The following is a 115454-nucleotide window of genomic DNA, read 5'->3' as shown; positions in this document are numbered from 1 at the left end:
GTTCCGAGTTCGATTCTCGGCAGAGGGCAGAGGTAATTTGGGAATTTGCAATTTCATAATTTTCTTCTGATCTGGGAGGACCAAAGTTGGGTTGGGTAAAAAGAAGTGTTAATAATTATCTTACATTTGCATTCATAATACAAATAAACAGGTTTTTTGGTAAATAAATAAATATACTACGACAATACTTATATATAAAACTTCTGAGTTTAGACAGCATTTAAAATTTACTTAGAATATAATCTTGACTGTCCAACAAAAATTTTATCTGCTAAGTGAGTGCAGTCTAAGATGGTGGCTGGATTCATTCATTCATTGTTTCACTGACGCGGACGCGTGACATATATAACCTATTTTATTACTAAATATACATAGTGAGGGCATGTTAGAGTACCGTCAACGTAGTTAAAACGCAGGCAATATTGGAGGATGGCTTTGCTTTAATATGTTCACGATATCCATCCACGTAGCGGGATTATAGTAGTTGGTAAAACTCATACCCCTAATTGGTTTCTACGCGGCATCGCACCGATAAATCGCTTGGCGGAACGTCTTTGTTGATAACCCTATCAGTCGGTAACTACCGAGACTAGACCAGACAAAATTCATATTTCCCCCCACTCAAAAAAATACAGCTTACCGAACCAGGGTAGATAGTCGCTGGGACCCGCTATTCCAAAATATATCGCCAATAAATCGACATCATCTAACTATTAGGTACGCATATTTAATGTTATGCACGCTTTATGGGTATTAGGATGACTGATGAAAATTTTTATGAATAATACACATAAGTACTTAGAATATACATATAAACACCCAGACACTGAAAAGCATTCATGCTCATCACACAAACATTATCCAGTAGTGGGAATCGAACCCACGGCTTTGGGCTAAGAATGCAGGGTCGCTGCAACTGCGGCAAATCGGCCGTCAAATAGGCCGGTAAAGAATCTGGTGTAGGTACTTTATTAACACTAAAACCTGACCACCGAAGTCGAGCTCATGTTACGTTTATCATCATCACCACTAGAATGATCAATTTAACAAATTGACGTCCACTGAGGCAATTTCTTGAGGAAATCTATTTATAGAGTTTTATAGGCAACCAGGCTTGACTCCAGTAGCTATTAGATTATACTAACTAATAAATAAAAGAGACAGTTAGTATAGGTAGGTAGGTACATGTAATCCAAAATGAAAAACCCGTTTTGAACTTTTCTTCTTTTATTTAGTAAACAGTCGCAAATTATTGAAATAAGATACTTAAAATAGGTATTTACAATACAAAGGGGTTGTTCTACCTACGTAGGTAAAATCCATACAGCACAAACCATTCAAAATTAGAAAGCAAAATATACCTAAAGATAAATAAAGTAAGGTGTAATTTGTATTGTACAGGCAAATCATAAACACAGATTTTATTTAATAAGTGTTAGTATTTTTAAAAAACGGACATAAAAAATCCATTGTCTATGGGCCGCCTTCCAGTGATATCACAGCAACTTATTTTTCAGGAATTTAACGTCCTAATAAGAAAAAAAATTGCCGCGGAAACTCAAAATTCATAGTAAGTTAAAAATATTCTATGACACATCTTTGTATGGATTTATATAAACATCCATTGCATTACTTAATATCAAAGATATATATCATTTCCTCAACTCAAGAGCAGAAGATGTCCAGAAAGTCAACGACAAAATATGATAAGTAAGTATTGCTAGAAAGTTGAATCCAGCAGTTTAAAACAGGCTTCAAAAGTTGAGATGAAGAAGATACCTTTTTTGTTAAGGTAAAAAATGGCCATAGATTTTTTTGCAAAAACTAGACGACGTTCGTTATAGTAGTTTATCTGAGAATATTTTTAGAATAGTTGCTGTGTCCACCAATATCCAAAACCACTAAGCGAATTTTCAAAATTCTTCCAAAGCATTTTTTAAGAAAAAGATGTTGAAGAATTCCGTTAACAGACACATAAATAAAATAAGAAATTCGCTTTAATGTTTTCGGCTCGCAAATTACATCTCACGACTTAAACATTAATAGGGAATATTTCAAATAATACTTTATATGTATTGTCATTTAGTCGCCCTAAAAACTAAACGAGAATCATATAAAATCACAAAACTGAAAGAAAAAAATACATGGTATACGAACTACTTAGTTAAAATTTAGAAAAAAAGCAAACGTTTCCATTTTCAACTTTCAATCTTTGATAAAAAAAAAATACTGACACAAAACGACTAAATAGGGTTCGATTTTCGAAAATGGAACCTAAATTCATAAATAATGATAATAACGGAACAACAAAACTTTTAATATTGGATTGCGAACGATTACAAACAAAATTGCACCTACCAAACCTTCGCCAATGTAGTTAAATAAATATCCTTATTTATTATAAATTATAAAACATTGTCTAAATTTGGAATGGTGCTCTTAGTATTTATTACAACCGTAACTGAATCAAAATCTATACTTATATTATTATCACGATTGTCATGCCAGCTTTATCGCTGCATATTTTTAAAGAAATCTTCATTGTAGTCTTTAAACGCCTTTTAATTACGGTAAATTTCATTTTCTAGATCACATAAGGTAAAATAGTTTCACCAATACCTTCAGATATATAAAAATGCTTCGCAAACACAAAAATATAAATTTTATCATTTGAAGAATCTAGATTTACTAGATATTAAATATGCTTAGTTTGGAAGGTGCAAGGATGAATATTCTGGCATTACAGATCGACTAGAGATCACTTAATATTAAACAAACAGAACCCAAGCAACAATCTAACTAAACTTTTTCGAAATCTTAAAACACTTGTATTATAATAAATAATATAAGATTCACTCGAATGCAGCGTATGTAGATTAATTTGGTAAACCTTATCTTGATTTACAAAGAACTTATCAAATTTAAAAAAAATATTAAAAAAGTTTCGTATAACACACAATATTTTTGACTCCGAAGGATACACTAGGATTTCCAATTTTAGACCGACAACGGTTTTATCTACCTCAATAAGTTTAAATTAATCATTGATTTAAATTTGTTTGATCTATATTTTTGTATTAAAAATATGAAAAATAAATTTTAGTAGATGTTTCACTACTATAAATAATATAATTAAGAAGTTACACTTAAAGCTAAAATGATGATTTAATTAAATTTTCATAAAAAAAACAGCTAACTAATGGGTAATTTTAAAGATAAAAGCTATTAAGACATCTTAAAATCGATCTAAAATTAGAAATCGGGGAATCTATACAGCAACAATTCTGTTCTGATTTAAACTTCGACCTTGTATGGAGAGCCGGGGATGTGTTCTTCACCCCATTTTACGATGACGATGTACTCTCCCCTGTCCCTGATGACATACCAGCACTCGTAGTTATTCTTACCCTTGTGTTTAAGCTGGACCTCGTCACAGGGACCTTTGGGACCGTAAATGCCGACGTAGAGTATATTGTTACCTGTTAAAAAGAAAATATTTTAAATTTTTTTCCTTCCGACATTACACACATAGCCAAAGACAATATACTTCTACTATCACAGATTTTGCCAAGGCACTGACACAGATTGTTAATTTGCCTTAATTTTTCAAACCAATTATAATCCAATCGTAACGAAGTAAATAAAAAATGAGTATATATGCGCGTTTTTTTTATTATGTCGTATTTGACACAGTACGTGTCAAAAACGAGGTAGTGTGTGTAATGTTTTTTTATTGATTCAATGTATTTATTATGCGTAATAAAAAAAAAAGTATTCTGCACTCCTTCTTTATAACATTCTATGTGGGAAATTTCATACTGCCCCGTCCACGCAATTTTCGTAAAAGGGTTTTTGATTCTCGTATTAATATATAGTTAACTAGCTGTTGCCCGCGACTGCGTCCGGGTTTTATTTTGTTTTTTGATGTGGCATTCAATTTATTTGTACTTCTAAAAAAAATTAAAGTATTCAGTATCGCTAAGCGTTTAATAAGGGGTTTGCTGCTGTCCGCTGAGGATTATGTCCTCTATCTCCAACATTCATCAGATCTACACAAAGTTTGGGCAAAATTAAACACATATTATAACCTCCCAAAGGAACCAAGCTTAATGTCGGGATAAAAAGTATCCTATATTACTTCTGACACTTTCAAGAACATGTATACAAAGTTTCATGATGATCGGTTAGGTAGTTTTTGCTTGAAAGCGTAACAAACAAACTTACATTGACATTTATAATATTAAGTAGGGAAGTAGGGATAGGGATAGGGATGCTATCACATCGGATCAACCAAAAATCAGGAATCATTTCCAACTTACCAGCATCTCCCGCATGAACCGTAAACTGGTTGTGCTTGTTCAGGTAGGCCTTCTTCAATCCCATACCCTTACTGGTCACCTTGGAAGCGTCAGATTTGAATACGGGCAGCACTGGACCCTGTTTCGCTGCCGCTTTGGAAACCTTCTGAACAGTTTCCACTGTGACTGACGATGTTTCTTGGGCTCCGATTTCGGCTAGGTTTGGACCTAAAAATAAACAGGAAAAATGAGATCGATATAATCGATGATCGATAATAAAAAGAAACTAAATTGACAAGTCTGAAAGTAGTGCTGTCCTTTTCATCAATCCTCTGGAAAAGCATGGCACTATTTTTACAATTGTGAATTTAGTATGGTTGAAAGTTTCATGTCCTATTTTTTTCGCTAATACTAAGCTAATAGAGAAGATATAAGAACAACTGAATTAGCAGAGTATAACCAATTGTAAGTTTTCACAAATATAAATAATAATGGCGCATGTAGAATATGAATGTAGCCTTCGTACTTTGATTCAATAACCTTATTTCTTTAAACAAACTGCAACGTAACTAAACTTAAAATGGCTTATAATGAATTGAAAAAAAATGAAAAAAGTTTTACCACTGGCTTCAATCTTGAAGGGAGATCCGACGATGTGACCACCGTTATATTTCACGCTCATGTAGTAGAAACCAGGGGCCAAAGGCGTGTAGCGGACCTGTGAAAATATTTAAGTTGAAAATGTGAAGACCAACAGAAAAGGTAATGGCCCACGTGGTAGCAAGTAGGAGATCATCGCCAGAGCAATACTTCGCAGGGCATACCAGGAATATGTTCTACACAGTGCCACTTTTTGTCTGTCTACTTGACGCGAAGATGTTAAACCTATTGTGCCAGTAATTACACCGGCAACCAAGCTTTTCAACCGGAACTCAGCAACGCTGTTCAGCGGAAAATACAAGCATGGCAAAAGTAGTCTACAGAGCTCTGTGACAAAAAGATCATACAGCACAACCAATATTTCAGTAAGAATAAAGGAGTCAGAGAAAAAGATAAAGTTGAGCTACACTACTACTTACAGCTTAACAGTTTCGAAAGAAAGCATGAAATAGACAAAAGATATATTATTAATACCGGAAGCATTTACACTGATAAATAACAATCCTTTGTTAAGGTCCTATTCGTGAATAAAGCAGTGGTTCCTTACCTTGTATCCTTCTTCCACCTCTGTACAATCCATGGACACTCTGGAAGGTCCATCCATGGTTACTGCCAGGATACCGGCTCCCGCATTGCAAGTGTTGATAATCAGGTCAGTTTTAGCACCTATAAATTGTAAGACATGTCAATAAATAACATGGTCATATATTTTCTCGGAGTATTTAGAATCAAGGCACATTCTTTGACGCAACGCTGTGAATTTAAGTATGAGGTTCCGGGTTCGAGGCAATTTGGAAATTTATAGTTTCTGAATTTTCTCTGGTCTGGGGGAAGCTTCAAAGTCAAAGTCAAAGTCAAAAATATCTTTATTCAAGGAAGCCCATAGGTGGCACTTTTGATGCGTACATAAGAATTACACGGTAGTGATTGGTCTAAGAAGAAGCCCACAACAAACTTAACGGTTTTTTATTTTTTTTTGTTGTCAACATCTCACAATGTCATTTTAAATTATAAGAAGAGCAACCTGGTTAGAGCAATAATTTACACCCAAGCTTTTTTATCGATTACGTAGTCCTTTAGCCGTAACCAGTGGCGTACATAGAGGGTATGCACAGAATATGCAGATGTTATGAAACGAAGAAAATCTCCTGTAAGAGTTATAAATAACCATGCGATGTCGCGTAAAAACCGATTAAGACTTTGACTAAGAGAGGTATAAATGGTTAGCCCGCTACCATCTTACACTGTATCACCACTTAACAACCGGTGAGATTGCAGTCAATGGCTAATTTGAAGTTAAAAAAAACTACAAGCAAAATCTGCTATTGTTTCGGGTTTTTCAAAATATCATATGTTCGTTCATCGATCGATCTCCATTAACTAAGCTCTCGGTTCAGCTGCATAGCCTTACACAGGTTACGAAAGGTATTTTTCTCTATCCTACGGGCTGCAAGCTACATTTGTGCCAAGTCTCATCAAAAAAGGTACAATAGTTTAGCGTAACCAACAACCGAACATATTTCCGAATTACTACAGATGTATTGATGTCGAAGAAGAGGAGTTGACATCAGACAAGCTATCGGTCGTAAAAAATTCAACACAATTCTTAATTTAAAATTGTTTAATTGTTAAGAAAACAAAAAACACTATTAAATTTTTTGTATTAATATTATTTTTTTGTAAAAATCCTAATCAATTTAATTGAATATCTGGCAAATATGAATTAATGGTTATCAAAAGTAATTATTTACCAACGTTATAATATAACTGTAACACTTACCTGTCTTAACAGATCCAAGACCTGGTCCATGAGCGTGAACGGCAGCTGGGTCAGCATCATCTTTTCCCACCTAGTGAATGGAAGATTGGAGTTCAGTAAAACCGTGATAGCCCAGTGCCCACGTTTCGGCTTCCCTTCCGCGGGGAGTTCGATCCGCGACACGCATTCCAAACTTACCGGAGTTATGTCCGTTTTTCACTTAAACTATTTTAATAAAACTTGCTTTAACTGTAAACATCGTGAGGAAATATGCATGCCTGAGAGTTCTCCACAATGTTCTCAAGATAGTGTTAAGTCTTGGATAGAAGCAGGCGTTACTTTGCGGAAATCCATAATATATTATGAAAATTTAGCGAAGCATCAAAAGATGCTCCGGTTTTGGAGCGAAACGTGCGTAGAGGGTACATTGCCGAGTATCTGTTTGGTGTGGAGTATACGGATTGAATTAATTATAAATTACACCATACAGATTCTCCTGCTGTTCGCGGAGTATAACAAATTAAGCTTAATTTTCATAATATAGTGTCAAGTCTACCAATCCGCACTTGACCAGCGTGGTGGACTACTGCGTAATTCCTTTTCATTCTGATTTTGACGACCTCCTTGGCGCAACGGTGAGCGCTGTGAATTTAAGTAGGAGGTCCCGTGTTTGGGAATTTATTATTTCGGAATTTTTCTAGTCCGGTCTGGTAAGAGGCTTTCCCCGTTAGTTACCAACCCTACCGTCAAAGACGTGCCGCTAAGCGATTTAGTTTTAGTTAATGTAGTGACGAAACCTAAGCCCGCTACCATCCTAGGCTGCATCATCGTTTACCAACCGGTGAGATTGCAATCAAGGGCTAACCTGTAGTGGAATAAAAAAAAAAGTAGACCTGTGTCCTGTAGGTGACGGGTTGATAATTCTCGGGTTCTAATTCAAGTTTTGTCTTGATGTTTACAAGTGACGATCCAAGGAAATAGCTTCCTTGATGTAAAGTTGAAAGCCATCTTATATAAATAGAAAATACTGCTTAATTCGAACATGATACGCAGTGGCGTGCATAGTGTATGCACAGGTTATGCAGATGATATAAAAAACTTAAGGAGATAATAGAACAGTTTATTACTTTGGACTGTCAGGCTTACAAAGTAAAATGAAATGAATATTCGTATATTTTTATACTCATCCTATAACTTATAATCTTGTGTGCAATACTTCCAACAGCAAATCAGGTGGGATTTAACTAATATTGAAAATTGGGCGCTTTTGGGAAAATTATTATTGGACAATATGCAATGTTTTTTTTTAGTTTTCAATTTTTGCTCACTAGTTAAGAGAGATACGAATTTTTCTATTTCCTCCCTCCATAATCCCTTGCCTCAAGAGCGAAGATTTTTTTCGTATAATCAAATTCAAATGTAGATATGTCGCTATCATTTATTTTTCATTTAAAGCTAAACTTTAACTTAAATTTATTTAAATTATATATGTATTTGTATCTTTACATTTTGGTATTTATGTATTTCTATCAACACTCTTGGCACTATCCCGTTCTCTTGCTGTAAGTCCTATCTACAAAGGTTGCCTGTAAGAGATTGCTTGCAGCAATAAGGCCGCCTTTGCATGTCTACATTGTGTACTGTATACTCCTTACTGTTTCTTTTCCTGTATGTTATACGTGCAATAAAGTGTTTCTTCTTCTTCTAAACACTTTAGAAAATCTCACCACCTAACACGGCCAATAAATCGCCCTTTCTCTTTATTGTATATATATTTATAACAATATAGTATTTGTAAGACAACATATTAGTCTTTATAAACAAAAAGTGGATATAAACAGTCGACTTACAAGAAATGGTCATAAATTAGTGACATCTGCATATCGTCTGCGAAAGGTGCAGAAGTCATTTGTGGGATTGAGTATACGCTTTTATAATATAATTCCTAAGGTAATTTTGGACCTACCAATCCATAAGTTTAAAGAATGTGTTAAAACACATTTATTACAGCGAGGTTATTATACAATTGATGAGTTTCTTAATGACAAGGTTGCTTGGAAGCATCCGGCTCCGCTTTCATCTCTCACAAGATAGAAAAATGAATGTTAAAATATAAAATGTAAATTTTTGATGTTGGAAAAGAGCAACTGCTGAGTTTCTTGCCGGCTTCTTCTCGGTAGAATCTGCCTTCCGAACCGGTGGTAGAGTCACTACACACGGACAGACTTGACGTTTCAAAAGTGCTTGTATTAGGCCTACTTGAAATAAATGAATTTTGAATTTTTGAATTTTTGAATTTTGTAAGAGTTATAAAAAACCTATATCTCCAGTACGAGTTATATATAAAGTATTTATAACTCGTACTGGAGATTTTCTTCATTTTATTTAATCTGCATACCCTGTGCATACCCTCTATGCACGCCACTGGTGATACGAACCTTAATCCTAAGAGGTGATGCAGGAATATGGACACCGTTGAACTTCACGTTGATATTGTGGACTCCGTTCTCCCTCGGCATAAACCTGATGCTGTACTGGTCACCGTCGATGTTCTGGATGAAGCAGTCATCCGTCTTGCCTGATGGTGAGACTATCTGTAACAGGAATGAAAGTTTGTAAGCTCTACCTAGATAGTAGTTTTTTATAGTATCAATTGACCACCTGTACCACAAAAGCGGTGGTAGTACAAAAAACGGTAATAGCGCATTAGGTGGGAGCTCGAGCTCGAGCTTTTTCTTTTTTTTTTTGTGGGTTCGATTCCCGCAACTGGAGAGTGTTTGTGTGTGTATATTATAAGTATTTATGTGCATTATTTTCATAAAAAAATATTCATCAGCTATCTCAGTACCCATAACACAAGCTACGCTTACTTTGGGGCTAGATGGCGATGTGTGTATTGTCGTAGTATATTTATTTATTTATTTACTTTTCGAAGTTATGTGCGTTATAAGTAATTACAATATCACTTGCTTTAACGGTGAAGGAAAACATCGTGAGGAAACCTGCATGCCTGAGAGTTCTCCATAATGTTCTCAAAGGTATGGGGAGGTACGGCCTTAACCCCTTCTCATTGTGGGAGGAGACCCGTGCTCTGTAGTGGGCCGGTAATAGGTTGACGTGATGATGATTACTGCAACTATTTATTTGATATATTCTGACATTTCTCATTTCCATTATTTTAAAGCATGAATATTAATTTAAATAAATAATATCTTAAACACTGATCTGCCTTGATGTAACGAATATTTATGTGAGTTCAATATAAATATTAAAGCCACCACCGATTAAAAGATTACTAGTAGTGTCTACAACTTCGACCTAAAAGTGTTGTAGAAAATATTTACTAAAAAAAATCTTTTGGTTATATTTGGTGACTAATACTTGTTTTGCTCTACAGTTTATTTATTGTGCATTGAGAACGACTTTGCACGCCCACAATTAATAACATGGCTAAAAATTGTAGGCTTGCATATCGATATTTTATTTTTATTTTCGCGCGATGTAATGTTTTTTTTTGATTTTTCTTTCATATTAAAGAAAGAGCTAAATCTAGCTAGGGTAAAAGATATGCATACGAGGTATCAAAGAAAAGGAAACGCCTATCTTCACTGTAATATTTAACTCGTAAACAAAAAAATGGCCGACAACATATCTCCTTTATGCCCGCACAATAACAAGTGTTGCCATATTAATTTTTATAACGCATCGCGCGAAGTTCGCCCAGTATTCATCGCAAGTTATAAAATATTAAGCGGGCCATGATTTATGTGGGGGCAGTCACGTGCGGTCAGTCTGTTTTATTACATTTTTTCCGGAGAAAAGGCGAGATACCAGAGTTTATATGGGAAAGAAAACCAGTGTTTTATACCAGTGTTTGCATTGGAAAAAATCGTCTTGGCTAAGCAATTAGAATTTGAAGGCTGTGCGATTTATTTGACAATAATAGAAGAATAGAGAAGGAAATGTATAGTTTTAGTAATTCTGTTATCTTTATTTACAATTATTATATAACTGTTAGGAATCAATCCCAACCTAGCAACAAAAAGGGTGCAATTTTCCTATAAAAGGCGATTACCACATTTGTTTGGAGTAATTTTTGTCGTTGCGCCATCTAGTGATTACTTCGTAAATTAGTTGTTTTGTGCATTTCTTTGTTTTTCGAGTAAAATTAAATCTGTTTTGTCGAATCATCTTTTATTTTAATCATTTCCACCCCTGATTGCTAAAATTACATTATATTAATGCTTAATATTTATTGCAACATTTTATTTATTTATAAAGTGTTTTTAATCTTTTATTATTTGTAAATTTAATTATAATTTTGCTGCTTTTTTCACTTTAATGAAAATTACTTGCTTCGCATTATTTTATTTTACTTTTTATTACATTGCTGTAACGTCGCTCGAGTCTAGACTGAAAATCAGCGTCATGTAAATGCATGGCACCCTTTCTGCCTGGTGTTACAGACAGACATTCTGTTTCTATATGCAAATTCAAAAAAAAATCAAAATTTCTTTATTCATGTAGTTCAATTTCTATCACAGGCACTTATGAAGCGTTCATACATATATGTTTACATAATTGTAAGGGGATGGTGATACCTTCGTTCGCCAACTTAAACCTAAAGCTACGAGGGTTTCAAACGCACCCTGGTCTAAAAGAGCCCACAACAAACTTAGCCGGGAAATTAAACACATTAAAAAAATAGGAATTAATATAAGACGTACTGTTTGTAACACCTAACCTATGTTAATGTACTATCTTCCTTTCTTTCAAAGATCACACTGGCAATTTGATTCAAAAACTACGTCGTAGATATATTTTAATTATTATTACTTCCTTACAGTGAGTGTCGCTGTCAGTAGTGCCGAGCAGGTCAAGAGGTGTGCAAATGTGAAACCTCTATCGTAGTTTAATTTTTGTGCCTTTTGGGGTAAGTTCTTTAGAGCTCCTCTTTTTAAAGAAATATTAAATAGGAGATTGTGACTACCGTGGATAGCTGGCAAGTTACCTTGGCCAGAGAATTAGTTGAATTAGCTGGCAGAAATGCCCCTATGACCATTCATAGGGGCATTTCTGCCAGCATCCTGGGTAGTATTCTTTGTTGCGATGGTATCAAAGACATTTTAGTTTAGTTTTATTATGCCGCGAAGTCTGTTTTTTTTAGAAAAGTTTATAAATTATATCTTATGATAATATGGTACAATTATACATTATTCTTAGAACGGAATCCTTTGCATATGCTCCAAGTACCCAGAGAATCCTATCGTAAAGAGCTGGCTTGCCGTGCATCGCGACGGAAACCGTAAATAGAACATTATCCGGGTACGAACCCTCTTTTGGGGTGATTTATTATATTTTAATTCTATTTTTTTTCATATTTGTCATTTCTAAATTTTTAAATATTTTAAAATACTTTACTACTTTTTTAACGTGGATATTGAGATGGGTTTGACCTAAATTAAACAAATATTTTGGGAGTGTTTATTCAAGTTAGTGTTTTTATCCATAAATTTTACCATAAACGTGAATCAATTTAAATTAAGCTATGTTAGGTAGGTAGATGTGACCTAATATCAGCTAAATATGTTATCTTAATATATATAAATCTCCTGTCACGATGTTTGTCCGCGATGGACTCCTAAACTACTTAACCGATTTTAAATTAAATTAACACACCGTGAGCAGTCTGGTCCAACTTAAGAGATAGGATAGCTTAGGTCTTTAATTATAGTCGCAATTTTATTTTATTGCAAATTATTTGTCTATAATAAATTGACAGTCGCATGTTATATATATACTACTATACTCATTTAAGGCTTAGCGATACTGAATACTTTAAAAACAAAATCAAACGCAGACGAAGTCGCGGGCAACAGCTAGTATAAAATAAATTAAGAATCTAAAGACGTTAATATTCTAAATCCATCCGAAAAAATCTTACAATATGAAAACGTAAGGGCATTGCATTAAAGTATAAACACATGAAACGTTAACTTCGGTCAGTATTATGGATTCCAACTGGAGTCATCGATCATAAATCTTTAATATGGCGGTAACTGGACGGTTTACGTGTTCACACGATAAATCAAAGTGACCCCTCATTGGCGAATATATTGTCTGGACGGGGGTTAAGCAAAGGTTGTACAAATGTTGTGAATTTAAGAACCGTCGAACGAAAATAGAAGTAGCTGTGAATGCATCTTACCCACACATCTTTTTGAAAGCTATACATATATTAAATCACTTTAACTCTAACTACTAATGAATATTACTGCATCTAGAAATTGAAGCAAGAGCATAGTCTAGTCAAGGAAGTGTGGACACTTTGAACGGGTGAGCGTCAATGGACATGGATGGGATGTAACTATACTTTAATGGGTGATTCATACCATAACATTCACCCTGCCATCCACTAGGACTGATGTAGAACGTAGTGAGTTTGGTAACTTTTATGTTGTATGGAAAGTGGGATACAGAGGACTGAGCGTCGCCATTATCTGGTGTGGTGTACACTTGATTTAAGTAAGAAAGCATTTGTCAACTTTTATTTTGTTTTTTTTTATTTGGTTTACCAACAGCTGTACATTTCGAAGAATTAATTTTAACTTTATACAGTAGGAAGATAAAATGTTCAGCTACTTATAGGTAAACACCGCATGCAAATAAATAGTGTTAAACTAGCTTTCAACTACACAACCAAAAAAAAAGTATATCCAGTGTAAGCAATGTACAAAATTTCATGGAGGCTATCAAAACAATTTCAAAGTTGTGTGTGTGATATTTTATTTTACCATTACGTTGATACTTTTAAATGGTGGGTGCGATTCTCAGCCAGTATATACTTATGTCTTAACTAGTGACTCAAACAACATAAAATTCACTCTACTCTTAAATCACATATAGAAGAGTTTGAAAATTGTGAAACTTAAAAGAAAAATGTGGATGTCGTCTATCCTAGGTTTTATGTTAACCCTGAAGGGTGATTTCTACTAATTACATCACTGTTAACCTGTCAGCCTGCCCTCTTAAACATGATGTAGAACTGGGGAGGTTCATTAACTTACGCTTTGACTGGCAGCTAAACCACTTCAAACAGGTGGGTGTCATCTATCCTAAGTGTTATGCTAATCCGGAAGGGTGACTCTAGGACGTATATTACACTAACCCTGCCATCCAAGCTGCCCTTAGCTCCGTTAAGCCTGATGTAGAACTCGGTGGGTCTGTCAACTTGCGCGTTGACTGGCAGCTGTGCCACTTCAAACCGATGGTTTTCATGACCTAGGTTCTATGCTAACCCGGAAGGGGTACTCTTAGTAAGTATATTACACTGACCCTGCCATCCAGGCTTCCCTTAGCTCCGTTAGGCCTGATGTAGAACTGGGTGTGTTTGTCAACTTGCGCGTTGACTGGCAACTGGGCCACTTCAAACCGATGGTTGTCATTACTTAGGTGCTATGCTAACCCGGAAGGGTGACTCCTAGTAAGTATATCACACTCACCCTGCCATCCAAGCTGCCCTTAGCTCCGTTAAGCCTGATGTAGAACTGGGTGGGTTTGTCAACTTGCGCGTTGTCTGGGAACTGGGCCACTTCTAACAAGTGGGCATCGCCGACCGCGGGCGAGATGTACACTTTGAAGGGCGAATCTGGGATATGCTGCTCGTTGAACTTGAGGCCGATGCGGTATTCACCTGGGAAGAAACAAAAATGCTTAGCTATAGCCATCATCATCAAAACCTATAACAGTCCACTGCTGGACTCAAAGACTCGTTTGCCCACAGTCACGACGCTGGGCAGACGGGTCAGTGATCGCAGTAGATGTAGATACCACCGTCTGCTATCGTATGATGCGAATCCTTGATGCATATTATATATCATGCTGAAATTTCAGCTCGATCGGTGCAGAACTTTTTGAGTTTTTGAAGCGTACACAAACCAACATAACATTTATATATATATACTAGCGGACCCCAGCGCCATCTGTTGGGCTAATTTGTGAATCTAAACCATCCAGGGTGCCACCCAAACGCATACCAAAAAATTCATTCAAATCGGTCCAGCCGTTTAGGAGGACAGTGTCCGTTCAGTGACATACCCACGCACACAAGAAATATATATATAAAGATATATTAAATACAAATACAGATGGGCAGCTGAAATACTTAATAATGTCCGCGACGTCACCTGGACTGCACAAAAGAGCTTTATTCGCGTGATTTAAGTTTATATATTGACCATATATAAACTTAAATGCAGCACGTATAATAATCTTGAGCTGACCTTTAACTGGGCTATGCCACTCTGCTAATAAAACTTGAGATCCCAAGGCACAGATAGATACATCTGACCTGTCTAATTTAAATTTTATTGCATACGACAAAAACATTGCCAGGTGCAAACGGCAAATAATTTCTAACTCAACCCTTTTCCGATGCCCGACAAATGCAAACGATAAATTTGCGCGGCCGGCCTAAAAAACCGACAAAATTGGAAAAAATCGGTACAAAAAACGGGACAAAAGGGGCAAAAACGTCACAAAAAGGGGCAAAAACGCAATTTGAATTGCATGAAAAAAGCCTCAGTCGGAGAAGACGTCACTCAATCTGAATAACTGGCTAACGATGTCAGCGATATTTCTTCCAGGAGACGAAAATTTAAATTTTTACATGAAAAACGTTGATATACAAAACCGAGGTACACTAGATTTTGCGTTGAGGCATACTTGATTTAATTTTTATATTGTTATTAAAACTGAAAGAAAACATTTACAGACAAAAATAACTTAGCTAGTAGAAATATATTTGGGATTACAGTTAATTCTGACATAAACGTGATTGTTAACGTTACGATAGACTATTAAAATAAAACTTATTACTATAATCGGCCGATTAGTGCCACAAGCTCCCCAACCTAGATCTTATTATTAATGTATCATCAAAAGCGTGGAAGAAGGTATCGCATCACGATTCAAAGTTTTCCTTGTGATATGGCCGTTTATTGGTTAGCAGGCATACTATAGCCATCCCGGATATGCCTGCGTAACACTAAGACAAATATTACATTAGGTATACATAAGAACATGGTTTCAAAAACCCTGATTGAATCAATTGAAAATTTAATTTCATTTACTTTATTTGTAAATAAATAAATATAACAAAAAAAGATAAAATAATCATTCTTTATTATTCGTAATCACAGTGCTTTTATCTCGAACTTTATTCACTATTCATTTGTACACTACAGCAAAACAAGTGGCAAAAGAAAGAAACAACATTAAATAAGTGTCATAAAAAAGGCAATCTTATTGGTGAGCAGCGAGCTTTGCCAGGCAAATTTAGCATAGCAAAAATATGACTAGCAAAGCCTGAAAGAGTGTATTTATTATTATAGCAACCTAATCAGTTTCTTAAAAAAAGGGGAACTTTTTACTACGAAACTGATTTGTAGGCGAGTATGTGTATCTTCAGATTTGTATATCAATAACGAAAAAAGCCTATTTATTCTGTGACTGTATTACGAAATTTTTTACTGTTAAATTGCAATCTTCGCAATCCTTATGGATTAAATTCTCTTTCTAAAACTTTGAATTTTAGCCAATAGCACGAGTCTCAAACAATGGGAAAGCATTGCGATTGTCGCATTGATAGCAACTGAGTTCCTTAATACGGGGTTGTATTAACTATTGTGCTTCGTGGAGGGCATTATTGTTGCAGATTTATTTACATCTGGAGAGCTTTTTTCAATCGTGTTTTTCGGTGATTGGACAAAAAATCCTTTTTGTGTTTTGTGGAGTGTCTTTTCGTATTTTTTTTTAAATTTGTAACTAGTGTTTAGGCTGGTGCCACTGTGCTTGGTTGCGACTTTTAATAAATAGCTTCCGGGCTGCTAACCGCAATTTTTAACGCTAATTTTTTTTTGACTGCCGTTTGGCGCAGTTTGCAGTGACCTTACTTTCTGAGTCCAAAGCCGTGGGTTCGATTCCCACTACTGGAAAATGTTTGTGTGATGAGCATGAATGTTTTTCAGTGTCAGTTTATATGTATATTTATGTATATAATTCATAAAAATATTCATCTGTCATCTTAGTACCCATAACACAAGCTGCGCTTACGTTGGGGCTAGATGGCGATGTGCGTATTGTCGTAGTATTTGACTTATTTATTTAATTTAAGTGACCAATGTTTGTCACTGTAAATGTTTTAAATTACCAATATAGTGAGTTAAAGTCGAATATAAATTAAAATGGATAAACTAAGGTTACGACTTAACATGCTAAACCAACGTGGTCTAAGTTTTGTATATGTTAAAATTTTGTAGTAGGAAGTAAAAGTAAGTATCCCACTCACTGATAATAGAGTAACTTTGCCCAGCTGTTAGACAATTAGAAGTGCTTTGTATTCGCACTTTTAATACTAAAGAAGTATAAGAAAATATGAATAAATTTATTCATAGTATTAATACCAAGGAAGGATTAACCACATAAAAATAAACATTATTTCAAAAATGTTTATTGTAATTGCAATCCACTGGGATAGAATGCAATTCTTATAAGAAAAAAATAACGAGCAACTTATAAACGGAAACTATGATCAAAATAAATAATTAAAAGAATTATGGTTAACCAGTGTTTAAGTAATCTTTAGTTAGGCGCGATCGCGATGCAACCGTACCGAATCTGCAAATAATGATGTAGTCCCCATGCAAAGCGGTGGTATTGACATGTTACGGGTTCGATGCCCGGGCCACTTCCTCTTACGTACTTTTAAAGTAAAAAACGTGATGTTCCTTTTGCAAAATTTACCACAAAAAAGGGGGAATAACATGGCATAGACTTTGCAATTAATTACGTCATCATCAGCCATCTATTAGTATCCCGAATTTTAGTATCTTATTGAAGATAGGGAAGAAGAGCTTAGACTCACAACGCTGTTTCAATGCGGTATGGCGGGTTGCAGCGATTATTATCACTTGTATTTTTTGTGTAGTTAATAGTTAAAGGAACTTAGGCCTCACACGACGATCCCTTCGCTTCTTTGAGCCCTAGGAGTTTGAACAACCCTTCCTAGCCGAGCCCCATTCCGAGGCACGCCAATGCTACGTTACGCTGTTAAATTTATTAGGGTTCATCAGCTCAGACAATCCGAAAAAAACCATGACTTTTCAAGCTGCTCTAAAATCAACTGAACGGTAACGGGAAGCAGCGTTACCGGTGCGAAAAGACCAGCAGTGCGATCACTAACCCGCAAGCCAAGCGTGGTGAATATTGGCATAACTTTTTCATTGTAAGTATACTCCCTACAAGAGACCTATGTCCAGCAGTGGACAATCAACGGCTTGTAATTATGATGATGACTGTTAATATTGTATATTCTAAACTCATTTATTTCAAGTAGGCCAAGTTTATAAGCACTTTTGAACTTCAAGACAGTACGTTTGTCGTGACTCTACCATCGATTCTGAAGACAGATTCTACCGAGAAGAGCCGGTAAGAAACTCAGCAGATTGCGCTTTTACAACATCATTTTATAGTTAATAAACTTTTAATTTTTTTATATTGTGAGAGATGAGAGCGGAGCCTGCTTCCAAGCAGCCTTGTCGTTAAGTAATTCATCAATCGTATAGTATCCACGATTTATTAAATGTGTTTTAACACATTGTTTAAATTTATGCATTGGCAGATCCAAAAAATACCTTGGGAATCATATTATAAAAGTAAATACTCAATCCAACAAATGATTTTTAGGTACACCTTTCGCAAACGATATGCAGATGTCACTAACTTATGTCCATTTCGAGTAAGGCGGTGGTTTATATCCACTTTTCGTTTATAGAATTGTTTCGTCTTACAAACAGTATATTGTTATAAATATATTGTGAGGCTAATGTAAGTAAGTACACCTATTTCTTTAAATTTTTCACGGAGGGATTCACGTGTGTTAAGTTTATATATTGACCGTACAGCTCTTTTCTGCAATATGAATAAATGTAGTTTCAATATCAGCAGCTTTTCCCCATAATAAGATCACGTAAGAAATCACGCTATGAAAGTACGCAAAGTAAACAAGTCTTACTGTTTCCACGTAATCTGTCTAATTTTTCTGACGGCGTAGGCAGCCGAGTTTAGTTTACCTGCTAATGTATCTATATGGGTACCCCACTGAAGCTTACAATCTAAGGTCCTGTCTAGAAAAACTTTGGAATCTTACATTTGTTACAGGGCTAAAGGCGTAACCTAAAGGCAAGTTTTCAAAGAAGAAATTCGAAGATTGTTTGTGCAATACTAAAACCTTAGTTTCGTATAACGCTAATTAAACAACATTTAGTCAAGTCCTTCTGTCTACTACGGTAATTTGACCTTTGCCTACCGCCGAGCCCTGAAAATAGTGCTAAGTCGCCTTCCAAGTTACCAAAGTCAAAGTCACAAATATCCTTATTCGAGTTGACCCGAAGATGGCACTTTTGATGCATAGCTACAGTACATCCCTACTAATATTATAAATGTCAATGTAAGTTTGTTTGTTACGCTTTCACGCAAAAACTACTTAACCGATCCTCATGAAACTTTGTACACATATTTTTGGAGGTGTTAGAACTAGATACTTTTATCCCGACATTAAACTCGGTTCCTTTCGGAGAGGGGATGGAAGTGTTTGACGATTTTACACCATAACTCCGACAAATTATAACCGATTTAAATAATTATTTTTGTACTATAGAGTTTATAATATGTGTTTAATTTTGCCCAAACTTTGTGTAGATCTGATGAATGTGGTTGGAGATAGAGGACAGAACTCCTCAGCGGACAGCAGCAAACCCCTCATTTAAGGCTTAGCGATACTGAATACTTTAAATGTTTTTAGAACTACAACTAAATTGAAAAAAAAACGCATAAAAAAAAATCAAATGCAGACGAAGGTTCGGGAAATAGCTAGTAAACACCTTCCAATGCGGTGGTGGTGATGTACACCTTCCAATATAATTGGGGGTGTGTGTAATTTTTTTTTTATTAAATGATTTTTATGAATATTTCAAAAAAAACATACATTCTCTGTACAAACTCATATTTATATATTAGGTATATATACAATCGTAGTAACTTATTTATTTATTTATTTTTACAAATATTGTTTTTTATATATTCTATGTATATATTTAAGTAATGAAATATTAATTTTATGGGTATATGTGCATATATTGCACCACCTAACTATTGTCTATACCTGTTTTTTATCTTCACCGTTGGTTGTCTGGAAGAAACGATAAGGCCGCCAAATTGTATACCTTGTTTTGTTATATTTTCTTTTATTTTTCTATGTACTTTTTGTGGTGTGCAATAAAAGTATATTCATTTATTCAAACTATTAGTGAGGAAAACATCACACTCCTCCGTCCGCGAAATTTTCGTAAAAAGGGTTAAAACTTTTATATTTAATATACAAAAGATTGGGACTTCTGTATGTGGGTATATAGAGAAACAAAAGTCCCAATACTAAAAAAAAAACTCATCCAAATTTATTTTTATATAAGAAAAAAAAAACTTTATTAAATAGCCGATTATTAAAACGGGATTGATTCGAATCGAAGAATCACATTGGGCCTAAGGAATTTGCCCTTGTAGAAACTTTGGAATCGTATAAATGAATGGGCAAAATGACCGGCCCTTTGACGACCAAGCCGCGGGTTGCTTTTAAAAGTATTCATTTATTTGTTTTTATTTCATAGAAATGAAAAAGAAAGTTTGCTTTTATGTTTTATTATTGAGAGAATTGATTACAGTATGTATTAAAACTTGCATTGAAGCAGGCGTTACTTGCCGAATACCATGATACACTATTCCATTACTGGCTCACTACAGATCACGGGTCTCCCCCACAAAGAGAAGGTGCTAAGGCCGTAGTCCACCACACTGGCCCAGACCGAATTAGTGGACTCCATACACCTTTGAGAACAGGCAGGTAACATAGTACGCACAGGGTATGCAAATGATATAGAATGAAGAAAATCTTCAGTACGAGTTACAAAAAACTTCAGGATATTTAAGGACATTGTAAGAGTTATAAAAAGCTTACCCTTAAGTATTTATAGCACGTACTGGAGATTTTCTACCAGCTTCGTAGTACACGAAGCTGGCCATGTGTGGATCAGTAGACTTCAAACACCTTTGAGGACGTTATCGAGAACTCTCAGGCATGCATGTTTCCTCACCGTTAAAGTAAATGATATTTTAAATTTAAATTTAAAACGCACTTAACTCCGAAAAGTTAGAGGTGCGTTACCTGGCAGTGACCGAGTTTAGTCACTCCAATGGGAGGCCGAAGCTCTAATCACTACGCTACAGTGGCGTGCACTTGGTTTCTTACCAGGGTATGCATACAGCAGGAAAATTTCATAAAACGTCAAAAATCCGTGTCTTATACCGGTTATATATACATTTTTGGGTAGGCATTGCTTATGTGCATGTATGAAGTGCACGCCATTACTACGCTATCACCGCTTTAGGCTTCTATAATTATAAAATCCTAAATTGTCCCTGTCGGGTTCAACCCGGGACCTCCCACTTATAATATTACAATGCACCACTGCACCAGAGAGATCGTAACACTAGCGTTGAATCATACGCACCTATGTAATTAAAAAAAAACTACATTACCTTTATCAAACCTGTTATACTTATTGGAATCCTCTATTAAATATTACAATAAATACAACGTATTGGGAAAACTCTCATTAAAATCCGTCTGAAATTTTTTCGCGTAAACGATAACAAATCAAAAACCTATACATATTGGCAACCTTTATTAAATATTACAATAAATAAAACGTATTGGAAAACCTCATTAAAATCCGTCGCTCCTCCTCATTAAAAACGATAACAAATCAAAAACCTTCGAACTAAAATGAACCGTTTCGTCGTTGATATACCCGAAAATCATAACAGCTCGTAACTTAAAACGAAGAAAACCCCAGCTTAAGTCATTACGCGTCCGAAATAGCTAAGAAATTTCTAATCGCTATACACTTATGAAGTATCCGAAAACAAAAAGGGGCCGCTTTCTTTGTCGGATAAGCTGTGCTTTTTTTCCCCGGCACGAACACAATGGGCCCTGGACAAATTTAGTTTTAGATCCCGGATTCCTGGCCTCTGGTGTTTAGGAGTCATTTTAATTGACCGACGGCCGATATTGTGGACGGGGAAAAAATGCAAGCGTCCCCGGAGTCTTTGGAGCTCGCGCTATGATGGAATGCTGTATTGGAACGGAACGGTTTTTTTGGAACACAATCCCAATTTTTAAGTAGCACCGAATGCTAATAGCGGTGATAGCCCAGTGAAAACCTTTATTTCATATGGGAAACTTTATATAAGGCTTTACAGTACGGAATAATCTTTACAGTACGGATCTTAGAAGAATGACGTGCCCGAGCCACTCTAAGTGTTGTTATACAGTAACTTGCCTATTTTAGCAATTCATAATAAGTTCCGAAGTTTTCTGTCATAGTTATTCTTAAAATTCCAGTTATATTATTTATATATTTGTAACATAAAGAAGAAAAAAAAGTATTTTGATTTGGCGACAAGAACTCTCCAATAAAAACATCAGACCACTGTTATTCTGACGTTATGTCAGAATCAGAGAGGGACTCATCATATTTATTTAAATCTATATACGCTTAAAAAGTGCCTTCTATAAGCCTATTTAAGTTATGAAAGTTTTTGTGTTGATTTATATATCCTATAGGAACCGTGAATTTTTAAGTATATAAAATGTCACTAAGGGCCTTTAAACTATCTCTAAGCAGAAGATATATTAAGTAATAACGACTATTGTGAAGAAAAAGGAGGTTTATAAACAGTAGTAAGTGCCTAGATTGATGATGAATATATATATATGAGCTTATAGATCAGGCAGATATAATAATTTTCGCAGGAATCCGCGTAAAAACTATCATAAATATTAAAAGACAAATTACTAGAGTTAAGATTTATTAAATCTTGTATTTTTTTTCTGTTAAAGTAATATAAACATTGTCACGAGCTGAATATATGATTAAATTAATCTATTTATTCCTTAAAAGGGATACAGTTTAACGTTGTAGTAAACCAGATCAATGTTTGATTAGGTAAGTAGATAATTGGTTGAATAAGATGTTGTTTAGGAAACTATTTCTAAGTCTCGGTACCGGACAAAATGTAGACTTTGCCGTGTAAAACGGATGTTGTGAGATTTTCTGAATAACCGGTTATAATTTATCTATGCGTACGTAGTATATACGAAGATTTTAAATTTGAAAGTAGAGTAACTATTTTTAACTATTTATTAATCCGAATCCAAATCCATTCAGCCGTTTTTGCCTGGTTTAGTAATAAACATCCAATCATCCACACTTTCTCATACATATAATGTATGTCACACCAACCTTCCACGAGAGCACGGGTCTCCTCCGCCTACAGTGAGAAGAGGTTAAGGCCGTAGTCCAACACGCTGCGCCAGTGCGGATTGGTGGACTCCACACACCTTTGAGAACATTATGTGGAACAGGCACTCAGGCATGCAGGTTTCCTTACGACGTTTTTTTCCGCCTTATAAAAGTTATAGGTGCGTGCTGGGATTCGAACTCGGCCGCCGAAAGTGAAGTCCCTCTCCAACTCTCCTCCACTCCAACCCAATTCGCTATCACCGCTTCTATAATATTTGTAGGATTTATTTAACTGTACCTATACTGTCCAGAAAATTTAAGGTATAAGTTTGGGGTTTAGCGATAGTTAACTTCAGTTATATTTCAATTAACTTGAAAGGCCATTACCGCGGTGTATTAAAATAAACTGTAGCCCTTAATGTGTAATATGCAAATAGAAGAATTAGCAAATCTAATACAACTCCCTCGCGTTCAAACTGTAGTTACCGGCAGCTGACGCTGTGGTAATTGGTAAATGCGTTTAAATTGTATTAATTACTTAAGAATACTACATACTACGTTATATACCTGTGTAGAAGCGGTGATAGCCCAGTGGTTAGGACTTCGACTTCACTTTCGTTGCCGAGTTCGAATACCAGCACGCACATAACGTTTCTAAGTTATGTGCGTTTTGAGCAATTAACATATCACTAATGTTAGCGGTTGATCACCTGGCTGATACCTACGCTACGCCATAAACAAGTTGTGACGTCACACTACTAATAGTACTATTTCGCATTATATATTTCGTAATAATAGTTATTTAAATATTTAAAGTTTTACAAATAGAAATATAACAATATATTTTGTGAAATAACTTACCGGAAACTAATATTGTAAAATATTCTAATTGGTTCGTTTTGTTGTCTACATTGTAAACAGTACCTGAGCCGTATAAAAGGGTTCTGGGTTCGATTCCCAAAACTGGAAAATGTTTGTGTGATGAGCATAAGTGTTTTTCAGTGTCTGGGTGTTTATATGTATTTTCTAAGTATTTATTTATATATAATTCCTAAAAATATTCATCAGTCATCTTAGTACCCATAACACAAGTTACGCTTACTTTGGGGCTAGGTGGCGATGTGTGTATTGTCTTAGTATATTAATTTAAGTATTTATTAAAAAAAAAAAAAAACAAAAAAAAGAAGAAGTATACCTTCTCAAGCATTCATTCTGTAGCAAGTAATTGTAGGGGGAAACTCTGCTCGAGTATATGTCAAATGTAAATAGGTGAAAAGTAGTATTAATCAAAGTCCTATCCCCACGTTCTCCAACACTTGCTTAAACGGTGAAGGAACCTGTATGCCTGAAAGTCCTCCATATGTTCTCAAAGATGTGTGGACTCCAATAATCCGCAGTGGGCCAGCGTAGTGGACTACGGCATTAACCTTTTCCCATTGTGGGGGTTGATATGATGATGATATTTGTGGTACCTATGTAATTATGTATATAGATAAACAGATATATGATATTGACGGCCGATTGGCGCAGTTGCAGCGACCCTGCTTTCTGAGCCCAAGGCCGTGGGTTCGATTCCCACTTCTGAAAAATGTTTGTGTGATGAGCGTGAATATTTTTCAGTGTCTGGATGTTTATATGTATATTCTATGTATTTATGTATATCACTCATAAAAATATTCATCAGTCATCTTAGTTCCCATAACACAAGCTAAGCTTACTTTGGGGCTAGATGGCGATGTGTGTATTCTCGTAGGATATTTATTTATTTATTTATGATATTGACTGCCGATTGGCGAAGTTGGCAGTGGGCCGATTCCCACTACTGGAAAATGTTTGTGTGATGAGCATGAATGTTTTTCAGTGTCTGGGTGTTTATATGGATATTCTATATTTTTATGTATATCTTATTCATAAAATTCTCGTATCGGGGTGTTTGTAGTTAAACTCCTCCGAAACAGTTTGACCGATTCTCCTGAAATTTTGGATGCATATTCGGTATGTCTGAGAATCGGTCAACAACTATTTTTTATCCCTGGTAAGCTAGTAATTCATAAAAATATTCATCAGCTTTCTTAGTACCCATAACACAAGCTACGCTTACTTTGGGGCTAGATGGCGATGTGTGTTTTCGTAGCTTATTTATTATTATAATTAATTTCTGTTATTTATTCTTAAAAATAAAATAAAAAAACACTATTAAAAATTTATAAAAAAAAAAACATCCACCCTGCGCTTGCGGGGCTTTTGAATGCCCAAGCAACCGGCGGTCAGGGCTCCAGATTGAGGAACTTCCTCACAATACGCGCCGTTTCAAGGACTACTGCCTTCTGTATCCGACCCTTGATCCAACAACCAAGCGAAAGCTTCTTAAGATGTTGGTCGAAGCTTTTCGCGAGAAGACCATTGACTGAAACGACGATCGGAACAATAACCGTCGACTCAACATTATTAGTATTATGTAGTATGTATGAATATCATCATTGTTAACCCATAACCGACCGACTAACGGGCCTCTTTTTCAGAATGAGAAAGGGTTAGGCCGTAGTCCACCACGCTGGCCAAGTGCTGATAGGTGGTCACGTGCTCTTGAGAATGTTATGGAGAACTCTTAGTCATGTAGATTTCCTTATAACGTTTTCTTTCAACGTTGAAGCAAGTGATAATTTATTGCTTAAAACCCACATAACTCCGAAAAGATAGAGAAGAAGAAGAAGAAGAAACACTTTATTGCACGTATAACATACATGATAGTGCGTGCGGGGGGTCGAACTCTGTCTCTCGGAAAGGACAGCCAAACCCTTACCCACTAGGCTATCACCGGTTATCAATGTAAATATATATATCTATATAATTATTTTGGGAACCTCAATGGCGAATTTTCAAGGGTCATTTTGGGATTGACAAGGTAAGATTGCAGTCAAGAACCAACTTGTAGTGGAATAAAACAAAAATATGGTTCTTGTCTTGTGGGAGGCTTTGATAGTGTCTGGTTACCACCCTACCGACAAAGGTGTGCCGTCAAGATATTTAGTTATATAGCTGATACGATGCCGCGTAGAAACCGATTAGGGGTACAGGTTTAATATAACTGCCATACCCCTTAACAGGTGAGCGCGTTATTATCTTAGAGTGCATCACCACTATCACTAGCAGAAATCGCAGTCAAGGGCTAACTCGTCTCAGGACCTACTCCTTCCAAGGAATTAATTTTATGATTGTCTTTGATTCCAAAAAAGTAGATTCAAATATCCGAAGGCATACCATGCCGATCGAAACGAAAACGATAATTATAAATGTATTAAGTATTAACATTTAAAAATGTCTTCATAAAATTACCGCGTAAAAAACGAAAAATATCCAGCCTGGAAAAGTTATGACGGACATTAGCAAAAACAAATAACATAAATTCGCGTAATCACTGGCCGAAAATGCGGCGGCTATTGCCCGTGTACCACTTTTAAAAAAAAGAACGAAGCTATTCCAAAAAAAAGAGAAAATTAAAAAATCGATCTGTCAAAATGCTTCGCAGTAAATTTTGCCGCGGCCGGGCTGTGGTCAAGTTGGCGACGATTGGCCGGCTTGCTGGAGGGGCGTGTCCAACATTCGAATAAGGAACAAGTCAGGCGATTTATTTATGAAGTGCATTTCAGTTGTTTATGTAGGTTTTTTATGTTGCACAGTTCAGTAAGGCCCCGCGGGGGCGTGCGGGTCATTTGACTTGGTGATGCCGATCTGGGCATGATAAAGCGCCTTAAAGTAAGTTATTTTGTTCTCTACCATAAAATGTTAGTTGGTGTAGAATTCTCGTATACAGTACAATCGCTCCTTTATTTTGTTTTCTAAATGTAGAGTTTGTTTTTTTTATTCGTATTATTTCTTTGGCCTTTTAACTTCGACATTATAAAGGTTTTTAAAAGGGTGACCGCTTTATCTGTGATCTCGACTTAACGGATGGCCTGATTTTAATGCTGTTTCTTGCATTACGTAAGTATCACTTTTGGGCGGATTTTTACACGATACGTTTTTCGATAAACGTTATCGTTTGCCTTAAAAACACAACTAAGATGATTTTGAAGTGTTGTGTTTTTGGAATAACACAAATCCAATTTAATAATATGTTTCAGGCTTCAAGGACTACAACTTTTAACTAACTTAAGTTTTTTTTTATTATTTTGCCAATGCGTGCAGCCTTATTTTTAGGCAATAACTCATTTTGTACCCAAGTGTTTCTATTCGTTATTTAATAGATTTTGATAAGAAGGTTTGCTATAATCCGTGAACATATCAGGAAAATCTGTACGGTGCTATTTCTTCAATCTTCATAAACTTTACAACTAAGTTCTCAAAGAACGCACTCTCCACGTACGTTTCGCTCCGACACCGGAGATGTGGAATTTACATTGGACAATTGCTAGGACTTCTTTAAGACCTCCCTGGCGCAACAGTGAGCGCTGGGAATTTAGGTATGAGGTCCTGGGCTCGATTCCCGGCAGAGACAAATTCTGAATTAATAATATCTGAATTTTCTCTTGTCTGGTCTGGTGGGAGGCTTTGGCCGTGGCTACTTACGACGAACGACAAAGGCGTGCCGCTAAGTGATTTAGAGTTCCGGTGCTTAGAGACCTATTAGGGGTATTCCATACTCCCTAATAGGTTAGCCCGCTACCATCTCATCACTTACCACCAGTTGAGATTGCAGTTCAGGGCTAACTTGTAGTGGGATTAACATAGAAACTCTCAATTCTTGTCATAAAAAAAACACCTAAAATTCTGTGTCTTAATGTACACATACCTGGCTCTTCGACCTTGTAGGAGACATCACAGGAACCATCCTTCCTGTCTTTGAAGTCGATCTCAGCCTTGCTGGGCCCCTCCAGAGATATCGCCAGCTGACCAGCGCCGGCCTCCCGTGTCCACACGTTGAACTCGTTGAACCTCCCCGCTTCACCCCTCTCCAGGCCAGCTCCTCCCGCTTTGACTAAGTGAGCGCCGGAGTCTCGGAGAGGACCCACTGTGAACTGGAAGGGTGATCCTGCGGAAAAAATGTAAATATAATAATACTAGCTGTTGCCTGCTACTTCGTATGCGTTTGATTTTGTTTTTTGATGTGGCAATAAATTTAGTTGTAGATATAAAAAAAAAAAAGTATTCAGTATCGCTAAGCTTTAAATGAGGGGCTGCTGTTGCTGTTGTCCGCTGAGGAGTTCTGTCCTCTATCTCCAACCACAGTTTGGGCTAAATTAAACACATATTATAACCTCTATAGTACAAAAATAATTATTTAAATCGGTTATAATTTTTCGGAGTTATGGTGTAAAATCGTCAAACACTCATCCCCTCTCCCAAAGGAACCGAGCTCAATGTCGGTATAAAAAGTATCCCATATTACTTCTAACACTTCCAAAAATATGTGTACAAAGTTTCATGTGGATCGGTTAAGTAGTTTTTGCGTGAAAGCGTAACAAACAAACTTACATTGACATTTACAATATTAGTAGGGATAGGGATATTTGTGATCACAAAGCACTTTTGATGTGAAAAAAATATCGGTGCCGTCTCAGAAAACGGCATGATGCTCTCATATGCCATCACGCTCCTACTGACGCAAAAACTAACATATCCGCACCATTAATCAATGGATTTATTACTGCTGCCGATATCATTGTAAATATCTCTTGCATTATAAGCACGCCCATATATTCGATATGAGATATGAATCCTAAAGATATAGCACTTCTCTTGTAGACAATCTCGTAAAAAGGCGCAAGTTTTTTTATCAAAGGACTCATCAAACTTAAAAAAAAATTAGGTTCTGAAAACGACTGTATGCATTTATTTTATTCTCTCACTCCGATTTCTCCACCAAATGAGGACCAGTTATGAAATTATTTTATTTAATTATTTTATGTAGTCGCATTTTCACCATGTCAGGATGTTATTCTAATTTTGATGATATGAACGTTGGAAATACCCAGCCACAAACAGTTATACACGTGTTTGTTGAACTCCCTGAACACAATTGAAACTATTAATGAAGTCGGCTGGTTTTTTTTTTAATTTATGTTATCTTTATGTGTGTGTAATTTATAATTACTTCAATCCGTGTACTCCACAACTTAATTTTCATAATATATTATGGATTTCCGCAAACTATATCTAATATTTACTTTACGGATTGATCTATGTGCTGACTTAGTAGCTATTTGTTGCTGAGTTATGTTTTATAAGTTTTGTAAGGAATACCTCCAAGTTGGCGCAGTGGGCAACGACCCTGCTTTCTGAGTCCAAGCCGTGGGTTCGATTCCCACAACTGGATAATGTTTGAGTGATAAACATGAATGTTTTTCAGTGTCTGGGCGTTTATCTATATATTATAAGTTATGTATATTATTCATAAAAAATATTTATCAGTCATCGTAGTACCCATAACACAAGCTACGCTTACTTTGGGACTAGATGGCGATGTGTGTATTGTAAAAAAATTACAGACACATGAGGCTAACATCGACGCCTCAAATTGATGAAATATGGCGGCATGTTACAGGACGTGCTCCTTGCATGCCCTGTGTAGTGTTTGTAGGCGATGGTCTTCCACTTACTATCAGGTGGCCCATTTGCTTGGTCCGTCAATTATGACTATAAAAAAGTACTCGGAAAGACTTTTTATTGCTATATCTCACAATGTCAATAAAACTTGTTTTTGAACCTACAACGTAGGTATCAGGAATACAGAACTCACCAGGAATATGTATCTCCCTGTACTTGACAGAGACGGTGTGTACACCCAGCTCCTTGGGCACGAAGTGGACTGAGTAGAGACCGTCGACCACCTCCTGGATTTCAGCGTCCTCGGACACTCCTCCAGGACTTGTTACCGTTGCCGCCAAGTCGAAGGATGTGATTCCTAGAAAAATATCTTTGTTAAACAACATTCAAAACTATTATATAGGTATATATTTTGCACGAAACAAAAACTAAATTTGGAGTCAAAACTATTCCGTTTGAGGGTGTGCAACTATTTTAAAACCAAGTGGTACAAATCCCAGCTCGCACCTCACGCACACTTTTTCAGTTATGAGCGTGTTAAGAAGTAGGTTCCCGGCATTTGGGAATTTATAATTTCTGAATTTGCTCTGGTCTGGAGGCTTTGGCTAGTTACCATCCCACCGACAAAGACGTGCCGCTGAGCGATTTAGTGTTCCGGTGCGATGTCGCGTGGAAAGCTATTAGGGGTATAACTACCATACTCCCTAACCACATACTACCACCAGGTGAGATCGCAGCCAAGAGCCAACTTGTAGAAGAATAAAAAAAATTGTCTGATTAAGTTATATTGGTAACCCAGCGTACCTGGCATCTTAAAGGTCAGCTTGCAGTTGGTGCCGACCTCAGTCAGCGGAGCGGGATCTCGCTGCCTTTGGATCTTCTCACGCTGTCTGTTGCTGCCCTCTCCAGTTACCTTTAAAGTCAAAATCATAATTTATATTATAAATGCGGAAGTTTTTTGCTTTCCCATCCTTTCATTATAATTTTAACGTATTGCCGACCCACTACGGGCCCGGGTCTTCTCCGACAGAGATAAAAGTTTAGGCCGTAGTCCACTACGCTCGCACAGTGCGGATCGGTGGACTCCACACACCTCTGAGATGTTTTCCTTCACCGTTAAATTTGGAAGATATTTAATTTTAATTTTTTTGTAGAAAATACCACTATTCCATTATTCCTATACAATTCCAATATTGTGTCTATTATTTGACTAGTCAAGCCGATCATCAAAAGTACCTCTATAATATCAAATTGATGGACTTTTGAAATACATATTTAATTTGCCATTTTGTTGTAAATGCTATTTCAGATGTGTAATTTGTCATAGAGTATAGTATTCTACTAGTCAATAACTTTCATTTGATACCTATATTGAGGGAGTTGTGAAAAATTATCGGCCATATTGGACAGATTTTCATCAAACAAAGCTTAGAAAACTTTCGGCTAACGTTCCTTCCGACGAACGTTCCGTTAACCGTACTGATTGAATTTCAAAAATAAATAAACAATAAATGACAACCCGTCGTTATGACGTAGGAGGTTAAAACCAAGGTAAAAACATCGAGCTCACCTTAACAGTGAAAGGTGATCCTTCCACATGATGATCAGCAAACTTGAGGTTAACGATGTAGTAACCTGGCTCAGTGGGCTTGTAGCTGATGGCTAGAACGCCATCTTTGCTGTCCGCGCACTGAATCTCCGCCTTGCTGGGACCTAGAAGGAAAATAACGTAAATCCTTACTAATATTATAAATGCGAAACAATTTCCTTCATCATCACATCACATTTAAATTGAGGATGTTATATATTGATATAAGTGTTTATGTTATATATTTACATATTTATTAAAAAAAAAAACATATTGATTTAAGTATTAGGTGTGTAATGTTATATATTTACATATTTATAAATAAATATTAAAAAAAAACTTGCCTTCTATTGAAAGAGAAAGCCCACCATATCCAGCATTCCTCGTGTCGACAGAAAAGGTGTTCTCCCCATGGGTCTTGCCTTCCTTCAAGGCAGTTCCTGATACCTGAGAAAATTAATCATATAGGTACATATTTATGTTTGTCTGTTCTTCTATACCAGTTTAAAATTACAGAGCTTTTATTTAAAAGTGATACATAAATATACTACGACAATACACACACCGCCATCTAGCCCCAAAGTAAGCGTAGCTTGTGTTATGGGTACAAAGATAGCTGATGAATATATTTTTTTATGAATATAATTCACATAAATACTTATAATATACAGATAAACACCCAGACACTAAAAACCATTCATGTTCATCACACAAACATTTTCCAGTTGTGGGAATCGAACCCACGACCTTGGACTCAGAAAGCAGGGTCGCTGCTCACTGCGCCACTCGGACGTCAATACATTAATAAAAAAATATATATATAAAAATTAATACCCGTTATTACTAAACCTAAGAAAAGCCTTAATCAGATACTTAGTGATTTCGGTGATTCCTAGAGGACAAAAACGTTTCACAAACTCTTATGTGATAACTAACGACGTTAGGCGCCATCTTAAGTTCCGACGACAATTTAACGGATTACAAAGTTCAGGGGACTCGTAAAGTCAAAGTTGACAGATAAAAAAAATATTCATTCTATTTTTGTAATTCAACAATCTTATTTCTATACGAAAAATAAAAAAAAATGATAATACAAACACAAACACTTGGAGGAATTATCAATTTTATAAATTTAAAACGCATATACAGTCATTGAGCGATAAATTTAAAGATTTTAAAATAATGACAGTGTATAGTCAGTACATATTTGAAAATTTAATGTACGTTCATAAAACATTTCTAAATTGAAGAAAAAATGTGACTGCAATAACTTAAACATTAGAAGTAAGAATAAACTTACAGTGCGATATACTAGGTTACATAAAATTCATAATTCGTTTAAAGGAAATTGCATACAATTCTACAATAAACTACCCATTGACATCTTAGAGATGTCTCTTAAAAAGTTCAAAGTTTGTATTAAACGTAATCTTATAGAAAAGTCCTATTATAGTATAAAGGACTACGTAATCGATAAAATAGCTTGGAGTTATTGCTCTAACCAGGTTGCTCTTCTAATAATTTTAAATGACATTGTAAGATGGTGATAACAAAAAAAAACACCCGGCTAAGTTTGTTGTGGGCTTCCTCCTAGACCAGGACGCGTTTGAAACCCTCGTAGCTTTAGTTTTTAGTTTACGAATGTGATTATCGCCATTATCTCACTACCGTGTAATTCTTACGTACGCATCAAAAGTGGCACCTATGGGCCTACTTGAATAAAGATATTTTTGATTTTGACGATAAAAATAATCGAAACCGACAGGATTTGCGCCTCTCTGGCAATCGCGGCCTGAGCGCTTTTTCCAATTATTATATTAATTATTTATTATTATAGCTACGGCTCTCCTACCATCGATGCCGAAATTAGTAATGTCTTTTTACATCATCCGTCTTATATCTACTGTAGCGCCATCTAGTAGGAAACGTTGCAGTTTCGATCAACGTTTTTAAAGGTCCAAATTACAATGAGACACGTTTGAAACAAGAGATGACACATTGCTTTTTTTATAATTTTTATTAGTGTTTTTACCTACACTTGGTGGAATTATCAATTTTTAAATGCTTTTTTAAATTTATAAAACAAACACAAACTACCACACCTTGTGGCAAGAACCATAGACAAGTTAGGTTATAATAGATGCCTAGTGAAAATCGATTGGTGAAAGGAAAATATATACCTAAAAGTCTTATTTTATAAGGAGTCACTTACTAAGGCCAATCGTTATTAAAAACGGGCATAATTGTCCAAAGAAACAATTTCATTTAATGAGCAATTAAAATTACCATGAATAAGTGGTAATATATTATCAAGTTAGCGTGATACAAAACTAGCAGCTTAAACTTATAACAGCTTGTAGTTATAAAATAAAATAATAGATGGCGCGTTTATAAGAAATTTAAACAATGCGTCTTTAGTTTATTTTTAAATGATTCGAATCTCTTTAGGTAGACTATTGTATAGTAGAAGAAGAAGGAAGACTTTATTGCACGTATAACACACAGGAATAGAAACAGTAAGGAGTATACAGTAAACAATGGTGACATGCAAAGGCGTCCTTTTTGCTGTGGCTCATATAGTAGGGCTCCCTCGACCTGTATAACCTTACCTTGACTTTCTTCGCATCTCCAACTTCTTGCTCCTGGACTGTTATATTGAAGGGTGAGTTCTGGATGTGCACACCCATCTTTTTCACGGATACAACGTGCTGGCCAGCCTCGCGAGGAGTGAAGCTGATACCGATGTTACCAGAAGGTAAACGTTTGAGGAAGCAGGGTTCTTCGAGACCAGATGGTGCCTGAAAAAGATTGTTCAGTGTTATTTTCACATTCGTCACTAAATAGCAACAGTTGAGTATTCGTTTACTGTTAAATAGTTGCTAGTTCCTACTACCTATCAGTTATATGGACACCTTAAAATAAAATAACCTATCTTATCTTTTGAGCTTCTACTTTAGGCTGACTGCAATCTCACATGCTGTGAGATTGGAGCCAAAAGCAATTTGAAAAATCCTGCCCAAACCAACAGTGCTCTTCGCAAATTTTATTTACTAACATCATATCCTCGCATCATTCTACCGTGACCACTCTAGATGTAGAGAAATCTAAATACCTGAATAGAAGCATTAAGACTGCGGATGTCGTCATCGTTGACCTTGCCAGGAAGGGTAACTTCGCTGCAGCTGCCGACAGATATCTGGTTCCTCTTACGGCCTTCTCCGGTAACCTGCAAGAAAGAAGACGCAACGTTTACTTACTAAAATATTACGAGCATGTAGATCTCAGGTTTGTCGAAAAGAAGGACTAAAGGGTGTAGGATGAAGCTACTTTACTAAAAGTGACAGAGTAAAAAAGTAAGAAACGCATTTTAGCTTTGCTAGAAAATCGCATCCATAAGTATTGGATAGAAGCAGGCGTTACTTTGCGGAAATCCAAATCAATCGAAAATCATCAAAATTAAGCTTAATTTGCTATACTCCGCGAAAAGCAGGAGAATCTGTGTGGTGTAATTTATAATTTCTTCAATCCTTATACCCCACACCAAACAGATCTTCGGCAATATACCCTCTACGCACGTTTCGCTCCGAAACCGGAGCATCATCAGGAGATGTCATCACTTAACAATTATTCATTGTAAAGTCAACATCTCCTGATGATGATAAATTACACCACACAGATTCTCCTGCTTTTCGCGGAGTATAGCAAATTAAGCTTAATTTTGATAATGCATCCATAAGTGTTATACTACAGCTCTTTGGGCCGACGAAGAATCTGCCAAAATGCAAAATTCTCAGTAGAATCTGCCTTTCGAACCGGTGGTAGAGTCACTACAAACAGACAGACTTGACGTTTCAAGAATTCTTATATTAGGACTACTTGAAATAAATTAATTTTGATTTCTTTGGTTCGTTTCGTTTCTTCGGTAGATGGGAAGGCGTAAGACACTTAAAGTCATTAAACACGGACCACGTAAATTTGAATATACTTCATACAATACAAGCGAAGGTGTGTTTTTTGTAAATAGCTAAGACCTACTTTCGCGTATCAACGAATTGTTATTTTCTTCTTTTTCTTATATATTTATATACCTTATAAACTATTATATACCTTAGCCGTGAAAGGTGAGCCCTTGATGTGCTTGTCCCCAAATCTGACGCTGATTTTGTATTCTCCCGGTGCAGTAGGCAGATACGACACCGCAACGGTACCATCTTTGTTGTCGTGGCATGTGATCTGAAAATTTCAGTCATAATAATGTAACCAAAAATTTCTACTTACACTTTGAGGGATGTCAAATTATTAACTAACACTTAAAAGAATTAAAATATTTAATTAATAAAACTTAAGCTTTAACAACCTACAAAATAAATAAGCTTAATTCATCACCATCATCATATCAACCCATTACCGGTCCACTACAGGGCACGGGTCTCCTCCCACAATGAGAAGGGGTTAAGGTCATAGTCCACCACGTTGGCCCAGTGCGAATTGGTAAGCTTTTCTTTACTGGAAGCTTAATTATTATATTATTATTGAAGACGTAACGTTAGCAAGAATCTTTTAAGTTGCAAAAATAGTTATTGGGTCATCTACGGCTAATATCAAAACATGTGTTTTCATAAACACACTCTTCCGTTGGTACCTTGTGCAATTGTTTTGTATCATTTACTGACCTCAGCTTTGCTGGGACCTTCGACTGCCATAGACAGGCCACCAGCACCCGCGCCTTTGGTGCTGATGGTAAATTGGCTGGGCTCCCCACTAACGCCCGCGGTGAGTCCAGGTCCATACGCCGTCACGTAGCCCGAGGATATAGAGTCCACGTGGAATTTGTAGGGGGAACCTGGTCAATATAAATAATGATGTAAATATCTAGCAAAGTAATATTAGTATCTAGGTATAAGAATAGCACAAATTTTGCTCTCACACTAATGCCGGAAGATTGAAATTACAAAAGTCACACAGGATGAAGTTAATTATTTGTTCATTACTCATGTTGAGTGTAACTATGTAAAGGGCCCAATAGTCAGTTATTATACCAGTAAACACGCGCCTTTTATAAGAATAGGAAAGTTAATTAATAATACAGTAGCCTAAATTGTTCCTTATAAAGTACTTCTTTTCCGCAAGAAGGCCTATCTATTCTATTGACAAGATGCCCACAAGAAACTCAGCATTAGTGTCTTTCATTCGTTCTTTCTGCTGTATCTAACACTTAATTTCAGTCAACGCGAAATATAGTTTCTTTAATTAGTTTTTCATTGAACGAATCAACTGTTTTCCTCAATTCGTTGTACTGTAATTTATTTATAGGGCTCTTAAATTTTATTTGAATCATAAAAAACATACTAAAGTACAATAAATTTCACTGTACCTTGTACATGTTCTCCATTGTACTTCACGTAGAGTTCATGCACACCCTCTTCTCGAGGATCATACTTGATGCTGACTGTACCATCTCTGTTGTCTTCTATCACTGGAGTGTCGATGTGGCCGCTCGGCATCTTTACTTCCGCTGAAGAGAATAGATAAACTTATTTCTGGAGTTTTAATTGAGGGCTATTTGGCAAATAATGATTGGTCCATAGGTAATGCAATTATTAATGTAACACTAAACATAATGTGACTCTCGAATGAAAAAAAAAAATACAAAAATTTAGATAAATAGGGTCTATTTATTAAAATATGCAGGTGAGAATAACAAATCTCGAGATCTATCTAAAGGAAAAGAGTAAGTTATAACAGGATTAACATGACAGCATACACACTTCCAGGAAATCAACATTCCAGGTATTCCAAGGAATCAATCAAAGGTATGTGGTAAAATATAATTCTATTTTGATTTGAACATCTTAAAAGACAACACAAAACATATAGATTAATAAGGTCAAAAGGAACTTCCAGGTAAGGACTAAATTGAAATAACTGTAAACATAATGTTTAAAGAGATGATGAAATTGAGAATGTATAGTTTAAAATGAACGTATTACATCTGACATATTCATTAATATATTGGACACCGTACAAACAATCTTCTTTAGTGACTTTAAAGTAATTTTTGAAATGTAAATACCACCATTGCGACTTAATTTATAAATTGACGCGGAGCTAAGAAACAGTTTTTAAGTTGTTTCCTCAAACCAATGTTGGTTTATTAAAACGTTTTTAAGATCTTTAATACAATGCGTAACTTTTGTCAAATTCACATTACACTAATTACTTTAATATCTTAAGTGCTTGCTATGAATGGCAATTATTGCATTGAAAAAACTGTGTTCTCCTACTGTTATCATTTCCGTTTATAATAGTGACTTATAATTAAGATATGAGTGGGTTGTGACATGCATTTTTTGATAAAGTTGTATAACCTTATAATTTTTCAGCAAATCTTAAAGTCGCAACGATGATAGTGGTTAGTGTAACTGAAAATACTGAACTGAAAAAAGATCTAGGCTATAAGAAATAAGATATTTGTGATCAATACAACAACAAACCTTTCCTAGTATCAATATAGTAGATAGACACGAAACTTAACGGCGTGTAATTTAGTCCAAAACCAGTTTTGTTGAATGTTATCTTATGAGCTTCAGCGTACACTATAGGCACTGCCTCTTTATCAATTTCTGACACAGAGAAGTATTTCTTCTTGTTGTCGAAGTAGAATAGGGATACTACGTTCCAGTCTGCTTCCTTGTCGTTGCCACCAACGATAGAATTCCAGAGTCCAGACAGTAACGCCATTTATCCAGCTTTGCAACTCTTTAAACGAAATGTGTTATTTTTGAAATGTGTCGTGTGGTGTGTTTCATTTATTTGGCATGTTTAATTTTGTGTTCCCCTTGTATCTAATCTATTTCTGAAAATTATGATTTGCTTTTGATTTTTGCGTGTTATCATTTTATTAGTTGTTTTTCTCTTTAGAGTGTTTGTTGGTGAGTGAAGTTTTTAAGTGAAAAAATATTACATTTTTTTATAGTCTTATTACTTGTAATTGTACAAACGTCCCGCTAGCAGTTTGTTCAAATTGATCATCATCATTATAATCCATTACTGGAACACTACTCTCAGACCAGAAAGGATAAGGCCGTAGACGTGGTATCTGAACCGATTTACTTTACTCTAAAGATTTTAAACTTTTTTTATATATATATTAATAGCGGACAAACGATCAAGTGGGTCACCTGATGATAAGTGATCACCGCCGCCCATAAACATCTGCAGCACCAGAGGAGCCACCGATGCGTTGCCTGCTTTTAAGGAATTTGTTTATCCGCCCCTTGAATAACCCTAGATTGTATTTTTGAGGAAACACATAAGATGGGAGATTTTTCGATAATTTGCAAGTGCGCGGTAGAATAGAAGAATTTCGTGATTAATCAACATTCTTAAATATAGTTCAACGGGTACATACCACGATAATATTACGGGTAAACGGTTCCCGTCATGATAAAGATACATGCAATTGGGTCGAAATATCGACAAATCTCAATATTATCGTTGTATGTACTCGTTGAACTATACTTTACTCTAGTTTATATACTTGATCTGTGAATATTATTGAGTATATTATTTTAAAATATTATTCCTACTGTAATTTTGAACCTACCAATATGCGAGGTTATTATACAGTTGAAGAATTTCTTGATGACAAGGTTGCTTGTGAGAATCTGGCTCCGCTTTCATCTCTCACTTGATAGTGAAATTAATGTTAAATTGTAAATTGTTGCTTTTGGAAAAAAACAAATGCTAAGTTTCTTGTCGGCTTCTACTCTCTGAACTGGTGGTAGAGTTACTACGAACAGACAAATTTGACGATTTTATAGAGCTTATAGAATAAGCCATAGACTTAGGATCTGTAGAACTGTAAAACTTATAATCGATTAAAAAAATTGAAAGAAGTTCAGTATAAATAAAAACCAGTGTCCCCTTGTATTTTACGTCGTATAAAAATTTCACCGCAACCATGTAAATACTTAAGAATGCCAATAAATTCATGATACGCGCTCCACAGACTATTTTATCTCCGGAGACGTCACGCTTACGTCACGGTTTATGTCGCTAGGTATAAAGATGTGTTCTTGTGATTATATAAAATGTGTTGTTTATTCGAAAGTTTTGACATTACGAATAATAAAAATTGTTGGCATCTAGGAGACGCGTCTCTGTGTTTATTTTTAGGCTGTGTTTATACGGCGACAGATGTATATTTTTTTTAATTCACGCAACGACATCGCAAAATGGACTGGAATACTAATCGGGCAATAAATATTTTCCATTTGTGTTTCGGTGACATAATAATGAGTGACAAGATTTTCTTTTCCTTTTTCTACGTTTTTGGCTTTGTTTGTCATTCTATACATTTATAGTAATAAAAAACAACATTTTATTGATACTTTTTACATGGATACTCAAAGACAATTAATTTTCAGCGTGTTTGTAGTGACACTTAGTAACTAAGGCAATATGTCTGTTTGTAAACGCACACGATTTCCTAACTGATAAGTCACAGTACTTCATATTTTAAAGATTTAAAAGTGATAAATTACAAAACCAGTTATTATAAATATTATAATAGATACGTGGTAATCTGACTGAAGCATTCATATGACCCGAAGAACTTGTGATATTTGCACCGCATCCGTACAGCATTTCCAAAATCACGTAACACTATACTAGTTGCATAATCATTTTAGCGTTCTCTCAACAACAATCGAGAAGTGTTTAATACAGCTGTTAATTTTTAATTCTTCTTCTTGTTATTTCCATACATTTGGTATTTTAACTTTTATTAATTACTTTAAGCGCTGGCTGTAGCTTCATATCCTCACTATAAGCTCTCAATAAAATATATACTCATGTAATACAGCCTTTACTAGAAACTATTTCATAAAGCGTGCGCCACATCTTCGCTAATATATTTACACGCGACATTTCCGTTAGTTGACAATTTGACGACTCTTAGATGTCAACATGTCTGAACCCACTCGTGTTTTGTATTTTGCCAATAATTTATATACGATTTTTTTTAATCAACAATTGAAAGCATATTTTCTTCAAAACATACTTTCAGGAAAATTGTATATACGGTTTTTTGAAGGGAAACCTTCTTTAGGCGCCTTGAGTACTTTTTGGGTGAACAAAAATGGTCATCATCACCGAACGCTTTCAATGAGCTATATGTATAATATATATATATCGATAAAAAACCTTGGGTGTGAATTATTGCTCTAACCAGGTTGCTCTTCTAATAATTTTAAATGTCATTGTGAGATGGTGATAACAAAAAAAAAAAACAACCGGCTCAGTTTGTTGTGGGCTTCTGCTTAGACCAGGACGCGTTTGGAACCCTCGTAGCTTTAGTTTTAAGTTTACGAATGTGGTTATCGCCATCATCTCACTACCGTGTAATTCTTATGTACGCATCAAAAGTGCCACCTGTGGGCCTACTTGAATAAAGATATTTTTGACTTTGACGTTGACTTTATATTATATGAAACTCGCGTTATCAGCACAGCACGCTTCCCAATAATGTTGCTTAATAATGACACGGTAATGTCACTTTATAATATTCTGTAGTTATCGCACCTACAATTAATTCTCTGTAAGCACATATCACAAACCTGGGTGGTTATCTGATGCTAGCTTTAAGTATTTTCTTGTAAACTTTTATGAAAAAAATAGAATAAAAAAGTTACATGCATACTGTGTAAACATATAGCTCTGTCGGAAAAACCACTAATAAAAATTATAAAAAAGGAATGTGTCATCTCTTTTTTCGAACGTGTCTCATCTCATTGTAATATGGACCTTTGAAAAAGTAGATCGAAACTGCAATGTTTCCTACTAGATGGCGCTACAGTCGCTATAAGCATTTCGGCATCGACGGTAGGAGAGCCGTAGCTTAATCGGCTAAAGCGGACAGTCGGCGATTGCCAGAGAGTCGCAGGTTCAAATCCCGTCGGTTCCGAAATTTTTTATATGCATTTTAAATTTATAAAATTTTCATACTAGATAACGACTCCAGGATTGCGAGCGAGCAAATCTCGTACTGTGTAATTACTTTCCAAAAATGCAATGACGCATTCCCTATTTGCGGGATACTATATCTGAATCAAAACACTATCGCTTCGGGAATCGACCTGCTTTTAGGCATCATTCCAAAATGATAATTACTGGCGACATCAATCAACAGGGGCATTGGGATCGCTTAATTTATACAATTATCATTATGATTTATCATTACTAATATTATAAATGTGAAAGTGTGTTTGTTTGTTTGTCCTTCACGCCCTAACTAAGCACCCAATCAACTTTAATTTTGGCAAAGATTTTGTAGGACGAAGAGTAATATAGGCTACTTTTTATCCCAATGGTTCCCAAGGGATTTGTAGAAAAACGTAACTAATGCGAGCAACAGCCAGTTACCAGCTATTATTCGCGACAGTGAAGCAAAACTGCACGGTGTGAATCCTTTATTCTTTACTAGCGTACCCAGCCCGCTTAGCCGGGCTAGATTTTGCTTTATTTTACTTAAACAATAAACTTCAATCATTAAATTTTTAATTTATGTCTCATAATATATTGAAATCATTTATTTATCTCCGTATTCATTCTCTTCTATTCTCTTCTCGAGCGGGTGAAGATCATTATCTACACCCATGTACACCCAGAATAGAATATCATCATAGTAAATAAAAGCTGTATTAATAATAAAATGTATGAGCTGCGAGTGGTTCGATCCCCCTAAATTTTCGGCGTTATGTGCGTTTTAACTAATTAAATATCACTCAATTCAATGGTGAAAGAAAAGATCGTGAAGCTTGCAGGCCTGGGATCCATAATGTTGTAATGGACGTGAGAAGTCTATCAATCCGCACTTGGCCAGCCTACGGCTCCTTCAAAGACTCGACACAATATATTAAGTGTACAGCCGCAGTATATATTGGTGCATCGCGCTTACGTGCCGTTTAGCTATTTAGTTAACCTATTAGGGTATGACTACGATAATCCCTAACTTTATAGCTCTCAACCATCTTAAAAATCACATCAATTCAATCGGATTAAAAAAATAAAAATAAAATTTTTTTGAACAGTACTGTGGTTTTTAAAATGATTGAATTGTATCTTATTTAATTATTGGCGCAATGGGCAGCGACCCTGCTTTCTGAGACCACGGCCTTGGGTGGGATTCCCACAACTGGAAAATGTATGTGTGTTGAACATGACTGTTTTTTAGTGTCCGGGTGTTTATATGTACATAATAAGTATTTATGTATATTAATCATAAAAAATATTCACCAGTCATCTTAGTACCCATAACACAAGCTACGCTTAGTTTTGAAGCTAGATGGGGATGTGTGTACTGTCGTAGTATATTTATTTATTTATTTATCTGCAAAATTATTTATTTATATAAATATATGTTAGTTTTAATTTATTATTGTTATAGTTGTGGATTTTTTTTAGTTAGTTTAGTAGTATTCGTTTTATTGTTATATATTTTTTTTAATTTTTGTTTTTTTTCTTAGTTTATTATTAAATTAAATTATTAAAATGTGGTCAGTGGATGGCTACGTATTTCCGTGGTGTTACCTGGTACAAAGTGCCAACTGAAAATCAGCGCTGTATGCTCCCACTGGCGCGTGCAGCACAATGCTGGTCTGGCCCCTTATTTCTAGGTTGTGCCACACATAACATATTATGTGGTGTCGTGAAAATTGTAATGTGTGGCGCAATGTAAAAAAAAATTTTCTTTCTTTCATAATATACCTACCCTTCTTCAATAATTTAATTAAGTTTTAAATTTTGCTTTGTTATTTAATTAGCTTTTATATTATCTTAATTAAGCATGCTGTGGTCATTTCTAGAATAACGTCATTGGTGGTTACCAGTATATTGATCCAATAAAAAATAAAAAAAACACAAACATAATTTAAGAACAGTACCTACTTCTGGTTGATTGTCACTCAATAAAATTCAAAGGGCTGTGCGGTTTAAAATGAAAGTTGGCACGGATATCTACATGTCTTCGAGACGTGAAAATAAATTAAACTGAAGCATTAAAATTCCACTTACCAGCCCCGCCGAGTACTAGTAAAAGGTGTGGGTACAAACCAAAACATCGGTATTTCACATTTCCTCTGCCCGCTCATCTCAGATTTAATAATATAGGGAATCTGTAATCCCGTTTCCATGGAATTGGGGCGGGACATTAAGTAGCTAATATATCAAATTAATAGTTTAATGGTTTGTCTATACAATCGCTTTTGATGCCATAGCCAAGTAGAATAAGAATATTCGAGTATATCAAAAGATTGGATTCGGATTAATGCTATTAACCTACATAAAAGTGATGTGGTTTAAAATGTTTTCTTAATAGAAAAACAATGGTGATATAATGTCAAAAAAAGATAAAATAATATTTGATACATATTTTTATAATACTCTTCGACCGCGTTGGTTACGGTTTTTTACAAATTCAAACCTTTTGTTTCCTGGAATAAGTAGCTTATGTTAATCTCCGTCGCTTAAACTTACCCAAAATCAAGTTAATTAGTTGCTGAGTTAGCGCGTAAAGGAAGGACAAGCAAACATACAAACAGACTTCGCATTAATAACATCAGTTAGGGTACGGGATATCGTATAAGAGGTATTTTTGACGAACTCCCTGGCGCAACGGTGAGCACTGTGAATTTAATTAGGAGATCCCCGTTCGATTCCTGGCAGGGCAATTTGGGAATTTACTATTTCTGAATTTTCTCTGGTTTTGAGGCTTTGACCGTGGCTGGTTACCAACCTACAGACAAAGACGTGCCGCTAAGCGATTTAGTATTCCGGTGCGATGTCGTGTAGAAACCAATTAGGGGTGTGACTACCGTACTCCCTAACAGGTTATCCCGCTACATCTCAGACAGCATCACTTATCACCAGGTGAGATTACAGTCAAGGGCTAACAAACTACTACTATAAAAAACACTTTATTACATTTTTGTCGACTTCCCTGTTACAGTGTTGAGTCAAGGTATAACTTGAAGTGAATTATGAATTTTAGAATTATTAATTTGAATTAAAAATTCTAAATCAAATTATTTATTGAATTAAATAAAAAGTCCAACAGTGGACGGCCCAAAGTTTATATTATGGAAATAACTACTTTATACAATACCTATTTAATTCACATAAAAAAGTTTGCGTGTCCCTGCTATCCAGTCAAAATCAGTCGTAACATATTAAATCTATGTTCAAAATATAAACGAATACAGTGCAAAAATAAAATAAGTTTGTCATAAACACAATAATTTATCACACATCTTTCAAAACAAAACCTAGTTCTCCAAAAAACGGATTACCTTGCGAAAGAAAGATGTGTCAATGTCCCAAATTCAGAGATATGTTTGTTTGGATGGCCGATATTTCACAACTCAGTGGCATCTGCTAATTAATTTAATGAAATAAACAGGCAAACGCAGTGAGATGTTATTGCCTCTGGAGGGAAATACTGAAAGGGAGAACTGAGGACCTAATTGAATGCAACTTCAAGTAGGTCAATTTTATACTTTAGTGCTATCATGAATTTTACACTTTCGTATTCTTTTAAAACCTAAGGATCATCAACGTGCGAAACTGTGTCGTAAAAGTGGACTTCATACAGATATATGAGGGTTAAGCAGTAGGCCAACACGTTGGCCATGAGGGGATAGGTAGACGTGAAGGTTTTCTCGCGATGCTTTCTCACGACATTAAATTGCTTAAGTTAAAATCCTACCTAAACTAAACTCCAAAAAGTTTCAAAACTAAGCTATCACCGCTCCGGTGTAAATATATACTATGGATTAGTCTTTTTTTTTTTTTTTGTCGTGGTGGAAAAGCTTTATGGCTACCTCTGTCCTTTTGGGCAGGACAGAGGTTATGTGGGACTCGTTTACCCGAACTAAAAACCACCACGGCATGTCCCTCTCGTTGAATTTATTGGACTCCCCTCCACTTGTAGGGGCCAGGGCAAGTGAAAACACAGGGTTTCTTTAAAGTGACTTGGCTGACAGAACGTGTGTAGCGGTTGGCAAAGTTTAAACGATGCGGCTGCGGTCGGTTGCGGTGAACGTCTACAATTTGAACCGCCGCGGACGTCAGAATAACGGTTTGCCGCCCCCGCCACCTACGTTCCGTTTTTAGCATATTATTTATTAAAACCATAGACAATCATTTATTTCAGCTTAATTATATAATATTAATTATTTATAATTTATTAATTAATAATTAACAAGAGAGCTTTTTGCGTCGCTAACATATTCCCCCCCAGTGCTGGGCTCAGCACTCTTCTCCAACAGGTAGGATTACGATGCGTACTGCAGGCCTCCTTAGCAGCCCCGACTTCGTCCGGACTTCCCAGAATACTATGGATTAGTCTATAATTTATTGATTTTCATTATTTTTTTTTCTTAATTTGACGGCCGATTGGCACACTTTGCAGAGACCCTGTTTTCTGAGTCCAAGCCCGTGGGTTAAATTCCCACAACTAGAAAATGTTTGTGCGATGAACATGAATGTTTTTCAGTGTCTGGGTGTTTATATGCATATTCTAAGTATTTATGTATATTATTCATATAAATTCATCAGTCATCTTAGTACCCATAACACAAGCTACGCTTACTTTGGGGCTAGAAGGCGATGTGTGTATTGTCCTAGTATATTTATTTAATTCTTAACAATGCTTAAAAAAAGGAAAAAACACTATTAAAAATTTATAAGAAAAAACATCCACCATCCGCTTGCGGGGCTTTTGAATGTCCAAACAACCGGCGGTCAGGGCTCCAGAGTGAGGAACCTCCTCACAATACGCGTTTCAAGGATTACTGCCTTCTGTTTCCGACCCTTGATCCAAAAACCAAGCGAAAGCTTCTTAAGATGTTGGTCGAAGCTTTTCGCGAGAAGACCATTGACTGAAACGACAATTGGAACAATAACGGTTGACTCAAAATTCCACATGGCGGTAATCTCGAGAGCAAGGTCCAAGTATTTAGATACTTTTTCTATGGATTATATTGTTATCTTGAGCGATCAAGTTGAATGGTGCCTATAAGATATCAGTCAAGTTGAACATACTTTGTGTGACAGTGCCGACTCTAGAGCTGTTTATATTATTGTGCAAATAGGTCTTATAAGCAAACTATGCTATTTTTAGCAAGGATTTCGTAAGCAAAATTTAATAGCAATATTATGTACCTTCAACGGTGAAGGAAAACATCGTGAGGAAACCTACATGCCTGAGAGTTCTCCTTAATGTTCTCAAGGTCGTGTAAAGTCCACCAATCCGCAGTTTCTTAAACTTTCTGAGAGGAGACTTGTACCCGGCAGTAGGCCGGTAATGGGTTGACTGTGGTCATGACTATGACGATTATGTTATGTATGGGGGACGAACGGCAGCTCGCGTCCGTAGGAGCCACCACCTCATCCTGAGGCCCACCCTACACGTGTCCCCTGGGTGGTGCTAAACGAGCAGCCAAGCTACGGGCCTCGCCTGTAGGAGGAGTAAACCTCAACGCTCAAAAATCCCTGCCCAGTGATCACTCCCAACACTGGCCAGGATCCAAACCTTGCTCCCATGATCCACTTTATTTCCCAAACACCTAAAACCTTATTCCTCGTACCACTCTATCCCCATCACAAGCAAACACTCACTCAACACAGTCACACACAAACACCTCACAAACAACACAAATCGTAAAAAACCATGGAAGCGGATCCAAAAGATACACTACCCCAGGAGGGTACCGGACCCAGAGATGGGACCGGAGAATCCCTCTCTGCAGCTCGAGCTCCTGTCGCGGACGGAACTCGGGCTGCAGGCTGCCCCTCGTATTCTGGGGGGGGCACAGACCCGCCCTGTGCTATGCACAACATCCAACGACCGAACGCTTTCCCATTACGGACAACGACCCCACGCGACACAAGACAGACCCCCAGCCATGTCAACCGGACCCCGATACCCGCGCCCACCCGAACCACCCAACCGACCGCTTCCAAAGAAATCAATATGGCCTCTCTTGCTGCTGCGATACCTCATCCACCTGCTCCCGAGAGCGTTTGGACAGAGGTAGTCCGCAGACAAAAGCGAAAGAGGCCTAAGAAAAAGAAAACAGACAGACGGACTGACACACCCCAAACCCAAACCACGCAGACTGGCGAGCAGACGATGGAACCCGGTAGGAACACGCACGCGGAAGTCCACCACCAGACTAGAGGCTTGTACGGACAAAGTGGGGAAGGGAGACAGCCACATCAAGGCCGTCAACCACCCGCGGCGACTGTCGTCTCTGGACAGGGCACGGACGCATCTGCGGGCGTGTCCCGACCGGAATCCAATCGTGACTTGCCCCAAAAACAAACATCGACCAACACTCCTGCTCAACGCCGGCCACACCCTGTCGCCCACCGGTCGAATGCGTACTGGAGAGGGCGGAGCAGTGGTGAGACCGGTGACATGAGCGGGAACCCCGGAACGTCGACAAGCCAGTCCCTGAAAAGGGATAGGCTTGACGACACCATCTCGCCCCAGGGAGAATACAAAAGACCACGGACAGACAGACAAACGCGCACAAGGGACTCTTACGCGAGAGTGACCCAACCACACCTAAGTGTGGCCGTCACCCTAGTGCCCAGAAGCGACATGACCCAACCAGAGGCAAATAGCGTCCAGGGTCAAATCCAAAAAGAGATCCTCGCTATCTGCCTCAGAAAACCAGCGCCAGGAACGACACCATATGCCCCATCCTTTGTAGGGAAAGCCTTTCTCAACGAAGGAGTGCTGAAACTGTGGTGTTACGACGACAAAGCCCTCTCTTGGCTCCAAGAAATCGTACCTCGATTGAAGTCGCCAAGGGAGGGCACGGGGCTCACGCTCATAAGGCAGGCCGACATACCAGTGCGGATTAGGTCAGCACTATACGTGCCTGACTTCACGGAGGAGATAGCAATACTCCAACAAATGATGTCCCTCCAAAACCCCTGGTACAAGGTCTCGTCGTGGACCCTGTACACATATAAAAGAACAAACAGCAACCCTCCGGGAGTGTTTCTAGTCCTAGGAATACCCACGGAGCAGGTCGAAGACATCCTGGCCAAGGGAAGGAGAGTCTCTTACTCCACCGGATCCATTTATATCCGGTTCTTCGACGGCGAAGGACTCAGCGACGTACCGCCTAAGAAGACCCCGGAGCCAGAAACGAAAAATGACACAGCGACAACAAACCTCAAAGCCACTGCGCCCGGACCCTCCGTTGAAAACGCCTCCGAGGATATCGACGCGATAGAAATGGAGACCGGGACTAACCACCCATCAAACATGACACCATGGGAGGGGGTGGCCGAGACTGAGACTGACGATGACGAGAATGCAAACGAGGCGAGGATACAAGAGTTGCTAAAAGGATGGGCCCCTGAGGCCGACCTTTAACAACTCCAATCCATTATAATACACCACGTACGACAACATAAAAATAATACAAACCAACCTCCAGCACAAACAACTAGCAACGGCCACACTACGAGGACAGCTGGAGGTTGAGACCGATACCATCGCCCTAATCCAAGAGCCGTGGGTAAGGGCCCAAAACATATGCGGTTTCGGCAGCTGTAATGGTAAGTTGTACTACAACAGCCTGCAGGAACAACCTAGAACATGTATATACATACCTCGCTGTTTAACAGCGACACTACTAACACATTACTGTTACAGAGATCTAACGGCAGTAAGAATACAGAACGGAAGAAAACAAGGGACAGCTGCAGCGGCCAGACCACTTGTCCTGGCTTCGCTGTACCTACCCATAGAAGGCGAAATACCTACAAAAGAGGTGATGGACCTTATAAAACAATGTGAAGAAGACGACACCGATCTGATTATCTCGGTCGACAGCAACGCACACCACATCCTATGGGGAAGTAAAACAAACAACAAAAGAGGTGAGCAACTAGTTTCATACTTGCTAACCACTAACCTAAACATTCTTAACAAAGGTTCAGAACCGACTTTTGTTTCAAGTAGATACCAGACGATTATTGATCTTACTCTAGCGTCAAACAACATATCAGACCAAATAAAAAAACTGGCACGTGTGCGAAGAGCTCACACTCTCCGACCATAGGCGAATAAGCTTTGAACTGGATCTGATTAAACCGCAAGAAACTCCTGGGAGAAATCCCAGAAAAACAAACAGAGAGAAATACAAAACTCTTATAAAGGGAGACACAATGTACAACAACAAACCCAAAATAAAGGGAACGACGCAAATAGACCAAAATGTAGAACAAATAACAAAACACATAACAACATGCTACGAAAAAGCATGCCCACTAAGAATACAAAAAACAAAACATGCACCAAAACACAGTTGGTGGGGCCCCGACCTGGAGAGAAAAAGACAAAGGTTAAGGCACCTATTCAACAGAGCAAAGAACACCAGGAAAGACGCAGATTGGGACAAGTTCAAAGAGGCTCAATCTCAATATAAAAAACTTGTGCAACAGAAAACTGTCAAATCCTGGCAACATTTCTGCACGAGCATAGAAAACTACGATAATGCAAACCGCATAAGGAAAATCCTGTCAAGGGACAATATCCGCACCATCGGATCTTTAAAGAAACAAGACGGGAACTACACTAAAAACGACAAAGAAGTGAGTGAGACACTTATCGATACCCACTTCCCAGACTGTAAGATTGTCGACAAACCAGTGTGGGAAGAAAACAACACGACACCAACAAAAGCAGACTGGGAAATAGCAAACAACATTGTGACATATGAAAGGGTCTGTTGGGCTATCGAATCCTTTCACCCTTTCAAATCTGCAGGTACAGATCACATTTTCCCCGCCCTCCTACAATGGGGCAAAGAACAACTCATACCATGGCTAGCAGAAATCTTTAGAGCATGCTTAGCACATAGATACATACCGCTAACATGGAGGGAGGTAAAAGTAGTATTCTTACCCAAACCAGGTAAAAGCGACTACACACAACCCAAATCATTCAGACCTATTAGCCTAACATCTTTTCTACTAAAAACCCTAGAAAGACTCGGAGACAGATACCTCCGGGACGGAACACTGAAGCACATACCTATAAACCAAAATCAACACGCTTACTGCACGGGTAAATCAACAGAAACAGCTCTGCACTCTGTTGTAAGCAAAATAGAACACGACCTGGAAAACAAACTCTCGACTCTCGGGGCTTTTATAGACATAGAAGGAGCTTTCGACAAAACAACATTCAAGAGCATAGACTTAGCTCTTGCGAGACATAAAGTACCGGACACACTAAGAGTTTGGATTAGAGCCCTACTAGAATTAAGGGTCATCCAACTGGACTTTAATGGAACAACCAAGGGTATTGTAGCTAAAGGGTGCCCACAAGGAGGGGTCCTTTCCCCCATCCTATGGAACCTGGTAGTTGACGACCTAATAACAAAAATGAACAAAAACGGTTTCCTCACCATAGGATATGCCGATGACATCACTATCCTCATAAGTGGAAAGCAAGAAAACACCCTGAATTCAATAATGCAAAACGCACTGAAACTGCTAGAACAGTGGTGCAGGGAAAATGAACTTACGGTTAACCCGAAAAAGACAGAACTCGTATTATTTACCAACAAAAGGAAGCCACAATTTCCAAAAACACCAACACTGTTTAAAACAAGCCTAAAACTATCAACCGAGGTAAAGTACCTCGGAGTAACGATGGACTCCAAACTAAACTGGAAGACACATATAGATACAAAAATCCAAAAATCAACGATCATCCTCAGCCAATGCAAACGCATGGCAGGAAAAACCTGGGGGCTTAAACCATACATCATGAAATGGTTGTACTTAGCAGTCGTCAGGAGCTCACTAAACTACGCCTCACTGATATGGTGGCCGAGAACACTCCTTGCGACAACCCAACTAGAACTACAAAAATTCCAACGTCAAGCGTGCCTAGCTATCACAGGCTGCATGAGCACAACGCCAACCACTGCGCTGGAAGCTATATTATGCATACCACCACTACACCTACACATTAAAGAGGAAGCCACACTTGCAGCCCTTAGACTGAGGGCTTACGGGCTGTGGAAGGATACAAACATAGGACATACAAGGATACTATCAAAAGAAATTAATAAATGCCCACAACTAGACTGGATATGTGACAAGACGCGGAAACACTATGTGCTAGACAGGCACTATAAAGTAGCCGCTGAAGGAGGAAAAACAGACAAAGCTGACACCGTCGTAATAGAGGTCTACACCGACGGATCAAAAACAAACTCAGGCACTGGAGCGGGGATATACTGCCCGGAGCTTAACATAAACATTGCCCAGCCGCTTGGTAAGAACAACTCCGTCTTCCAAGCGGAGTGCGTGGGCATAACAACAGCAGTCATAGCCATGCTAAACAGAAAGGTAAAAGGCTTCAGCATCAACATAAACAGTGACAGTCAAGCTGTACTAAAAGCCTTAACCAAACACACAACAACATCAAAACTCATACTTGACTGTCACAAGAACCTACAAGCCCTATCAAAATCGAACAGAGTAACCCTAAAATGGATACGAGGTCACAACGGAAACAGAGGAAACGACGCAGCCGACGAATTAGCGCGTCAGGCAGCATCACTAAGGGTAGCTGGACCGGAACCCATCATACCCATACCCTTCACTGAATACAAAACATGGCTCCACAACCAGACGCAAACATCACACTCGGTACTATGGTCCAAAACAAAAGAGTGCAAACACACGAAGGAGGCCGTACCAGTTCTCAACCCACGACTAACAACAAAATTACTACAACTGAATCGACCTAAACTAAGGACAGTTGTAGGTATGATAACAGGGCACTGCCCACTAAACAAACACCTTTCCATTTTAGGTATAACTGACAGCCCTCTCTGCAGAGCATGCATGGAGGCGGAGGAAACACCGATACACGTAATGCTCCAATGCAACGGAGTAGCAGAACAACGCGCAGCACACCTTGGCTCCTCAGCAACACTCCATGAAGCACTCGGCGACCTGGGCGGCCTGCTAAGCTTTTGGAGCGAGCTCGGCTGGCTGGAGTGATCCAGCGGGGAGCCGCATCAGTGGCCATACGTACAACGGACGGTCCCAGACCAACCAAGTGCGGAAAAGGCCCAGGAACAGAAGAAGAAGAAGAAGATGACGATTATGTATATTAAATCGCTTTGCATGTTGGCGGATCAGCGTAGTGGGCTTAAGCCCTGGATACTCCTCACTCTATGAAATAATCAACATAGAATAAATAAACCGCATTCGAGATAGAATCTTTGAGGTAGAAGATCTGGTTTGAAGGGCGTTGTTTCCGGTGTTATTGAAAAGCATAGCACTACTTTAGTCGTGCCAATTTAGTTTAGTTTAGAGATTTATTAAGTTTGTTCGTTCATTTTAATTCTTTATTGCACAATATCATAAAAAAGAAACATGTACATTATTTTTTTGTGCCTTTATTGTATTCTAGAATAAAAATTGTTAAGGTGTTACAATTTTGCATTTCTATAAAGAAATATTTGAACTGTAATCCAAAAAATCCTGAGATAGGGATTAATAACAGACTGGGCCGTAGCGAAGCGTGTCTCGCTATAGCTAGGAATGAAATATAAAAGAAAATCTAATTTGTTTAATAAGAAAATACCAGCCAAAAAATGTATTTAGGTTGTTATATTAACCAATGACACATTATGAAAGTCTAATTTTTTCTTATGTTTTACAACACAAAAAATTTGTAGTTTAATCAAAAGTAGATATTTGTTTTTCCACAACACACAATTCTTGAGTTTAATTGTACGTAGCATTGTACAAAATCTTCACGATTAATCGATTTCGACGACCGTACGCACTCAAAACAGCATCTGTAAGCTTTGACAAATTGTAACAATTTCACATTGTGAAACGAAAGATTTAAATTCTTTAACGTGTTTTCCAAATGTCACGGAAAAATTTTGTCAACCAAATAGTTTTAGGATAACTTGTTGACGTCCGATATATTTATCACGCCGTGACAAATTTGCGGAAGCTTGCCAATCAACGTGTTTTTATTTTCATGACCGTTATTATTATGAAAATTAAGCTTAATTTGCTATACTCCGCGAAAAGCAGGAGAATCTGTATGGTGTAATTTATTATTTCCTTAATCCTTAAACACCTCACCAAACAGATCATCGGAAATGTACCCTCTACGCACGTTTTGCTCTGTAACCGGAGTATAATCTGGAGATGTTGACTTTAAAATAAATAATTGTAAAGATTCTTAAAAACATGCTAAACATGCGTAGAGGGTACATTTCCGATGATCTGTTTGGTGAGGAGTTTAAGGATTAAGGAAATAATAAATTACACCATACAGATTCTCCTGCTTTGGTGTGGAGTATAAAAATGCCTGAATGGATGAAAATTTTACCGGCCTAAGCATAAAAAAAATACTTGCTGACACGTCACGTCACATCAGGGCTGTCACTCGTCACGAAAATAGATTACGTCCTACATTTCGTAGTATGACGAAAAATATGATAGAATAACAAATAATATTTCAATGCTATTTCATATTTCAGTTTCAAAATATTTTCTTAATCCAATCGAGCTACTAACCTATTTCAAACTTCATATCTCTATAACCTGTGCGCTTGGTATAAAATTGGCATCCTCGCAATACATGTTTCTTTTATTCCACTACGTGTTAGCCCTTGACTGCAATCTCACCTGTTGCTAACGGGCGAAATGTTAGTGGCGGAAGTGTTTTTATATATTTAATTGTAGCCTAATGTGATAAAACTAAACAGATATAAGTTTGTTGTTACAGAGCAACACATTTAAGTTGTTTCAATTGACGATTGAATAACACGAATCCCTATCCCTATCCCTATCCCTATACCTATCCCTATCCCTACTAATATTATAAATGTCAATGTAAGTTTGTTTGTTACGCTTTCACGCAAAAACTACTTAGCCGATCCTCATGAAACTTTGTACACATATTCTTGGAAGTGTTAGAAGCAATATAGGATACTTTTTATCCCGACATTAAGCTCGGTTCCTTTAGGAGAGGGAATTAAAGTGTTTGACGATTTTAGACCATATTCCCGACAAATTATAACCGATTTAAATAATTATTTTTGTGCTACCGAGGTTATAATATGTATTTAATTTTGCCCAAACTTTGTGTAGATCTGATGAATGTGGTTGGAGATAGAGGACAGAACTCCTCAGCGGACAGCAGCAAACCCCTCATTTAAGGCTTAGCGATACTGAATATTTTAATTTTTTTTAGAACTTCAACTAAATTGAATGCCACATCGAAAAACAAAATCAAACGCAGACGAAGTCGTGGGCAACAACTAGTTATACTATAACACGAAGGGATGCAGATCCTAGGTAAAAAGGGGGGAACTAGATCACATAGTTCTTAAGCACACTCTCCGAAATATATCCTATGGAATACCGAAAGGCAGGCAACCTTGCGACGATGTTCCTAACTCTGAAGTTTTTTATTTGCTAAGTCACCGATGAGCCTTCTAGCACGGCGATCCACCGAATCCAGGGCATCAAGCTGATACTTGGCAGAGCCATCCCATAAATGGGAACAGTACTTCAGCTTGGTACAAGGTGAGAAGCTGGTGGTTTCCTTTTATCACTATTTTATAATCTATTATCTAATCTATTAATTACCATATACCTACTTATCAAAGTTCATTTATCTCTTGCATAAAATACGATTATTAAAATTAACGTCAAATAAACAACACTATGTTATAGAAAACGTCAGCCAATCCGATTAACTCGTCGTAAAACAACGCGGCCTTTCAAATTAAATATGACGCTATAAATAATAAAAATAACATATTTTTTAATAATCTTGTAACTAATTTTGTTTCGTACTTTATAGTTCACAAATCAAAGACAGTGAATATGAATCGACCTTGCTCTCTCAACGAGTAGAAAAATATATCCCTACTAATATACCTAATAAATGTCAATGTAAGTTTGTATACATATTCTCGGAAGTGTTAGAAGTAATATAGGATACTTTTTATCCCGACATTAAGCTCGGTTCCTTTGGGAAAGGGGATGAAAATGTTTGAAATTATAACCGATTTAAATAATTATTTTTGTATATAGAGGTTATAATATGTGTTTAATTTTGCCCAAACTTTGTGTAGATCTGATGAATGTGGTTAGAGATAGAGGACAGAATTCCTCAGCGGACAGCAACAAACCCCCTCATTTAAGGCTTAGCGATACTGCATATTTAAATTTTTTAGAACTACAACTAAATTGAATACCACATCAAAAAACAAAATCAAACGCAGACGAAGTCGCGGGCAACAGCTAGTAAATAATAAAAATAGCAAGTATAAATAATAAATATAAATTTACTACGACAGTAGTAACACATCGCTAACTAGCCCTAAAGTAAGCGTATCTTGTGTTATGGGTACTAAGATGACTGATGAATATTTTTATGAATAGGATACTGAAAAACATCCATGTTCATCACACATGTTCCAGTTGTGGGAATTGAACCCACGGCCATGGATTCAGAAAGCAGGGTCACTGCCCACTGCGCCAATCGGCCGTCATTCGTTTTGTCTTAATATATTTATTTATTATTTACTATAATTACAACATTTAATATATTCATAAAAACATTCATCAGCTATCTTAGTACCCATAACACAAGCTATGCTAAGTGTTCCGGTACGTGGCCGCGTACGTACTAATTAGGGGTAAGATTTCATTATAACCGTTCATTCCCCAAAATAGCCCGCTACCATCTTAGTCTGCATCATCACTTAAAATCATGTGACACTTATGATAAAAGCAAAGATTAATTCACACTTTCACACCTATAATATAAGATTCGTATTTCCAATTACTGAGATGTCATATGCACTCGGCCAAAAAAACACGTGTCCGCTCCGCGAAAATGCCTCATATCTGTCACAATATCAACCCGCATTTACTTGACCCACTTGGCTCAAACCCCCTGGTCCATGTAAACGACTATCCATCACTCATCTAGGATTTCCGTAGTACACCTGGATGATGAATGTGGGCGTGTCGCCTGGAACTTTCCGTGTCAGTCGCACGTAGCAAATTATAAGAAGTTATCTGGCGAAGTAGCTATGCCAGGAAATTATAAATTACAATATCTACACCAGCATAATATATAAAAGTTTGTCCTACAAGCTAAACCTTAATCTTAGAGACTTTATTCAAACCTCCAACCCCCATTTCGAAGCCTAGCGGTGTATTTCCCTACTTAATATTATAAATATCAATGTAAGTTTGTTTGTTACACTTTCACGCAAAAACTACTTAACCGATCCTCATGAAACTTTGTACACATATTCTTGGAATTGTTAGAAATAATATAAGATACTTTTTATCCAAACATTAAGCTCGGTTCCTTTGGGAGAGGGGATGAAAGAGTTTGACGATTTTACACCATAACTCCGAAGAATTATAACCGATTTAAATAAGGTAAGGTAAGGGGCAATTTGGGAATTTATAATTTCTGAATTTTCTCTGGTCTGGACTTGTGGAAGGCTTTGGCCGTGGCTAGTTACCACCCTACCGACAAAGACTACCATAGGGGTATGACTACCATACTCCCTAACAGGTTAACCCGCTACCATCTTAGACTGCATTACTTGCCACCAGATGAGATTGCAATCGAGGGCTAACTTTTAGTGGAATAAAAAAAAAGATACATGCAACATACTAAATTCAAGAAACACTGTGAATATAATTCGACACGATCACAGAAATAATCGGGGTCGTCTATCCTAACTCTGCCGTGACCGGGCGGGCGGCGGCCAAGAATGTCGCATCAAAATTTATACATCCGCCCAGCGTCGGGACAGCTGCACGACGCTCCAGCGAAACGCGTTTACCTAACCCAGTGAACTACGACCTCGCTGGTGCAGCGGTGGCTTCTGTGGTTTTAAATTTAAGGTCCTGGGTTCGATCCGGGAATTTATTATTTGCGAATTTCTCTTATCTGGTACGGTGGGAAGCTTCGGCAGTAGTTACCACCCCACTGCCCGTGCGACAATTAGTGGCGTGGTAACTAACGGCGTTGGTGAACGCCCCTTTGAGCTGCAGTCTCTGATGCGAAAAAGAACTGCCTTGCAATCTTACACCGACATGGTGAACTCAATACTGAGTGGCCTCAATAATCAAAGCGATCAAGTGCGTACTGGCGGACTTTACACACCTTTGAGAACATAATCCAAAAGCAAATTAAAATGTTATTAGAGCGTAGGTAATCTAAGATATTAATTATATGTTTGAATGTTTTGTTTTTATTATTATTTTGAATTTGAATTTTTGGTTATTGTTATTATTGTTTTTTTTTTATTCTTTATTTTATATAGCTTATTTTTAATGTTTTAATTTAATTTAATTTGTTGTTATCATTACTCGTTCATACATTCTTTTAATAGCCCCGAGAAGACGCATTGGGCAACTGCAATGTCTTCACGGGGTGCGTTGCTAAATAAATAAAATAAATAAATAATGCATTATTTGCAGCCAGTTTGCGCAGTGGGCAGCGACCCTTCTTTCTGCATATAAGGCCGTTAGTTCGATTCCCACAACGTTTAGAACATTAGAGGTAAAATAAATACTGTCAACTGCTAAATGGAATGGGACGACTAACCGCCTGTTTGAGAAAAACTACTAAAGTGGAGTGATTTTTGATGCTTCAATGTTAGTCGCGTTCTCGGTTTCTGTGTGTTCTGAGTTCTGTTCCTTTAGCTTATACAAATAGAAATAGAAAATATTTATTAAAGTCAAAGTCAAAAATATCTTTATTCAAGTGCAAGCCCATAGGTGGCACTTTTGATGCGTACATTAGAATTACACGGTAGTGAGATGATGGCGATAACCACATTCGTAAACTTAAAACTAAAGCTACGAGGATTCCAAACGCGTCCTGGTCTAAGAAGAAGCCCACAACAAACTTAGCCGGGTGTTTTTTTTTGTTATCACCATCTCACAATGTAATTTAAAATTATTAGAAGAGCAACCTGGTTAGAGCAATAATTCACACCCAAGCTTTTTATCTTTTTTAAGACTTTTCTATAAGCTTTCGTTTAATACAAACTTTGAACTTTTTAAGGGTCATCTATTAGAAAAACTCGGTACATTAAATCTTTGGGATCCTGACCCCTAAACTAGGAAATCCCGTATCTTAGGGGCCAGTGCCTTCCCGAACATAGATTCAATCATTGAGATAATATATAGTGCACTTTAACAAAGGTAACTTTACAAAGGTGTGTTGAGTTCTCTAACGGTTAAGTGAGAATACCATGCTGACTGAAACGCGTGTGTCTGTAATAAATTACGTTTAACGTATAGTTTAAACTTACTAATACAACCTTATTAATCCTTAAATATTACATAAGGATTTAGGGAATTATAGAGAACTCTAAGGCATGCAGGTTTACTCATGATGTTTTCCTTTACCGTCGAGACAATTGATACTGACTTGCTTCAAAAGCACATTACTTACATAGATATTAAGTAAGAAAATAACAATAATAATATATAAATATATTCTCTACTCAACTTAAAGTTACCATGTAAAAGATTGTCTATAATACAAGTCTACGCCCCGACAGAAACATCAGACGAAGAAGAAATAAAAACCTTTTATAAAACTATAGACACAGCCATAGCCATAGCACACGAGGAATTTATTCTAATGGGAGACTTCAATGCAAAAATAGGAGAGCCACAAAGTGACGAATACACAATAATGGGGAACTATGGGTACGGAGTAAGAAACGATAGAGGGCAAAAACTTATAGATTTTGCAATGGAAAATAAGCTTGCAATTATAAATACCTTTTACAAGAAAAAAGCCAAAAGAAGATGGACTTGGCGCTTTCCAAACGGTCAAGTTAAAAACGAGATAGACTATGTACTGTCAAACTATCCGCAAATGTTTCAAAATGCAGAGACACTGAGCATAAACTACCCATCAGATCATAGGCCACTCAGAGCTCAAATATCGCTCTCAAAACCAATAAAGAGTAGACGAAAGTACGTAAGCAAGCTAAGTAGCATCCTCAAAGATGAACAAAAAATTAAATTATATAAAGAGAGGCTCCAAACTAGTTTATCTCTACTCGACGCAGGATCGAATGAATCAGTACAAACATACTATGATAAAATAATAACTTCTATCACCAAAAGTATGCAAGACATACATAGTTCAAACCATACGAAAAGAGACCGCAGCATACTAACGGAACACACAAGAATACTATTGTGCAGAAGACAAGAACTACAAAAAGCCAAAAACAAAACTCTGCCCATGAAAAACGAACTTAAGGCTCTATACAAATTATCAAGTAAATGCATAAAAAATGACTACAAGAAATACAGAACCGAAGTAATTAGTAAGTACCTAGAGCAAAAAGGAAGCCTAAAAAGAGGATACAAAGAGCTACGAACAAAGAAAACGTGGGTTGAAGGTTTAAAAGAGTCTGGTATAGTAACTTATAACCGTAAAGATATCATTAAAATTGCGACTGACTTCTACAAAACCTTATATAGCGCACCAAAAACGCAAAGCAGTTGCAGTCTGGATCTGAATGAATCCGTTGAATCCGAGGGACCACAACGCTCTATAAAGCCAGTACAAGCTATGGAAATTTTAGGAATTATAAACAAACTTAAACCTGAAAAATGCCCAGGGTCAGACAAAATTACAAACGATGCAATTAAAGCAGCCAGTATTATACTGGCTCTACCACTAGCAAAATTGTTTAATATGATACTTAAAACAACCCATACTCCATCACAATGGTCGGAATCTAATATTATCTTGCTCTACAAAAAAGGAGATCCTAAAGACATAGGCAATTACCGGCCCATTAGTCTACTACCAAGTATATATAAAATCTTCTCTACAATGTTAAATCAAAGAATAAGCGCAACCTTAGAACAACATCAACCCAAAGAACAAGCTGGTTTTTAGGAAAAAGTTCTCTACTCTGGACCATATACATGCTTTAGAGTTAGTAATAGAAAAATATCAAGAGCAGCAAAGACCTCTCTACATTGCATTTATTGACTACCAAAAAGCCTTCGATACTGTCTCACACGAATGTATATGGGAAACACTAAAAGCACAAAATGTAGAGATCCAATACATAATGATACTAAAAAATATATATGAAAACAGCACTAGTAGAGTAAAGCTAGAATCTATTGGACCAAGTTTTCCAGTGAGTAGAGGAGCTAGGCAAGGTGACCCTGTCACCCCAAAAATGTTTATTGCAATACTAGAATACATCATTAGAAAGCTAGATTGGAAAAATCAAGGCTTGTACATCCAAGGCAAATACTTGAACCACTTGAGATTTGCAGACGACGTAGTTTTGCTATCAGAAACGAGTACAGAACTTCAAAATATGATAGAATCCTTACACAAGGCTAGCATACAAGTAGGTCTACAAATGAATGTAACAAAAACGAAAGCCATGACCAATTACATAAGATCAGCTATAAAAATTGAAAATGACGAATTAGAATATGTCGAACAGTATAATTACTTAGGAAAATTAATTGGATTCAGTAGAGACAGAAACGATAAAGAAATTGCGAGAAGAATAAAAAATACGTGGAACAAATATTGGAGCTGCAAGGAGATATTTAAGAGTGATATACCTATAATACTTAAGAAGAAAGTTATGGAATCATGCCTTATTCCATGCCTGACATATGCATGCCAAACATGGAAATTTACAAATAAAACAAAAAACAATATAAATACATGTCAAAGAGGAATGGAACGGAGCATGCTAAACATTAAAAAGCTACACAAGATAAGACACACAAAAATAAGATCAGCCACGAAAATAATAGATGCACTAAGCTACGCAAAAAAACTAAAGTGGAAATGGGCGGGTCACGTGGCGCGCCTCACAGATCACAGGTGGACCAAAACAGTAACCACATGGAGAAGCCCACCAGGCAAGCGCAACAGAGGCAGACCGTGTACTCCATGGGATGATGACATTAAGAAAATCGCGGGTCCACAATGGATCCAAATAGCTCAGGATAGGGAAAGATGGCAAGTCTTGGAGGAGGCCTTCACCGAAGAGGGTTCCTGATACATAAAAATTATACATAAAGTAATAATAGTTGAATAATAGATTAAGTAGTACAAAAATCACTGTAGTTGTATAGTAGTTGTATAAGTTAAGTACAGGAAAGTTATAAGGCTTAAATAAATAAATAAATATAAATATATTACAACAATACACATAACGCCATCTAGCCCCAAAGTAAGCGTAACTTGTGTTATTAATATACATAAATACTTATTATATACACATTAACACCCAGACACTAAAAAAACATTCATGTTCATCACACAAACATTTTTCAGTTTTGGGAATAGAACCCACAGCTTCAGTTTCAGGAAGCTAACGATTGGCGCCAATCAGCCGCCAAAAATCGTAAGTAACTAAATTGAAATGTATGATATAATTAGACATAAACTCGGTTTAGTAATCACCGTTTCAGTGAGCGTCCGAGATAAATTACCTAATTACGTAACAAGCAAAGGTTGAAAGTAATCTCGAGAAAGTTTCGCAACGACAATATTATTTATATAAATTCTAAACTAATGCATGGAAATTTGGCTCAAACACCTAAAATTGTAACTCCAGTTCTCGCAACGAGCACAAGTGTTCATTTATAACACGCAATAAATAAAACCGGCCTTGATACAAATTATTTTAATAATTTGGATACCACGGTGACTGGATTCACTTCGGAACTTATCACTTTGAAAAAAACCTTACATAATCACGTCACGTTTTAAAAGTCTATACTAAAATTTAATGCTCAAGTTGTACAAATTTATTTCTATATTAAACTGCTTCGTTGGGGGCTTAGCACGACATTGGTTGCCTGGAAGAAATCGCTATGTAGCAATAAGGCCACCAAATTGCAGATCTTTAGAATTTTTATTAGCGTTTTTACCTAAACTTGGAGGAATTATCAATTTTATAAATTTACCAAATAAAAAAATAACCAAATAAATTGTACTCTCGTGCTATATCTATATTTCTGTAACTACTTTTTTTTTTTGGTGTACAATAAAAGTGTATTCATTCATTCATTCATGTTCAACTAAGAATGTCGAGGTCTTGGTTTCGGGTCAAGAATTGTAAGATATTAGATTTTTCTCTACTTTCACTTTGCGCCCGTAGGGTTGAATGAAATTGTTGGTTAAAACCTCCTAACCTCGAAATGCACGTTAAGCTATCACCGGCCTACTACAGGGCTTGGATCTCGTCCCACTATTAGAAGGATTTAGGCCGTAGTCTAACAGGCAGATTGGTGGACTCCACACGCCTTTAAGAACATTAGGTTAAACTCTCACGCATGCAGGTTTCCTCACGATGTTTTCGCACTGGACCTCTTCTCATTGTGGGAGGAGGCCCGTGCCTTGTAGAGGGCCGGTAATGGGTAGATTTCATGATAACGATGTTATGGCATACCTTGACATACCTGACATAAGAATTATATTTCAAAAGCAAAAGCGTGGTGTTTCAGTTTCTGTGTTAGGTTAAGGAGTGTAGTCTTAATAGATACGACATCGCCGATCCAAAATGCCCAGAGTCTGTGTCATTAAATAATACAGATGTTATTTTTGCTAAAAGGCCAAGCTGTTAGGGATATGGCGGTATATTAAACCCATAAATTGTTATCGGTTTCTACGCGACACCGTACCGGAACGTCAAATCTTAGCGGCACTCTTTGTCGGTATTAGCAAAAAATCCGAAATTAAAAATTCCCATATTTCCCCTTTCGAGTATCAAACCCGGGACCTCCCACTTAAATCCACAGCGCTTACCGCTGCGCTGGGGAGGTCTTCCAATTGATGGTTTATAAATAATAAAAGGAATGTATGAGACATCTCTTCATGCCCTCGTTTTTTTCATCAATGCCCCACTGATTGGCATAAGCCTAGATGGCTTCTTGGATAAAAGAGGAATTTAGAGCTTTAATTCACCACGCTACTTCTTTGAGGGTTGGCAGGCTCATACGACTACTATTACACGCTTCTGGTTATATCCTGGCATGAAGATTTGAGAATCTCTTCGTTATACAGGAATGGAATTCAATCCCTAATGAATGTATAACTATTAATAATTAATTTAATGAAGATTTTCTATTTAACCGCAATTGTATAATTATTATAGACAACCGTAGGTTACACCAGTAGTAGGCAATTAACATTTCCGTCACGATTCAAAAGATTTTTAAAACACTAAATATATTGAGATTTCAATGGTTTAAACATAACTTTTGCGCGTTATTTTTCGATATTTTAAAATGTTTAATATGATCAATTTATATTGTGTTAAAAATTACACTGTATGTATCTAATAGCTAGATAGAATGTACATACCACCTATGCATCTTAAAATTCTGAATGTTGAGAAGTTTAAATGTTCAAGAAGTCTTAAATTAATTAATGACCGCATTTTTTTCGAGATAGTTAAAATTTTTATTGTCTAATTATGTCAATTTGCCAGGTTCATTATTTTTGGTTTCATTGTTAAGAGGTTAAACTAAAAATTTTATCGTTATAACTTGTGTTCGTCTGCGTAGTGTTAGAAATGACACATAATTACGTCGCAGTGTTGTCATATTTATAGCATTCAATAAAACTGAAATTCAGCAGAAAAAATGTATATATACATTTATAAAAATTTATTGGTCTATTAAAATTCTCTTGAATTGCTATATATTATCATAATAAGCTTTTATAACAATTGATATACGACTCTTTCACACGAAGATAAATCTGTCGTAGCCAAGTTTTTAATGCTCGTAGCGTTTTCGTAGCAAACTTCACTCACCAACTACATTTTACTTTTACGCTTTTAAAAAGTTTCTATATCCTATGTCTTTATTTAAAAAAAGAACTATCTGAGTATGAAAAGTTGTGTGTTATCTGTGTGACGTATTTAAATAAAAAAAAGAATAATAATAATCTGTGAAATCGTACTCCCGCCATTCCAAACACGAACCGTATTTTAAATTTTACCGAACACTTTCACTGTCACTGGGCACTAATAAATTTTAAAATTTTATATTTCGAATGTATTCCAATGTCCAGAGGGTACCGCACAGCGGTGCGCGCGACTTTCGACTAGTCAGTCGACGTTCGACCGCGTAGTAACATGCAACTAAGTATTTATTTATATATTTTATTATAATTACGCTTATTTTCAACATTTCATTTCGGCACGAGTTATTTTCGGTGAAATATGTCTTTTGAGTGACGTGCTCGATTCACTTTGAGGTCCTTTGTGCTGTCGAGAGATAAGCTGATTGATACAGCGGTCATTTTTTATAAGATTCTTTGGATTATCGTATTTAAAATACGAAATTCAGAATTTTTATTCTACACAATCAAATGAACCTCGAATGCTTCGGCAATACCACAAGTTTTAATTTTTACACGATAAATTGTTGTCAAAACTGTTCCAATAATAATTTGGAAAACTGGTTTTTTAAAGGAATCCAGCGATAACCAATGTAATCTATCTTTTTGAGTAGGTATTCATTTATTTACATTTATAGTCTTTTTTTCGGCAAATAATATATCATGAAACAGCCTTGATAGCCTTGTGTCTAGTGATTCGGCCGCCCTCTCGGGGGGTCCGAGTTCAATTTCCTGGTACGCACCTCTAACTTTCGCAGTAATGTGCTTTTTTTTATAAATTGAGCAATTATAAGCCTGCATGCCTGAGTGTTCTCCATAACGTTCTCAAAGGCGTGTAAAGTTCACCAATCCGCGCTCGGCCAGCATGGTGGGCTGAGGCCTAAACCCTTCTCATTTTATCAGGCTCTAATAGGGTCTTATTAGGGACCTGTCATTTAGTTTGATAATGATTTTTATGGCATTACCATAAATCTTTGTTGCGACATCTATATGACTTTTAAATTGGCTATTAGAAAATCACTTGCTTTAACAGTGTAAGAAAATAACGTGTACAAGCCTGCAAGCCTGAGAGTTCTCCATAACGTTCTCAAAGGCGTGTAAAGTTCACCAATCACTCGGCCAGCATGGTGGGCTGAGGCCTAAACATTTTAATAGGAGACCCTATTATAGGCTCGTAATTTGGGTTCTTTAATGGACATCTATATGACGTTTAAATTGACCGTCACTTTGACATTGCGCAAGTGATAATTCGTAGGACCAAAGTGACTTTGTCATTGATTTTTAGAGTTCCGTAACTAGAAGGTTGGTCCATCCGTCTGTCTGTAAGCGGGCGGTATCTCATCGACCGTCATGTGTAGAGTTGATATTTGCCAAGTGGGTATTCTATTTGTGATTACCAGATCGGGCCGCAAGTTAGGTATAGGTTTTTTTGTGGCTGAGAAATTCTCAGTGAGAGGAATTTGCCGCTCCGCTCCGCATTGGAGCAGCGTGGTGGGTAACTACACAAACCTTTCAGTATCAGGAGAGCTTTAGTATTTATTTGTATGAATGGTGACGGCAGATCAAATACTAATACTTTAAAGGCATTTTTTAATGCCCATTTGTGACAACTGACATAAAAAAATATGACGACCATCCCTATCCCCATCCCCACTAACCCCACTAATATTATAAATGTCAATGTAAGTTTGTTTGTCACGCTTTCAAGCAAAAACTACTACTACGATCCTCATGAAACTTTGTATACATATTCTTGAAAGTGTTAGAAGTAATATAGGATACTTTTTATCCCGACATTAAGCTCAGTTCCTTTGGGGGTTGAGTGTTTGAGGATTTTACACGATAACTCCGACAAATTATAACCGATTTAAATAATTATTTTTATACTTTAGAGGTTATAATATGTGATTAATTTCGCCCAAACTGTGGTTCGAGATAGAGGACAGAACTCCGCAGCGGACAGCAGCAAACCCCTCATTTAAGGCTCAGCGATACTGAACACTTAAATTTTTTTTAGAACTACTACTAAATTTAATGCCACATCAAAAAACAAACGCAGACAAAGTCGCGGGCAACAGCTAGTAAAACATAAAATATCTGACGAATTTAATTAGGAGGTCCCGGGTATTTTTCCCGGGAATTTATAATTTCTGAATTTTCTCTGGTCTGGTCTAGTGGGAGGCTTTGGCCTTGGCTAGTTACCACCCAACCAACAAAGACGTGCCGCTTAGCGATTCAGTGCTCCGGTGCGATGTCGCGTAGCAACTGATTTTGGGACAATTCCGGACTCAGGTCAAGAAAGGTTTAAGTCCACCGTGCTTGCTAAGTGTGGAATGGTAGACTTAACACGCTTTCGAGAACCTTACAGATAACTCTAAGATGCGCGATGTTGTCATTTACCGTTAAATACATATGCTAAAACGCACATAACGCCGAAAAATCTGAGGTACGCTTGCCGGGCATCGAACTCCATCCCAATAACCTAACCACTATTCCTACGTGGTGGTTATTGTAAGAAACTATTGGATATGACTACCATACTCCCTGACAGGTTAGCCCGCTACCATGTTAGCCTGCATGATGCAGTCTAGACTTACCACCGGGCAGTGGCGTGCACAGGGTTTTTGACCAGGGTATGCATAAAGCAGGTACATGGCATAAAATGTGAAAATTCTTCTCTAATACGAGTTATATAAAATAATTTGGGTATGCAGTGCTTTTTTGCATGTGTGAAGTGCACGCCACTGCCACCGGGTGTGATTGCATTCAAGGGCTAATTTGTAGTGGAAATTAAAAAAAAAACCACTCGTCCTCTGGCCGTGTGTCGTACGAGGTGACTAAGGGAATATATAGTTATTCGCATGTATGTATTTTAATATTTGTACCACCAGCAGTCTATTCTCCTCTTCTTTTTTTTTTTCCTAATTCTAAGGTTGCCTGGCAGAGATCGCTATTAAGCGATAAGGCCGCCTTTTGTATTACTACTTCTTTCGATGTTTATTTTAAATATGTTAATGTTGTGGTATACAAATAAAGAGTTTAATAATAATAATATATACTGCGATCACGTCTGCAAGTCTGCCCAGCTTAGCGATTATGAGCAAAACCTTCCATCGCGAGACGCCTCTAGTCCAGCAGTACACTGTTCTAAACTGACTGTTGATGATGTATGGACGACGGACAAAGTTGTCGGCATAAGTAATACGCATTAATTTACCACACATTATTACCATTTTCCTCGATCAACGACACATTTTAATGTGTCGAAGGAAATGACATTGGATTTAAATAGGGCTGCCAACTTTTCAATTTAATCATTCTTTTATATCTGTAAAGTGAAATGCCGACTGAAACATGAATATTACAACATTCTTTGTATACTTACTACGACGGCCGACTGGCGCAGTGGGCAGCGACCCTGCTTTCTGAGTCCAAGGCCGTGGGTTCGATTCCCACAACTGGAAAATGTTTGTGTGATGAGCATAAGTGTTTTTTTAATTGTCTGGGTGTTTATATGTATTTTCTAAGTATTTATAATTCATAAAAAAATCATCAGACATCTTAGTACCCATAACACAAGCTACGCTTACTTTGGGGCTAGGTGGCGATGTGTGTACTGTCGTAAAACAAAAAACTTTGTATAAGTAGCTAAAGTTCACTAGTAATATCCACATCTTACTATAATAAGAAGTTAATATTAGATCTATCTTTACCTAAGTTCAAACACGATCGGACACGTTACTTCACGATTGATGAATTCCTTAACGACAAGGCTGGAAGCAGGCCACTCCGCTCTCATCTCTCACAAAACAGAAAAGTTCCTAAGATTGTTAAACTATAAAATGATGTTGGAAAAGAGCAATCTGCTGAGTTTCTTGCCGGCTCTTCTCAGTTTAATCTGCATTCCGAACCGGTGGTAGAGTCACTACAAATAGACTGACTTGACGTTTCAAAAGTGCTTATAAATTAGGCTGACTTGAAATAAATGAATTTTGAATTTTACTAGACACCGACTTATAAAGTTGTTGAAATATTTATTTTTTGCTTTTTAGTTGGTACACCTGCATGTACTATTCTGGTCGTTTTTTTTTGTTATTTATTTTATAGTTGTCTTTATTGTGTCTCATTTACAACGGATTCTTGTAATCTAAGGAACAGTAACAACTGTGTTAGTTAAAAACTGTGTTACAGGTATTAACGCCCACCTCCGGGTTTGCTATTGCCGGACGAAGCAAATGGCCCACTTGATGGTAAGTGCAAAACCATCGCCTATAAACAAGCTACACTTCACAGGGCATGCCAGGAGCACGTCCTGCACAACGTAGCGTAAGTGCTAAGCCTCATATGCAGCGGCGTGCATAGAGGGTATGCACAGGGTATGCAGATGATATAAAATGAAGAAAATCTCCAGTACGACTCATAAAAAGTGTGTGTCAGCTCCGAAGCACGACTGGAGTTTACTCCTTAAGTACGATTGTCGAAACATGCACAAAAAGAGCGCCGGGCGCCTTATATATGAATATAGATTCTTGAGGAGTAAACTCCAAAAAACTTAAGGATAGACATTGTAAGAGTTATAAAAAGCCAACCCGTAAGTATTTATAAGTCTTACATACACACCGGCAACCACGCCAGCTTCCATGCCGTTTAATACGAGCTCCCCACATTCTAACGTCATTCGGACGTGGGCTCATACCACGGCCGCACGCTTGCGGACTAATCACCGTCTGACACCCTGGCACTCCAATAATCACCTAAGACGATCTCAGGTTTGAGATTCCTTTGCTTTTTCGAGCCCTAGGGCTAAAAGCTACAACTTAGTCGTTGTTTTATTTCGAGGCTCGCCAACCCGCCCCGTTAAGCAGTTGAAATTCGTTATAGATAGCTGGTCAAATCCAATTGTCAATAGATGCCGTCTGTATGCTTTTTTTATTAACAATTGACGAACCAAGCAGATGGTCTACAGATTATGGTATACTGATTGTAAGTGGAAAACTATCTTTGTCGGCATCAGCATCCAGAACACTTCAATGCTTTGGCAGGAGAAAGAAGCATGGCGTAAGTATTCTCCGGACGAGCTCTGTCACTAAAAACTCTACTACTATTCGTCGAAGGTGAATACAATAAAAACATAATTGAAGTTAAACAAAAATTTATAATATCACTTGTTGCCCGCGACTTCGTATAAATTGATTTTGTTTTTTGATGTGGCATTAAATTTAGTAGTAGTTCTAAAAATTTTAAAGTATTCCGTATCGCTAAGCCATAAATGAGGGGTTTGATGCTGCCCGCTGAAAAGTTCTGTCCTCTATCTCCAACCACAGTTTGGACAAAATTAAACACATATTATAACCTCTACAGTACAAAAATAATTATTTAAATCGGTTATAATTTGTCGGAGTTATGGTGTAAAATCGTCAGACACTCATCCCCTCTCCCAAAGGAACCGAGCTTAATGTCGGGATAAAAAGTATCCTATATTACTTCTAACACTTCCAAGAATATGTGTACAAAGTTTCATGAGGATCGGTTAAGTAGTTTTTGCGTGATAGCGTAACAAACAAACTTACATTCACATTAATAATATTAGTGTGAATGTAAGTTTGTTTAGGGATTATGATTATAATATTATTAGTAGAATGAAAGTGATAACCCTAAGTTTTACACTGACTAATGATAGTTTATCTGACATCTTGGCTTAGATATAGGGTCGAAGCTATTTTCCACTCTGGAACTTGGAAAAACGCCCTTGGAAGAAACTCTAAAATATAATAGTTGTCACCTCATAGTACACCATGAATATATATCTTATTGACTCTAAAATTTTATTTATTTTATTACTGTGATATATTTTTATGTGATGTAATTTATATTTAATTTATGGTAATTGGAAATCGTTTGCGACTATAAACACTTCCTTTTAAAAATTCATTTTTTAAAGTGTAAATTATTGTTAATAAATTCTTATAATTTATTTTAAATTTAAATTTTCACGCTGTTAATTTTGCTACATTTTGCCTACTGTTTGTTGGGGTCCTAAGACCTTTTTATTCTGTGAGGAGACTCGTGCCCAGTAGTAAATAACTACTAGACCTAAGTTAGCAAAAATAATCTGAAGAAAGCTGTGTTAAATGTGTTCTCAGGGTTTTCTTAAAAAAATATCCGAATTGTTAAATAAAAATTACCAATTCAGATTCGAAATTTAACAATTTAAATTTAGAAAGAAAGAAAAAAAAAAAATTTTTTTTACATTCCGCCACACATTACAATATTCACGACACCACATATGTTATGTGTGTGACCGCGCTTTAGAAGTTCTAGTTGACTGAAAACTCGCAATTTGGCAACGTCAGAATAATTGAGTGCCTCTTAATTATTCAATGGCAATCTCAGAAGCCCAAAAGCCGAGGAATTTGATGTTAATGCCATGCGTCGTGCGTCCGACGGATCCGCATCGTCGTAAATTATTCGTCGAAATGCCTGAAATATCGCAAATCGCAATCACGCTTATAAATCGATGTTTACGCTGCCGGTTTTAGTATATCCATTTGGGACACTTCCAAAAACTGAGTTAATCTGTTTGTGACATATCGCTGTTTTTGTCTTTGAAAAAAAGTACATGGTTTAATTCGGTGGGAAATTTTTAACCCCCGAATCGAACTACAATGCCCCTGTGATGTTATCATCATATCAACCTATTACCAGGGCACGGGTCTTCTCCCACAATGAGACGGTTCTAGGCCGAAGTCCACGACGCTAGCCCAGTGCGGATTGGTGGTCTTCACTTACCTTTGAGAACATTATGGAGATCTCAGGCATGCAGGTTTCTTTACGATTTTTTCCTTCACCATTGAAGCAAGTGAAATTTAAGTTACTTAGAACGCATATAACTTAGAACAGTTAGAGATGCGTGCTGGGATTCGAACTGGGATTCGAAATTGAAGCCGAAGTCAAAGAAATTGTAACCACTGGGCTATCATCGATTCTTAACTTCGTTTTGTTAGACATTTAAACATTATTTTTTTTTTTTTATTTAATTTTTTTTTTTTTTTTTCGTTTTTTTTTTTTTTATTTTGGTTAGGCCGCGACTACTTTTTGGAAATAAAACTTCAAATTCATAAATAAAATAAAGTCAAATGCATCTTACAAACAAACTAATGCTGGTTTCAGGATGACGTCGTTTGACGAACCTCTAACGCAGCCGTAAGCGCTATGGTTTTAAGTGAGAGGCTCCGGGTTCGATTACAGGCTATCGCAATTTGGGATTAAATAATTTCTGAATTTTCTCTGGTCTGGTCTGGTGCGAGGGGCTAGTTACCAACCTACCGACACCGACGTTACGCTAAGCGATTTAGTGTTCCAGTGCGATGTCGCGTAGAAACCAATTAGGGGTATGTCTACCGTACTCCCAAACACGTTAACCCGCTACCATTTTACACTGCATCATCGCGTACCACAGGGTGAGTTACAGTTAAGGGCTAACATTTAGTGGAGAAAAAACACCTGTACCTTAGTAACTAAGGTACAGATGTTCTGCAAATATGCTTTGTTTATAGGTTTTTCACTAACCATCAGGTGCGTAAGCTGGTCAATAAGTATAATAAAAAAAAAAAATTAGTGTAATAGAAAAGTTTAAAAAAAAATCCAAAAAAAATAAACGAATACTTAACAAAAGAAATAATCTAAAACGAAATAAAAAAAAAAAAAGCATTCCCTGGCGCAACGCCAGTATTGTCCAAGCGCCGATGATATTTCAATCGTTTAATGTGTTTAAAAGGTTTATACAGATTAAGTCAACATAATTATTCAGGCTTCAGAATGGCAGTCGGAGAAAAATACACGAAAAATATTGCATTAACTTCACCACTTTTAATACCACTCGGTTTCAACAAATAACCAAACACTTGCATTGGGTTTCCAAATTTAGCAAGAATAAAATGTCTTAAACTAGCTGGTAATACAAGGGATATTTAATTATTTAGACCAAGTCTAGAAATTCAAAGGGGTAATTCCACAAGCGTTTTTTGTTTTTGAAGTTGTACTTTTGGCGCGTTAGGAACCTAAAATTATGAGAGTAAAATTTTTAAGATGCGCACACCGTCACAAAAAACCGACACCCTGAAGTTAGCTATAGTTAACCTTTTAGTTTTTCAAAAAAAGGTTTGACAGCACTGACGTTTTTGAATCGGACCGCGGGTCTAATACAAAATTTACGAAAAAAGTTTTTGATATTAGTTAGGTGTTTGACAGTGTACACTTGCAATTGTCAAAGGCTCGTTACGGTTATTTAATTTACAAAATTGTACAAAAATCTCAAATTTTAATGTTCAGTGAAACTTGGTTGTCCAATAGTGAAATGTGTAAACAAAAAAATAAATAATAAATAGAAAAAAGGTATTTAGTCTATTGTTTGTGTCGTTTTTTTCACCAAAAGTAGAATAAGGCGAAAGATAAAGTTTTTGTAAAGATTTTTATCTTGTTAGCCTAAGAAGTATAACTTCTGACGCGTGTACATAAGTACACAGTGACGTTTTTTTTTAATCCTCTACATTTTGGCCCTTGACTGCAATGTCACTTTTTTTTTGTCGTGGTGGAAAAGCTTTTTGCTACCTCCGACCCTTGGGCAGGACGGAGGTTATGTGGGATTCCCCCCCCTTAAGGGTGCATACCTAAACACAAGAGGGGCACTCTTGTTGGTTAGACGCCCGGGGAACCCGTTGTATACCTCCCGGAGGTCTACCACTCACCCAGACCGATAGCTAGGGCCCCCGCGCTAACGAGAAGGGGATCAGGACAGCTTTAAACAAACCCCCCCCCCCCCCCCCAACGGTAGAGAGGCTTGTATAGTGACGGGTAGATTGCGCAATAGCTATCCGTCGCCTCCCAGACTGCAATCTCACCAAGAAGTGATAATGTCTAAGATGGTAGCGGGTTAACCTATTAGGGAGTATAGCAGTCACATTCCTAATTGGTTTCTTCGCGACACCGCACCGGAATACGAAATCGTTTAGCGGCACGTCTCCGTCGGTGGGGTAGTGACTAGCCATTCAACCTATCACCGGCCCACTACAGGATACGGGTCCACCACGCTGGCCCAGTGCAGATTGGTGGGCTAGGCTACGCTTATTTATTACTGCTTCTTATTTTGAATACCCTGCAGCCGAATGAGCAGAAATGATGAACGGCACTGCATGGTGTACGATACATCACAGCATCAAAGAGACAGAAAATATTACACATGCAGTTTTTTCACCTCGCGTCTCTAATTCTCGCATGAAACAATATTTTTTCAGTATAATACATATTAAACTGATCGTGTCACATTTGGCAGTGGTTCAGGATACGAGAAACTGAATTCTCCGGACGTCACCGCGGCGTGAGTCACGAAGCCTAGCGCCATTTTTAAATAATTATGTGATCCATGAATTCGGAAAAAGTTAACGCTCGAAATACTTAAATACTAAATTTAATAATTTTGTTTAAATGCCTCGTTGCTTGATAATTAACCGATGCAGTAAGCGTTTTCGAATACAAGTTATGAAAACAACGGTTACTTCGGATAAAATTCCTTAGCTTGTGATCACAGTAAGATTGTAATCGTAGATTATGCATCAAGTAATGTTACATTGCATTTTACAGTCGAGGCGGTATTAGGAGCGCGAGCTGAAAGCGAAGGCGCTTAGAAAGCCGAGAGTGTAACAAGTGATTCTTTCTATATACGATGATATCATACGCGTTTCATGTGGCAATTTTCATCACACTTGCGGACAAAAATACAGGATAAACTTTTAAATACGTTTTCAGATAATAACTGACCCTGTTTAGCTGGTTGTGTACTGTATGAAAGTCTTCGTTTGATTCTCGGGTGACAACAAATTAGTCAGTGTGCCAGTGCAGTACCCATCCCTATGCATCAAAATGTTTAACCATAAGCTCTGGTTACCAAACTGTAATAATAATTTTCCTGGGTAGGTAGTGCTTTAGTGTTGTATGAAGTTCGCGCCAATGAATACATTTGACATCATCATCATTACAATTTAAACCCCACAAGCAGCCCACTACAGAAGGTTTCCTCTCAGAAAAAAACTTCATTCGTCTTTGAGAACTCATGCATGCAGGTTTCCTCAGGACGTTTATCTTCACCGTTCAAGCAAGTAATATTTAATTGCATAAAACGCACGTAACTTAGAATAGTTAGGTTGAGTGTCGGGTCCGAGTTCAAACCCCGGCGACCAACAAGAATATTTTTTCCCGCGTTTAGTGTTTTTTTTTTTAATATAAAGCTCTCTGCTTGCCTTTGATAAGTTACCTCCTTGGTTGCACTCGTACTATGTTGCGTGGTAAAAAGATCGTTCCATTTTTAAATTACACGATAGATACGAGTTTACTATGTAATTTATTTAGCCGCCAAACCAGGAGAGATAGAATAGAATAGAATACAAAACTTTATTGCAACACAACAAAAAAAAGGAAAATACAAGGAAAACAGTAATAGTACTTAGTGCTAGGGTGCAAAGGCGACCTTATCACTAAAAGTGATCTTTTAAAGGCAACCTGAGCGTACGATAAAATAGTGGAAAATGGATGGTGCATAAAGTAAGTTACAAAAAAAAAGAAAAACAAAAAAAAAAAATGTAATATAAACTTACATGAACATACATACTACATTTACATATTAACTACACAAATACCAACATAAATTTATATATACTATGTTAGATATATGTGATATATATTTATGCTATTATAAACTTACATACTACTCAATTACATAGATAAGTAATAATTCTTTAAGCGATGTTTAAACAGGTGAATGGTTTCGGAATGACGTATTTCCCAGGGGATTGATTTTACTACAACTTATGCCGGCCGTTGCTTACATGTACTTGGCCAGTACAACAATTTCGATTTATCTCGGAGAAAGTTGTCAAAATAATGCTCAGAAATTTTTGAAAATAACTTCGTAGTGTTTTAATGAAATTTATGCGTACGAATTCCTAGAAGCTTTCTAACACACATAACTAAAGTCTACAATGTAGGTACCATGTTGGCACATCATATTAACCAGCAAACGGCGCGTTATTACAGAAATAATCTCTTAAAATCCGAATAGATATATTTCGTGGGTATATTAGTGCCAAAGCTTGCGAATAATTTCAGGCCAGTGGGCGACTCGAGTCGACGTAAACCTCGATTCATCTCAAATCCAATATCTTGTTAGTCACGAGAGATTAGCTAGTAGGGTAGAAAGCTATTCAGGAAAACTGACTAGCACTGCTAACCTAATAATAGTAAAGGTTTTTGTGACAGAGCTCGTTCCAGCATGGGACAGGCAGAAGACAAAAATTACATCCCACGATTATATCCTCTGACAGGGGATACGATAAACGTGTTCACCTGCTAAAGCACGGGAACATGGAATAGGAGAATAATAGGGGTAAACCCCTATTTATTATTAAACATATATTTGGATATTATATCCACTTTTGCGCCAATGGTGAGTTGATAAAGCTGTGGGAGAAGATCAATTTTTTTCCCGAGGAGAAAATTGTCTTTTTTTTATTACTGATAGACCAGCGCTTGACGACAATCATGCCCGTTAGAAAGCAATGATGAGGTCTAGGTTGGAGCACGCTTGCCTAGAAGAAGCCTATTCACTCTAGCCTTGAAGGTACTCAAATTATACATGGCAGGAAACACAGTTGCCGGGAGGGCGTTCCACATCTTAGCGGTCACGGTGTCTCGCTCTTCTGTGGTAGAACGGGGAAGGAGGAACAAGATTGTGAAGTTCCTGAGCACACTCACCGAAAAAAAACGATAAAATGGCAACATTGCGTCGGTGCTGGAGACTACGTAGTTTAACCTGTGTTATCGATTTGTCACCTATAACTCTCCTGGCGCGACGATCCAACGAATCTTAAGCTTCAAGCTGGTACTTGGCAAAGCCACCCTACAGGTGACTACAGTACTCCATGCTTGTTCGGACTTGAGCCTGGTACAGTGCGAAGCATTGACCTGGCGGATGCCAAGTTTTTTAGCAGCCACTTTGGCTTTTGACTAGATGCACTTACCAAAATTGAGATTGGATGAGATGTTGACACCCAAGAGATAATTGTCTCCTACCAATGCTTGCTGGGAAGTACTGTCGAAATGCTTATTTCTGCCGCTAAGCAGAATTGTTGCATTGGTGTGTTCCTGTCAGAATGGCGGAAACACTACTACTACTATAAGGAATAGAAGTGTTTATCGTGACAAGGTTCGTCCGGGAGCCTGTAATTATACCGGCAACAACGCCCTTCTGACAGGAACACATCAATGCGACAGTGCTGCTTCGCGGCAGAAATAAGCATTACTATCATAATCTTTTAATAAAGACCTCCCCAATCCTAAAGCAAAAATACCATTATAAAGCCGGACGGTAATATAAACAATATTATATTATAAATGATGTATAATAAAGGAATTCCGACACCTGTCCACATAAAACATTTGCGAAGTTGCGTCACTCTATATAACATTAAACTGGATAGAGCTGGCACATTTAATATATTTTTAAATAGAACTAAACTTTTTCTGGTGGAAGTTTAGGTTTATTATATGAGGATTCAATCGCTTTGATTTACCATCTTAGACTGCAACATCAATTATCACCTTGTGAGATTGCAAACAAGAATTTAATTGTCGTGATATAAACTAATTGACTCTACATAAACATTGAAATTTGAACTCTATGTCCAGTCAAATAGTGATGTCGGAAGTGCGTTACGCGTGGAACTATTCGGTTACGCTAAGTATCTCGCACGGCTAGCATGGGCAGGAGAAAATTGTATCCCCGGGAAAGGATAAAAATGTATCTTCCACAGCTTTATCAACTTTGAGAGCATTGGCGCACAAGTGGAAATAACATCCAAATAATATATGTGAAATAATAAACGGCGGTAAACTTCCCTTTTTCCCTGTCCCCATGCTTTGGCAGGTGGTTTAATTATATCCCTTGTCAGTGGGATATAATTCATATCTCCTGCCCGACATAGCATGATTTTAAATAACTACAATCCTCAAGAGCAAAAAAAAGCTATCAAAGGCAATAAAAACAAATCCGATTCTTAAATATTTTTTTTTAGTGCGAGTGTATCCCGACTATTATTTTATATATTTTATATATTTATATTTAACTCAGTTTTTATTTAGTAAACGCTTTTATCAAGGTCTGTCAGAAGTGCCAGCCCACTTCTATTTGGACTTTTTAGAAGAGAAATATCCTCAAGAGACCACAAGGGGTGTTAAATCGTTGTTATAGTCTGTGTTTTAAGTTGGACGGCCGACTGGTGCAATGGGCACCAGTCAGTCTCAGCCGAAAAATACCGAGACACTATAATACTACTAATACTATTAATATTCAAAGGGCGCACTGATTTATGTAATTAGTGTAATTTGGTTAGTTAAAATTTTTGTAATTGTAAATATTATAAATCAATTATTATATCGTGTAGGAAATTGGATAAATCTTTTGTCAACATCCTTAAATAATTATAAAACGTTTAAAGCGCCATCTATGTACCCGCCGTAGTAGCACGTAGTACTTACATAGTTCCGTGCAGCGTAACATCACAGTTCGATGAGTAAATCAGAGATGGCGCTGTTTTCAATTAAAATTTACTCTACGCTTTCTAAATTATTGCAAGATATATGAAATCGACTGGAATTAATAATTTATTTATGTATTGTATATTAGTGACCAACATAGAGGAATAGATATGAGGAAAACATTGGTATTTAAGCTAATCAACAGAACATAATCATCTCTATGGTTGGGAAGGTTTGGTAGAACGGACTTTGGGGAGGTTGCATAAAACAACAAAAAAATGGGGGAAAATTTAACGTACCCATTATGCTTATGGCAAGTTGACTCTGTCGTAAGTGTTCTTGGTAGAATTCTGTAATATTTATAAGCTAAGTCTTCATACAGCGAAAACATTACTCAGTCGCAGGTATACATATGCTCGTACCTACTTTAAATATACGAGTAATAACTCATGTTTGTAATCTTGTTTTTTTATTTCTCATACAAAGTAACAATAGTGTACTCATAACTATTACATTATAACTCACTTGTAGTTTGCTTACTAACAATTTATGAGACGTCAGACGTCATCAAGCAAGTAGCTGGGAGCCGCTGGAAACAAGGGGCCCGGGACCGTGGATTTTGGAACTCCCTACAAAAGACCTATGTCCAGCAGTTGACGTCAATCGGTTGTAGCGATGATGATGTTTTGCTTACGTGATTTGTGTGAGGACCAAGTCTGTATCTGTATCATATCAATCCGTCACCGGCCCACAGCAGGGCACGGGACTCCCACACGTGAAAAGGGTTTAATCAGTCCACCAAACTGCACGTGCGGATTCGTGGACTCCACACGCCTTTGCAGTCAGTCGCCTCAGGCAGTGGCGTGCACTTCATACATGCGCAAGAGAACTGCTTACCTTAAAATTGATATATAACTGGTATAGGAGGGTGATGGGTGATGGTATAATTGGTATAGGAGGAGGATTATTGCCATTTTAGGCAATTTTCATGGCTTATGCATTCCCTGGTAAGAATCTCAGTGCACGCCACTGCTCTCAGGCATGCAGGTTTCCTCCGATGAGGCGAGCAATATTTTAATTTCATAAAACGCACATAGCATACAAAAGTTAGTGTTGCTGGGATTCGAACGCGGCCCCCCGAATGTGAGGCCCCACTAGGCTATCACCGCTTCAGCTTACCTTCAAGGAATTGGCGGGTAGGTAGTCGGAGGGAGACCTTGAGAGAGGAAGCGTACGCGGAGTCGATGTACCAGCGCGGATCACCTTCTTCGCCCAGCCTCTTGGTGCTGCCTCTGGAATTATAGACAAGCTTTTAACACCAAGAAAAAAACAAAGGCTTCAGCCAAACAGACCTTAAGGACTTATTTGTCTAGAACACAACACCCTGAAGTTAGGTACTAGCTGGTGTCCACTTCCAATTGTCAAAGTCTGCGAGCCCATTCGGGTGATTTTAATTGTTTCAATTGTAAAAAAATCTCAAATTTTAATGTTGAATGAAACTTGGTTGCCCGATAATGAGTCTATTAGAATTCCAAATTTAATTATGTTTATTACTAGCTGTTGCCCGCGACTTTGTCTTCGTTTGATTTTGTTTTTTGATTTGGCAATTTAGTTGTAGTTCTAAAAAAAATTAAAGTATTCAGTATAGCTACTCGCTAAATGAGGAGTTCTGTCCTCTATCTCCAACCACATTCAGATCTACACAAAGTTTGGGGAAAATTAAACACATATTATAACCTCTATAGTACAAAAATAATTATTTAAATTGGTTGTAATTTGTCGGAGTTATGGTGTAAAATCGTCGAACACTTTCATCCCCTCTTCCAAAGGAACCGAGCTTAATGTCGGGATAAAAAGTATCCTATATTACTTCTAACACTTCCGAGAATATGTGTACAAAGTTTCATGAGGATCGGTTAAGAAGCTTTTGCGTGAAAGCGTAACAAACAAACTTTCATTGACATTTATAATATTAGGATAGGATAGGATGTCTTTAACTTTAATTATGTAAAAGTTTTTTTTTGTGTTTTTTATTATAACTTTTTTTAACTAGATAATGCGTTATAATAAAACTATCAATGTATTTCATGCTACATTTTTCTACAAATGTAGAATAAGGCGAAAGATAAAATTTTATCTCGTTACGCCAAAGAAGAATAACTTCTAACGAGTGTAGATAAGTACACAGACGTTTTTTTTAAATACAAATGAAAATACTAATATTAATGAAGATACAACAACCCTATGGAAGATAAAATACCGACACGCGCATAGTACCATTCGCTACGTGACGCGTACCTCATAAAATGACAGGAGTCACATGATTTTAATTCTGCATGTGATGTTAGCTAGCTGTATCAGATTTCTTTCAATAAAAACTATGGCAGTGGTTTACTCAAAAACTATCAGGTTTTTGGTTTCACAGATAAGCCACAGAGACAGTACATAATTTACCTCTAAAGCCTGTGGCGTATTATCATGTGCACGTTGTATATTTCATCGGTTTTGTAACTAGTAGGTAAAGTATACAGTCGTAGTTTTGAGCGTATCTTGTATTATTATACGTATTGAATATGAACATTTTCAAGCAACGGTAAATGTTGCCGAAGCATCAATCGTCACCGCATAACGAGCGGTCTTATGAGAATCTTTTTTCAGAGACAACGCTGACTTCAGTATAGCCAGCTACTAGAAATAGCCACCGCATGAATGTGTCTTTTGGTGTTTACGGAAAACATTTACGTAAATTCTAGACCAAATCTATGAAAATTAATTAATATTTTTAATTAACTACCTAAAGTATTTATTTGATTATCTCTAAAATATAATTTTTATTAATACATAACTATAACCTAAAATAAACTATTTAAAAACTAAATAAAATCTAAAACGTCCTCGAAACCACCGCAGCGAGGCACAGTTCCTAAGATGCTGGCAGCATTGCCCCTCTGGATGGCCAAACTAATTCGTTGGCCAAGGTAACTGCCCGCTCTAGGATCACCGGTAGACTCGATAACCCTTTTCGATAATTCTTTGAAAAGGGCTCTTGCCTCCGGACCCCACGGTCCCAAAGTCTCTACTCCAAAAGGCACAAAAATGAAGCTGCTATCCAGGTTTTCATATTTACGCCTCTTGGCCTGCTCGGCACTGGAAGCAGCCGCACCTACCATTGACGAAGTGGCCTGGATGTGTGATGCAGCTAGGGTATCAACACAAGTTGCATCCCACAGAAGTGACCTTCCAAGCCTCCAAGGTATGAGCGTCATACCATCAGGTCTCTTGCCATCGCTCCGCGCCAAACCAATAGGTTCTAATACAGCTGGTACGTGAGCGGTAGCTAGAGAACGTCGGATGATGTCGTTGATGGTGCTATGGCGAGAGAAGCGACCAGCGCTTCTTGAACAGGAGAGTCCATGGTGACCGTAGGTGTCAACGCTGTCACCGCAGTGGCATCGATGAGGCTGAATTATAGAGGCGCCAAGCCTAAGACCAATCACCACCGATAGAGTGGTGTGGTCTAACATAGTGCCCAGGTTAGCTGAAGGGAGAGCATGTAGCCGGACTCCTTAGCAGAGAGAGCGAGAAGACGAGCACGGTCTCTTTTAGATGGCATTTGGTCTAAAAGTGTGTCAAAAGTTTTTTTGCAAATAATGTCGTCCCACTGTCTCTGTGAAGAAAAAGAAACCGGCAAAATACTGGGACTAAGAGCAGACCAACTATTTCTTGCCTCTGCCAAGTATGACACTTCTATGGAACCCAAAGAATTGGATATAATTTTTTGAAAAAGAGTGTGTGTACTGTACACAGAGGAAAGAAAAGCTGGCAGCGAAACACTTGAAATTTTGCGAATTCCAAGACCGCCATACCCTATCGGAAGTGAGGCCTGGGTCCATGCCTGATTACTTATGGGACAATTTAAAATATTAACAAGAATATCTTTTATAAAAGTATCCAATTTTTCCATTAAAAAATTAAATTTCCAAAGAGGTGAGCATCTAAGAAAATACGTAAATTTTGGAACAAATAAACAAAAGCGAATAATAGTTAGAGCCATATGTGGATTAATTTCGAAAAGACGATCGGAAGTGTTGTTTTGTTGTTTAACTGAAATCAACTGCCAGTTACAACTTCATTTATTACAAGTAGGCAGAACAAAAGCCATTTTGAAACGTCAAATCTGTTTGAACCCGTAGTACAGTAGTAGAGTGAGTCGCGGTCTTCCGCGGGTTTAAAAGACGATAAATCAGAGTTCGGTAATATTATGAAAATTAAGCTTAATTTGCTATACTCCGCGAAAAGCAGGTCAGCTGTATGGTGCAATTTATAATTTCTTCAATCCTTCAGACCGGAAGTGGGAACACAGCATTGCGGTAATGTTGCTTAGCGGCAGAAATAAGCATCGTAGTGTTCCCCGGACGAGCTCTGTCACAAAAGGCCTACTACTATTGACCTCCGTTGTAAAAACTGTCACATTCCTAGGTTTTGCGTACCTTTGCAAATTTAAAATTCAAATTCAAAACTTCTTTATTCATGTAGGCCTATCACAGGCACTTATGAAGCGTTCATACATATATGTTTACACAATTGTAATGGGATGGTGATAATTTCGTTCGCCAACTTAAACCTAAAGCTACGAGGGTTCCAAACGCGCCCTGGTCTAAGAAAAGCCCACAAGAAACTTAGCCGGCATGGTGATTACGTATCTCGCGACAGCAATGCGACAGGCGTAAATCTTGCAATCACTGCTGTCAAACGTCATTTTTCCATACAATAAATAAAGAAAAGTGACGTTTGACATCAGTGATTGTAAGAATTTACGCCCGTCGCATTGCTGTCGCGAGATACGTAATCACCCTGCGGGTAATTTTTTTTTGTTGTTGTCACCCTTTTACAGTAAATTTGCATCCAATAAAAAAAAATTGCATCCAGCGGGTCCCAGTGACATGTTTGATGTCGTCCATCTAGTCCAGGATCTATCAACGCTGCGTTTACTGGTCATCGTCATCATTAAATCAACCGATTGACGTCCACCGCTGGACATAGAGAATTTTGTATGGCGTTCCAAACTCTACAAATCTGGGTCGCTTGTATCCAGCGGCTCCCTCGACTCGTTTGATGTCGTCTGTCTACCTGGTTGGGGGTAGACCAACAATCTTTCGTTTGGTAAATAGAAAGTAAGTTTATCTGATACTTACTGCTGTGTACGAGTGAATTTGATGAAATGATGAAGATCTCTCCAAAGATCTTCAGCATTACCAGAAGGACCGTTGTAATTGGATAATATTTGACGGTGATATGAAATAAAATCGGCAAAAAACCGCATGAATGTAATATCCACTTTAATTTTAGAATTTGATTAATGTATGAATGGGTGAATGAATGAATGAATACACTTTTATTGTACACCAAAGAAAAAAGTAGTTATATAGATATTGACATATATATGATTACATATTATATGCTGTATTATTTTGTACGCATTAATTAATACATACAATATTCGTGTATACATTAATGTATTGATTGATTTGTATGTATTTTTCGCCACTAAATATTAGAATAATACAAACAGTGTAGAGCTACAAAATAATGACAAAAACGTTTGTTTATACGGTCTATAGCATTAAGATTGTATTTTAAACCTTTGGTATATCATTTATAACAAAAACAAGGCAACACAAGAGGTTATCGCGAAGAAAAACATGAGCAGAACGCTCCTACTTCTGAATTAACTCTGTAAGTATTTATAACTAAAATACGTTTAATAATTACCCCGAATCATCCATATCGACGGTCATCTAAACGGGCACAAGAGCACAAGAAATACTTTAACTTTATAAAATTCGCAAAACGACGACATTCAAAATAAAAACTACATGTTTCCAGCGTACATATGTCAAACTGTACTATTTTAGGACAGCCAAGTTCACACTGCTCTCCGCAAATATAAATATCTTCGGAAGTTATCAAGCTTTCAGTTTCAGCAATGGTTCGAATCTAAAACTTTGGGAAGTAGTTTGTAGAATTGCCCAGAGATGGCGTTGTAATCAAGTTATTGACTTCTCCAAACGTGCTTTTTGTTTCTCTAAAATGTTAAAACTTACCTACCAGTTTTATTATCGTAGTGATTAAAATATTCAAAAATTACCTGATGAAATTGAGACACTAAAAAAAAAATACAAATTTTTTAGAAAATAAGTTCGGCCAAAACTTAAACAAACATACTTATGTTATAAACAATTTACGAATATTTAAAATGACATTCGTAATTCGTCTTTGGCTATTTAATATTTATAATTGTATCTTATATATTTAAACGAGCAATTCTTGTACATAAATAATTGGAATCTCGGAATCCGTTCCAACGATTTTCATGAAATTTAGTACACATTTTCGGGGCGATAAATCTAGCTAGGATTCATTTTTAGAAAATGTCATTTTATTCGTGTTTTCCGGTAATAAACGATTTGGTGCAACGAAGTTGCACGGGTCAGCTAGTATATTTCAATTATCTGAGGATCTGTTTGGTGTGGAGTATAAGGATTGAATTAATTATAAATTACACCATACAGATTCTCCTGCTGTTCGCGGAGTATAGCAAATTAAGCTTAATTTTCCTAATACATTAGAGGTAAAATAATTACTGTTAACTGCTAAATGGTATGAAGTGACCGTTCGTTCGAGAAACCAATCTAAAGTGGAGTGGTTTTTAATGCTTCAATATTAGTCGTGTGCACGGTTTCCGTGTGTTCTTAATTCTTTGATATTAGCATGGTTTAAATTGCGAATACATGAACAAAACCTGTCTACAAACTTTTCCCATCTCCTTTCGCTCACTGATGGATACCAAAACAGAGTTTTCCTAATTTGAATCTATCGTTTAAAGCTATATATTTGCCAGTCAGTGAATTCAAAAACTCAAAATTCAAAATTCATTTATTTCAAGTAAGCCTAATAATATAAGCACTTTTGAAACGTCAAGTCTGTTTGTGAGTAGTGACTCTACCACCGGTTCGGAAGGCAGATTCTACAGAGAAGAAGCCGGCAAGAAACTCAGTTGCTCTTTTCCAATATTAACAGTTTACATTTTTCATTTTGAGCGTGAGCATTTTGCATTTTACATGTTGAGTGCGAGCCAGTTGATCCACGGTACTGGTTGATAGGTTTCGAACAATAGATCTGCCCGCGGTTTTACTCGCGTGTTCTTGTATAAAAGTTTTGCAGAAAGTTTCCCGTGCACAGGTACCCTGCGAAAAGTTGCATCGTTTTCTACCTATCATCAGGTGGCCCATCTGCTTGGTAAGACAAAGACGTGTAATTTTATCATATCTATTTAATTTAGCCCAGTGGGTAGGAGGTCGGACTTCGACTTCAATTTCGGGCGAGTTCGAATCCCAGCACGCACCTCTAACTTTTCTAAGTTATGTGCGTTCTAAGCAATTAAAATATCACTTGCTTCCACGGTAAAGGAAATTATCGTGAGGAAACCTGCATACCTGAGAGTTCTACATAACGTTCTTAAAGGTGGGTGGAGTCCACCAATCCGCACTGGGTCAGCGTGGATTGATAGACTTCACACAGCTTTGAGAGAGTTTGGGGTTAAGACCGACTACGTCCTTAACCCCTTCTCATTGTGGGAGGAGACTTGTGCCTTGCCGGTAATGGGTTTATATGATGACGATGAAGATGAACCATGTCTATTGTAATTTTCTTGCCTTAGGTTTTAGTAGCCCGGAAGGGCTCCTAAAATTTAAAATCACCAAACTGTACCCTCTATCTTGATTGCTTTCATATCTCTGAAACTCCTTTTTAAAGTAAAATCCATTCATTCATTCGATATTGCCATAAAAACTGGAACATACGTAATTTGAACTTGCAATAATTTCCCAAAATCGCGTGTTTCATAAACGGCGTTATAGTTAGTTCCCCATTTCCGAATGGCTCTCTCACATGCTCTGAACTATGATATCTCTAAGATTATTAATAAAATAATTCAACCAACAAAATAATAACATAAGCACGTCTATCGTTATTTTCTTGCCGTTAGGTTTAAGTTGCCCGGAAGAGATCGCTATGCAGAGATAAGATCACCAAATTGTACATCTCTTAAACTTTTAAAATAAAATCCATTCATTCCTACGAAAGTGGCATAAATACTGAAACATTCGTTACATGCAAATGCAATCATTTCTCAAGATCGCGTGTTAATTTTATAATTTTCGTAAACGTTGTTCTAGTTAGTTCCCCATTTCCGAATGACTCCATCACATACTGTGAGTGTAGTATCTTTAAGATTATTAATAAACTAATGATGTCCGGAGGAAGCGGTTGTTTTATATCTCCAATATTACATTTATTGCATCTCATTCTAACATTAACGATCTCTGTAACCTTCGAGACGAGATATTAATTATTTTTTCTCTCTTGTTTCAAAACACTTCTTATGTATCTGTGCTTGCAGTACTGTCGTCGTTCCGTTTCACAAAGTTCTTAGCTAAAGAAACTGGGAATGGGATATAGCGAGACATTGAAAATATATTTACAGAATTAAAAATATACAGAAACTGTGTACAAAACTAATATTACAGCATCAAAAACCACTCCACTTTACAATGGTTTCTCGAATAACCGATTAGTCATATTTATTGTTATTCCACTACAAGTTAGACCTTGACTGCAATCTCATCTGGTGGTAAGTAATGAGAGGAGTATGGTAATCATACCCCCTAATCGGTTTCTACGCGACATCGCACCGGAACACTATATCGCTTAGCGGCACGTCTTTGTCGGTAGGGTGGTAACTAGCCATGGCCAAAGACTCTCACCTAAGCTTTACCTTCCAATCAATCATAGCTTGCAAACAAACGGTTCCGGCGGGACTTAGAAAAAAGCGAAAAAAGGCGGCCGAAGTTCAAAGGTACGTTATAAATGACACATGGACTAGACGGCCGATTGGCGCAGTGGACAGCGACCCTACTTTCTGAGTCAAGACTGTGGGGTTCGATTCCCACAACTAGAAAATAATTGTGTGATGAATGTATTAAACTCGTATTTCAGTGTCTGGGTGTTTATTTGTATAAGTATTAATGTATATTATTCATAAAAATATTCATCAGTCATCTTAGTACCAATTCCGCGCTCACTTGGAAGAAACTAGCTTCCAAAAAGGCTTGGTGTGCTCAACAGAGCAAAACGTTACTTTGCTTCAAAGCATAGACTCCAGCTCTATAAAGCGCAAGTCAGACCTCACATGGAGTACTGCTCACATCTTTGGGCTGGGGCACCTCTTTACCAACTCCTTCCATTTGATCGGGTACAAAGGCGGGCGGTTCGACTTGTTGACAATCCCAAATTGACTTGCAGTTTGGATGGAGAGTGTTCTGACGAGTAGTTTGCATTGATACCTTTTTCCCTGTTCTCGGACCGCACCTCACGCCGTAGAAATAAATTCCACCCTCATCATCTGGATGCCAGGGATTCTTCTACTTTTCGCAATACCAGATCAATTCTACCGCGCACTTGCAAATTGTGGAACAATCTCCCATCTGATTTGTTTCCTCCAAAACACAATTTAGGATTATTCAAGGGGCGGATAAACAAATTCTTCAAAAGCCGGCAACACATCGGTGGCTCGTCTGGTGCTGCAGATGTGACCCACTTGCTCGTTTGCCCGCTATTAATATTTAAAAAAAAAAGTACCCATAACACAAGCTACGCTTACTTTGGGGCTAGATAGCGACGTGTGTGTTGTCGTAGTATATTTATTGAACTAGCTTGCCTGTGAAATAAATTACCTACACGACATCAGAACGATTGTTTGAACGGACGGGTTAGTTGATAATTTATTGATAACATCCATTATGTTACTGGCTACACAATAGAGACGTATTGTCTAGTGATGTTTAGTTCGTGTAACATATTTGTTTATTTAGCGTGTTCGCAATTATGTGGTGTGTAACAGTGTACGCAAACTATACTGATATGCTCGACCGTAACAAATAGAAGGTACCTCCGAGTTGGCGATCGTGCTCGGAGACCGAGCTACAACCATTCATATTTGGAAGTTGTGTATATGGTATCTCTGCACACCGTTGTTTTCCATTTCTTACGTTACAAGGACGTGAGTCAGAGTGGTGGTGGTATTTCCCCGGACGAGCTTGGTCACAAAAAGTTCGACTACTTTTAGCCCTTGACCTGGCCCCAGCCATCTAACCTGGTGGTAAGTTATGATGCAGTCTTAGATGGTAGCGGGCTAACCTATTAGGGAGTGTGTTAGTCATACCCCTAATCCGCACCGGAACTCTAAATCGCTTAGCGGCACGTCTTTGTCGGTTGGGTGGTAACTAGCCACGGCCAAAGCCTCCCACCAAACAGATCCCTGCGGATTGCCTCTGCCGGGAATCGAACCCAGGACCTCCGAATTAAATTCTCAGTGCTTACCGTTGCGCCAGAGAGGTCGTCAAAAATTCTATAAATATTCTAGATACCACAGTGACACCGGGTTGAGAGAGTTATCGACGTTTAGGGTTACATCAGGAAGTCTGTTGTGTGCTGTTTTTCTCAGACCGGGGCGCGTTTTGTTGCATAATTAAACTGTTCGTCCACGTTTTTTTTTTAAATATAACCAAGCGCGAACGAAGTTGCGATCAAATGCTACTTGAGCTACAAAATAATATTTCTAAGCAATAAAAAAGCTAAAAAGAAACAAATTAAATATATAAAAAACAATAAAACCTTTGAATAAATGAAACTGACAAATTTGATGATCCTAACTTTCGTCGTAAAAGCACTGACGTCAGTGTTGCACAAAAGTATAATTAAATGAAAGTCAACAAAAACTTGTGAAATGAGGCCATGAAGCGAGCGGGAGTTCGAATTGCGATAAATGTATACTTTTCACATTTCAATGTTATTATTGGACTCGATTATAATCATAGTCAATGATTCGCGGAGGAATCTATGATTACTGAATTGAAGCGGACAGATATGTACACTTTCCGTCCACCTACCGAGGAAAATGATTAATTAGTAGTAGCAGAGATAGCCCAGTGGCTAGGACTTCAACTACGCTTTTCTTCGGTGCGTGCTGGGATTCGAACTCGCCCCGAGTTCGAATCCCAGCACGCACCTCGAACTTTTCTGAGTTATTTGCGTTTTAAGCAATTAAAATATCACTTGCTTCTACATAATATTAAGGTGTGTGAAGTCTACCAATCCGGACTGGGCCAGCGTGGTGGACTACGGCCCCTTCTCATTGTGGAGGAAACCCGTTTTCTGTAGTGGGTCGGTAATGGGTTTATATGATGATCATGGTGACCCAAATCGACGTTACAGTGTCTATATTGTTCACCCAGGCTACATGTATTGAAAAATATATATATGGTAGGATAATTTGATGGCCTCAAGTTCAATAACTATTCCACATATATATTTCAAAATTGGTACAATTAGATCATTAAAATCACAGTTTTAATAATATAGATACAAAATTGAAACCACAAAAAAACGACGGCTGATTAACACAGTGGGCAGCGACCCGGCTTTGTGAGTCCAAGGCCGTGTGTTCGATTCCTACAACTGTAATAATGTTTGTTTGTATATTATAAGTATTTATGTATATTATTCATTAAAATATTCATTAATCATCTTAGTACCCATATCACAAGCTACGATTACTTTGGGGCTTCATGGCAACTTAAGATGAACATGAATAAAAAAACAAGTGTTACTTTTTTAAACGATAAGCTATTTTGTTTTTACGATTTTATCTCTAACTAAATTATTGAGTAAATTCAGCGTATTTTTTAAAACTATTTTACTGAAACTTTGCTCTTTCCCCGTTAGTCCGCTACTATCTTAGACTGCATCATCAACTTAACACCAGGTGAGATTGTAATGGCTGATAGGTACTAAAATAATAAAAAATACGCCAAGCTTACTCAATGACCGCCAAGTGGAATTACAGTCAAGAACTAACTTGAAGTGGGACAAAATCAATAAAAAAAGCAGGAAGAGAGCACAAAATAAAAAATCCTCCTACACGACTTATAAAGTTTTTTTTTTGTGTAGGCCAGCTTTTGTGTTTATATGAATTGCCGCACCGCACGCTGTTTGAGTGGCCTCACAGAGAGTTTGCGAAGGAATCTGATTGGGGCGGACAGGTGTGTTGGCTCCCCGCCCGCCCATGATATAGTGTAATAGCCGTCAGGGGAAATAATTAGTGTATTGTGTAAACTTTTTCAATACAATTTAGCGCTTTTTAAATGATTAAACACGCTATTTATTACATCGGTATTAAAGTGTTCTTACTAAGGAATATAAATAGAGTAAAATAAAAACTGGTTAAGCGTGAAAGAATTAAACGCGCTATTTAACACGTTTTAAGGTTTAATTAGCGGATGAGACAATAAGGCCCTTACTTTGTTTTTTTTTATTAAACTTCGTTCTAGTCTTTGACTGCAATCTCACCTGGTGGTAAGTGATTATGCAGTCTAAGATGGTAACAGGCAGTTATATTTAAACCCATACCTCTAATCGGTTTCTACGCGACATCGCATCGCTTAGCGGGTCGTCGATAGGGTGGTTACTAGCCACGGCCGAAGCCGTCCAGACCAGAGAAAATTCATAAATCATAATTTATAATTTATAAGTCAAATAATAATTTATAATAAGTTGGAACCTGGGACCTCCCACTAAAAAACCAAATCGCTCACCGCTGCGTCAGGGTGGTCGTCGTGTCGTTTAGGTAGATCTAGATATCGAATAAGCGTTCCTTTATTACTAGCGTGCTAAGATGTAAATATCAAAAAAGATCAAAAATACCTCACCAATTTTTCCTTTACTTATTAGGTAAAATAGTTAAAGTCAAAGTCAAAGTCAAAAATATCTTTATTCAAGTAGGCCCACAGGTGGCACTTTTGATGCGTACATAAGAACCACACGGTAGTGAGATGATGGCGATAACCACATTCGTAAACTTAAAACTAAAGCTACGAGGGTTCCAAACGCGTCCTGGTCTAAGAAGAAGCCCACAACAAACTTAGCCGGGTGTTTTTTTTTTTTGTTATCACCATCTCACAATGTCATTTTAAATTATTAGAAGAGCAACCTGGTTAGAGCAATAATTTACACCCAAGCTTTTTTATCGTTTACGTAGCCCTTTATACTATAATAGGACTTTTCTATAAGCTTACGTTTAATACAAACTTTGAACTTTTTAAGAGACATCTCCAAGATGACAATTGGTAGTTTATTGTAGAATTGTATGCAATTTATTATAAGTTATTATAAGAGATCTTCGAAATCGAAGTAAAATATCCCTGTTGAGTCAAATAAGGCTAAATACTAAATATATGACAAAGAGACATAATATACACGTACAACTTACACGTTCATACTTTCAGTTAGCACGCATACAAACATTCTCCAATTATACATACAAAACGCACACAAGCTTACCATCCCAATTAAATAATGTGAAATACTAATAACCAGTCGCAATTAAACCTTGCCAAAGTGCATACGTATTTTATTCAAAACAATCTACAACCTGCAAGCACAAATCAACCTTATTACAATAACAAATCCCTTTCATTTGAAACTACCTTACATTGCAAAAAATATTTGTGTCCTACATACAAAATATGATAGCGTTAACTACATTTGTAAACTAAAAACTAAAGCTACTAGGATTCCAAACAAGCCCTTGTTAAGAAGAAAGCTGTGATATAAGTTTTATCACTTAGTGTAGCTTATATTATAATTTAAAATTAAGGTAATATTATAATTTAAAATTATTAAAAAAAAACTGCTTGGAGGAATAGTCGACACCCAAGCATTTTTGTTGTTTACTTTATCCTTTTTACTCTAAAAACCTTATTCGGAAAACGACAGTTCCCGCAGGATTAAAAAAAACACAAAATCTCGTTGCTAAAAATATGACGTCACACATCCTTGCACCGGTACAAAACTCGAGCCAACCTCGCTCCTAAACGCTTATCGGAAAATGGGCCCCCAGCGTTGCCTTGAAAGGGCCTTGAACGCCATCTCGCTATCCTCGAATGAAAAATCGTCTATCTCTCTTTTCTTTATATTTTATTACTCTACCTGTCTCAGTACTTTGTAGTAACATGGCTATAAAACTGAAAGAAACTACATTCAGTTAAACAGATCCATAAACTTTCATTACCGGCTACAGGGCACGGAACTCTTCTCCCACAATTGGCATAAGGACTTTCATTTCTTGAGTAAAGTTTAAAAATCGTCACAGCACGACCCTTAGGAGCAGAGCACCGGTCGGACGATGCGTCACGGTTGGCCGTAGAATAATGCTAAACCTAACCTAACCTATAAACACAGTTTTTAATTTATATTTATACAATGCTATACTATAGTTCAAATGCAAATTCAAATTCAAAAATGTTTTATTCATGTAGACCTTATCACAGGCACTTATGAAGCGTTCACACATTTAACTTAAAACTTAAGCTAGGAGGGTTCTAATCCGCTCCGCCGCGGAAGAGTCGGGCGTAGACAGTTGGCACACAACCGACGTCTGCCCCCTTGAGAAGGACCTCCGGGTGATAGATACGGGGATTCTGTCGCCCGTCGGAGTTTGGTCCTCGAGTTGAAAGGCATACTCCGTGTTCCTGGTTTGCCTTCGGTGGTGTTCAGTGGTATCCGAAGTTGTTACAGGAAAGTGCCTGCCTCAGTAGGCACCGCTGACTGGGTTGCGGTTGTGTGCAGTGTGTGTTGCAGGTGATGAGTTGGAACACCGTGGGGTTTTAGTCGGTAAGAGTCCGGCATAACCACTGCACCTCCCCGTGGTGTAGTGGTATCCATGAGGATTTCCCCACGAAAAAAAAAAAAAAAAGGAGGGTTCCAAGCGGTCTTAGAAAAGCCCACAACAAACTTAACCAGGTTTTTAATTTAATTATCATTCGTTCATTCATTCTAGTATAAATGAATATACTTCATTCCATTTGACGTTTTAAATAAACATTTTTTTTTCACTTGTTTTCGGGATCTGAGTGTTTTGCCAATAAAGCTGAAATTATTAAATGATGCCTATTTACCAGTCTGATATCGACATCTAGTATTTTTTATATGCATTTTTAACATACTCGTAATTGTTCCCCCAAAGTTTTGTTAAGAACACTTCAGTAAAAAAATAGAATTATTTTGAATATTGTTGAGTACCTAGTACTTTTAATCAAATAGATTTACCTCCGTTTTCTATAGTCAGTCTGTTATCTGTTTATAAGATGCTAAGCAAAGTTTTTATTTGTTAAAAATTGCATGTATATTTTTTGACTATAACAACGTACTAACAAATAAATCTTTTGATTACGGATAAATGAAAAAATTATTACATTAGAGGACAGATGTAAAACGATAAATCGAAATCACAGACAAAAACTACAGAAAGTCGTTCGAATAAAGTCGTTTCTAGTTCTAGGTGCTTTATGAAGAGAACCCTCATCCTATAAAATTCAATTTCCTGAAAGCGAAACAGGTATATCCTTGCATCTCAGTCTCTTATGAACTTTGTAAAGGTCTTCCCCCAAGGTCTATCCTTGACGCAAGACCGAGGCTAACGGAGAAGGTCGACCTCGAGACGGGGATGTGGCAATGGGACGTAACCTTGAAGGAGGTCAGACCTTGAGGGCTAAGGCCGAACCTTGAGGGCTAGGTCAAACCTTGAGATCGAGGACGAGGATTTTGGAGGCTGATATTTTGTCAGGTTCATTTTATCTGTTCAAGGTTTTTTTATGAAGGTCAACACCTTCTGTCTGTGAAGGTCTGTGGCATATTTTTAGCAGTAGCATATTTGTGCCCGCGACTTTGTCTATACTGATTGTTTTATTTCCAACCTTTACATTGTATTAGCGGTTATAGCCCAGTGGTTGGGACTTCGACTTAACTTTCGGGGAGCCGCGTTCGGATCCCAGCTCGCACCCCTAATTTTTCTAAGTTATGAGCGTTTTAAGCAATTAAAACGTCATTTGCTTGAACGGTAAAGGAAAACATCTTGAGGAAACTGGTATGCCTGAGGATTCTCCATAATGTTCTCAAAGGTGTGTGGAGTCCACCAGTCCGCACTGGGCACGCGTGGCGGCCTTAAAACCTTCTAATGTAATGAGTTGAGACGAGTATGATGATAATAATGACAATGTTTTAGATATTTTCAATCATTTAGACACCAATTGGCGCAGTGGGCAGCGACCCCACTTTCTAAGTCAAAGGCTGTGGGTTCGATTCTCGTCTGGGTGTTTATTTTTTATTTTTATATTATAAGTATTTATGTATTCATAAAAATATTCATCAATTATCTTAGTACCTACCCATAACACAAGCTACGCTTACTTTGGGGCTAGATGGCGTTGTGTGTATTGTCGTAGTATATTAATTTATTTATCCCCTGACAAGGTATAAAATTAACGTGTCATCCTGCAAAAGCACGAGAAAAGGGAATTGGAGTAGTTTAATATTTGGATTTATATGTTATATGGACATATATATTATATGGATTTCTATTATTTATTATTTTTCTTTTTTTTGACGTGACAACGTCTTATAAATTGGTTTGCCGGGTGACACTTCAAGAAACTGCGTTACGCTCCGCTCACGTTATGCGCTCACAATGAGAGCGAGTGAGAGGCACGCGTCCCTTCCACTCGGGCATGGTTAGCCCGCCTAAGAGCGAGAGAGACAGACATAAAAAGTGAAAGGCACGCGTCCCTTTGTAGTAAACGCTGTTTCATTGTACGCAAATGTATTGCAAGTTATTGTATGTATATTTGTATATAAATACGTATGTATGTGTAAAGGTAAAAATAAAATTTTGTTAAATAAATTAAAAAACACTATTAAAAATTTATAAAAAGAAAACATCCACCCTCCGCTTGCGGGGCTTTTGAATGCCCAAGCAACCGGTGGGCAGGGCTCCAGAGTGAGAAACCTCCTCACAATACGCGCCGTTTCAAGGACTACTGCCTTCTGTATCCGACCCTTGATCCAACAACCAAGCGAAAGCTTCTTGAGATGTTGGTCGAAGCTTTTCGCGAGAAGACCATTGACTGAAACGACGATCGGAACCACAACGGTCGACTCAACACTCCACATGGCGGTAATCTCGTGAGCAAGGTCCAAGTATTCAGATACTTTTTCCTTTTCAGCTTTCACCAGATTATCGTCATGTGGAATAGTTATGTCAACAATTATTGCACGGCGCACTGATCGATCGACTATATCAGGTCTATTAGCTGTAATATACCTGTCAGTGATAATCGTTCGATGCCAGTAGAGCAATGCACTGCTATTTTCAAGAACTGACGCCGGGTCGTACCTATAGTAAGGCATCTCAAAATCGATAAGGCCAAACCGAAGAGCAAGTTGTTGATCCTGGCTACTTGATTATGTCTGTGCAAGTATTCGCGGTTAGCAAGATGAGAACACCAATTATTTGGATATTATTTCCACTTGTGCGCCAATGCTCTGAGAGTTGATAAAGCTGTGGGAGAAGATAAATTGTTATCCTTTCCCCGGGGAGATAATTGTCTCCAGTATCAAAATTAAGCTTAATTTGCTATACTCCGCGAAGTATAGCAAATTAAGCTTTATTTTGATAATATATCATGGATTTCCGCAAAGTGACGCCTGCTTCTATCCAATAATTGTCTCCTGCCCACGCTAGCCGTGCTGGAGAGCTTTACGACAAATAATTACTAAGAATCGTATATATTATACAGTGGCGTGCATATTATACAGTCGACTGTGGAGTGCATATGAAGAAAATATCCAGTATGAGTCATAAAAAACTTAAGGATAGGCATAGCAAGAGTTATAAAAAGCCTACCCTCAAGTATTTATAACTCGCACTGGAGATTTTCTTCATTTTATATCATCTTCATTTTATAACCTCTAAGCACGCCACTGATATTATATCATGGAATTCCACAAAGTAACGCCAACTTCTATCCAATGACGATAAGGTATATTTTAGAACCCAATGGTCACATACTTATGCTGAGGTAAAGAAAAATATCTGCTCCCTGGAGTACTGACGGCGGGTTGTAAAAAATTTATCAAAGAAAAGTACATTTGAGAAATATATTTAAAATTTTGCTCATTTCTCTTCAAAGTACCCATTTTGACACATTATAAATTGTTTTTCCTCTGTCAGTCTTCACGTTAATTAAATAGATGTTCTCTGAATGATTTTCGAGGAAAAAAAACGTGTAGGTATCAAAGTTCTAAATTTGTTTGGAATTTGATAAAATATTTTAAAGTAATTCAATACATTTATGCTGTTCAAACAAGACGTGCTTGCGACCTTATTTGCTATCACTTAAACTAGTCTTCAATTTTTTAACTTAGAAGAAAGCGGTTAAGAAAATTAAAAATTTCAAAAGTGGGTGGTTGTATTGGTTAATAAAACGAGTGGTTGGAAAACGAGTTTTCATCAGATGTCTTAGATTTTCTACAACTTCGAGATCGATTCGGACCGATAGATTCCAAGAAATATAAAAAATAAAAAAATTTAAAAACTTTTTTTAGAATAACTTTTAATCGGCTCTTAAGCTTGATAACACCGTCGATCACCGCCGGTCCGGTCAAAATCGGTCGGTTCGAGAGATATCGAAAACGAAAAATTCCGAAAAAAGGGTTTTTTTAGAATCATTTTGAAAATTTTCGTCTGCATGACTTTTGATCTAGAATTCTTCATAGGACTCAATAAGCTGCGTCGAATACCACCAACGACGTGAAAATCGGATGATTCGTTCAAAAGTTACAGCAATTAGAGAATTAAAAAAATAGTGTTTGTGCTCGAAGAATAAAATAAGTATGGAACTAGCGGGAAGTTGCAGGGATGGCTTTAGGTCAACAGTTTTCCTATTTTTTTTTAATCATAATAATTGAGGGACCAAGCCTAATGGTATTTGGAAAATTATTAATAATAATAAATAAATATACTACGACAATGCACACACCGCCATCTAGTCCCAAAGTAAGCGTACCTTGTGTTATGGGTACTAAGATAACTGATGAATAATTTTATGAATAACTAGTTGTACCCTGCCACGGTTCGCTGTGGCACATTTTTATGGAATGGTTGAGAAATTAGAAACAAAACAAAGAATACATTACATATAAGTTTAATTTTGCAATATTTGTGGATATAGAATATTATTTGTTTTTCGACTCGCGGATATGTGACTGATGCAAAAAAATAGATAAAAACAAATCCTTGATGCGGATTATATATCATGGTAAATTTTCAGCTCGATCAGTGCATAGCTTTTTGAGTTTTTAAAGCGTACACAAACCAACATAACATTTTTGTATATATAGATATGCCATACCACTTCGCAGTGCATGCAAGGAACACTTCCTAAAAACTGCCGGCCTATGTCCATCAAACAGAAAATTCAAAATTCAAAATTCAAAATTCAAAATTCATTTATTTCAAGTAGGCCTAATATAAGCACTTTTGAAACGTCAAGTCTGTCTGTTTGTAGTGATTGACTGAGTTGTTAAGTCTCATGTACCTGTTATTACACGAACGAACCCTTCAGATCGAGCATAACAATGCTTGGCAGCAGAAATAAGTACCTTACCCAGACGAGCTATATTACAAAAGATCTGCTACTACTTAAAATGTCATTCTATATGCCAATTTTTTTTATGAGCCATTACAATATAATAATTATGGAGGGTAGAGGTAAGGAGAGTCATCTTATATGGGAGAAAAGTTGAAAAAGTGTCCAGTGTATGCGCTAAATAACAGTTCAAAAATCCTCCACAATGGCGCTGGTGGATGCACAGGGTATGGTATGAATGTAGCAATCGTAGATGAATTGAAGTATGCCGAGTTAAAGAATTTAATATCATTATCGACTAAAGTAGTTAATTATTGAGAATTTCAACAACTTACGTTGTACAAAATATTGTGGTAAATATAACCTTACTTCCTTGTATCTCCATACTTCCTTGTTTATTTTTCAAGCCTACTCTAACAACATTTATATTTGGCGCTTCTTTTAAGAGTTACCCTGATGCAAATGTGGCGCCATCCTAATTTAATACATTTTGACGACACTTTTTCATATACACAGATGACTCTCCTTACCTCTACCCTCCATAATAATAATGTAGACCATTGTTTAAAATAAATGACGAGAGTTATTCGATGTCACGCGGCTTAATCACCCGTTGATAGCTGTGACAATTACTTTGACAAGTGGCGACATGCCCGCCATCTTGGATTTTCCTTTTGTTATTCACTCATTTGTCTCTCGGGCGACAAGTTAACGTTTGACTGCAGTTTAAAATAAAATTAAGATACAAGAATAAGAATGAAGTTTTAAACGTTTCATTAAATGGCAAAATTATAATCAAGCGTAGATATATTATGTTTTGCAAGCTCACTGTAATTAAGTATTAAAAATTCCCGCGCTGTGAAAGTCAAACGATGTTATGAAGTTTTTATTTTGACTTATCATAGACAACAAACAAGTGGCAACGACAATGCAATAAGGTCTTGTAAGTGATAGTTGAGTAGCTGTGCGGTCCCCAGCAGGGGTGTTTGGCCCATTTGGGTTTCTCAACTCCCTCCGGTCTAGTCTAAAAGGCTCCGGTCGTGTTTAGTTACCGACATAGACGTGTCGCCAAGCGATTTTGCGTTCTGGTACGATGTCGCGTTAAAACCGATTAGAGGTATGGGTCAACTATATCTGCCATAGCCCAATTTTCACTTAGCCACCAGGTAAAAGTGCAATCAAGAGCTAACTTGAGTGCATTAACAAAAGGCGCTGGCGATACGAAACATGATGTTATGTTTGTATTCTCATTGTACCGGGTATTACAATATAATTACTTTCAAACCATCCATTATCAGTTTCATATAGTACCTAATTAGTTTTTATCGTCGACACCCATCTAAAGTAACTCTAAGCAACATTTAAAGTAATTAAACTTTACTAAAAACCGATGACAAATATTTAAAAAACTATTACTGCATTTTGAATGTTGAAATAATCAAATTCAATTAAATTAAATTCCTATTCGATTTTTTTTTCTGCTGCATAAAACTTGCTACAAGGACGTAAAAAAAAGTCACCGTGTGTATAGTAGCAATAATAATTTGACGGCCGATTGGCGCAGTTTGCGGCGACCCTGCTTTCTGAGTCCAAGGCCGTGGGTTCGATTCCCACTACTGGAAAATGTTTTGTGTGATGAGCATGATTGTTTTTCAGTGTCTGGGTGTATATATGTATATTATAAGTATTTATGTGTATTATATTTATAAAAATATTCATCAGCCATCTTAGTACCCATAACACAAGCTACGCTTACTTTGATGCCAGATGGCGATGTGTGTATTGTCGTATTATATTTATTTATTATTTATATTATTTATTTGATAATGTTTATGTCAATGAGGATATAAACAGGTGTCTATGTACCTTTTTAAATCAGCAAAATGTTCTGAGATCTGAGAGGGCATTCCGAGAAACATGTGAGTGTGGTAATAACATCTAAACTTAAACGCCGATTGCTGTTAAAGAGCTATTTTGGGACACAATTGGTTGCATCGCTATCGAATTACAGTATTACATGCAATTAACGTTTAGTGTCATTGCCAAATTAAAGACAAACAAAAATATAAACTGTTTATCTATATTTAACTAGCTGCTTTCCGCGACATCGTCTGCGTGATTTCGGTTTTTTAAACGTTTTATTATCCAGAAAAAGAAAATTCCTATCGTGCGTCTGTCTCCAGGATGTGTGCAATTACTTTGGGATTTTTTTTCTTCATCGGTACTGCTTAGTTTATTGAAGGTCACCGGTATAAAAGCCATACTTTGTCCGTCTCCAGGATACAAGCTTAATCTGCACCAAATGATTGCTGCTGATACCGCAAATTCTCCTGCTTTACTCGGATTGGAGATTTAATTAAGTAATGATATCCTTTTTTCTACTCTTTCCAGTCAATACTATGTTACGATATATTATGGCACTACTAACTTTATTTCTTGATCTAATATTAGGATTATCTAGATTAGTCTGGGAAGTATACAACGGGTTCCCCGGACGTCCAAAGTTCGGGTAAACTAGTCCCACATAACCTCTGTCCTGCCCAAAAGGACAGAGGTAGCCATAAAGCTTTTCCACCACACCAAAAAAAAAAAAGAGGATTATCTAGATTCATTAATTATTTCGGGATAATAAACATTGTGCAATCGATTGATTGTTTACGCTAGTCGATCTCATTTCATTAATGAAAATTATCTTTATTTGGTTTATTAATCATTATTTGGTTTGGCAAGTACTTTTATTATTGACACCATAATTAATAAAAAAAAACAATTTTATGTTTTTAAATTCGCTAACTAAGCAAAATGCCCAATAAAACCCAAGGTTCTTTTAACTTCAAAGATATTTTTACTATTTATCAGGGATTATTTAACTTTGAACGCTTTAACGAAGAAGATAAAAAAAAAAATACTAAGAACTTTTGAAGAATAGATAAAAACCATCAACTCAATATCATGGATATTTGCGTTAAAAAAAACCTATTCTGTACCTTTTAAACACCCGAAAACAAAAAAACTAAAACCTTATAAGTATTAACAACAAACAATAAATAAAAACCGGTGAACCGGTGTTCGTATTTTAAAAATAAATTAATCACCAACAATAAATCATAAAACATAAACAGCTGCTCAGAAAAACTATGAAAAATAACCCGCAACATTCAAATCACTAATGAAACTCACCCCGTGACTAAACTGCACAACACAAACACTAGTTACACTAAACTAAGTTTACACGCTACACTAAACCTAACTATCTAGAGTTTGACGTCTACACGTCCCTAGTTGTAATATAGGTTTAAAATATAATATCTCGCCGGCGTGACTCCAATCGTGAGGAAACCAACGAACTATAAATACAGCTTAGGATGGAACGACACGAAAATTTCATGTTCACTTTATAATGAAGGCGAGAAGGGACATGATAAGGTACTACGAGCTTTAGTAGTTCACTGCCCTCTTTCACCATCATAAGCTTTAATAATGTCTCGCTGGACAAAGTCTTCCCTCATCATCATATCAATCCATTACCGGCCCACTAAAGGGCACGGGTCTAAACAATGTGAAGGGGGTGAGAATTTAGTTCACCACGGTAGCCCATTGCAGAATGGTGGGTGCGGTTGAGAAGTCTTCCCTCACAGATAAGTTTTATAGAACTTTGAAATGGGGAGCAATAGATACTGGTTGTCCAAGGCCTTTTAGAAATATTGCCAAATGAATGTCGATGTTTCGATCGTTTTTCTTTTTTAAATTATTATGAGCAATGTTATATTACTACTACAATTTTTTTTTAATTCTTAACAATGTTAAATTATAATATACAAATTTAAAATTCATTTATTTCAAGTCATATAAGAACTTTTGCAACGTCAACCGTTTTGCACCGGAAGAATTCGGAAGGCAGATTCTACCGAAAAGAAGCCGTCAAGAAACTCAGCAGTTGCTCTTTTTCACAAAAACACTATAAAATATCTTCGAAACCGCCGCAGCGAGGCATAGTGCCTAAAATGCTGGCAGCATTGCCCCTTTGAATGGCTAAACTAATTCTCTAAACGTAGATAAAAGCATAGATTCTATAACTGGTATAAATCTGCTACGCTCCTGCCTCGTTTTCGATTTTATTTGGTTTTATTTGGGCTTTGGAGTACCCAAGCAACCGGCGGTCAGGGCTCCAGAGTGAGGAACCACGTAACAATACGCGACGTTTCAAGGACAACTGCCTTGTGTTGCTTCTTATGGTATGGTCGAAAGTTTTCGCGAGAATCCTATTGACTGAAACTATCGGAACAATAAGGGTTGACTCAACACTCCACATGGCCCTAATCTCGTGATGCGAGCTACTTATTGTAAATATACATCATATCTTGGCAGGTACCTACTGCCAAGATACTGCAAGCAGTCTCCAACACTGAGCTGAGAATATGACCCATTGACGCAAACGAAATTAATTATGGTGTTTTTTTAAATATTTATTTGTTTGTTATTGTAACAATTTATAATATATAAAGCCTATTGTTATTGTCAAAAATTGCCAGCCTCTTTAATCTATGCGATCTGCAGTAACATTAAGCAATATTCAAAATAATTGAAGTTTACTGATCAAATTGTGATTACAATGTGTGATCTACTGGTTTTTTTTTCTATTCCACAAATAACTGCAATTGATTCAATTGAGACCGCCGCCGCAATGCGCCGCTGAAACTAAATATAGGATTCTTCTTATAAAAATTAAAAACACTTATTTTATTTTTAATATTATTTTTTAGTTTATTATAACAATGTTAGTAGACATTGGAGAGATTAACTGGGTAACTGTTTCCCGACGAAAAATAAGTCAACGTGTATACACACTATACGAATATAAATATACAACTATGCAGATCTGTAAAAACCCTAATGGATATTAAATGTTTATAATTCGTATGTGTAAACTCGTTCTAGTTTACAACGCTTTGAATTGCCGACAGCAGATGGGTAAAATTCCAATAATAATAATATTTACCTTAGTCAAGAGCTTTCATCGGATGTTTGCTATATTATACACATGTATTTGTTTAAGATGAAATAAAATCTCTTTATAGATACTTCACAGAGACTTTATCTTTACCTACTGACTTTAACCGCGTCTGCTACTTCGTCTAACTATCGGATATCCGAAAACTGCTAGTGTGCAGTTAACGTGCAGTGCATATATCTAACTTTGCTTAACTGCAAACCGAATGTTTGCAGTTTTGATGCAGTTATGCCAACCTCACTAAAACTGCATCCAAACCGCATTTAACAGCTCGCGTGCAGTTTTAATGCAGTGCGTGTGTGCAGTCCGATGTGAAAATTTCGAATCTGACTGTCTCTCGTCTGACTGTCACCGAAACTATCGGATATGCGAAAACTTAGTGAAGTAAAGTCCATAGAACTGCACAACAACTGCGCAGTAGTTCGTGTGCAGTTCTACCAACTAGTACCAACTGCGAGCATACAGCGCAGTTGGTTTGCAGTTCTGAAGCAGTTATACAAACCGCACTAAAACTGCATCCACACCGCAAATCTGCAGCTGCCGTTCAGTTCTACAGTCTTACTTTCATAAAGTTTCGAATAATTTCCTAAAAAAAAAAAGTTAAAACCGATATCTTTTTGTATGCTCCTTTTACAATTCCTTGAAAACTTATCACTTATAACTTATGAAACTATCGAGTAGTCTTTACTAATATAATCAATGCAAAGAGTTTTTTTCCTTCCTTTACGCGGACTAAGCAACCAATCATCTTGATTTTTGGCAAAGAGTAAGTTGAAAGGACGGAGATTCTTCATTCATAATTCATAATTCATTTATTTCATAAACTGTATACCTACATATGTTCTTATTAGCTAAAAAGGTGGGTTACAGTTTGACATTTCAGGCGTGCAATATTATTCAAGCAGCGAGCTTACAAATAGTTATATTAAAAAAAATCATGTTTAAGCATATCGCACTTGTCATATTTTAACTAGAACAAAATATATATATATATAATTTGAATAATGATGTCTATTATTGTAGTAAATGTCATTTTAAATTTTTTTGTTTATTTCAATTTAAAAAAATGTATGTTATGTATAGGCTACCTTTTTATCAAACTAAACAATTTTTGCCCGACCCGATTGATCCCAGGACCTCGTTACATGAACACGCTCACCATTTGACAAACGAGACAGTTACTAATATTATGTAGGTGTGTAGTTCTGGAATTCTGCATATTTTGTGCAGAATTTTCCGACATGTATACTTACAAAGTAGATAATAAATTGTTTTTCTTGGCACCTCGCTCGGATGTTGGACGTGTGATATGATACATGTATATATTTCTATGTTATATATATATTCCTATGTCACATACACCCATGATTGCACACAAACATCAAAATATACATAAAATAAAGTAGGAATCATAGTTAAAAAAAATGTTTTATGCAATTAGAATTCATTGGTTAACAATTAAATATCTCTTGCTTTAACGATACGATACGATATTGTTTTGCCAATCTAAAATAGTCTCAAGACTATCCCATTATTCTCCTTTGTGCTTTCTTCAAGCTACCTACCAGACATTGGCGAAGGATACTGTGCCGTGCAAGCATGACAAAAAGCCATTAACGCAAAAAAGGAGAAGAAGAACGATACGATATCGTGACCCATAATTGTTTTCTCTATCATAAATCGCTCAACGCGGCTAAGAAACTTTACAGGATCGTTTAATTAGGACACGTCGTGAAGTGTGAAAATTAGCAAGTCAAAAATGTCTTAGATCGATACTCTATCTAACACTAGACAGCCTTGTTAAATGCCGAGAAAATGCTAGTACCGACGAGGCTGATAAATTACGTGTCGAAAGAAAAGTGATCTTTCAAAACCTTTCATCGAATGTATAATCTCGAATTAGTAAAATCCTTAGATAATTATAAGTTTCTATACCCTTGGTTTGTGAGTTGAAATATAGATTGCAATCACTCTTTTTACGAACGCGGCACAATGTCTGAACTCCGTTGTTTTCCATTTACGTTACAAGGACGTGAGTCTCATTTACTGCCTTGGGTTCATACAACGTGTAAATAAGACCAGTAATAATACTTCTTATGCGGCCCATAGAAGGGCCTATGGGCCTCATAAGAAGGCTCAGACTCACTCAGCGGGCTATGGAGAGAGTTATGCTCGGAGTATCTCTACACGATCGAATCAGAAATGTGGTGATTCTTAGAAGAACCAGAGTTACCGACGTAGTTCAACGAGTCGCGAAGTTGAAGTGGCAATGGGCCGGGCACATAGTTCGCAGAAAGGATGGACGTTGGTGTCCCAAGGTGCTAGAAGCAGCCCCGAACTGGTAAGCGCAGCGTTGATCGACCCCCAACGAGGTGGACAGACGACATTAAGCGCGTCGCAGGTAGTCGCTGGATCCAAGCGGCACCAGAACCGTGGAATTTGGAACTCCCTACAAAAGTCCTATGTCCAGCAATGGACGTCTATCGGTTGATATGATGATGATGATGAATAATACTTCATAGGCTTACTTAAATGTCTCTGAGACTTATCTGTGTAACCGAAAAACTTATAGTTTTTGATTAAACCAGTGCTAAAGTTTTTACTAAAAGAAATCAGATACAGCCCAAATGGAAAATCAAAATCATGTGCCTCTTGTCAATTAGGTACGCGTCGTGTAGCGTAGGTACGATGCGTGTGTAGGACTTTTATCTTCACTAGGGTTATCCAAAATAAACATTTTTGAATTAGTTTATATGGAAATATGCTTCTTTTGATTTAATATTTTTACAGGATGATTCCTTATGAAATATACTTATGCACCGTTCAACAGTATTTCGTAATCCCTTTACATGTTGTATATATAGACTTGTACTCGTACGAACCCAGTGAGGAAGGTGAAGATGATCTCTCTTCTAGTCTCATCAGTGAGACATTAATCAAACTGATTATAGGTAAAAGGATTTATAACCTAAACCTAATGTCGGACCGCTTATTTTGATACATTACATTAATACCCTGGTATTCGATTGGTCGTAAAGCGGGATTTAATGTCGCAAAATGTCTTTACGGCGAACAGGAATGCCAATTCTTAATGATCATTACACTGACTTACGGCCATTTATGCTGCATTATATCAACGCTTATGAGATATTCATGCCATAGCTCTTGTTGGATACCAAATAATACGGTCGGCTGATTGGACGGTCTGCCTTGCGAGATGGAGGTTTTTATTAGTAGACTAATACACTGATTCGCATGGTTGCACCCATGCGAATCAGTGTATTAGTCTACGTGTCGATACTCAGGTATGTTGACTTATTTTGAAAAACTGCCCTATGTTGTTAGGAATTATCTACTATATCCATAAAAAAACTACATAAATTTAATCAATTTCAAATTCTCATTTGAAAAATTATTTCCCGCGAATATATTTGCCGGGTGTCATGGCCGCACTCGTGACGTCATAGGCAAATTAGAGCTTTATAAGTCCTTGTTCCTGGCAGTGTTTTTAAATCTGCAAAAACTTGATACGCAGAAATTTATGCTTTTCTCTCCTACATAAAATATGCAGTTTTTCGACACATAATATATTTATGTTATATATTTGCATATGATTTTTAGTACTTTACGTTAATTATGGGTAATTTCATATATGTTTATATCTTATTTGTATTTATATGTAATATATTTATATATATTTTATTTATATATTTGTATCATTTTTAAATCTTATTGATTGCACAAGCCACCTATTTTCTGTTTTTTTCCTTTTACGCCTTTGGTTGCCTGGATGAAATCGCTATGAAGCAATAAGGCCACCAAATTCTACTCTATTGCTCTGTAGTTATATCTCTGTAACTACTTTTTTTCTTTGGTGTACAATAAAAGTCTATTCATTCATTAATTCATTCATAAACCTTTCTTTTGAATCACTATCTATTTCTGAAAATTAAATTAAAATCTGTTGCGTAGTTTTAAAGATTTCAACCTACAAACGGCGGGAGCGACTTTCTTTTATATTATGTAAAGACAATATGTATACCTAACTTGTTTCGTATATATATGAACATGATCATTTTAAAAGGTAGTAGGGGTGATAGGAGCTCGACTTCACGTTCGGGGCCTAATTCGAATCCTAGACACCTTCTACTTTTCTAAGTTATGTGCGTTATAAGTAATTAAAATATCACTTGCTTCAACGGTAAAGGAAAACATTGTGAGGAAACCTGCATGCCTAAAAGTTCTGATTAATGTTCTCTCAAAAATATGTGCAGTCCACCAATCCGCACTGGGCCAGCGTGGTGGACTGCGGCCTTAACCCCTTCTCATTGTGGGAGAGGACCCGTGCCCTGTAGTGGGCCGGTAATGGGTTAATATGATAATGATGGTGATGAGAAGGGGTGAACTCTTAAACGCTGAAAGAAACCTTGACCGAAGAGTGTAACTAGACTGATAACTAACTTTGGAACTCTAAAGAAGAATTCCCAGTTTTATACAAAATTTGGACTATTCGAGAGTCTTAAAAAAAAATTAAAGTAAAATCTAAGAAATCCACCTAAAAATTAAAAACTATTATTTGATAGTAGATTGTAGTATCCAGACTTTTTTTTATTACCCTTTAAACCGCTTTAGACTTAAAAAAAATATACAAGGAGTTGGAAAAATGTTTACAAAGTACACGGAATGTCACTAACTCTTTTGTCACCGTGCGGTTATTATATATACTCTTTGGACCTTTGCATATCTGTGATATCTTACTTACAGAAAAAATTATGCAAATTTTTCACAAACTTGGTTTTATTGTTAACCCTTCATAAAAATTTTCGAATGAGGAATGAATCCACAGAATTAAGATTATTCCATAAGATACCTACAGAAACTGCGTATGCGACTAATATTGAAGCATCAAAAACCACTAAACTTTAACAATTGACAGTAATACATTATAAATTTCTACTATCACTGAACCCATAAAAGACGTTTGTCAATGTAGAGATTACATTGCCGGAGATGGTGCTGGATGGATGGTGGATGCAGGATGCTGTTTGGTGTGCAGTATAAAGATTTAAGAAATTTTAAAATAAACCATACATATTCTCGTGCTTTTCGCAAATGAGCCTCAATTTGCTATACTCCGCGAAAAGCAGGAGAATCTGTATAGTGTATTTTATAATTTCTTTAATCCTTATACTCCACACCAAACAGATCTTCGCCAAGTACCCTCTAGAATGATCCAGTTTCTAGAGGGTACTACCTCAGGAGATGTTGACTTTACAATGAATACTTGTTAAGTCAACGACGTCATAAAGTCAACGATGATGCTATAAAAAGGGTGGGCTATTAAACATGAATTCGTCAACAAGCCAGTGTCACATTACTAGAGACTTGGAGTCGGGAGCTCGAGTCATCGCGAACTATAAAACTATAAATATCCACCAGCCGTCCGCGATATTAATTAACGGTACGAAAATTCTTAACGGAACGTGATATTTTTATATACTTCGTTATATTATACTGTCTTAGGGTTGCCACCTCGTCACAAATATTATTAAAACCATTGCCGACTTATCTTTGTGCCTGTTAGTCTCAATACAAGACTGAAGTGTATTGCTATTCATATTAAAATACCCACCGACACAATGTCATGAACGTACGCTGTTTAATCGAATATATTTTTAATGAATTCTTAAAAATTAATCATTAATTAACTTAGGATTATTGTTAGCACATCTGCAAAGGTGCTTAGGTTTTAATTTAATAAAATACCCTTTACATATCAAGGGCTTATTATCAAAAGTTTAACGACTAACCAAACAATTTACAAAATTGTTGTAGCACTTAGCAATCCTGTCCAATACAGAAACTAATTTATGCTTCTTTTAAACGGAACCAGTTACTAGGTACTATATTCGAAATCAGTTATTGCTAAGTTGGTGGTTTCTAATCAATGTTTTAAATGTCGTTACAACAAATAAATATACTACGACAATACACACACCGCCATCTAGTCCCAAATAAGCGTAGCTTGTGTTATGGGAACTAAGATAACTGTTGAATATTTTTATGAATAATATACATAAATACTTATAATATAACATATTACACCCAGACACTGAACAACATTTATGTTCTTCACACAAACATTTTCCAGTTGTGGGAATCGAACCCACGGCCTTGGACTCAGAAAGCAGGGTCGCTGCCCACTGCGCCAATCGGCTGTCAAAATGTCTAATCAATCGAACAAAAATTCCTTTTAGTCAAACTAGTGTAACAAAAAAATTGGCCAGCACTTGTAAATGCAGATTTTTTATCACTTTCTCTGTAAGACGTCTTTTGCGTATTTTTTTGATTAATGCTCATAAGTGGCAACCTTGATGTGACGTCATGTCCGAATTCTTGATTTTCGAACAGCTGCTTCGAATTACGATGTCAGTACGTTGTACAAAATATGAGATAGATTGTCCTAATTTATTTCTTGGTTAAATCTATTATTTGTAAATTGTATTCCAGAATACACTTTCAAATTTTGACACAAGAATTTCACACTACCTTAGTACGAGATTCGCTTGCTCGCAATCGAGTAGTCGTTTTCGCAAATCAAACCGCGTTTCATCAAGTAAAATGTACCTAATGTCAATCGCTTTATGCCCGTTTCCACTAAACCTAGGATACGCTTAAATCTGATGCGCAATGATTTAGGTGATGCATCGAGAAAAAAAACGTTTCACCATCTCTTAGACGACGCTAGGCAACATCTACGACACGGATTCGGCGGTGCGTAAAGTTTAGGGAACTCGTAAACTGACCCACACACTCGAAAACGACTTCTCGATTGAGAGCGAAGATATCTTGTACTAAGTCTACAGATTCTATCGAGTTATAGTGGTATCCAACAGTATATTATTTTAAAAAATATTCATTTTACACGTAAAATGATTATTCAATTATGATGGAATAAAGAAAATCTCATAAATTAATGAATGCTGAAAACATTAACACATCATTTTCGGGCATTTTTTTTTATCTTTATTTACTTTTATCCAACACGGATATACCAGCCCCATCATCCGTTAAGTAACTAAGTAACAAAAAACTTAATTATTATATTAATACTTACTAGGATAAGAGAAATATAACAGAATTCTTGATTCTTTAATCTAATAAGTCGTGAAATATTGAAAAAAAAAAAATAACCTACCTACCATAATGAAACTAAACGTCTTGGAAACCAACGCAGAAAGGCATAGTGCCTAAGATGCTGGCAGCATTGCCCCTTCGAATGCCCGAACTTATTCCTTGGTCAAGATAATAAGTTTGACTTTGACTTTGACTTCTGGTAGGGGCCTAACCCTAATTTGTAGGAAGTGGAATAACTGGTAAACTTTAACCGAGTCCAATGCACGTCGTCCTAGATATAATTTACTGCCGACGCGTTTAATGGACTGTCCTGAGTGCATGATGTCGCTCCGCCACGCTTTCCGCGATATCCTTTTGTTTTATTGTATCTCTTAAGTAGTCCATACTAATAGTTTCGTTTTGTTTTATTTCATATTAGCTAATGCCAGGATTATTCAATCCAGACGAGTAGGCCTCAATATGAAAAAAAAAAAAAAAAAGTTTATTTGAATTTGATGTATGTAACAAACAAATTGTAATGTCGATGACATTACATTACATTATATACATTTATTATTATTTACATTTACATTTATTAGAACTTTAGTAGGATAGCGATGAGGCCACAAAAAGATGCAAATAAACGTACCATACAAATATCACTTTATTAATTTACTTTATAAACTATGACAATATGAACTTATCGTTTTACAACCTCGCAATTCACTACATAACTCTCTAAAGAACGTTCCAACCCGCCAAGAAGAAAACCGAATTTCCCGCCAAAACTCATAGCGTCCAGGTAGAATCCAAGCAATTTGATTGGTTCCCGCCGTTATGCGTCTACCGGCGTTAACCAATCGCAGAATGACAACCGATCGTCTCGTTCAAAAATAAGATTAAATTAAAAAAAATATCAAAGAAGTGGAAATTGCAATGCTAGTTAAATTTAAATCCTAACACATTACATTACATTATATACATATATCATATATTATATACATTTATTAATTATATATATTGTTTGAAGCATCGATTGGATGGAAATCCTCAGGAGATGTTCACTTTACAATGAATAATTGTTAAGTGAAAAATTCGCCAAATATGTCGCCTTTTATATCTTTCCCGGAGGATGATGCGGTTTGGGAGCGAAACGTAGTGGCGTAGAGGGTACAGCGCCAAAGATCTGGTTGGTGTGAGTGGAGTATAAGGATTGAAGAAATTATAAATTGCAAATTACAGATTCTCCTGCTTTTCACGAAAATGTTTTGGTATCACAGTATCATTTATTATACTATACCTAGTATATAATACAATATATATTATATTCCTATCCCTATCCCTATCTTTACTAATATTATAAATATCAATGTAAGTTTGTTTGTTACGCTTTCAAGCAAAAACTACCTACCCGATCCTCATGAAACTTTGTACACATATTCTTGGTGTTAGAAGTAATAAAGGATACTTTTTGTCCCGATATAAGCTCGGTTTCTTTGGGAGAGGGAGGATGAGTGTTTGACGATTTCACACCATGACTCCGACAAATTATAACAGATTTAAATAATTATTTTTGTACTATAGAAGTTATAATATGTGTTTAATTTTGCCCAAACTGTGGTTAGAGATAGAGGACAGAACTCCTCAGCAGACAGCAGCAAACCCCTCATTTAAGGCTTAGCGATACAAAATACTTAGATCAACTAAATTTAATGCCACATCAAAAAACAAAATCAAACGCAGCCGAAGTCGCGGGGAACAGCTAATACCTATATATTTTTATCCACTACAAGTTACCCCTGAAACAGTCTCACTAGGGTAAAGGTTTAGGGTATGGTATCCTTATTGGTTTAGAGTTGTAGCTCTAGCCACGCCCACAGCCTCTCACCGAACCAGAAAAAAATAATCGGAATAATAAATTTCCAAATCACTGGCCGGGGATTTAACCTCGGACTTTAAAACCACAACGCTCATCACTCCACGGCGTTCAAGTCAAAATCCCAGTAAATCATAAAGTAACAGGTTAGTATGCAGATTAAAACATTGTAAGACACGATGGTTAATTCTGTCTGTCTGTACAGCTAATGAATTAGCATTTGGAAGTGGGACAGCGGTGAACTTCAGCAGTAAACTTTCCCGGAAAACCGTTTCCTGGCTAATTCGGTCTGGCCATTAATATATTTATTGTCATCTATAAACTATAGTTATACGATAATATTTGCAACATCCGGTATCGTAATATACTTCTTTACATCGATCATTACTAATGCCACAGAGTAAGTATAACATTTTGATTTTGTTTGAAGATCGACTGGCGCAGTGGGCAGATGCCCTGCTTTCTGGGTTCGATTCCCACAACTGCTAAATGCTTGTGTGATGAACATGAATGATTTTTAGTATCGGGTCGTTTATCTGTATATTATAAGTATTTATTCATAAAAATATTAATCAGCTATATTAGTACCCATAACACAAGCTACGCTTGCTTTGGGGCTAGATGGTGATGTGTGTCTTAGTATATTTATTAATTTATTTATTTTGAAATAAAAAAAATCATTTAATTCTACTAGTCAGTCTGTTTTACTGACTCTACCACCGGTTCGGAATGCACCCACCGAGAAGAGCCGGCAAGAAACTCAGCAGGTTGTTTTTTTAACCTAATTTTCGGTTTACAATCTTTAGAATTTTCTATCTTTTGAGAGATAGAGCGTACCCTGCTTCGCATCTTAGACTGCATCATCACTTACCACCAGATGAGATTGCAGTCAAAAATAACTTACCGAAACTTAATATCTTAAAAATGAACGATTGAATGAATACACTCATATTGTACACCAAAGAAAAAAAAAGTTACAGAGATATAAATACAGAGCAAGAGAGTACAATTTGGTGGCCTTATCGCTACATAGCAATTGCTTCCAAGCAACCTAAGGTTTATAAGGAGAAAAACATAGAAAAGAGGTAGGTGATGCAATAAATAAGACGTAAACATTACACAAATATATAAATACTAGCTGTTGCCCGCGACATTTTCTGCGTTTTTTTTTTGTTTTTCGAAAGACATGTGGCATTCGATTTAGGTTTAATTCTACGCACTATGTATTTAGGATAGCTAAGCCAGATAGCTCAAATAATTAACCAGACATTATAACCTCCAAAGTGCTAAAGTAATTATTTAAATCGGTTATCATTTGACGGCGCTATGGTGTAAAATCGTCAAACACCTTCTACCCCTCTCCCAAAAGAACTGAGCATAATTTCGGGATAAAAAGCATCCTATATTAATTCTAAAACTTTCAGAAATATGTGTATAAAGTTTCATGATGATCGGTTTAGTAGTTTTTGCGTGAAAGCGTAACAAACAAACTTACATTCAAATTTATAATATTAGTAGGAAAGGATAGGTAGGTAGGATAGGATAATATATAACTTTATGCTATACATGTTTACTATATATGTTATTATTTGTTCGTAACTGAGCAGTATAAAATTAGAAGCACTGCATTGTCTAACATTTATTTCGTAAGATTATTTAAAGGAGGAAACTCTGGAATATACCGAAACAAAAATTAAAAGTTAAATAAAATGAGTATTATTCAAGTCCAGTCTGACGTTCTACAAACTTGCAAATTAACGGAACTCCAGTGTTGTGTTTGTCAACATGTAAATCCACTAGGTGCTTTGGCCAAGGTGGTTGGAACAGTTCCATTATTGACTGACAAGTAAGTCGTAAAGTAGGTATACACTTTTATTCAGCGCCCCACCTACTCAAACGAGGGATCGGTAAAAGACAATAAATTATATTACCTCCGACTCAGCAAGTCTCGAGACATGTAAAGAACCCCGTACCCGGGGAAAGAGACCGCATCTCTTTTACCGATTGACGTCCAGAGCTAGACATAGGTTTTTTGTAGGGAGTTCCAAAATCCACGGTCTGGTGGCTAGTTTCCAGCGTCTCCCAGCGACTCTTATGTAATTACTCGTATGTATTTAATACGGTATCTTTTACTCGTATGTATTTGATCGGGATTTTGTGACGACCGCCCTGGCGCAAAGGTGAGTGCTTGGAATATAAGTTCAAGGTCCCAGGATGAATTACAGGCGGGGGAAATTTGGGAATTTATAAATGTTGATTTTTCTCTGGTCTGGTCTGGTGGAAGGCTTTGGCCATGGCTAGTTCACATCGACACAGACATGCCGCTTAGTGATCCAGAACAATAACAGGTAAGCCTGCTTTCATCTAAACAGCCTTATCATCTACCCCCAGTTGAGATTGCAGCCAACGACTTTAAGTGGAATAAAAACATTAAAAAAAATCCACTTTGAAGAACACTGCAGCAGAGAGGTCGTTTACCGTAAACAGACAAAGGTCTGTGGACTGTGAAGTATATTAGAAAGCCATGACTAAGCCCTCCCACCAAACCAGAAAAAATAAATTCATAAATTATAAATTTCTATATTTCTAACCCAACTTATACGTAATCCCTTCACATATTTAAGTGTCCGTCTTAAATACTACTATCTGTCTTTGAGTGAATTAACAAATGTCGTTATTAATGTGTATTATTTGTGTTTTTCTTCTTTCATTATAAAATTATAATATATTTATTTATATCTATGTTTATGTATGTCTATTTATTTTCGAATATATATGTATATATAATTGCAATATCACGCTATCTTGCAGCTTTTCCTTCTGCCAGAGATTGCCTCTAAGAGATTACTTGCAGCAATAAGGCCGCCTTTGCATGCCTACAATTCATGTTCTTTTGTTTATTCTTTATTTCATGTATATTTTGATGTTTGTGTGCAATAAAGTATTTCTTCTTCTTCTTCTTCTTCGTATACGCTTACCAATGCGCCAGGGAAGTCGACAATAAATGAGAGATTTAGTTGTTCTACAAACGCGTACAACGTGTCACAATTTTTCGGGAAACCACCGGCTAAGTAGGAGCAGCTAATTCCCGTTTCTCGACCCACTTCTGGCTGGTAATTAATTAAAGGGACAGACATGCGAAAATAGTCCGAGCGGTTATATATTTGTTGCAACTAGTTATCGCCCACGGGTCAAAATTCGGCCATAATTAATTTAAATAATAAGTTTGAACATTATTAAGTTTTTTTTGTCACAGACATAAATCTGTAATCTGTAGTAAATAAAAATACTACGACAATACACACATCGCCATTGTACATTTAATATATTTAAAAAAAATTTGTTCGAGTATGCTTTATAATCGATACTGAGTCCAAAAAAGATTTTTATTTAATTTTTGTCTGTCTGTCTGTCTGTCTGGGCATCACGTGAAAACTACTGAATGGATTTAAATAAAATTTGGTATAGTGGTAGCTGGTATTCCGGGTCAACATATAGAATACTTTATATCCCGATAAACAATATGTTTCCTCCGGGAAACGGGATGAAATTTTTTATCAATTTTATTTCATAGCTCCGTTCAATTTGAACCGATTTTAATAATTCTTTTTTTATTTGAAAGTGTATACTAACAAGCATGTATTGTCTATTTTAATGAAGATCTGATAAATATTGTCGGAAATAAAGGACATAACTCTTCACAGATACTAGCAAGTCGCAAGGCATATGGTACAACGATCGAATGTGTTAGGAAATAGGGAATTACAGCACTTTATCTATGAACCCGATGATTATATTAAATATATCAACAAATCATAGTTTCTATACTCATTGATAGTGTATTAAAAATAGAATAATGGTAGTAGACTGTCAAAGAAAAAGTATAGGATCTATGGCGGGAGACGCGAGTTAGATAGATTGGCGGGAAAGAAAAGTTAGCACGGATTTAAATTA

General features: G+C 36.9%; 1 protein-coding gene across 6 annotated transcripts; it reads right to left on the bottom strand.

Annotated features, from left to right (window-relative positions):
* Positions 1–3170: 3170 nt before the first annotated feature.
* LOC120634450 (filamin-A) lies at positions 3171–100766 on the bottom strand. 6 transcript variants are annotated; one of them, XM_039905024.1, is made up of 20 exons: positions 83669–83788; positions 79076–79188; positions 78196–78246; positions 36644–36784; positions 35943–36112; positions 35377–35502; positions 34382–34495; positions 33879–34067; positions 31614–31716; positions 31252–31394; positions 30486–30594; positions 29875–30039; positions 27928–28167; positions 14220–14410; positions 9156–9311; positions 6739–6808; positions 5506–5624; positions 4920–5016; positions 4320–4526; positions 3171–3479 (listed from the first exon to the last, which is right to left on the bottom strand). In XM_039905024.1, the coding sequence occupies exons 1-20, from the start codon at positions 83692–83694 to the stop codon at positions 3295–3297; spliced, it is 2715 nt and encodes a 904-aa protein (XP_039760958.1). In that variant the 5' UTR covers positions 83695–83788; the 3' UTR covers positions 3171–3294. The 6 variants fall into 6 exon arrangements, with proteins under 6 accessions (XP_039760958.1, XP_039760961.1, XP_039760960.1 ...); XM_039905027.1 differs by lacking the exons at positions 78196–78246; positions 83669–83788 and adding an exon at positions 100678–100766; XM_039905026.1 differs by lacking the exon at positions 78196–78246.
* Between the last annotated feature and the right edge of the window lie 14688 nt (positions 100767–115454).

This window comes from Pararge aegeria, chromosome 24 (genome assembly GCF_905163445.1).
Source record: "Pararge aegeria chromosome 24, ilParAegt1.1, whole genome shotgun sequence".
Lineage (NCBI taxonomy): Eukaryota > Metazoa > Arthropoda > Insecta > Lepidoptera > Nymphalidae > Pararge > Pararge aegeria.
Note: the sequence above shows the minus strand (reverse complement) of the source record. Positions and strands in the feature narration are given on the sequence as shown.

Bases quoted from the DNA above. Each gene is read 5' to 3' on its own strand.
- LOC120634450 (XM_039905022.1), bottom strand. From the start codon at position 38,010: ATGGCGTTACTGTCTGGACTCTGGAATTCTATCGTTGGTGGCAACGAC. The intron at 14,411-27,927 runs GTATGTGTACAT...GTTTCTTCCCAG, and splicing joins CTACAAGGTCGAAGAGCCAG to GTGAATACCGCATCGGCCTC. The intron at 5,625-6,738 runs GTAAGTGTTACA...TACAATTTATAG, and splicing joins TCTTGGATCTGTTAAGACAG to GTGCTAAAACTGACCTGATT.